Below are 144,179 nucleotides of genomic sequence, written 5' to 3' on the forward strand. Positions count from 1 at the left end.
TGAGAGAACACAGAGCCTTCTGTCCGCAGAGCATTCGTCTTGGCCAAGGCACAGAGGTAAGCTTTTATTTCCTCCTGTTCAGAAGCCACCAATAATGAGGTGTTTGGCCGTGGAAACGTGGTAAGACAAATGCACGATTTAAACACAGATTTAGAATTTGAAGTCGAACTGTTGGGAGGAAGGTGGGGGGAAATGGAGAGATGATACGGACTAATTTGGGGGATCAGAGCCTATTAGCAGCACAGTTTTAATGTTGTGTTGGGCCATGGGAGCCTCAGAGGCTCATAACCTGCTGGAACTTTCTGGCTTCAATAAGGAGATTTTAGCCTTGTGAAGGGGTTGCAGAGGAAGGTTGGGTGTTTTTTTGGGTGGAGGGGGTTGACTGGTGGAGCAAGGAACGTATCAGGGAGCGGAGAAGCCTGGAAAACTAATCTGGGACCTTCCTCACCTTCCTTCCTTGTACAGCTCCATCGAGCAGATTGGAAATTTGTCTTGCCCAGAGAGGTCACCAGCAGCCTGGAGTTTCTCCTGAGTCTTTCTGAAACATCACCCGTCAGGGCAAAGAGAAGATGGACTAAATAGCAGCACTGTTCCTCCAGCTCCTCTTAGCCAGCACACTGGAAGGGGGATGCAAAAAGCCAGGACTGTTGAGGGAGTCTTTCTGCAACCAGTGGGGTTCGTAAGGAAGAACTGTTCTGGGTAGGGTTTGGGTGCCTTTTTGTGAAAGTTCTAGGGCTCGCCAGGTGTGACAGCTAGGAAAGGAGAAGTTCATAACTGCAGCTTTGTTTCCTCTTCAGGAATTGCTTCAGCCTCGGTAAAAGTGGAATTATGCATATCATGAATGAAACTTTTACTTAAGAAGACATTGTTCTGCTCCTGGTTGGTTTGTTTATGGTGGCCTATCTTATAACATTCCGTATTCTCTTTGCGTAGACATATTGGAAGTCTTTTTACTCTACGGGTGCAGCCAAGCAAAAAGGTAAGAGTCCAAGCACTTTTCATTCATTTCACAATGAAAGCAGGGATACTAAAGAGAACTCAAAAATCCTTCCATCTAATTGATCTGTACAGCTGATTGGATTGCCTAAAGGGATGGAAAGTGACCTGGAGCTGTCCATGAAAAAAGAGGAATATACCGTTCTGAGAATCCTTTAACAGCCCAAAGAGCATGGTTTAAAGCAGAGATGATGTTAACTTTTAAGGCTGCCTTTTCAGTTCTTCCAGGAACTGATAGGATTTTTCATGTTGAGAATAATAAGATTGATGATTATTAACTTGGAGGCTCTGACCTGTTCATTTCTGTCAGACAATCCAAAGAATTCTGAAGTAAAGACCTGCTGCATAGGCAATTATCAAAATGGATGATATGTACAGTCTGACTAAATGTGGAAGCCAGAGGGAAATGTACAATTTTCTTTTATCGCTTTTAAGCTGGTTGTACGCGTTGCAGTGGGGATTGCTCCCCACATCTGCACGTCTCCCGAAGAATTACGAGCGTTGCTTATCTGATTATGACCTGGCAGCAAAAAGCAGCTGCAAATGCACTCCTCTTTTGAAGTGGTAGAGGAAAGAACATGAGTAGTTAGGAACTGAGCAGAATATTAACTAACATGCGAAGAAAAAGGAGCGCTTTTCTGTGATTTGGTATTAATATGCCTTTAATTTCAGGTATTCGATTCTGTGATAGATGCCAGCTAATAAAACCCGATCGTTGTCACCATTGTTCCGTTTGTGCTATGTAAGTTACTGGATTGTTTTTCACTGAAGTGAACAGAGTCACCACTAAGTTACGTGGCCGGGCTGGTCCTTCACGTGTCTTCTCACACAGGAAGGTGCCCGAGTACCCGTGGCCCAGCCGCAGTCAGCAGCGTACGCTCGGGTGCCACAGCGGTAGCGGTGGCATTCCTGCTATTTGTGGCCCTGAAGTGTTTGCAGTTCCCACACCTACCAGTGTCTCAGCGCTGCTAGAAAGCATGCCATCTAGTGAAAATGAACTGATTAAGCATGAACTCAGCCTCCATTTTTCTTTTTTGTCCTTTTGCAGATGCGTGCTAAAAATGGATCATCACTGTCCGTGGTACGTCCTAGGCACCGGTTTGTACTTTTCTGCAAAGAGAGGTTGTTTAAATACATTTCTTGCACAGAGGAGTGCCTGTGTGCCCCTCTCCTTTTAGGCCATGCATCCCTCTGTGTTGGGAAACTTGTCAAACAATTACATTTTGAAATTGCCTGAAATGCTTGATGATTTTGACAGACAGATCGCTCACGTTTGTTCCATAAACTACGTGTCAAAGAGCTGTTACAGCAATATAACTTAAAACGCAACTGCTAATTCACTCTGTGACATTTATTCAGATTTTAGAGGGACTGCAACCTAGCCTTTAGTTTTGGGCATAGAGCCGTTTCAGCATGCAGTTGCTGGTTGCATTCAATAACAATATTTGCACGCAGATTGTTTCTGAAATGATGCCTGCCACCTGTGCACGGTCAGAGACAGTTGGTGCAGAATGGTGCATGGATGAAATAAGTTTTATACTTTCTGGGAACTGCTGACGCTAAATTTCTTAAACTCCGTCCATTTTTTTTTTTAAAAAATAAAAGAGGATTTCAGGAATCAGCACCAATACAAGCATTTCCCCACCCGAACCTCCCTGGTAATCCTAAATCGTAGAGGATATTTCAACCCGGGGTTTTGAGACAAACACCTGCTGTTTTTCCTGCATTCCCTTGTTCCTTTTTCGATTTGTCTTGTGCATGGAGAGTGATAATCAAATTTGGGGTTCTTTGTTTTGGATGTCAGCAAACAAGCCGTGGGGAATCTGGCTCCCGAGCTTTGCAAATGTAGAAAGGAACACAGAAATCCCAGATCTGATTACCTTTGCAGACAAGAAGCAGGCACGCGGAATTCGAGCCTGCCTCTGTGACAAATTTGCCAGTGGTACCAAATTGAAAACCGATTCCAAAAATATGAACTGTCCTTTGACTTGGCGTGGCAAGAAGTTGTCAAGCGAAAAGCAGAGACTTGAGTTATATTTCATGTTGGCCACTAAGGGGAGCTATTTATTGACGAAATTGTGATCTATACTCACCAGGCCTAATAAAACCCGAAAACTTGCAGAATTCATTGTGTTACCCCGGTGTGCTGTACATATCCTGATTCCAACTTTGCTTTTGTTCTCCAGGGTGAATAACTGCATTGGATTTTCTAACTACAAATTCTTCCTGCTGTTCTTAGCCTATGCTTTGTTGTATTGCTTGTATATTGCCGCAACAGTCTTCAAGTATTTCATTAAGTACTGGACAGTAAGTTGTCAAATCTGGTTACTTTTTCATATCCTATGAGTCTGGTGGGATTCAGTCACTCCTGTTACTTTTTTGCTTTTAGTCAATGGAGGGTCTGCATTTCTTCCCTACGGTATTTCCTGTGCCCTTTTTTTGAGTGTAACTCCCATTATCCGTCTGAAAAGCACAAAGCGAGAAGCAAACAGACTGCAGGAATTTCAAACTGTAGAGTTAGCTTCTGGCAAAAAGTTGTTCCCTTTTCCCAGTCTTGTGTTTGCACGTATGCATCTCAGAATGTGTGATACCAACTGATCAACCTGGCACTGACCTGTACGTATTTACTGAACAATATCAAACCTTGTTCATTTTCTAATCCCCACGCGACTCCCTTCTCCATTTAAAAGTTGACTGAAATAAAGTACGCTTCTTACCCAGTTCTCAATTATCATTCATATGCAAGCAATGCCAACTGACAGTTCCAGTAAGAGACTGGCCTTTTGTCTCTAGTTTTTTTCTGTCCCCTCTGCTGCTGACACTCACTGACTGTGTTTCAGAAACTTAACTTGGCTGTGCTCTAGTTTAATACATTTCTGTTGTTTTGGTGGCGAATCACTTCCATACAATCCCTCTGGCGATGCTCACGGGGCACTCGCAGGAGTTCTTTCTCATGCTCAGGCAGGCACACAGGCTTGAGCTCTGTGGCTGCATGAGCAAAGCCTGAGGAGTCATTTTTCACTCCGAGGTCCCCACAGCCTCCCTGTGTAGATGTACGCTTGTGAGGATCTCTGGCACTTGGCTCTTCCCCTGCAGAAGGACAGAAGTGTTTCTCCTGCTTGCAAAACCCCGCTTGGCTTTTCACCTTGTCCAAACCAGCTGTGCTCAGCTCTAACACTGCCCGATCGCTGTGGCTACGGAGGCCAGGTTTTCTTGGCACGCCTTCTACTGCAAGAGGTGCAGAATTTGGACGTACACGCAGGAAAGTCGGCAGAACGTAAACGGGGCTTCAGGAGCTTGTGCCTGCTTCTTTCCCTGTGGGCACAGGGCCTGTGTCCTGTGCCCCCAGGGGAGCTGTGATCCTGTCGGCTCTGTTACATAACGGTTGGTAGCAAAGCCCCGCTCCTCCTGCTTTGGTTACAGGAGGGGAAAAGAAGCAGGTCATTTCTTTGTCTCTTCTTGCTTTTTATAGTTAGGGGTGAGTTCTGGGTATACAAGTTGGAGAACTCCAAATGGGAGTTTTAGAGGATATCCTCTCTCTAGGAAGAAAGAATTTCCAGCTTTTCTTTGTTCCTATCACTTGTTCTGTCGTGCTCTTCTTTCCAGGGTGAACTGACTAATGGACGTTCCAAATTTCATGTCCTTTTCCTTCTCTTTGTGGCAGTCATCTTCTTCATAACCTGGTGGCAGCTGTCGGCACCATGCCCTGCCAGAACCAGCATCTCAGCCCGTGCCCTCAGGACGAGCAGCCAGCGGCGGCACCTGGCCAAGCCCCTTGATGGAGCTGGGCATTCTCTGAATGCTGATTTTCTCTAATCCTGATTTTTAACCAAGCACTGAAACATCTACAATTCAAACTGTTAATTAGGTGACTCTGCATGGCCAGTCATAAACATCAATATATCAGACTTCAACTGTCTGCTACGTGTTGCTAGTTAATTCTTCTAGTCCCCTGTGGACAAGAAAATATACTAAAGGTAAGGGAAGCAAGATAACACAGAGATTGGGACATTTAACAAAAGATGGGAAGAGAATGCATTTGTGCTGCAACAACAAAAAAGCTTCTAAGCATTTTCTTGAGTATCGTCCTTCATCTCTAAAAGTAATTTCTCACTACGGTACCGAAAGACTCAATGCATAGTGTAGACAAATCTACTTAATGCAATAATTCCCTAAATACAAGTACTCAAAGGGTCTAGCTGTAAATAAAGTCATACCCTCTGTGTTTTCACTAGTTGACAATTGTTATAAACTCCCTGTGATCCCTCAGCCTGCAGGCACCTTCTCCACTGCCTTGCTGGATACTAAGGAGCTTCCACCGAATTTAACCACAGGAAGACATCCTGTCCACATCAACACCTACTACCAGCCCTAAAATTGGGTTGTGAAGCGTGGAGATAGGCCCATTGATCTTTTTCACCCCTTGTAAAAACTGGAAGTCACACCAAGCACTGTAAAATACAGCAATAAGCTGATCTTGAGGACCATCGTATCACGCCCATACCAGGGAATTCTCTTAGTGTTTACCAAATAAATAACTTGACACCATTCCTAATGCAAGATAGAGAGAAGGTAAAAATGAAGGAAGAAACTATATATGGAAGTCCATGTATTAACAACATAGTTACTATATTTAGAAGCAGGCATGAAGCATTATATTAAGGATATACTTATAGCTAGGTATGCTTTAGGCCAGCTGCCCTCAACTTTGTATTCAGACCTTTCAAGATTTTCCTGAGATTTGTACCTTTGCATTCATAACTCATTTTAACATTCCCCGTGAAGTGTGTGCCCCAACCCTAACTTTAGAAATGCTTTTTTCCTTGGACGGAGTGAGTTGGAACCATCTTCTGTCCACAGAGTAAAGGGGATTGCTTACTATTTCTCCCGGTACCTCAACAGAAAGCATTCACAAACCTATTAGCAATATACCTATTATCTGTTAGCAATGCTGCCTCCACTTGGGTACATTCTTTGCACAGTGAAGCTGGTTTCACACAAGCATGCAAGCTGCCAGCTCTACTTCTTACCAGACTACAAATAAGCATGTGGCTTGTTACTGTTTCTTGATCAGGATTAAATGCAGTCATAATCAAACATATTCAGGATGAGAAAGGGTTTATAAGGAACAATATCAACCTCAGCTTTGAGTATTCTGTGATAAAAAATGATGCTTTAAAAGGCCTGAATTAATATACCTATGGGAATCATTTGAACCAATTTTTATAGCTTTTTATAAAACCTCTTATTTAATTGCAGTTCATTCTTTCATTCTGCCCTGTATTTCACAGTTCACAACCATCTGCAAACGTAACTCCTTTTGTCCATTCTGACTACATTTTCCCCCATTCATCTATTTTGAAATAAATAGAATAAATTAATTCCAGTTTATTGCCTCGAAAATTCTTTGATTTTATGAGGTATGTAATACCTCCACACTGCAATTTCTGTGCTTCTGCACAACACCCTGATGTATAGTTCTTACAGGAAAAAAACTACCTAGGTACCCACTTCCAGTATCTTTTCTTAGGCAAATGATGCTTTCAAAGTATTGACAGAACATGAACAAATTAGTCTTCATGCCAACACCCCATATGACAGGGATGCTTCATTTTTTATCTTAATTTTGCAGTTGGGGATACTGAGACATATCTGACATAGCTGTACAGCACAGGAGGGCATAACGTGTCATTGTTCAGTAGCCTGACCTCGTTCTCAAACCCGGGTTTGCTGTCAGCACAGCTCAGGAAGGCCTGGTGGCTGTACTCCAGAGAATACCCAAATGCACCCCTCCAATTAGTACAATGTTAGTTTGCCACAACATTTCAGCATTTAATATTTTAGTACTGGCAGCACAGTATTTTATTGTGCATAGGGAGGTGGTATGGAGAAAGTCCGGATTAGATAACTTTCAGGACTCTATTCACAAATCTTCTCCATGGTGAGTTATTTCCATTCCCAAAGCTTCTATTTCTTCTACCGAGCTGCCTCTGTAAAGTCTTCTCATTGACAGCTCTGGAGCATGCATTGATTTCTGCCCGTCTCAAAGGAGATCCTCTGCTTCTACAGCTAAATCTGCAGAGAAACAGGTATTTTTTTGCTGGCAAGCTACTTTAAACAGTGCAAGTTTATAAAACTCCTCTGTTAGCTTTCTGTGTCTACAGCATGAGCTTTGTTCTCCTGGCTAGGTCACTGTGAGAGAAGGGGTTGCCATGTTTCTGACCGCGACAGGCGTGTGGCCTCTTTCTCTTTCTGTGTCTCGCTCGGGGCTTGTGCGGTGCCTTGCACAGGTATCAGTCATCTGGTATCCTGTAAATACACTGGTATCAAAAGGAGAAAGAGAAGATCGGAACTGGAAGAAAGCCTGAAGTAGCAGAGGGGAGGAAATAAATCCAGCAGCACGGGAGAGTTACTGAAGAAGGAACAGCAGGGAAAGGCAAAATTTGCAGGGAAAATATTAATCTCAAATATATTAAGTACCTCATTAGCCTTGAAAGTGTCGAAAAAATAAACCGCTCTGCATTAGCACAGAAAATGGAAATTCTAAAGCTGATTTTTTTGCTCAGCCCATGATAATGGAATAATCAAATGATTAATGATAAAATTTTTCATCAAATAGCTACCGCCTAGCCATTTGATATTGTACACATATAGATACGTAGTGCCGGGTTTTGCAGCGCAGATCGATTTCCGATGTCTTAGCCATTTTCAGTCTAAATATCCTAAATGAGGAGATACCAAGTATCCTATCACGTTTCCATGATGACAGTTACTTGCCAGATATTTATCTTTAGCTTGCCTGTATTTAACTTGATCCCGTTATTCCAGTACTCCTGCCTTCTTCCATCATGAGCGATTTCTCTCCTTTCTCACATGTTTACAGCACGGAGTAGTCACTCCTTAGTTATCTGTAAACTAAGCTGCTAGCATTTCACGCTTTCAATCCCGTTTTCAAAATTAATCGCCTCCTCTCCACCAGTCTGCTGGTGTGTTTTTTCAGTGTGAGATGAATGACAGAACGTCATCTTCCATATTCCATCAGAACACTGAACGTTCCTCTTCATATTTCAGGAGAGAAATATATTTATTTCTTGTGCAGTTGGGGCTTGCTTCAGAACTCTAAAACTATGTTAGACAAAAAAGTTAGTGCTAGTCTGTACTACAGCGAGTACGAACTGAACGATCGAATGCACGTTTTCCATCTTCAATTGTAGGGTCTTTTTGGAAGTATGTAACAGGTTCTGTCGCCGACACAGCGTACGGGTGTACGGAACCTGCTCTCTGCTCCCCATTTAGCGAAGACAAGACTGTAATAATACAGTTGTGTCAGAACGGTATTGTGAGGTTTAACAATGTACGTTTGTCGAGTGATTTTGTAAATCTCCCTCAGAGGGGCATTAGAGCTTTGTCAAATACTGGGATTTGACCAGAGTTCAGGGCTCCCCTGCCCACACGCAGGATGTGCCGTGTAGCGTGTGTCCGGGGAGCTTGATAAGGTGGAAATACTGGACTCGTATCAACAGGCCGAGAGCCTGTGCTGCAGGTTGGGCTGATCCAGAGCGTCTCTGCAGACATACACTTAATTCTGACAACTGGGTGTTTGTATTCAGGAGAAATCCACAATTACATATTCGGATTTCCTTGAATCCTACCTCTTCTTCTGTGAACCCGCGCTAATCTGATGTCTATTATGGTTTACATTATCCTGAAAGGTCCCCAAAACCCAACGAAAACGCTACTGAAAAGAGAAAAAACCCCTGAGGCAGAACTTCGGTGCCATGCGGCAGGCTTGGCGGGCCGGCATTCAGCCCCTCGCCGAGCGGGCCCCGCAGATGACAGGGGATCTCGGGGGAAAAGCTGCCGGAAAGCCGGAGCCGGCGGGAGGAGCCGCCGAGGGCGAAGCTCCCTCCGCCAGACCCCGGCGGCGCCCACCGGCCCCGGGCTTCCCCTCAGCGCCCTGCCCCGCCTCCCGCGGCCCCGCTCCCGCCGCGGTCTTGAGTGGCGGCGCCGCCAGCCAATAGAGCGAGGGCTGGCCGGCGCGCTCCACACTCCCCCACCCCCCCCCCCCCGAACGGCCGAACGAGCGGGGCCGGCGCGGCGCGTGGCGGCAGCGGGGGGGGGGGGTGGGGGGCGGGCGCGCCCCCGCGCATGGAGGCGATGCCCTGCCAGAACCCGCCGCTCGGGCCGCGGCCGCAGGACGAGCCACCGGCGACAGCGGCAGGCGGCTCCCGGTTGATCCGCTTCGCCGAGCCCGGCGAGGACAGCGGCTGCCCCAGCCCGGATAGCAGCAGCAGTAGCAACGGGGTGGCGGCGGCGGCGATCCCCGCCGCCGGGGAGGGCGACGCGTCGCCGATCGGGCCGCAGCTGAAGCTGCTGCCCATGAACGACCAGCTCCGGGAGCTGCAGACGATCATCAGGGACAAGTGAGCGGGCGGCGGTGGCGGGGTGGGCGGGCGGCGCCCAGGGAGGCCGCGGAGCGGCGGGAAGCGTGGCCTGAGGAGGGGCCGGGGCGGCTGAGGGAGGCTGAGGGCGGGATCGCCGCCCGCCCCCCCCCCTTCCCTCAGCCGGCCGCCGTCCCGCCGAGCCCGCTCTCGCCCGGCCTCCGCGCTCCTCCTGAGGGATGCGGCCGCTTGCCCGTGGGCTCCCGGCGCGACTGCCCCCTCAGCCAGGTGACCCCCCCCCCCCCCCCCCCCCCCCCACCGCCGGGGCCGGTGGCCGAGCCCGGGAGCGGCGGCCGGGCCGGGCTGAGCGCCAGCGCCTCCGCGCCGCGGCCGTGCAGCCATTGCTGCTGGCGGGCGGCCGGGGGGGGGGAGGGCAGGGGAAGGGAAGGGCAGCGAAAAGGAAGGGAAAGGCCGAGGAGGGGAAGGTGTGCGCCTCCGCGCCCGGCCCGCCCGCCCCTCGCCCCGCTTCCGCGGCCGGCTCCGATAGCCGTCTGTGACAAAGACATTAATTCGGTGCCTTTTCAAACCTCCCCCTCCCGGCTGGGAGGTTTTTGCGTGCCTCCGCGCCGTGGACGGCTCAGAGCTTGCTTGCCGCAGCATCATCACCCGACAAAAGGAGTATAAAACCCCTGAGAAAGCAAGCTGTAGCTTATTGTCACGCTGTCGTGCCCCGGCAGGAGCGGGGTCTCATTACCACTGTTTGGATATCATATAGTGTAGGCAGGGTGGGGAACCTTTCCCAGCCTCTGTGGCTGCAGGGAGGTGTGAGCAGGCTGTCCTACATCACGTTATCAGGAAACTCACCCCATGGGATGCACCACTGCTCACAGTGCCAGGCTGGCTTCTCCCAGTTTCTGAATCCCACACCAAATAAGCCATGTGCAAACTTCCCACAACATTTAGCGATGACTAGCTTGCTGTTGCACTGCCTGACCAGTCTTCAGAGTATGTTAACAACCCTCTGCCCCCCTCACCCGTGTTCAGTGAGCTACTGAAGGAGTAGCAACTGCAGCTGTAGTGTTCTCATGGAAATGGGTTAAGACAATACAGGCACAGACTGGAGTTAAGTGGGACATGAAAGTGAACTGGAATCATATGTTTGAGTAGCAGGGACTGGAAGAAATTAGGCAAAAGTCCCGGTTTTGGAACAGTAAGTTGGGCACAGCATAGAGACTAGACCATGGTGGGCTGGGAGGAGTGGGAGAGAGACAGTGTTAAGGAGGGAAGCAGAAAAGGAGAGTTTGTTTACTTCAGGCATGTTACCTGTAAAGGAGGCTGCCTTCTTTGAAGACGTTACTGTCCACTGTTGTCACTTTGTGTCAGCAGGAGTCCTTGCTGCCACCATAACTGGTGAGATATGAAGGTGTTATTCCCATTTTACAGATCTTAACCTGAAGTGCAGATTTTCATGCCCCACTGCTCAACATCCAATGTGAGATACTTAAGACCAAATGGTTTTTTATTCCTTACATAGCATCTCAGATGTTGAAAGCATACCTCCCACTGATCACCTTTGTAGCTTTGATTGTTTGGCTACTTGTTGGAAGGTGCTATTACAAGGTATTAAATTTAACATGCAACGTATGACAAACATAAGTGGTGGCCATTTATTAAAAGCACAATTTACTTACTGTGATGTAAGAGCCACCAGCAGACACAGAGATGTGAAATCAAGTTTATCGAGAGAGTGATCAGGTTCTGCATAAAAGCTTCTGTTCCTGCAAGGCACTGGCTTTCTGACATCTGCAGTAACAAACAGGGTTGGTAACAGTTTCTAACATCTGCAATTACAGACACCGTTCTTTCCCTTGTTTAGTAACTGTCCATCTGCATAGTCTGTGTTTTGGTATTTCCTGGTTCTTGAGTGCTTAACTTTGTAGCTAATAACACTGATACATTTTTCATTCCTAAAGTTGCTAAAACATGCTCAGCTGCAAGGGTGAGAGACTTTCTTACGCACTGGTTAGAAACTGTTGCAGTAACCTTTCCCTGGGAAGGTGTAATCTGCCTTAAGAGGACTCTATGACGACTGTAGCATCCAAACCAGGTGCTAAAAGAACCTCCTCAGAAGAAGTATATTTGTGAATAAGCAGCTTTATGGCTAAGAGGAGCTACTGTTCAAAAAATTTGATTTAAACTGACAGAAGGGTATGTTCACATACACTGCTTGAGGAAGAGGAAAAAGCTGTGTCATCTGCAGAGCAATTAGATACCTATCGCTTACTCTTTCTGGATTAAAAAAAGAACAGGTAACACCAGAGCTGCCTTAACTCGAGGAGGATATTTGGCTTAATGCTGCAGAAGATGCATGTTCCAGGTACAGCAATCACCTGAAAAGGGCAGAAATTAAAAGGCAAAGTACTGGGAGAGGGAGAAACAGAACAAAAGTAGGGAAAAAACAATCAACTTAGGACTATTGCCATGAAGTAAGGGATAGATACTCCCAGTGCAATCAAGTTAGAATCAGGCATGCTTACGTGGAACTAAGGATGGTCAGGCCAGATGCAGACCTCAGGGACTCTGTTTTGTCCACACTGTGAGCTGTTCAGAAAAGTGAAAACCTCTTTTCTTGTTCCTGAAAAGATTCAGAGAAAGAAATCATGGCATTTCCAGTCGAATAACTGTCCAGTTTATAAAAGAAAAACCCACCTTCATGTGGCTGGTCATCATGTCCGGTGATGGGTTCAGAGACAGCTGGCTGAAATCAGTAATGGCAGCTTGATAGACTAAAATGACCATGTATTCCTTTTGCTTCATTAAAGTTAACAAGTACTAGGTCTGTGTGCCGGAATTGGGGAGATGGATAGATCACCTCGAGTGTGTGGAGGTTTGCTCATTTTTTCCTCAGGCTTGTCCTCTTTTCCATCTATAGAATGCTTAAGGGGTGGGAGGATGCCTTTTACAGTGTGTTCGATATGAAATTTGTGCCCTCTAATGGGATGTGAACTGATGCGTTTACGTAGTGAATGTTTGGGAACAAACAGTTACAGTCATTTTCTAAGGAGGGTATGATCTCAAAGTCATTTCTGGCCTGCACAGATTAGAACCAGGGATCTGGAAAGCTGAAATGAGCGGTGCAGCAATTTGTAATGGAGACCTTGGGTTTCTATAGAAGCAAATTCATTAGCTCAGATTGGTAGTGTCATTTTAACTCCTGATTTAACAATAGACATGATGTAAATGTAGGTATTTAAAGGTTATTTTGTCTGTTACGTGAGATCATTCTGTTGTGTTCCGCTAAGGCTTCGTACTCCCTAGGGAACTGAGTGAATATAGAAATGAAGACAGTAAAGCAGTAGGACATGACTGCTATACAGAGTAGGCTGATTCAGGAGTGTGTAACTCGCTTGTGATGAGTAAAGATGACTACTGCAGGCAGGAAGGGTGGGATCCCTTTCACATACCAACCCCCCAGCTCAGGCACTGAAAAAAATTAAGTACTGAGGTGCTGCAGGTAGACCATGGTCCTGTTTCCCAGCTGCATCATCTCCCCTTAATGGCAAGAGTTTATCCAGTTTTCTTACAAAGGCCCTTTCCAAATTCTGTTTAGGGAAGCAGATTTTTTTTCAGTCATGCCTTCCCAGTGCCCTGGGTGTCTTTCAATAATTTCTTCTGTAAGGTAACTAGAGAAACGAGAATTACTGAAACGTGTCAGACCACGACCTGTATAGCCTGCAGCTGTAGCAGTGGTTGTAACTAGTACCAAGTGCTAAAGCAGGAAGAAACCTTGCAGCTAACTTGTATTACGGTACATTCCCCCAAAAACATTTTTTTCTCACCTCTTAAGACATGCACAGGACTTTAATTGTATATCAGCCATGCTTCCATACCTTCAGAAACAAAATGAAACTTGTTTATATTGTTTAACACAATGTTTGTATTGTTAGCTCTTTGCTACAAGTCAGGTATCAATGCCTCTTTTTTTTAGCTGTTGTCTTGTTACTTGATTAAGAAGCTGAAAAAGTTTCTAGTCTGCCATCGCTCACTACTTTCTATATTTCTATCTGGTATTCAAGGTGAATAGTCACTTTTTTTCACATAAGCCTTTTTTCCTGGTCCCTAGCAATTCTCATATGATGTGGGGCTTGAAATCTGGTCACAGCTTTCCAGCTGCTGGTGTACAAAAAATGAGAGGTGTATGCCTGCTGTGATTAATGGAAAATTTAATTAACAAGTACCTGCTTATGATGTTGATGCTTTGTCTGAATGTTTGTAAGGCTAGCGTACTGTAAGTGTTGGCTCCTTAATTGGAAATTTGTCCTACACTTGTGTAGCGAGAGTTGGTCTTGACGTGGGAAGCAAGGTGTTAAAAACTGCTTTTAAAATTCAGGCTTTTAAGATGGCGTACTTGTCAGTGTGTAGCAGGAGGAAGTGAGCTTATTCTGTCTTCTGAGCCGGCCCAGCGCCATGCAGTCGCGTGAGCAAAAGGTTGCACTCAAGCTGATAAAATGGCAGAGAGGTGTTTTCATGGGAATACTCGTTAATCCCTGCCCATTTTTGTCTCAAGTTCACTAGTCTAGTCACACCATGAATGGATTCCAGATAAGATACCATATATGTCCTGCTTATCAGGTGTGTTATCTCGGTCTCGGGGCTAGGCATCTGCACTATCATTGTCCCCTGGTTTCTGATTGACTTAGGAACAGGTGGAGCAAAGCTCTCTCGCTCAGAGCTGCAGGGGATGTACCAGGGTGGTGCACGTCTGAGCTTGTGAGGTGGTTTTGAGCTGGAACAGTAGTACAATGGAACACCTACAGAAAATCATCCTTTTGTTTTCATACCTTAACTGCTACTGGTACAGCGCAGCAACGTTGCCAGCGGTAAGAGGCAATCCCCTGCATTAGCTCACTGCATCTCGGTCTTTACCACCAAGCAGGAAAACCATGAAGCAGAATGTCTGTGGGATAAATTCTGTGTATGGTAGAAGACTCTTCTCTGAACTGCCTTTAGAATATATTGACCTTGAATTAATACTAGTTAAGCAATGTTCTTATCATTATTTCCCAATTTAAAATAAAAATTATTACCTTTTTCAGGAAGTCCAGTAGAGGAGACTTCGTATTTTCTGCTGATCGTCTGGTAGGTGAAGAATTTCTTCTTCTTGGTATTGTACTTTGTAACTCTTCCATAAAATGGGCCTTTCAGGACAGAATAACGGTGGTGTGAGAGCAACTTTTCTACACAAAGAAAATTGCTGTTTTACAGCAACTTTCTGTATAGGGACTTCTCTGTTATGGACTGTTTTCATCTCAAAGGGTCCCAGAAACCATGTTGTTATCAAACACAGCTACTTCAGGACAGAGAGCAGTAGTACGAAGAGAATATTGTTCAAAAACAGATGCACAGAGGCTAGAGATAATTCAGTTTTACTTTGAAACGGTATTTTTGATCTTGTGAACAGAGCTGTACAATTTCTTACAGTCTAGATGTTAACAATCGCTTGCATGCAGAAGTGCCTCCTGGCACTTGTTGTGTATCAGATTAGTAGCTCTGGGTACATCCACACTGGGAATTCGTTTTCAACCATATGGTAGTTACTAGCAGGGACAAAGCGGTTTGAAGTTTTCACACATTGTAGTAAGTCGGAACAAAGACTGTTGGGAATGCAACCTTCACCTCATTTAAACTACATGCTTAAAGAAAACCACAACACTCATGCCTGAACCTATACTTCCTTGTATTCATGAGGGTGTTTGCTGTTTGCAAATCCATGTTCATTAACAAGGAAAGTCTGTCTCTCCCCCCCTAGCAAAGATGAGGCCAGAGACCATTCAGTTAGCCCATTTGCTACCGCAGGCAGGTTTCCTGTGATGAGCCTAATCTTAATCCACGCCTGATCCAGGTTTGCTCAGGATTTAGATATGACCGATAGCCTAAGATTGTGACTGCAGTGCTTTTTATTTTGCAGCTTTTCCACTTTCCCCCCTGCTTTTTCTTTCTTGAGGTTGTTTCTTGCATTCCCATTCACCAAGAACAGTAAAGGCCTGAGCGAACAAATCCCATCACTTGTAACCCATAGATCAAGTGACTGACTGAAGTGCCTCCTTTGCCAATAGTACATCGTAAGGGACAGGCAGAAAGTCGGAGCCCCAGTTTGGTTCTGTGCCAGCAGTTCTCAGCAGATACCATTTAAATAGACACGTGTCCTTTACAGTTCATTGGACGAGTGGGAACAGCCCAGGAAACATCTACCACCTGTGAAAGACTAGCTCAACTACGTGTCATTCTTCCTGGGTTTTGTGGTTTCAGGTTCTTCATGTGCTTAAATGTGCAAATAAGATTCAGGAAGCCAACAAAGGTAAAGGTCAACACCAGCAATCCCACACATTCACAGGGGATAGGGCTCCAGTGCAGGGACAGGCCCCTTCCCCACCAGCTCCTTTCACGGGAAGAGTTTCTGGTTAACATTCTTATTTTACCTTGTATTAGGTTCCCTTTAAGGAACATTGTTTCCTGCCAACTTCTTTGAATTAAAAAGATGCACTATATTCCTAATCTGTATTTTAAAAAAAGAGATAAAGAATCGCTGTTCTAATATCGGCAAGAAAATCCTTAACAGTCTTGACTGTACCTTATTGTCATTAATTAGTGCGGAGGCCTTCTCCCACCTACCTTCTCACTTTACTGGGAGTTCCTGCGCCATTCTGGGGGAAGCACTGATTTTTTCCCCCTGCTAGAAACTGCAGCTTCCAGGAGGTGAGTTAAGTTCAGGCCCTTGTACCAGCATCTTCTACGGGCTGGCCAGCCCTTGTACAGGTAGGGAACTGCTCTTCACAGAAACACCTGTTTCCTGGTCATGCAGATGTTTGCTATGGAACCTGCTAGTTTGTTTTCCATTTTGTAGGAGGAATTTTATGCAAAACAATCTGTAGGACTATCTTGTTATCTGTATGCTATTCCAAGGTGTGGCAAAGAACAGTTACAATTTCGTGTGGGATGTGGTCTCTGCTAAACTTGGTGGCGTGCAAGTATAGTTAAGACTTGCTGTGCTTTCCATCCAGTTAGTAAACAAGCTTAATGGCAAGATGCAGTCCATGAAGAGGAAAAACATATGCATGGAATTGTAGGGTAACAAAATACATTTTGTTGAGTAGAGGGAATGAGCATGAAGTTAAGCTTGCTACCAGCTTGGCAGCTGTTAGTGGCAGTATCTCATAAGCTCACCATAGGAAGAGGTCTTAAGGAGGGATTCTAAAGCTGATGAATTAAAACCATTTCTTCCAAAGCTGGCTCATACGTTGACTTTTTTGGTGAAATAACTTTTTTTTTTTTAAAAAAATAAATTGTTTACAAATGTCCCAGAAACTTAAAATTAAGTTAAGGATTTCTTACCTTGTTTATGTGAGGTGTGTCTTTCAGTAGAAGAATGCTGATGCCTTCAGTCTCAGGATTAAAGTGACTGAGTCACAAACCCTACTTGCAGAGAGACAGAAGGAAGAAGAGGAGGAGGATTGTAAATTTAAGGGACAGTTTCCTAACAGAGGTTGCCTGTGTGCTAGGAACTAGGGCAGAATGGAAGGACAGAAAAAAATCTTCCCATCTGCTCTGCCCTGTTTCTGAAATAAGAAATGTCTGAAGTGAACAGCATGCTTGCTCAGTCCCAGGAGCAATCCCCTCATTTCTGCCATCATACAGTGTCTTTTGCTTAACAGGTTTCATCTTCGGCTTGGCAGTAGCTTTCCTTGAGCAGTTCTGGCCTGTGAATCTTTGTCTCACTAGCAGAGAATCTTTACATCTTTAACACCCGGAGCATTTTTCATGGGCGATCATTCTGGGTTCAGATGGACACATTTCAGTAACTTTCCCCGGGGTAGAGCTGCAGGGCCAGCACCAGGGGAGAGCTGGAGGTTTTCTGGCCACTCGAGGCTGGAGGGGTGTGTGGCTTTCTCGCTGCACTCCCAGTAGAGATGTGCCTGCTGAACTGGGCCGTCTGTGCCGTGGGAAAGCGTGGGTGCTTGGCAGCGCGTCCTGTAGTAACCACAGCTGGCAGGTGCCAGAAGAAGAAAGTGATGTCTGGATCTCCTGACTTGTCTTTGGGCACTCAGTAATGCATTGACATTGGTGCAGCTTCTGTGGCTGTTCTGGCAGCCCCACTGCAGTTTAGTCATAGAAATACAGACGTGAAAATAGACCTCGGAGCCTAGCTGATGGGAAACAGAGAGGGGGAAAATTTTCCCTTTTTCTCACTAGGATTTTCTGCCAGCAAAATGAAGTTGCATTGGTGCTTTACTCACTTGTTCATAAAAATTTCTGATGCCTATGCCTGCTGGATAAAAATAAAGTCAGTTTTATGATTGCTGATGAATAACACCCCGCTGTCAATTTTGTTTCGTAATGCCTTCATTTGGTTTGTGGACAAAGCATAGGCATCAGCCCCAAAAGGTCTCTCAATTCAGTCCCTAACTACTATCAAAGAGATACTTTTAGACCCCTTAGGCTGTTAGGTGTTCACCTAGTACTTGTAAAAACTGTTCACATTTAGTCTCTTATCTCCATAGATAACAAATCCCTTTAAGCTGACTGATCTCTTTGGTTCTACAGATCAGACTTGTGGTTGAAGAGGGACTGAATCAACTGCCATACACAGAATGCACCGTGACCACTCCAACAGGTATGTGGGGAATTACCCCTCCCCTTGGTAGGACTGGAAGTGGAAGTTTAACTGGCATCAAAAACCATGGAACTGTTACAACAATCACAGAACATCTCGAGTTGGAAGGGACCTGTAAGGACCGTCGAGTCCAGCTCCCTGCTCCTCGCAGGGCTGCCTAAAACTGAACCATGGGACGAAGGCTCCTTGGTGCCAGGACCACTCCCCTGGGGAGCCCGAGATGGAAACAGTTTAACGTTCAGGGTACAGTGCAGAGTTAAGGTCTTATCTGGTATTGAAAAAGCTAGAGTAACACAATTGTAACAACACAATTGAGCAAAACATAGTCATACAGTTGTCATTTTACTAAGGTTTTAAATTGGTCTTGTAAAACCATGATGAAAATTTACCAGCTTATACACAGGATCATTGCCCATACTGCAATGTTGAATTAAAACTGATGACATTTCACATGCCCGTTAAAAAAAAAAAGTACTTGGCACAAGCAGTTTTGCCATCCCAGCCTAAATCCGTCTTCATTTGCAGCTGGGGACCAGCTGGGAGTGATAATAAGCAGGAAATAAAAAGTGGCTGTCTTGACACTAGAAACCCTTGGCAGTAATTTTGGTTTGCTCCTCTTAACTGTAAAGATACGTAAGGTTGCATGCATTACTCAGAGGCAGCTGCTCAGTGCATCAGCAACTTCTTGTGAACCCACAGCACACCTGTAAGATGTACACCAGGCGAGTCCTCTCCCCCCTGAGAATTTCATTCGCATTGCTGCAGGGTGAGAGCAGCTCTGTACAGTCACACCCTCTCCCCCTCTGCCCTTCACAATAAACCCTTTGTATGTCTTTAAGTTAGAGAAAAGGTGGACTGAAATACTCAATTCTGAAACTAGACGGAGTTTCAGAAGGCACTCAGGCGCCACGATCACTTGCCTTTGCTCCTCTTCAGATAAACAGCAGCTGCTTTACTTCTTGAGCACTGGCATCACATCTGTCCCAGGCCGGCTGGCGATGGATGGATCGGTGACCACCTCCTCTCCGCATTACACCACTTGACTGGCAGGTCCCCTGGGAGTAACATCACTTGGAAGCTCTACAGTGCTTTTTGAGCGGGCCGCTGCCCTGGCCACGGGGAGATTCTCAGACCTTGCCCTCTGAGCACAGGTTGCCTTGGTGGAAAGACGTGGCTTCCTGCCCCTGCTCCTACCAGCCACAGAGTAGGTAGAGTCTCACTGCCTGAACCCATCTCAGCTCTGCAGTCAGTGTGGTTGCCCCTTCACGCCAACTCCTGTGCCCAGTGAGGGAGCCAAGATGCCCTCAGGCAGCTCTTCCAGTAGGAAGTGTCCCTTGGGAATGCTTCTGCATGAATTCCTGCTTACTTGTACCGAGCTCTTTCACCCCAAGCATTTGTGAGATGCCAAAGGACAGGTGATTTCTGCTCTTCCGGGCTCAGAAGCAGAACACCCCTCAAGGACATCAGTGAAACACCCTATCCTTTCTCCTTTAAGGGCCTTTGGACTTTTGTCAGTCAGGCAGGGGAACATCCAAGGCCTGTAAGGAACAGTTTCTCCCAGCAGTGGTGCTGGGCAAGCTCACTTTCAGGGGTTAGAGCTGAAGAACAATGACCGGGACAATCTTGCTTTGCTGTCTTTATCTTTGAATTAACAAGAGACCTGAGCTCACGGTACTGATGATCGGATCTCTCTCATGCATACCATTACCCACTCTTTTCTTTCAGTGATCAAGAGCACAATGACAGCGTTGCAGCATCATATTTCAGTTCTAACTCTGCCACCTGCAGCACCGGACTGCGTGTACCTGGCTTCTTAGGGGACACACTGTCTACCTTTGTTTTGCATCCTTCATTTAAAATAATCACAGAACACCTGAGTTATAAAACATACTTGGAAAGGATCACTTCTGTGCTGTGACTTTTAAATGTAAAAAAAAAAAAAAAAAAAAAAAAAAAGAACAAGTTCTTTGGCAGTTATGATTTTGGTTCTGTGCCCATGGCTCGTTTGAGGGCTGTGCAGATGGGTTTTTGCCACCTGTTGAGAGACGGGGAGCTGCTGTGGTCCCCTGGGTAGTTGGGGGAACCTCGGCTCCATTCACACCAACGTCACTTAAAACAGCATCCCCCAAAGGGGCATCAGGATGGGACAGAAGGGAGCAACCACTGACCTGGTTTCTTTCCTCTCACAGGACACAAGTACGAAGGAGTCAGATTTGAGAAGGGAAACTGCGGGGTCAGCATAATGAGAAGCGGTAGGTAGCTTCTGGTTGTTGAACAAGCACAAATGAAATGTTCTGGAAACCTGTAAGCAACTTCCTTTCAAAAAATGTGCAGGGACACTCCTCTACAGCAAAATTTTACCCAAACCTGCCAGTTGTTACTCCTTGTTAGGTATCCTTGATCACAGCATGCCAAGTACTGTATCTCACTGACCTCTCAGGAGGCAACTGTCCTTCCTTGCCTGCCACCAGCGACTCCTGCTCAGAGACAGACAGGTCTGCAAACAAACCACGCTCAGCGGCGGCAGAGTCACCGTCCTTTTGCCCAAGGCTGCGGCAGCCTCGGTACCCGCGATGTGAACTCCAGTGGCTCCACAGCTCCCGCGCTGCATTTTGCACCGGGGTGTCTCTGGGCAGAGCTCACAGACGTTCTCCAAACCCCACACGCTGGTTTCGACGCTTCCAGCTCTCGCCTTCGAGAGCTCAGCACTGCTGTGTGGGAATGCCAATACCCGGGAGCTCAGGAACACCGAGTAGACTCGGTTTTCGGTCTGAACAGACAAAAAAAAAGAAAACAGCTTCAAGTGTTTTTAACACTTGGAACCAAGGAAAAAAGTCCCCTTTTTAGAACTCTTCACCAATACGGTATCTGCACTGTCTGTTCAATTGTAGCATCTTGCAATTGTGCCATTTCTTAGCGTGTAATAATTTGTTGGGTTTTCTTCTGCTCATTTTGAGGAGAGGCAATGGAACAAGGTTTGCGAGACTGCTGCAGATCAATCCGCATTGGAAAAATCCTGATCCAGAGCGATGAGGAGACGCAGAGAGCCAAAGTGTACTACGCTAAATTTCCACCAGACATTTACAGGAGAAAAGTTCTTCTCATGTACCCAATACTAAGTAAGTGCCTTCCATCATTCCATACGGTTAGACTCACCTGAACAGTGACTGTGCTGAATTTAAAGGGAAATTTCCAAATTGCAGGGGCTTTGAGGAGGTTTTTTGCTTGGCTTAGGTGACACAGCAGGGAATTTATCAGGCTATGGGAGAATACGTATCAGTCAGCTTGCACCAGCATGAATGCAGAACAAATCACCTGGGCATGCCGGCGGTTGTGAGAAAGGCTGAAGCATTAAGACTTGATAGAAATTCAATTTTTTTAATTTTGCCATGAGAAAAGACTCAAACAGCCCTTTTCTCATGCTATTAAAAGACATTTCTGGATTAAGATTACCATCCTAGAAGTAAATTATTTTGAAATTAAATACAGTTAATAACTACCAAAAAAAAAGAAATATATAATCTGGTAAGTGTGGTAAGGAGTTTGTCAGGATGAAGTAACTTTTCCAGTGTAAGACTTCATTCTGGTTCTACACGTGGAGCTCTTAATTGCCATTTTACTATTTCAGATGAGCTTCCTTGCCTCAGGGCTTTAATAAAATCCACCAACTTCAGTGCTTAAAACCTGGCAGAGTTGGCTGTTTCAGAGCAGAGATTAAGCTCCTCCATCAGGAGACTGAAGATTTCTACAATTAATACGTGCAGAGGTGACAGTTTTCCAGTGGGAAAGGACAGTGTCATCTCTCAGTCACACACCAGCGTTAACACGGAGAGTCTGGGATGGCCTGGGACAAGTTCTTCAACCAAGGCAGGGGGTAAAATAAAAAAAATCTCCCTTTTCCCCCTTTTAGGTACTGGTAACACTGTCATTGAGGCTGTCAAAGTTCTTGTAGAACACGGCGTGCAACCAAGTGTCATTATCCTGCTAAGCCTGTTCTCCACACCGCATGGTAAGTGGGGGGGCGCGAGGGGAACAGAATTGGCCGAATTGTAACTGTTTGGGGTGGGCTAGCAGCAAGGAGGAGGCCTGATACACCTAGTGGGAACACTGCAAAAATTGGCCATGGCAGAAATCACTATCAGAAAAGTCAACTGAACTGCAGAGCATTATCCCTGGCAGTCTGTAACCACTTCCATGATTAGACTGGGACTATACGCATCGGGTAAAGAAAAGAAAAATCCAAATAAGAAAACGCAAAAAAGCAACCCACTAAATTCAGGAAGTTTTTCCTCACAGACAGCTAATGCAGAAACACAAAGTGGAGATGGATGCACAGAGCCTGACTTACCTCCAGAGTTCTGCTAATCGCGATATAACGTGTGGTGCTGAAACACAGCTGCAGTGCTTTAGTCATTATTGCCTTTGCCCTCTCTCAAAAGGTGCCAAATCCATCATCCAGGAATTCCCCGAGATCACCATTTTAACTACAGAAGTCCATCCTGTTGCACCAACACACTTTGGACAGAAGTATTTTGGAACAGACTGACACACTCGGAACAAACGGATGTGACTTTGATTTTACAAAAGGTTCTTTTTCTACATTTTATCATTATTATTGCTGAGTTGGTTGAGGGCGTGTTTAAAAATCTTTTTAGCCGAAGGGGGAAATACTTGACTTAGCTTAGTTCTGGTCAGTTCCTGCCTGAACACGGAATCGGGTACAGTAACAAAGCCCTCTCTCATTACAAAGTCAAGCATCTCAATGTTGGGCTTGTATAAATTGCTACACTCTCTGCTTTAACTTATTTATTTGTCTATAGCCGGTCTCATGGCTGCTTGCAAGAGCAAAATAAAACAGCTAAATCGCAGAGATCTGTGCTTCATTTCTCGTGGTAGTGTTGACACCACGTCAGCTGGTACAGCCAGTCCCTGCGCTTCCAAAACGATGGACACGCTTGGAACTCAATCGAATTCTTAGCAGCCACATTGAATTTTTAGCAGAATTTGCCATCTTTGGCTGGTGGCCAAGAAGTAAAGATAGAACTTTCTAAATTTTGCTCTGTTATAGATTATTTTCAAATAGGGAAAGCATCCACAGTTGTCTTGCTCAATGCTGCTGCACAAAGAAGGTTCCTGTTGCAGTGCACGTGCCCTGGCCAGCTGGGTGGGAGCAGCGCTGCCTCCAGAAATTCTACACACACAGTACTTCAGTTTCGCCTCTTCAAACTTCTGTGGTCCAATCGGCATCGCCCGCTCTTTTCAAGAAAGGAAAGCTCTGGCCAAAAGTCAAACTCAATTTCTCACTGTGTTTGCAGAGCAGCAGGGCTTAAGTCAAAAGCCAACTCTGGCCCCATGGCTTAGAGCCCTTTCAGAACACTCAAACCAGCGGCTGCATCGATCAGATTAAACATAAAACCAAAGAAAGTATTTGGCTGCAGATTTAAAGCCCCTGGCACCAAGTACAGAGTGACCAACACTTAAACTGGCTAGTATCTTACCTTACTGCAACTTTGGGAAGATCTATATATAAAGACAATACAGTTCATTATTATTTTTAAAATATATCCATATTCTAAGGAGTGCAGGATTACAGAATGTCCTCCCACGTGGAGTGCTTCGCCCCTCTCGGCTGAGCGGGAAGCCGGGGCCGGGGCTGCCCCCCACCCCCTCTGGCAAGGGACAGCGGTCAGCAGATCTTGGTTCTGACACAGATGAAGACCCTTCCCCACTCCCAGCCGTAATTTCCATTAACAAAAGTCATGTGAGGCTTCCAGAGAGAGAGGGTTTTGCCTGAGCAGAGGCTAAGTCATAGGAAATAACCATTCACATGTATAATAAATTAGCCAAAAATGGTTTTAATGCAGTCCTTGCCTGCAGTACAGTATAAACCATAATAGAAAATGACAAAGCAGAACGTACAGGATATTCAGCTGTAGAAACCATACAAACACTTGGAAAACGCTCGTGAAACGTACACAAAGCATTCATAATAAAGTCAGAATGTCTGTTGGACAGTAAAAACGAGTATCCAAAGCTTTTGTAAAAACCCATTTGGTATCAAAAGTCTCAACGCCGGCAGCAGCATTAAACTCCTGAACCCAACTAAACATCCCAGATGTTTTCAGCAGACCGGTTGTGACATCCACTGGAAAACAATTTACTACCACTTTAGTAAGGGGTAAGGAATCGGTACTGAACCAGACAGCTCCGAGCGGCGCCTCCTCGGCCGAGCGGATCAGCTCAGCGTACGCAAGTTACTCGCAGATGCCAACACCAGCCCGTGCTGGTTGTCTCTAACGGGGCGCTGCGGTGACACTCACGTGCGGGTGGCCCGGCCCGCAGCAGCTCCTGGGAGGGATGGAAGGGCGCTGCACCGCGGCCGCTCCCCGCGCGGGGGCCTGACCCAGCTCTTGCAGCCGGCGCTTTCCTCCACCCCAGCTTTCCTGCCAAAACACCAGGGAGCGGAACCCGCTCACTCTACCTTCAAGCGAGGTGAAAACCAAGCTCTGATGCTGAATTCTAACATACAGATAGGTCTGCCATGATCTGAGCCTGAGATTTAATTAAGTTTTATCTTTGAGGGACCCGTTTTCACGACAAACATAAACGGGTCAGTTTCAGGTGGAAAACCAGCTAGACAGATAGAATAATTTAGAAAATAACAGAACCTTTCTTGTGTTCTAAGTCACTAGCAAAAGGAAGGCTGAGTTCCCTTCTCCAACACTGCAATTAGGAATTCCTCTGGAAGAGCTCCTGCCCTCTCCAGCAGGAGCCACACCTCAGCGGGGTTACTGCCGAACGCCCACGCGTGGAGTTAGTTCTGAACAGCACAACAGGTTCCACCTACCTCCTCCCACAAGCTCCTGGTCAGAAACCTGCAGCTCCTCCTCAGGGGAGGCCCCTCCGTCCGCACCGGCCCAGGCGGTTCGTTACATCAGCCCATACCCCAGATGCTGATATGTGGAATTTCTCTTCCCCACATATCCGAGAGGCCCCCGGATCCTCCAGAAAAAGGCAGGGGAAAAAAAATTAAAAAATACACCAACGTTTTGAAAAATCCACTGGATTTTCATTTCTCTTATAAAAGTAAGTGCTGATCTGAGACCTTCTCAGTTCAGAAAGAGAGAGGACAAGTTTGTTTGTTTCCAGGCTTCCTGTGGGATTTAGCCCAAGGTTTAGCTCAAGAAAAATTCAAGTCTAAAAAGTACTGAAAGAGCAGGAATGCCTCCAGGTGAAACACCTGCATGCCATACGAGCTCTCCGATAGCAGCATTTGATGCAAGCAGGCATTTCTTTTTGAGCACAATTGGAATAAAGAAGCAAAGATGATCCCTTTGTCCTTTTCGTTGGGTTTTTTTTGGTTGGGGCTGTGGGGATTTTTTCCTCCACATAACTCTTCTACTTTTTTTTTTTTTTTTTTTTTTTTAAACAGTGGCTGTTGCCCACTAATGTGTTACAAATGCTACTGTAAATCTTAAAACCTCATACAGAAAAAAAATATTGCAAGCAGCATGAAAGCATAACCAACTTACAGGCTCATACTTGAAATGTAAACTTACATTTTATTTCACAAGGTTTAAATTCCAAACTGAAGCTGGAAAATGAGGAAATCAGCTTTTTAGGGAAGAGAGAAAAGCAAGGCAGGGGGTTAGATCCCACTGCTCTGGGCAAAGCAAGCTGAGCCTGAATGATGAGACTCCCAAACCAATACCTGACAAACATTAAGATTAGTTACAAATAAAATACGTGGCACAACTGCTTAAAATGACACCTACTCACCTGCATAGTATCCAAAAAACTGGCACAAACAGCTGAAAGCTGGTAATATTTTAACTATATATTAAGAAGGAAGAGGAAAGACTTGGAAAGGGAGACGGAAAAAGGACAAGAAGAATAAAACTGTGAAACAGTGGGTATGATCTCCACGTTAATTACCAGGAAAGGACATAAAGCATCACGCAGGAAGAGCAGAGGGTAACGCCACAGCTGCGCAGCGCCTGGTGCTGCCAAGCAGTTTGACAGACCATTACTTTTAATGAGAAAAGCCACTCTACCATGCAAATGCTTTACCTGATGGGTTCAGGACGAGTTTATTTTTGAAAGTGTTCCGTAAGAAAACAGAAGCTGACAGAATCGGAAAAATATCAAGAACACCAAGGTATTTTCAAGTACTGTGGATCAATTTCTAAAATCTGTACCACCGGAGTCACTGAAATGAAAACGTGACCCTCTGAGTTAAGTAATTCTGGCTTAATAAACGAGGTGAGCCCTGCCTCCTTCACCTGCTAATTCACCGCCTCCACCAGTGAGCCAGCTCTGCCAACAGAAATCTGTTCTGCTGGCGTAATGACTATGCCGGAGGCAGCCTGTCCCTGAATCTTAGCACATCCTTCTTTATGTTGAACTAAGGGGAAGAAAAGGTAATTTTTTTTTTTTCCCCCTGACACTTCACATTCATATTACATTACAGCCTTTATGCATCAGGTTTGGTAACTAAGTTGTGCTTTCAGCTCACACCAGCATACAGAACTAAAAAACTGCAGCTAGCCTAGATTTTGCCGAATCACATTTCTGGTTTGTTCCGGGAAGTAAAACACTCTCTGCTAGAGTGCTATTGGGGAGCTTCCCAGTTCTTGTCACGGACAGCGCACGACACGCGCTAGGTACAGCCTACGAAAACTGGACAGTACTGCTTCCTGTTCAGAGGAATATAATCTTATTCTACTCTAAAAATTCAGCAAGAGACAAAACAAAATTGCAGTGCAGTGAGGCTCAAAGAGCTCCCAACTCCTTGGACAGGACTCACTGGCCAAGGAAAGGGCTTACCCCAACACTATCCATAGAAACATCAATATGATGTTTTCTCTATTTTTTTTTTTTTTTTTTTCAGGAGTACAGTGTATCTGAATGTAAATGGGAGAGAAGGGGGAGAGGGGAGGAGGTGGCTGTTAGTGGTCAGTTATTCTGGAGCATTAACCTGGGGGTGCAGGGGTGAGACCGAGCGGCAGGCAGCACCGTGAAACCCAGCGAGAGCCGTTCCTTCGCCCAGCGACAGCCACTTGGGAAAGCTGCTTGTAGCAGAGAAAGCCCTCACTCACATGAAAGACGTGGAGCGCATTTGTAAAATGCTGAAACACAACAACACACGGGCCAAAGGCAAAGCAGAACGTGCTGTACCCGGGTTAAACCCTCACTTCTGTGCCCTGGCTGAAGCCAACAAAACCACGGCTGTGCCCAACACCCCTGGTGAGCCTCTGTCGCTCAGGCCGTAATTATCACCACCCGGCTGACGACTGTTGGTAGAATTACAGACGGGATCTGGTGGTCCTATTCCAGCTTCCACGGTCCCACTGAAACAGCCCCGAGAGCAGCCGTGCCCGTGAGGAGCGCGCTCCGGCCCGCAGCCACATCCACCGCCCCCGGCCACGCAAAGCCGAGCCAACAAAATCACTCTGCTCGGAATACGGGAGCTTCTCCACCGCCGGCTCCACCAGGAGTAGGATTGCTGCTAAGGACAAAAGCTGTTTCTACCCTGAGTAGAAAACCATTTCTTTTCTGCTTGATTCTGCAGCGCACATCTGACGCTAAGCCAGAGAAAACGGCCCCTGGGATGGGGCTGAGACACCCGCTGTGCTGCTTCCCCACTGCCCGGGGCTGCGGCTCCCCAGCTGAATGAGCACTACGGTCACACCACTTCAGTCAGCATCCCAACTGAGATTCAACCCTTAGGGGTTTACCCAGTTTTTTGGGTGTAACTGGATTTACAGCACCTAACTCGACAGAGACTGGCAGTAAACGTCATGGGAGGAATCCTTTGGGCCCAGCCTGCAGACTGCACCAGGGAAAGTGGAAATGGGTTTTACCCCTTAAAGAGCTGTTTGCGTGTTAGGAAAACTATCACACCCTGGGCTGAACACTTCCCCTCTTCTGCTGCCTGCAGCAGTGACTACAGTCAGCCTGGGCAATTGCTGCGTTCCAGTGCATTTACCCAGCATATCCAACGGAACTTTACACATTCTGCATTTATCACATTCTTTGTACGCAACTTTCTTTCAGAAGCTAAAGGGGAAAAAAAAAAAAGTCAATTTCAAAAGTAAATAGCAGCCCAGCTTTAAAACCACAGGTAGCAGGGGGCACAATCAAAATTACTGCGCTTATGCTGCCCAGATCTCTAGTTAACAGTCTTTTTAAAGGCCAAAAATACTGATTGGAAAAACTGTATTCTCCTTGGTAGGCCATCTGCAATTATGTTTGCGGCATCAGCTGCAATAATGCACCGAGCAAAAATATCTCGGCATCAGTACTTTGAGAAACATTAAGTTTCCCCCCAGGGATCTGGCTGTTCATTTACGTGGTGCCTTGAAGATCACAGAGGCGTAATGTCTCCACCAACCGCCAGCCTGACGCTGTATTCCTGGACACCCACCTCCCACTGCAGCTTTCTGCACCCCGCTCGAGCCCCGGGATGCAGAGGAACCTGCCCGACTATTCCGTGGCACTGGAATGCAGCACAAACAGGACAAAAGCCCGGCGTAGCATAAGGATCTCTCTGCTAAGGAAGCTGGAGAGAACAAAATGGAGCTTGTTCTCTCACTCAGACGGACAGTTTCTCCACATTTCGTTCTGCTGCATTTTTACACAACTTTTGTATTTGTTTCACGTTTCATCCTGAAGCTTTCAAACATCTGATGTGTGAACATTGATCTGAAGTGCTTCTGACACTCTCAAACTATGTATTGCTTCTACCTGGACAAGAGTTAGTTACAACCGCGTGAGGCTGAGCCGCGTTCAAGGAAAGGGAAAAATCAACCATGAGTTAACAGAAAAGTTACTGAGCAAGAGTAAGTTACTCGGAAACCTTCAAGGCTGTTTCTAAGTCTGAGCTGGATTGCGGCATTATCATAAAGACATCTGTTTTAATACTAATTAGAAGACAAAACCTGATTTTATATGCTACCTAATGAGCAGTGCTGCAGCTAGCCAGCAGGCAGGGATACTGCCTGCAGACCCTGTAGCTCTTCTGCTGCTGCCACTTGGCAGAGAAATGACACCGAGAGAATGACACGGCTGTAAACAGAACCAAATCCAGAGCGGAGACAAGAACCTGCTCAGAAAGCCCCTGTAAACCCACACGGCTGCCGACACAGCTCTGATACTTTGATCTTAGAAATCCTCTTCAACTGACTGACACAGAAAGTCACCAAATCTTCTTCCTGTTTACACGAGGAAGTTCGAGTTTTAAAAGGCACGAATAGCACCTCTGTTGGTACTAAATTCCTATACAATTCCTCTTGTGTTTAGCTGCCATCTTCCTCTCAAGATCCCCCTCCAGAACACATCTGGCCAGAAACGAGGAGATTAATTCTGCTGCCACCCTTCATCAAGCACAGCTTAAGGTCCACCACGAGATTTACACCAGAAACGCAGGTTTGGATCAACAGGGAAAATAGTTTCATCACTCAGCAGCCGTTTGATGCCGGAACCACCCGACAGACGTGCTCAGAGTGGCTGGAGCAGGAACATTCAGCGTGTTCAGTACCGCTCTGAGGAGAGAGTAACCTACACTAAGCCCAGGAGAGCCCACCCCGACTCCTGACCACTAAATTTCAGCAACAAGACATCCCAGAGAGGTCACTGCCTGCCCCACACCCAGCTACAGAGGCTGATGGATAAAATACCTGCCCGCAGGGCAGGGGGTATACCAGGTAGTTAAACGTCTACTCTTATGGACAGAAAATCTCTGCAAGACTCTTCTCTTTCACGAGCACATGGCCACTGGTAGCTGTGGCAGAATAAGCAGAGGAAAAAAGGATTTAGTATGTAAGCGAGGCCTTTGTCACCAAAGAGATACTTATCAGGTAATTTCTCAGGACATGCGCAACTGCTTCTGTGGTCACTGTCAGCACAAATGGGCTGATAAACAAACACAAAACCAGGATAGAAAATGGTAACAAATGATCTTAAAGGCAGTGTACTAATACTTTAAGCATGCACCTAATTAAAACATGAGTGATGGAGTTGCCAGCTCTGAATCATGCAGATAAAAAAAGACTCAGGTCTAGAAAAATACGTATAATCCTGCCAGCAAATTCTCAGTTCCATTCCACAGAATGAAAACAGCGATACATTCCTTTGACTGCAAATGGAGCAAAACGAAGAAAAAATCTGATCACCTCTTAGTGCTGAAAAAACCTTTAAATGACCAGTCAATACATTTACGTAGGCAGAAGTCTGAAACAATTCAGTACAACAATTGTCTCTTGACCATTACTGGACTAAACCCACCTTTGTGGAGTGTAAACTCCCAACACTGCTGTTGGAGCTAAACTTTCAGTGCACGTTTCCAACTCATGTGTTTCGAATTTACATCTTCCCTTCTGACTCCATAAACACACAAATTTCCATCAAACACTGATCCAGGAATGAGTTCATATTGTAGCCCTAGGAATTAATGCAAATTGTACTGTCTACAGTTCCCTTTTGCATTTTAGGTGCCTGCAAGGAGGATTGGGCTTTTAAAGGGCACTCAAACTCTAAGACAATTACACCTTCCTAGAACATTTTTAAAAAAAAATGTATGGCCACAATATTCTTGAATCTTGACACTGGCAATGTGAATATTGTATTTTCATACACAGCTGCACATGTATATATGCATGTTCAGCATTTTTCCTCTCAACACACATCCAACTATCAGTTTAGTGCCAAATTTAAGTAGGTCTGTCTCTCAGTGAGTTCCACTGACTCAGACAGATCTTTAAACACATTAGAGAATGCCACTTGTCAGAGAAGGTTGGAGAATCAGTCTCAAAATAAATACCATCCCCAAGAATATTATGGCTTGGAGGAATTTCAAGAACTTGAGTCCCTGATGTTTGCAAAATGAAAAGGCCTTTGGAAATGCACTCGCATCAATATTTTTACCTATTTTGAATAAAAAATATATATTATTTATAAAATAAAGAGAGCAGGCCAAAGAAGATTGGCCAGAATCACTCTATAAAACTGTTCTTTTCACTCCGTAACTTAAACTTATAAAGCCTTGAAACATCTGGATAGCAGGATTTCTGGAGAAGCACTCTAGAATGCAGGTTCCAATCAGACGATACTTCATGATGTTTTCTCATCTTGAAGATCCACTTGTTTTCTGCCCCTCAAAACTGAAGCCCATGCCAAGAGAAGGGATGTTGACTCCTGAGAGGGATGCTGAAATTTAAATAAAGAAAAATGTGCAACTGTAAGCACTGATCTGATGAGCAATAGATGGCTGCGTCTAATCTCGACTTCGAGCGTCATTTTAAAGCCACGGAGAACGACAGGGAAAATGCTGGTTTTTCACTCCCTCAGTAGAACAGCAGCACGCAGTCCTCACTGACTATCGACAGAAAAAAAATACTTTGTTGTTGTTTTTTTTTTTTTTTTTTTTTTCCTTAGTGGAAGAAAACAGAATCACATCTACAATATGCAAGAAGCCCATTTAAAAAAAAGCTCATTTATAAAAAGCTCATTTTTAAAAATTATAGTGCAGGACTAGGCAGTGGGTTACAGTGCTCTGCAGTTACTCAACACCCACAGAGATTAGAGGGGCACATTCTGACTGTTCCACCTCCTGCAAGTGGGACAGCAGAGGATGCTCCTTCAGTCTTGCTCAGTTACACCCCACTGTGAAAACGTTCCACGGGGGCTGACGAGGACACAGCCTGCAGCTCACTGCAACAGTCCGTGTGCAGGACAGCGCCCCGCTGTTGAGGACGGCAGCACAGATTACAGAGCAGGGAACATCCTGGCAGGAGCCTCTTCCCCAAACTGCATCATCTGTTGTTGCGCCCAAGTTTCTCCAGGGTGAAAAAAAAAACCTAGCTAAGAGAGTAGCAGCTGATGTGGGCATTACAAGTTACTTCCATTTATTCCTAACTGCAACTTGGCTGTTCTCAACTTCAGTTTCTTTTAAGACTGTATCTGTGCCTTCCCACACCTCGCATGAGTCACCGAACAGATTTCCAATCCTGTACTTGTACAAACCAACGCAAGAGTCGCTCCTGCCGCCTTTACCGGGGGAGCTGCAGGGTTTGCATCCTCCCCTACACCCAGTGCCGTCGGCTCCCGCGCTACCTGCGTCACCAGCCAGCCCAGGGCTACTGGAGAGCCACTGTTTTCTTTTAGGTTCTCCTAAATAATATATTGCTGCCTAGGATGGAGGAACACTGGTGAAATACTACCGAGGCACCAACGCGGGGCTCTGGCGAGGGCTCGGAGGCGCAGGCGGCACCGGAGCGGGCTCTGCCCCTCTCAAGGGCAAATCCTGCCCGGCCTCACCTACCGAATCCCCCGCAAGAGAGGCTGTTTTGAAGGTGATGAAGGAAGAAATACTGACCTTTTTGAACAAGCTTTGTACCGCTGCATTGTGAAACTGCTATGTCTCCCTTTCTATGGCAAGGGATGAAGCTTCACCAGAATCTATACAATGAAAAACAAAGCAGTTAGAAGTAAGTAAAGCTGGTTCTCCTCGCCGAGAATGTATTTTTCACTAAGTAAGGGAGTGTGTTTTTAAGAATCGTTCCAAATAAAAATAGACAACCACTTGCCAGAGATAACTGAATAGCATTTTTTAAACTGAGATTACTCCATTATTGGCTTTATCTATTTCATAACAGCGTCACAAGCTTTAAAGCCATAAAGATCTTTTGGTTTTAATGGAATATCTCAGGCCTTTCCCGTTAGAAAATTAAACTGGTTGACTTCTGTTGTGTAAGATGGAATCTGAAAACACTAAGCTTAAATTGCTTCATTTGCTGATGCCTTACACAAAAAAAAAAAAAAAAAAAAAAAAAAAAAAAAGCAGTGGTGAGAAAACAAGGAAGAGTACAACACTGCCTACGTTGTGCCACATTTGTGCCTACAACACAGTCTTCTAAAACCCAACTGCCAGGTGGGTGCGAGGGCACCAAAGCTTAATGACCCAGGAAACCGTGTTCTCTGAGTACTGTTGGATTAATACAGCCATGGTAGAAATACATGGTTATATATTTCACACACTCATGGTAAGATTATTCCTAAGCATTTTCACTTGCAAAATAAAAAGGTCATTTTTCCCATGAAGACACACAGTTTCAGCCCAAATCTTGGAAAACTGAAAGCTGTGGAGGTCAGACTTAAGCCATATATAAGCAGCACAGAAATTTCTACTTTAAACCTACGCAGGGAGGTTGAGGCAGTTGGGCTTGTTCCATCTGATGAAGGGGAAGCTCGAGGTCAGTCTAACAGCAGCCTGCAACTATGTGGGGACTGTTTAAAATGACAACTGGCCTGAAGGCAGCTCATACCTCATGTTCAGTGGGAACAGCATCCTGCTGATCGTAGGCAACAACATTTTGCTCTACTGTAGATCTGTATTGTTACAGCAACTAATAACCCAGAAACTCAAAGCAATTTCTATGCATAAATTTATCTTCATAACCCACCTGAGAGACAGGAAGGTTACCATGCTGTGTTTCCTCCCTGCAAAACACGGTTAAGTGAAATGCACTGTCCTATAAAAAAAATTCAAAAATCTGCAGCAGCTACAGAAGTAAGATCCAGTTCCCAAATTCATACTTCCAGAGTTGCTCCCATGCCTGTCACAAACAGGATTTCAAAACTGTGTTGCTCTGTAGACATCTTACACTGATCTTGTGCTGTTCAGTTTTAAGATCCAGAACTCGTTGTAAGACATGATGGTCAAAATGCAAGAATGGCATCAAGCAGTGTCAAATATCAATTTGTCACAGAACTTTCTTTAATTTTCTCCAAATGAATTTTCTCTGTGCAGGTAAATAAAGACAAACAAAAAGCAAACACTTCCCCCTCACCACTCAATGTTACATACACAACAAATAAATTTGCCTAGGCCTCTTATTTCCTTATTATGTATAAAAAGAATCAGTCCTATTTCCATTATCAGGTTATTTTTGTAATTATTAGCATAGACATCTATTTTACCATGCAAAATCTAATACATTTATTCAGATGGAACGTTCCACCGAGCAGCCCTTTACTCTGCCTACCTTTAGGAAAGCACACAATCCAAATGTCAAAGGGAACTGATAAAAGGATATATAGGACCTGCTGGCTCAGGGACATTAGTCCCACTGAAATTTCTCTATCAGCTTTTTATGGAATATCTTTTTTCATCTAATGGATTCAGCAGCTGCAGGTCTGATCCACATACAAAACCATATTCGTTCTACTAAATATATTCACTAATTAATTTAGTTGAACTGATGCAGGTTCCTGCACAGGTACCCCATTGTTTCAAAACTGGTTAGACAGCACTCATCGATGTAGGGTTTAGCACTGCTTTAACTTAATCTTTTACTGTCAGACACGCTTTAACCATTTATATTGTTCCTAAAATCCAGAGATGCAAACCTAGTCTTTTGTCTCAGTTTACTGAATTGGCCAATACACCGTCGTACTGTCTGAGCAACCTCTGCTCACTTCCAACATCCAAACTGCTTTTTAAACATCTCCATGGATGGCAGTTCAATCCCTACAGTCACAACTGGTGACCTCTCTACTTAAGGGACTGCTATGCCAACTTAGCTGGTATCTCAGGACATGAAGCTTTTTTAATTAGACTCCTACTGACTTGAATTTAAATTCAAATCACGTGCCTCCAGATACCTGAAGCTTCATCACACCAAGAGATCTCAACTGCCACCTATTCCACAGGATATGCTGGTTTCTGCTGGAAAGATGTTACTTCGTACAGATGTCAAATTTTTAAAGGTGAGAACAGTTTGGGAAAGATTTGATTCATACTGAAGCCTTTCTTACAAGTTTAAATGAAACGCACGATTAAATTAATAAATCAACCTAAGAGATGAGATGTTGCTATAAATGTACAGGAATGGCTGTCCTGTCCTAGGCTCCACGAGGCAAAGTGTGCACTGCCACCCCCATGACCAGCATGTCAAATACATTCTAGATGAGTTCTTTGAAAAAACTGATAACCTTATAAGCTGCCAGCTTGTGATTCTGGGGTAGCTCACTGGCTAGACAGATTCAACAGATGCCTGTGAATAAGAGATGAGCATTAATAAATCTGAAAAAAATTCAAATTACGACTAATTTGGAAGCAAGCATTTTCAGTCTCTGGCTAAGAAATGAAACAAAAGGTTCCACACAAGATTTTTCTCCCTAGATGAAACAATAAAAGCCTTAGCAAGGCTAGGATTAAGAAAAAAAAGAAAATCCAACCAGGAACAGCCCATTTAAACGTCCGCATTACAGAAAAAAGGACAACCCTGGGGATAAGGTGACTGAGAAGATGGTCTGTACTCTCATGGGACCTGGATGGAGCTACCTCATCTCCTTGCTTTCAGCTGGGCTTGTCCTCTCCTCATGATTCTCCCCCAACATCCACATGTGAGCTGATTTTGCAATCGTGGGAGCTTAAAAATGCCCCACCTTATGCAGACACAGAATAATCAGGGTGGAAGCAAAGGACTGCAGTAATGCAGTTAGGCACAGTAACAGTACACAAAGAAACATTTCATCAAGCTCATTTTTTCATCATTTCTGTGGTGTTTCTCTCTCTTCTGCATGAGCCTGGAGCGAGGGACTCGACTGATGAGGCTGCTCCTCACCCCTGCTGCATCACACAGGCACACCAGCAATTACAGGTGAAACTCCCGGAGGTGAGAAACCCCACTAAATACAAAGGGCAGATATTATTCGGATCTTGGAGCAGCTGGCAGTGCCATCTCCTAAGATTGAAATATCTGAACTTTCACGTTTTCTCAACTGTTGCTTTGCCTAACGTCCCATTAATAGGAAAAAAATCCAAACCTGGTGCCTTTTCTTATAGAACTCCCCCTCCCTCAACAACTTTTATATTAACCTAATGATACACAGGTATTTGTTACCTGTGCTGGCAGAATGGTACAGCCTACAGCTTAGGGAAAACGCTCCATGAGATTGATTTATGCTGTATCACAAAACTACTTTCTCAAAAAACATTTTGTATGTTATACAGTTGGACTCGATGATCTTCAAGGGCTTTCCCAATCCAAACGATCCTGTGATTACTGAATCAATCGTGACCCTCCCTGCTGGTCCTGCAGAGCCAGGGCACTCGCAGAGTGCAAGACTCGGGCAGCCCTGCCCTGCCGTGGAGCTGGCCGAGGAATGCTCCGTGCAGCGCTCCGCTCCCGGCGCTGGATCGGCGGCAGGCGCTGCCGGCCCTGCGGCACCCGCCACAGGAGCATCCAGGGACCGGGAGGGGGGGCGACAGCTTCCTCCCCTCCCACCCACACACACTCCCCCCCGCCAGGCTCCACGCGGGATTTCTTCTTGCAAAATTCGGATGGTCAGACTGAGAGCTGAGAGTTTGTTAGAAAAATAAGGGGAAGCGGATTTCCCCCAACGCCTGCTCTAGGAGCTGGATTCCAGTTCCACATCACCGACCTGCAGACAGACGAAGGACACAGTCCCCTTATCTAGGGCGTTCTTTTATTTGTAGTTCCCACCTTTACCTCACAGCCACTGGAAAAAAATTAAAACTCCTCCAGTCATGGACTCAGACCCACATACTAACAGCTAGCCATCTACTCACAGCGTGTGTGCTGCCTGTTCTGTCATTTTTGTCTGTAACCTCCTAGAGGCTCAGTTTGGCTTTTACACCACAGTAAGAGATTCTAATTTTACCAATATTACAGTTCTACAGCTTCTTGGAATAAGATTACAAACTATTTTTTCACTGAGAAAGACTAGTAGAATAGAATATTTCAGTTGGAAGGGACCTACAAAGATCATCTAGTCCAACTGCCTGTAAATGTCATTTATTTTATAAGCCCTATAAATTGTGAGACTTCATATAAACTCCAGATTCAGATTCTGGGGTCTGATGTGGCCAAAAATCATCTCGCTGTCAAACGTTTTCATACTTAAGAATTAATTTTTTATTCAGAGAATTTATACTTTGGAAGAGCTGGAAGAAGTTCTGACTCATTCCTAGAGGAATTGTTTTAAGCATCAATAAACAACAAAGATTTTGTTATTTTTGAAGCCAGTTCGTGTTATCCTGTAACTGCCAAAATGTATAGAATGAAACAGGAAGAACAGGTAGTTTTCTAACACACAATTATGAACTAATTAAAGCAGTTATTCTGAAGAAAAGTTGGAATGAGCCTTTTAAATCCTATTGACAAAATCCTGGAGAGCACATTTTCCCAGCGGTACATGAGGGGTGCCTTGGAAGACACACAGACTGTTTATTCTACATTGGAATAATTTGAAGAAACAGCTGCAGGTAAGACCTAACCAGAGCCTGAACAGCAAATACTGTGCTGTTAGGATTCAAGAGCTCATTGCACAGTACATTGCACATATGTAAAAATGTTCACACAAGAAGTTTCTGTTACCCCTTTTAACCAAGACCATAGTCTTCCTCACAGCTTCCCAAACATACACTGTGCACGTGACTAAAATGTATACCCCAACAGGGATATATTATCATATATTTTATATATATATATATATATATAAAAAGGGAACCTGTGGATGGCATCCTGGCTCCACAGGAAAAATGTACGAGCCCTTAACTTACTGATGGGATTTCTGAACCCTCAAACATGGTAACTGGGGTCTCTGACATGAACCCTGATACACAGCGTACTCTCCAAAGACCAAAGCTTGGAGGCAAATACGCAAGGGAAAAAACAACATCTAGCTCAAACAGAAAAATGTAACAGTAAAGAATCATTAAACTAATTTTAGATCCATCTAATAAAAATCATCACAGAATGGATATACGTATAAAGTCTTTTTTCTAACAGGACATCCACAGCATAAAAGGTATGTTTACATTTCAGAAAGAATTGTTCTCAGCACATACATTCCTTCTGTGCAGATTAGCACATAGCTAGGCAAGTATCACAACCAAATGAACTTCTTTACTCTTGTAATAAAGCTGAACAAAGTAGAAAGTAGCTTCATAAATGTATGACTGCATTCAGGTGTTTTCATGCATGCCTTCACAAACTCTCAGAGGATACGTACACTTAAAAAAAAATAAATCTTCCTCTTCATTTTTACAGGCACAACTTTATGTCTCCAGTAACTGTGCTGCATGGAGCAACATTTACATATAAATACACTCAGTTTGTGGAAATTTCAGTTTCTCTCTGCGACTTGTAACAACCTCACAGTTCATTTCCTTGCAAGTTTACAGATACTTCTACTACTTAAAAAAAAAAAAAAAAGAGTTGACTCTAAAGTAGGGCTTACTTTTAGTCTATGTTCATTAGTCAAGTCTGAGCTGCCCAGTGACTGAGCCAACACAATTTTTTTATTTGATTAGCTCTTATAATTTGTCCATTAATCACTGTGGGTCAAGACACAACTAATTGCCTTTAGTGTTACCTTACCATGAGGCTCTTCATCTATTCCATCATCTTCCCACTGCTCTTCATTTGCTAGGAGAGGATTCTGAGCTTCAGACAAAGCTCTCATTGGGAAAAAATGTCCATCGCCCTGGCTGCATGGAAAAAGGCAGAGAAAGACACTGTAAAAAGTAGCAAGTGACTCTGAAGGATGACAATTTCTGCAAACAAAGTTTTCTGTTACCTGTATTTCCAATGTTTACTTTAAAATATCTTTTAAGTTTTGAAAAATACTGTGTTTATTTTTTGTGGCAGCTCAGATACCAAGTTTTCCTTGCAAGTAGTTTAGGTCCTCAATTCCTTCAAGCTCTCTGGAGAATAGAAGTTCAAACCTATAGCCTGGAATTAAGTAATTTTTAGCAGAACTTAAATGTGCCTAGCTTGATCAAGTCATCTGGATACTGAAAAAAAAAAAAAAAACATATAAAAAAACCCCCAGAAAAAATATTAACTTATGGACAACTAGAAGTGAGGGGGGAACTAAGGAAAACATTCATGTAGAAGAAGCAATTTATCCCACAGGTATGAAGTCTCTCAATTTATACCATAGATTCTTCAGGGCAGAAACTACACTTCTGTGTTTGAATGTCACCCAATACAAAATGGCCCAAATCTTAGTTAGATGTTACTGAAAAACAAACGAAAGACCCACTTTCCTGTGACCTAAACCTGGACACGAAATGGAAAATAATTAATTAAATAAATACACTCTGTGAAGATCGGAAGTTGCGAAAGCTTTTTTTGCTTTATTACTGCCCAAAGAGAAATGCATCAAACAGGAGTTTGAGAGGATGTTCAAATCCCTTTAATGTAAACTAACGAAGTTAAACAGCAGATGTTCTAGCTTGGTCTGCACCACGCTATTCCCTAACATCCAGCAGCAGAGACAGAGGAAGTGTAAACTACCTGCAGTGCCTTTTTCCTCTGATGATTTATCTTCACGCAAGGAAAATAAGCGGCGCGTTCTCCCTGCGATGCCTACAGGCAGCGGTAACGCGCCCCTGACCTGCGCCTCAGTGCTGCCTTTCTTTAACAGCAAGGCTTTCTGGGCTGAGCTTTGCCCTTTAACTACACGTAAGGGTGGAAAACAGCTGGCAGCGGGGATGCAACCGGGCCCCCGACTTATACACTGCTACTTGGAAAAAGTTGTGAACTGCTGTGTCAGGAAGTTATTTTAAATCATGTCCAATTACTAAAGGAAGTAAATTCCAGTGTACTTTACTACTGGTCTGCTAAGTGGCAAAACAACATTTTCCCCTACATTAAGAAACATAAGCTCCGCTCCAGGCAGAGGCGTCCGAGGGATGAAGGAAACAGCATCTCTGCGGTGAACACGCACCCAGACACGTGCCACAGGAGTCCAGGAAGAGTTCAAACACCCTGTGCAGCACATCTAGCCCTCAAAAACCTTTCCCTTCCAGACTTCTGGGGAACGGGATTTACAGAGATGATGCTTGCCGGTGCATTTACAGTGATGCACAGGAGTAGTTAGCCAAGCCACACAACAACAGGCGTAACACAAGAGGCTGTAGCAGACATTTGGAAGTCAATCCCTTCGGTTATTGTATCAGCTTTTAGCACTGACTTGATTATTACTTACCTAGAGGCAATAGGTAGTAACCAGAGCTTTTTTTCTTCTCCAAACACTTGCTGAAGGTTCTTTACAAAGCCAAGATTGAATCCATTTTTATCTGGGCCATTTTGAAACACTGGAGCTGAGAAAGCCTCTACACACAGATGCAATTTCAGTGAAAAAAATGAAAATCAATGCCAAACACTCTGAAACGGGATTGTGCATGTTGTAGCCATCTAAAGACAACATGATTTAACAGATTATGAACTAGCATTACAAAGATACGGTCTGAAAATAATAGTTTTTTCATTTTGCAAGCCTGTAAAGACTTTCAAACTGACAATAGGAATTTGGTCTTGCAACTGAACCATATGGAACAGTCAAACCGAACTACAAACGCTTTGTTTAATCTAGAGAGCACAGTTAGAAGACCTTTGCGTGAGACTTGTTGAAATTCAGTGGGTAGAAATTTCTAAGTAAAAAATCCACAGAATTAAGTAGGCTGGTCTTCAATGCATATTTGAGAAGTGGCACCGGACATTTAAATTGCCTCATTCATTAATGATATAATGAACAAGCAATAGGAACAAACATATGCAAATAGACCCTCTGTTACGGTGAGACATAAAATTAAGAGAGAGGAGGAGAACCCAGAGTGCACTAGAAACAATTTTATCTACCTTCTAAGCTGCTGCAGAGGTCTGATGTTTTAGGATACATGAACTTCAGTGCCCCATGAAACGGGTTTTAAAGTTAGCAACTACACAAAATCTATATATTTGCTCAAACTAGTGTGTGTTTTGTTATGAAACTTTATCCAAAAAGCTTTAAAAATGAAACAATATTTATCTGAGGAAAGACAAAGAAATCACTGGACAAAATCATACTGTTTCAGATTTTCATTTCATTGGTTTTGCAGTCATAACTTCTTTGCTATTGTCAGTGAAAATGGACAATTTTTCCCAAATTTACCAAGCTGTTTTAGGATGCACTCCAACATGTGATCGTAAAGAACCATTATCCCTGAAAAGCTGCACTCATTTCACAGCAAATGCAGTTATACATATGCAAAACATTTTTATAATTGGACTTTTATACTTTAAGGCTCTCGTTTCCCTAACAAAGCATTCGACACACCAGCTAATAAATGCAGCTCATCTGAAGTGACAAATTTCTGCAGCACTATGCCAAGATCTTAAATCTTCCTCCCCTCATAAACCAATAGGAACGTATAGAAGAACACAAACTAATTTTTTTTTCTTTCTTTCTTCTTACGGCACTTACCTAAAGTAGATCTGTTTCTACTAACGAGCCAACAATGGTAGCCAAACAGAAACATAAGGCTCACGAAGAACATGACCGCCACAAAGAGAAGGAATAGGACATGAAATTTGGAACGTCCATTAGTCAGTTCACCCTGGAAAGAAGAGCACGACAGAACAAGTGATAGGAACAAAGAAAAGCTGGAAATTCTTTCTTCCTAGAGAGAGGATATCCTCTAAAACTCCCATTTGGAGTTCTCCAACTTGTATACCCAGAACTCACCCCTAACTATAAAAAGCAAGAAGAGACAAAGAAATGACCTGCTTCTTTTCCCCTCCTGTAACCAAAGCAGGAGGAGCGGGGCTTTGCTACCAACCGGTATGTAACAGAGCCGGCAGGATCACAGCTCCCCTGGGGGCACAGGACACAGGCCCTGTGCCCACAGGGAAAGAAGCAGGCACAAGCTCCTGAAGCCCCATTTACGTTCTGCCGACTTTCCTGCGTGTACGTCCAAATTCTGCACCTCTTGCAGTAGAAGGCGTGCCAAGAAAACCTGGCCTCCGTAGCCACAGCGATCGGGCAGTGTTAGAGCTGAGCACAGCTGGTTTGGACAAGGTGAAAAGCCAAGCGGGGTTTTGCAAGCAGGAGAAACACTTCTGTCCTTCTGCAGGGGAAGAGCCAAGTGCCAGAGATCCTCACAAGCGTACATCTACACAGGGAGGCTGTGGGGACCTCGGAGTGAAAAATGACTCCTCAGGCTTTGCTCATGCAGCCACAGAGCTCAAGCCTGTGTGCCTGCCTGAGCATGAGAAAGAACTCCTGCGAGTGCCCCGTGAGCATCGCCAGAGGGATTGTATGGAAGTGATTCGCCACCAAAACAACAGAAATGTATTAAACTAGAGCACAGCCAAGTTAAGTTTCTGAAACACAGTCAGTGAGTGTCAGCAGCAGAGGGGACAGAAAAAAACTAGAGACAAAAGGCCAGTCTCTTACTGGAACTGTCAGTTGGCATTGCTTGCATATGAATGATAATTGAGAACTGGGTAAGAAGCGTACTTTATTTCAGTCAACTTTTAAATGGAGAAGGGAGTCGCGTGGGGATTAGAAAATGAACAAGGTTTGATATTGTTCAGTAAATACGTACAGATCAGTGCCAGGTTGATCAGTTGGTACCACACATTCTGAGATGCATACGTGCAAACACAAGACTGGGAAAAGGGAACAACTTTTTGCCAGAAGCTAACTCTACAGTTTGAAATTCCTGCAGTCTGTTTGCTTCTCGCTTTGTGCTTTTCAGACGGATAATGGGAGTTACACTCAAAAAAAGGGCACAGGAAATACCGTAGGGAAGAAATGCAGACCCTCCATTGACTGAAAGCAAAAGAGTAACAGGAGTGACTGAATCCCACCAGACTCATAGGATATGAAAAAGTAACCAGATTTGACAACTTACTGTCCAATACTTAATGAAATACTTGAAGACTGTTGCGGCAATATACAAGCAATACAACAAAGCATAGGCTAAGAACAGCAGGAAGAATTTGTAGTTAGAAAATCCAATGCAGTTATTCACCCTGGAGAACAAAAGCAAAGTTGGAATCAGGATATGTACAGCACACCGGGGTAACACAATGAATTCTGCAAGTTTTCGGGTTTTATTAGGCCTGGTGAGTATAGATCACAATTTCGTCAATAAATAGCTCCCCTTAGTGGCCAACATGAAATATAACTCAAGTCTCTGCTTTTCACTTGACAACTTCTTGCTATGCCAAGTCAAAGGACAGTTCATATTTTTGGAATCGGTTTTCAATTTGGTACCACTGGCAAATTTGTCACAGAGGCAGGCTCGAATTCCGCGTGCCTGCTTCTTGTCTGCAAAGGTAATCAGATCTGGGATTTCTGTGTTCCTTTCTACATTTGCAAAGCTCGGGAGCCAGATTCCCCACGGCTTGTTTGCTGACATCCAAAACAAAGAACCCCAAATTTGATTATCACTCTCCATGCACAAGACAACTCGAAAAAGGAACAAGGGAATGCAGGAAAAACAGCAGGTGTTTGTCTCAAAACCCCGGGTTGAAATATCCTCTACGATTTAGGATTACCAGGGAGGTTCGGGTGGGGAAATGCTTGTGTTGGTGCTGATTCCTGAAATCCTCCTTTATTTTTTTAAAAAAAAGACGGACGGAGTTTAAGAAATTTAGCGTCAGCAGTTCCCAGAAAGTATAAAACTTATTTCATCCATGCACCATTCTGCACCAACTGTCTCTGACCGTGCACAGGTGGCAGGCATCATTTCAGAAACAATCTGCGTGCAAATATTGTTATTGAAAGCAACCAGCAACTGCATGCTGAAACGGCTCTATGCCCAAAACTAAAGGCTAGGTTGCAGTCCCTCTAAAATCTGAATAAATGTCACAGAGTGAATTAGCAGTTGCGTTTTAAGTTATATTGCTGTAACAGCTCTTTGACACGTAGTTTATGGAACAAACGTGAGCGATCTGTCTGTCAAAATCATCAAGCATTTCAGGCAATTTCAAAATGTAATTGTTTGACAAGTTTCCCAACACAGAGGGATGCATGGCCTAAAAGGAGAGGGGCACACAGGCACTCCTCTGTGCAAGAAATGTATTTAAACAACCTCTCTTTGCAGAAAAGTACAAACCGGTGCCTAGGACGTACCACGGACAGTGATGATCCATTTTTAGCACGCATCTGCAAAAGGACAAAAAAGAAAAATGGAGGCTGAGTTCATGCTTAATCAGTTCATTTTCACTAGATGGCATGCTTTCTAGCAGCGCTGAGACACTGGTAGGTGTGGGAACTGCAAACACTTCAGGGCCACAAATAGCAGGAATGCCACCGCTACCGCTGTCGCACCCGAGCGTACGCTGCTGACTGCGGCTGGGCCACGGGTACTCGGGCACCTTCCTGTGTGAGAAGACACGTGAAGGACCAGCCCGGCCACGTAACTTAGTGGTGACTCTGTTCACTTCAGTGAAAAACAATCCAGTAACTTACATAGCACAAACGGAACAATGGTGACAACGATCGGGTTTTATTAGCTGGCATCTATCACAGAATCGAATACCTGAAATTAAAGGCATATTAATACCAAATCACAGAAAAGCGCTCCTTTTTCTTCGCATGTTAGTTAATATTCTGCTCAGTTCCTAACTACTCATGTTCTTTCCTCTACCACTTCAAAAGAGGAGTGCATTTGCAGCTGCTTTTTGCTGCCAGGTCATAATCAGATAAGCAATGCTCGTAATTCTTCGGGAGACGTGCAGATGTGGGGAGCAATCCCCACTGCAACGCGTACAACCAGCTTAAAAGCGATAAAAGAAAATTGTACATTTCCCTCTGGCTTCCACATTTAGTCAGACTGTACATATCATCCATTTTGATAATTGCCTATGCAGCAGGTCTTTACTTCAGAATTCTTTGGATTGTCTGACAGAAATGAACAGGTCAGAGCCTCCGATATGAACGCGGATTTCTTTTAAGCTTTGAAAGGAGTGCAGTGTGCATTTAATCACAGAACAAGGTCCAGAAATCTGTGCAGAGAATTATGTCCTGTATCTCTAGGCTAGACTCCATTTTAAGCAAAAACGAGAACAGATTTTGTCATTCTATTACTAAACACAGACAATGTAAGTAGGCTTTTGAACTGGAAATACAAAGAGTAACGTATTGCTTTTCAAAGGCAGCACCTGGGACTCCACTGAAGGTGAACGAAAGCGTTCAAAGCTTTTTTTGTGTCCCAAGCAGAAAACCTGAGAGAAAAGGCATTAAAATTATTTGCACAGCATTGCTCAGTGCGTGCAGCGGCATTAGGAACGCCCTGTTGGTCAGCAGTATCATCTGGACTGACAGCATGTGCTGCCTCAGCGTGCTTGATTACATTTAGAGAAAGAAAGTTCCCTGCTTAGCTGACCTCCATTCCCCGTCCTGGTGTAGACTGGCAACTTCCTTGCAATTTCGGCGAGAATTTGCCGCTGCACCTCCGGCCTTTCTTCATTTTCATAGCGTTCTTGGTCAGCATAGGACATATGATACTAGAAAGAGAAGTCATGAGAGGAGCTGTTACCTCTGGGTAGCAGAGATAATATTTCAAGTATGGGCAAATTTGGAAAACGTTTTTACCTCCCACTCCTTCTAATGAGATTAATCTAATGTGAAAATGTGTTGTTAGAAGACAAAGAGAGATAATGAGTGCTGGACAGCCAGAACACTATGTGATACGTCAATAAGAAATGCAAAAGTGAAATTAAGGATTACAAAACAACATACTAGAATTGCTACGACTGTTGCCATAAATTACTATTTTTCATTAATAACATTACTAACTATGGTAAGGACACTTGAAGCACTTCTCTTGTGAGCAAGAACATATCCTCAGCCACAGTTTTATGTTTCTAAACCTGGGATTAGTTGTTATTTACAATATTCATTCTTGTAATTAGGATCGGATTGTGGCCATGTACATGTGGAGTGCCACACAAACACCATCCTCATTCTATTGCTCCAAACATAGTCTTTTATTAGCATTTCATAGAGATAGAACAAAAAAAAAAAATCCACCAATATGAGAAACATGAAAAAGTAAATATTTGGCAGAAAAAGAATTTAAAAAAAATGTCTGCCGCTGACTGCCCTGTGCTCAAACCACTACATCATACTCTTGTTCTAAAATAAGCCATTTATGTTAAAAAAACAATACCAAACCCTTAACTAAAGTATTATTCATTAAACAATCTATTTGAAACCCCAGTTTCTCTTCATCATACTATATTGTTACATTTCTTTTTCATGATGCTGTTGACCAGGGAAGTGCAAGGACTGGAGCTATGAGCACACCAAGCACCAAATCAAAAGCCATATACTGTGCACACAGCCACAGTCCTCACAGCCACAGCCACGCGACATCAGACTCTCAGCATGTTTAAAAGGAAAATGATTCTTTTATCCCTCACTATCACAAGAAAGAGTCTGACAAAGGAAGCAAACGGCCACTACAAAGAGGCCGACTCCAGCAGGCAAAGGGCTCCCAGCAGCGTGGGCAATTCTGGGCTTTGGTGGGACACTGAATGTTCACACACGCACCACAACTGCCTGGCTCAGGAGACCAAGAAACCCCACTACCACTGCCAATGCACTCATTTCCACCTGCACTGTAACACCTTCCCTGAAGAGTGAAAACCAAAACTGAAGGTCTGTACTCAGGAGACTCCAGTAAGGTCAGGTTAAGGAAGGTCGGAAGGTCCTCACGATTTGGTTTGCAACTTGCTAAAAGTTTAGAGATCAATAACACTATAAATATGGAAGTTAATCATCAGTCCTGTCACTCTCAACATGAAAAATCCTGTCGGCTCCTGGAACAACTGAAAAGGCAGCTTTAAAGGTTAACAGCATCTCTGCTTTAAACCATGCTCTTTGGGGAGTTAAAGGATTCTCAGAACAGTAAATTACTCAGTTTTTATGGACAACTCCAGGTCACTTTCCATCCCTTTAGGCAATCCAATCAACTCTCCAGATCAATTAGATTGAAGGATTTTTGAGTTCTCCTTAGCATCCCTGCTTTCATCCTGAAATGAATGAGAAGTGCTTGGACTCTTACCTTTTTGCCTGGCTGTACCGGGAGAGTAAAAATAGACTTCCAATATGTCCACACAAAGAGCACAAAGAGAATATGGAATATTATAAGATAGGCCACTAAAAAACAAAACAAAACAAAAAACAGAAGCAGAACAATGACTTCTTAAGTAAAAGTTTCATTCGTGATGGACATAATACCAATCTTTTACAATAACCAGAAAAAAAGATTTACAGTACCAACCAGTATTACAATACAGCTAAACCTTATGGTCATGAGGTCAGGAGAGTTTCAGAGATTTACGGGTGCAGCTCGGTGTTAGCTATCTCACAAGCCTCCCCTTCTCCACCTGATCTGATTCCGTGGGTGAGGAAGAACACAGCTGTAAGAGACTTCACCCACAGGGCAGGGGACAACCCTGTGCCACTGGGAATGACAGGATTCCTGTCTCTTCCCCACATCCTAGGCCCAGGCAAAGCAGAACTGGCAGGGGTGATACTGCAGTACTCCAGCATCTCTGACCTTCAGGTTCAGTCACTACTAAATGCACTTCGCATCACAGCACCATATTATCAGTGTACTGTCCACCCAGGCAATGAATTCTTCACCACTTGTGAGAGCTGAGAGAAATAGCATGCTCCAGCAGAGCTTTACATCACCTTTAAACTCATCTCTCTCAGATGATTTCATCTTTTAGATTTGCCACAGTGGATACAACAAAACAAATGAGGAAAACATCCCTCAAACTGAGCAAAAGAGGTCTTGTGATTACTGAGCAAGAATTGTAATCCACTAGACACAACATTATCACATGAAATCCAGCACGCAGAGTAATCTTATTTCAATATGCAAACTCTATTTCAAAGCTTTTGGGCATAAGCAGGCATACTGTGGTTCAGAAAGCCAAAGGACAGCTATCCTTCAGCTACACAAACTATCTGATTGTTATTTCTTCAATACTCAACCCGCTAAAACATTATCAAAGTCAATTTAAACACACTATTTAATCATAGTAATAACCTCATTTTCCCCATTTCATTTAAGCTTCAAATTCAAGCAAACTAAGATTAAAATAACTACTACTAGTGGAAATAGAAGTCTGAAGTCCAGACATTTCCTAACGTCTCAGGCAAGCCTGACTGTGAAAATGTAACTGGTAAAAAGGCCAAACACAGCTTTGAGACTTTCTACTGAGATGGCAAATGATCTGATACACCTCACAAGGATATGATGGATTGTGTGACTGACTTGTGAACCAATGATAATTCATTATTATGCTCTTAAGTTTGTTTGAGATGTTATCCTTATACCACATGCAGGTGGAACTCAGTCATTTTAAAATTAGTACATAGGGAGATAAATCTTGCAACAGGCTTCATTTTGTTGATCAAACGATACAGCAACATGTTACAGGAAGCTGACCTGGAGATGCACTAATAGATTAGGCAACTAATAACTTTCTTCTGCTGAATAATCATTAACATCATGCTTTCTACAGTTTCTCTGTAACAGTTTCAAGTGTTAGGACAGCTCTCTAGTGGAAAGAGAATTTACTTGATGGAGCAATCTGGAGGATCTTTAAAGTATCAGCAGGCATTGTTCTTCATGGAACAATCTGCCAGGTGAAAACCATTACACCCATTTCTATCCTTCATAACCCTGGGAGAAGAAACGAAGGTAAGAGGCCATTTGTATTAGCCAAATGCCTCCAAAGCACCTCCTGGAAAGAAGAGGAGGAGTACTGAAATGGCCACTGACCCCTTATCCTTAGAACGCGACTGTGGCCTCCAGCAGCGCACCAGTGGAAACAGTCTCACCCCGTGATCCTGCTGCTCTGCCCGACGCGCTCAGCGACCTCACGGCAGTGTCAGCCTCTCCTACCAAATGAATCTGAGAAGGGTTCAAGCCAAGCAATAATGAGACAGAAACCTTTGTTCTAACTCATCTGTGGCAGTAACTGAAAGCTGCTGTGTTATCAATCAATATATGGTTAGTGATTAACAGAACCAAGGGAAAAAATCTTTTGCAAAAGCATCCCTAACAAAAACCATTAAAAACAGCTTTCACTGAAAGAACAAATAAAATAGTGAAAAAAATCAGGCAGGCCAGTTGTCTTTTCTGTTTAGCTTGTAAAATCAGCTCTGAAAACATAAAACAGAAAGGGAGAAAGGTGCTTAGGTGTATACAGAGACACACATATATTTTCTTCTGAAAGAGTAAAAGGGATCAAAGCCTTTTCAGGTTCTTCTGCTCATGTTGTGACTAAAGAGAGGCACTTCCCAATACATCTAAAAGTTATAGCATGTCTAACAACACATGCTGTATACTTCATGATGTGTAATTACAGGAAGGAAACACTGAAAGGGTATGCAAGTTTAAAAAAAAATGATGGAAAGTATTTTTGATATTTTAACCAGAACATTTGTGAATCTCTTTACAAAAGTACTGAATGTCAAATAGTAAACTGAATGCACATACCTTTTTCCACAGGGTTGCTCAGAGTCACTGAAAAAGAAAAAACATGTGTCTACAGAGCAAATAGGACTCCCAGCAAAGTTTCTGACAAATAACGTTTCTATTTGAAACACAGCCATTTTAGGAGAAAAGTTCAAATCCAGCAGAAGAGAGCCTACAGTTTAGCATCAAATCACAAGCATCCATAACAATTCCTTGTTTACTCATGCAAATGACAGCTACAACAGGTTGTTCAATAACCGTTACTTATGCTGTATTTTCCCTTGTTCTAAAAGATATTTTGTATATTTGTGCGTTAGAAATATGACAAAAATAATTCACTGGTGACAGTGATGTGACAAGATTACCACGGCTCCTCTAGCAACCATCCAAGCAGTATCTCTCTGCATGTGCTTGTAAGCACATACTTGTAGCCTCCTTTGCACTAGTGTCTAGGTGGTGTTGATCCTCCACAGTTATCTGTGTCCCAATGCATTTCTGCATCAGCATAAATTAAAAAATTACAAATTGTCTCATCTTTGGCCAAGTCAGCAACAAAGGATACACTGTAATGACTCAACTATTTTTACACTTCCTACTAGCAAAGTTTTTGCAATCCTTCTTTACCCTAATTGTAGGAACAGTCCCTACTAACAGAACCACTTAGAGCAACCAACAAGGGGTACGTTGCTCAATGTCTACTTCTACTAATTATTTTAAAAATCCATCCATTATTTTAAAAGTCATCATCCAAGTTTAACAGAAAAGATAAAGACATATTTCTTTAACTGAAAACGGCCCAGTTCCGTGATATCCTGACAGAATACTGCTTGGAAGACAAAGATAGTTCATGGGCCAGGAGCCCCTTAAGGTGAGTCCATAGCCTTGAATCTAATGGTTACAACTGAAATACGTTGCTCATTGGAGGAACAGAGGAATGAAGGGAAACTCGTGGCCACAGATTGTCTCCCAGGGGCACAGCAGTCTTACACAGGTAAGATCATATTGTTGAAACACTCAAAGATTTGAGACATTGCAAATACTGGCAGTGACCCCTTCATAACTCAGACTGTACAGAAAAAGAAGTGCTTGAGGGATAGGAACCTTTTACTTCTAGCCTACAGCCAGCACCTGGAAAGAGACTCTGCTCCTCAAGGATGACTCTATCATCTTACTTAAATAAGAAATTTGGAAAAATGTAAATCAGAGTAGGAACCAAGAGGTCCTGCTTTTACTAATTAAAGTAGCTTTTCTTAAAACCATGCTAAGAAACAATTTTGACCTGAAGCTCTATGATACACAACAATGTAGAAGAAAAAAGAGACCAAATATTTGCTGTGTTTCTGCGTCCTCAATTTCAGATGAACAAGACTGTTAAGAAGCCTTTAGTTTTTCCTTTGATTTAAAGAGTATATCAGCTTTTCACAAACTCTGCTTGGTTCCCTCTTGAAGTACACGTCACATTTGCAGCATGGCCTTTCTCAGGATTTTACTTGAGAAAATGGCAAACCTCCCAAATAAAGATTATATAAAAGGTTTTATTGTGGGACACCGGGTCATTGTTCAACTGCCAACCAGACATGACATCAAGGACTCCTCTGGAATATGACTTGCTGGCCATACCAGTCACTGGAAGTTTAAAACTCAGTATCATGAGATGCCTCTAGGACATCACCCCTACACGACTTTCAATCCTCAGCAGCCTGCACAACTAAAGAAGAAAAATTAAGAATCCAAAGAAAGCATCTACTATTTACATGCTTGCAGCAGCTGAAATGGAAACCTGAAAAAAAAAAAAAAAAAAGAAGCCAACACAAAAAGCCTTATTAGAAATCTGGAAGAGAAATAATGTCCTGAGAGCTGGTTTGCAAGTAACTGCATATACCAACAGTTAATGTTCAAATCCTAAAATAATTAATTTAGTCATTTCAACTTCTGTATAGATAACCTCCTCCACACACAAATAAAATGCATGAGAGAGAAAGATGGGGCAAAAAAAAAATAGATAGGTGTGGGCACAGGAGTGATTTTAAACTGTGATTCTAGACAGTAAGATGAGCTCCTGCCAGCTTAACCAGCATTTTCAGAATAACACAGGCCCAATCCAAACCCCACTTAAATCAGCAGTCTTTTCTAATAGCTGCACTGAGACTTGGAATTAACCAGTGTTAAATATTACTGAATTTGCACAGCACTGCAAACAAAGCATATATCAGAAGACTGACAGCATTTCAGGAAAATACTCAAATTTTTGTCATATGGTCTAATTGACAGTTACATGCACCTTGGAGATATCGTTCCATGTGAGTTCTTGAAAGAAACAGCCCACAATCTCAGAGATGGAATAAAATGTCATTAAGTATTTGGGGGTTTTGCCTAGCTACCAATTAAAGCACATTAAAGAGACTGCATTTCATTTTAGTCCCCACCAAGGAAAAACAATAGATCTTACTGCATTGGCAACCCCTAACAAAAATCTGATTTGCATTTGCTATGCAGTAAGAGAAGGCAGCTCTTTTCACAGAAACGTCTCAAACTACTGCTCTGAGAACTCTGGATTCATTTATCTGGCTTACTCCATCCAGAAGAGAAAGAGCCGCATGCTCTCCCTCAACATTTCAAAAGTCCAAGCTCCCAGCTTTTCTCTCCACCTCTACCGGACCTAGCAATCCTTTCTTTTAGCAATGGATTTTTGCAAACACACTAAACCAGAACATAACAAACACAAGAAAGTTTGCAACCTACTATATAAATTGCTCCATTAAACTACACAATTACTAGCTAGCACCAAAAACGTCCTTTCTAAAATTTAGTGTTTTCTGTGCTAGTCTGACAAGTTACTTGACTCGTGACTGCGGTTTAACATAAGCTATTTCTTTACTTTTCAGAATATAAAAAAAAAATACTGTAATGCAGGGCATATACTGATTTTTGTTACCGCTGAAACCAGAAATCGCATCTGAACGTTATCACACGGCAACGATACGGACTTTTGCTGCGGGTATAAATCTCCCCGTCGTCACAAGCGTCACTTCCCCTGGCTAACGTGAGGACACACAAAACACGGGCTCATGACTAAGTAAAAGAAACCGCAACACCTAGCCACCCCAGCCAGGATATAAATATTACGGAGAAACAGGACAGCACACCACAAAAAATCCCACCGTGGGCTTGGCTAGTAATGAAGTGCTTCTTCACACTCACCCAGCCGGTTCCGGCGGGGCTGGAGCCTGTGGCAACACCCGCCAGCCGCGGGGCTCGGGGGCCGCCGCACCTGAGCGAGCCCGCCTCCCCCAGCCCGCACGGGGAGGAGAGGGAGGAGGAAAAAGGAGAAGGAAGCCGAGACACCCCCCGCGGCTGCGGAGGTGGGCGCGGGGCTGCGCGTCCCGCCCGAGCCGAGCGGGATCGCCCGCCCTCGGGGCCCTCACACCGACACCGGGAGGGCAGCGCTGCCCCCCGGAAAGGCGAGCTGCTGCGGGGGGGCAGAGCCGGGGGCAGAGCCCGGGCCGAGTGCGGCCCGTGGGCGGGACAGGGCCCCGCGCCCCCCGACCCCGGCCCGACCCCACCTCACGCCCCCTCCGCCCCCCAAACCCGGCCCGGCGCGCTCACCCAAGCACAGCTCGCAGACGTAGGCGTAGTAAGACCAGAGGACGACGAGGGCGATGATGAGGACGGGCAGCCAGGCGAACGCCCGCTGACAGCACCGCAGCCCCCGCGACAGAGCCATCTTTCACCTCAGCCCGGCCCCATCGGCCGTCGGCTGCGCGGGACTGAGCGCCGCCAGGAGGCGGGGGAGGCGCTCGGTGCTCGGCTGAGCGGCCTGGCGGGCAGCGGCGGGGCTGGGCGCGGCGCTGCGGCGCCCCCTGGCGGCGCGGGCTGGAGGAGGGGCCGCGGGGCCAGGGCGGCCACTGGCCCCGGCCTCAGCTTGCCCACTGGTCCCGACCCACGGCCGGGGAAAGGCTCCCTTTTGCGGGGTGCTTCAGCGCTTCTCAACCTGCTTACGACCCACGGCGCGGCACTGCCCACCGACCCCACTCCCGGGAGGCCATGGCAAAGCCTGTCCCACCCTGCGAGCCGGAGCCATTGGCCGGAGTGTCAAAAAGCTCCTGGAATTCCCAGGGATGTAGGCACAAGCCACAGTTCCTCGTTAATTGCCCTAATTTAAGTCCATCTGTGCTGTCCTGGCCCGGCTCCCCTCACCTGTGCTACAAACACCCCACCGAGAGCCCACATCAGCCTCTTCCTCCGTCGCACCATCCCCACAGCGGTTTACACATCTAATGTGCTCCGATGTCCGTCCTCGGCCTTCCTTCTGACTGATAAATCTTTACACTAAAAGTTGTTTTTATCAGTAATCATACAATTTTGTACTTTGTTCTATTAGGCTTATCTTGTTTTTCTATGGGTTGACCCTGCGCTGGCACCACCGCCATCACACTCAAATTTCCTAAGCACAAACCTGGGTTACTAGTGAATATGCATGGGAAGATCAGATTCAAGACAAACTGTGGAACAAAATGAGTGTCCCCTCGAACAACCCGATAACACAGCCTTTAATGTAAAAAAAAAAAAAAAAAAAAAAGAAGAAGAAAAATAGACCACTCCCCAGTCTGCTCCATGACCCCCTTTGAATTCCTGTAGGAATCCCCCTCATTTCCACATTCACTAACATGTTTTAAGTTAAGGCTTGAGTTAATTAAATCTACTATATTACCTCTGCTAAGGAAATTAGATTTCTCATCAAGAGAACAATTTATCTAATAGAATGTACTTCTGACAAAACCCTGGTGTCATTTACCCCACTTTCCAGTCACCTTTGTTCATCGGTTTTGTCCCTCAGAACTTATTCTAAAACTTTCCTTGTTGGTGGTGTCAAACTTGCAGGCTGTACTGCCTCTAGCAAATTTTCTCTTTTTTTGAGTATAGGTACCACATCTGCCATCTTCCTGGGCGAATCCCTGAATTTAGACATCACCTGTGAAACCTTAGACCACACTTGTAATTCCACATTTAGTTCTTTCAATATTTTAAGATGGAGATGATCTACAACCTCTGATTTTCTCAAAAAATTTGTTCGGTAGTGAGGCAATAGCAGTCTTAACTTCGCTGTTCTGCTCACAGTCCATACAGTCACTCTCCTGCTCTTCTTCATGCTACTAAACTCTTTAATACAAAACCTGAACTTTTTGGCACTTGTTTTAATTTTCTCTGTGCGGTCCAGCTTACCCAAGCTTTTGGATAGTCCCTGCTATAGCAAAAGAGCTTTGCAGATGCCATAATATATGTTTGCCTGAGCTGCATGTAACCCTGAACATGAAAGCTCAGAAATCTGACTTAGACTGTGAAATCCAGTATGTTTCTATATCTATATTTATATCTGATGAAAAGAGAAATGCCCCGTTCCAGGGCAGTCAGAGAGGGAATTTAGGACAGATACATTCCATATTTTGAGGATTTCAAAGAGTGAGATATGAATGCCCACTTGCTGTCTCCTCCTTCTTTACACACACTGTGTAGAACTGAGAAGCCAATAGTTTTGCCAGCAATACATTTTACAAACAGTAAAATTTAAAAATCATTCTTGTGAGCCAAATCGCTACCTGAAGTGACTCACAGAATCCCCTCTCCTAAAATCTCAAAATTAATAATCATATACATGGGAGGCACAACACATCCATGATACATTTTTCCTGCTTGTGTGTATATAAAACAGGAAGGCAACCTCTCCAACAGACATCAGTGGAAAAGTGAGGAGACATTTTCAGATAATGCCTCTGTAAATAAAAGTAAGACTATTTTTTTTGTTCAACATCCAGTTTTTCTATGTGTTCTAAGATCCACGTGGATTATCTTAAAAATTCTTTTGTTTCATGGGCTTCCAGGGGACACTTAGTCATATAAACATGAGCTCATCTGAGGTAAGAGATTCCCAAATACAGCTCTTTAAAACAAAAATAATCATGCAACCTTGAAATCTTGTGATTCTCATAATGCATTTTTTACACTTGTGGTTCAAATGGTAGCTGCCCATTTGAAATTGCCAGCTGGAGTTTGATATAATTGGTATGAGGTACCTTGTGTCCTTTTCAGAAATCAATACTACAGATGTAATTCAAAATAAACGTTGATTCTAAAGTTGAGCTTCAGCCAGCTGTACAAAGGAAAGAAAGTCCTCTCTGGATGCGCAGCCTCACTGGGCTCCACAGCAACTACAACAGTTGCAAGCAGCCCAACCTAAGAGAGTGGTTTAGAAAGAAGTGGGATTATCCTACGTAATATCTGTATCTTTAAGTTTCATTCTGACCATGAGAAATTTCCTGCTAATGCACATCACACACACAACAAAGAAGCAAACATCTGCAGAGTTCAGAAAGCTCTCATTTCATCCATAGGTATAACTAGACTGTTTAAAACTATTGTCAAAAACTGCAGCACTAAGGAAGGCGGATGAGAAAATCAAGTGCTAACATCTTTAGGGCAATTTAAATAAGGCTTATCATCGTTCCCTTTTTCTCTAAAAACTTTTTGGGTGCTCAAAGAAAGGAAGATGGTGGTGATGTACCAGTGCCATGGAGACTCTGGGTATCAGGAAACGCATCATTACAAAGAGCTGTATTCTGAAGACTAGAGTAAGAATGACACCAGCTAAGATGGCACTGGCTTTGTTGTTGGTCCAAAAAATAGCTAAACTACAGAAGGAAACAATATAAACTCAGGAAACAAATGCTAGTTTTTACAACAATTTACCTATTGCAGAAAACCCAAAAGGACCACAGGTACCAATTTCACCAAAATGCTGTCTTTCTTATGAGAAAAAGCTCTTCAAAAATTACACATGGTAGAAGATGCTTAATTGTATTGTCCTGTAAAAAAAAACACAACTAGAAAATGCAGTTTATATTTCCAGTGCTGAACATGAAACTGTGCACAGACCACAGTATGCATGTCAAAATTATATTCTAATCCAGAAAATCAAATTTGTGTGAGTTACTTTCCCCACTGTTCATTTCAAAGTCTTGCTTAAGCTTGTAATATATGCAAGCCCTGAAGGTATGTGGAAAGAGCTACAAAGCAGTCGTAAACAGTAATGAGCCAAACCTTGTGAAGATCTAACTTTTCAAACTACTTTTAACCTAGTGTGTGTAAAATAAAGGTGTAATGTGTTTTTTTTTTTTTTTTAATTGTCAGATGTATTTATATCTGGGTAGGTTACCCATGGTTTTGCTTATCAGTGACAGAGATATCCAAGAAGATGTGCTAATCCATGACCTAAAAAGGGAACCAATACCAACCCCAACTGGCAGAGGAGAGCCCTGGCTTCTGACCTCCTTCCTGATCTGAAAAAGATTTGTGGGCCTAAAGGCTGGCCCGTTTTGTCATTTATTTTAGGAAAACAGCAACCCTCCCTACCTTGATCGTATCGTGGCCTATTGCATACCGTACTTGTAGGTAAGCAGATAAATCTTAGAACACATGCTAATCTAATCATGCCGGCTTTGGGCTTTGTATCAAAAATGCTGCATCCCAGCTCATGCAGAGGAGTTAGACCGAGCTTTTTCAGAAAAATTAAACAGCTGATTGCAGAGGAATAAAAGTGAGCTGGTCCAGAGAGTGGCCATGAGGAGCTCCGTAACCACTGATGAATATGTTGGCTGTCATCCAGATTGTTGTGTGTAGTTACTGCAGCATGAACCACAGCTTACACAGTTTCCAACAGCCACAGCAGTTTTTGCTGTAGATGGAGTTTTTTGGTAGCCTTCACCATTGGTTTCAAACAGGCCAGAATTCAGAAATTTTGTTTGATTGCTGTCCTATCAGAAAGCTCAAAGGACTAATGGGCCAAAGAATCAGGATTAGGGAATACTTTTAAAAAGAAGAAGTAGATGCAACTGATCAGACTTCACAAGAGATCCTACTACTTTTACTGGTGACTTCTCAGTCATGTGTTATAAAAGCTTTCCCTTCTCCCCAATTTTCCAGCAAAGTACTGGTAGATGGTGACGGTATAATGAGGACTGATTTGTACTAACCTATGAGCGAGCTGTATTTCTGTTATATTCAGTAAGAACTCTCCACTGCATGTGATAAGCTGCCACATTTACACATTAACACCTGCCCCAAAACCCCAGGAAAACCTATTTTTTGTTACTTTTGGCAGGACTTTGCAGCTCTGTACTGGGACTCCTGTATTGTACATGAGTTTGTGCACACATACAATGGTCCTATCATACATTTATCCACATAAATGATATTATCTTGCCGTGCATAAAGTAAACTAAGGAAACCGCTAGATCATACTCGATGTAAATCAGCAGAGCTCTAACAAAGTGAGTAGAGCTGTGCTTGTACGTACCAGTTTTAAGACCTCTCTCTACTGCTCTGGTACAGAAGTTAGATTCAGACAATTATCCTACCACTAATATTGGAAGCAAAGTGGATTGACTCCCCCCCGCCCCACCCTAGGTTTTCCAGCTTTCTTTGTCCTGTACAGTAGTACCCGCCTTGCCTTTGACTATAAGCTGCACACATGGTGTCATTGCTCTTAGTCATCACCTGCTTCCTGCTCTCTCAGATTTCTCAATCGTCCCATCCCCCACGTTAAAATTTTATCATAACTTAATGTGGAAATATGGGCAGGGTATATGGAGTATGTAGCAAGGTCTGTCAGCACAGATTGCAAGTAAAGCTGTTTAAAATATTACAAAACTTTTAATTGCCACCAAGTGAAAAAGTGGCCATTTGCAGCAAAATTTGTCTCGTTATTACAAATGCAGTCATTTGTTTGCAAGTACAGAGGAACATATGGTGAGCAAGTGCTCGCACCATCAGAGGGTGCTGGAGTCCACGCAATACTCATCGGCATTCAAGTCCCTCCAGCTCAAGAGCTGCTCATTTTCTGTAGGGACAGGAGACTGGCCTGTACAAGCCTCAGTGCTGGTAACCACAGAAATATAAATCACTGGGGATGAAAAATCATTATCTTGTTTTGTCACATTTACAGCCTTGCCCAAATATTGTTCAGAATACTTCCCCAAAACTACTGTCTTCATATACTCCAGAGATTGGAAATCTGATCAAATGCACTTACAGGTTTAGGTAAAAAGTCACATGAAATACCATAAATATGACATTTTCTACTTTCTGAGTTCTTCATTTTGCACTTTAAATAACAACCTTTTAATTAGACAGCTGATATATATTTTTCCCTACCTTTTAAAGGCAAAACTTTAAACCAAAATTCATCTATATACCGCCAGCAAACCTGTCTTCCCCATCCCTCTTCCTTTCCTGCAATTACCAAGTGAATCCGGAACATTTGTCACAGACATTTGCTATCTGACAGTGGAGTAACTGCATTAGTAGAACTAACAAAGTCTACTAACCTAACGGATGGGCCTTTTTCTCTTGTCTCTGCAATCCAGAGCGGGAGCGTTCCTCATACAGCACCCTTAGAGAGGAACAGATAGGGAGAGAAACATGCTACATATCCAGGGAGACACTTTTGTGATGTCTTAAATCTCTGTGTCTTTTCAGCAAATGGGGGCCTGGTCCCACGTGGCACCCTCAGAAGAGGGGAGGGATGCTGGGGACAAACCCTGCCAAAGAACCTGTTGCTACAGCGGTTAAAGCAATCCCACACGCAGCATGTGCTGCTGCTGCTCCTTCGGTGCTACACAAACCTCTGCCTTTGAAATGTGCATGCACACGATAGCTGCAGCACAGAAAATTTCACAAGGGGAACACAAAGAAGAGAAGATGCTGCTTTTCAGTGGTTTTAATCAGCAAAGTGTCACTGCAGTTCTCTAGAACAAAACAAGCTAGCAGCCCGACGCGTCCGAGCCCAGTCCTGGCCTCTGACAGGCAGACAGAAGTGGGAACAATGTCTGACAGAACAGATCTCTGATGGAAGCATGGTCTTTTTGATCCCTGGTTCTTATGTAGATTCAGGTCTTAACACTTACGTGAGCGTTGTAGCAGGATACACAGTTTCTGGTTTCTAAAATAGCTGTATTCTCAGATTACTTTTTTTAAAAAAATCTGTGTCTTCTTCAATCACTCTCCAGTATCTTTTTTCCCTCACACTACTGAACTTTGAAACCAGATAAACACACTCCTAGCCAAATCATTATTTCCTTATCTTTTAAAACAGCATACTATGGAGCTTTGAGTCCTCAGACCATGGTGAAGCTTCAGCAAAACTCAGGTTTCTTTAAGTCTGTGCCATCTTTCAAGAATGAGCTGTACACAGTTATGTGATTCTTTTGAGTTTTGAGTTAAACCGTAAAAATAAGTATGTAGTCTCAGAGATGCACAGAAGAGAATGACATTTTTGTAATCTCACCAGAGTTTGCAGATTGATTTTTTGCAAATCAGTTTACTGGATTTTCTTTGTACCTGGTGGACATGATTTCAGAGCTGAACAGCAGTGCTGAGTGTAGGCAGGCAGCATATGCCATGTGTAATTTTTTAATTTCCTGGTAGCAGCAATTCTTACAGGCACAATAGCAGGTTTGTTTATTTTTTGTTCTTCATCAGACCTTTTATTAACATTCTGTTAGATCTCTTGACTGCACCTGGTTTGTTAGTGACGGAGTAAAATGGCATCTTTGCCCTGGGCTCTTGGAGACAGTGCATATGGATGGGGAAGGCAACAGATAATATGGATGCAAATTTCAAATTACTGGTTTCATCCCTGAGGCACTTAAAGAGGACAAATCTCAAGGAAATAGGGAGAACAGCATGACTGTGCTTTTAGTTCCTACTGAAGGTATAGGCTTGAAAACACTGTTCATGGTCCTTGCGGTATTTTCCTTTGCAAAATAACATAGCATAGTATCTGTACTCTCTTGATGAAAGCTCAATCCATCACCAGATCATCAAGATCCGTGTATTTACCAGCCAGTGCTTGAAGTAGAAAGAGCCTGTCCCTTGCACAGGATCAAGATACTAGAAATCCAACATGACTGTCTTTCTGATGAGCACCGATTAATGATCACTGGCACTGAATACCCACCGATTTGGACTAATCACTGCAAGGAGTAGTCCTTAATGAACTTGAGGGAGAGGGATTTTCAACATTCAAGTCAATGTTGTCTTGCCCAGAGAACCACTCATGGGGAAGAAGCAACTGTTTTTTTCTATTTATGTAATTTTGCCTATCTTACTGGAGGGTTTTTTCTTTTAAATGGTTTCATACTGATAAAACTCTTACATATCCCACAGAACAGATCTGGTGTGATCCCACCAGCACACTGGTATTCAACCTCTGAAAGTGAAACACAAACTGAACCTTCTGAGCTGGAAAGATTTATGAGGATTTGCACTTTCTAAGACAGACAGTCCTCTTGAGCAGTAGTATACACACTTATTTAGCTAACTGCCTCACATCTTCCACTGCATTCAAGTGCATGATAAATACCAGAGCTGTAAAAGTCTCTCAAACATACTGCTACCTCCTCCACAAACTGCCAAGAGGAGCTTTCTAAGAAAAAATAGCTTAATTTTTAGTTTGGTTTTTGTTTTTTTTTTTTTTTTTTTAAATCAGTGCCATAATTACTGACTTGATGTATTTTCTTATTCTTTTCTCCACTGATGCACACCCATTTCCTGGAGGATGCTCCAGTCTCATTTACATCTGATGTTTCTTCCAAACTTCAGAACCTGTGTCAGTCTGGTAATTAGCTTGAAGACAGAATTAATTAAATTGGATTGCTAGAATGAATTCCATATACCCTGGGAAGTCTGATACTTGCAATCAGCTATGAAACTGTTGCTAGGATACTGGAATTGTTTATTTTTTGGAAGAAAGATCTATTAAAATATTTGTCTTTCTAAAGCTACAAATCCAAAATATACAAAAGTTTAGTTGGTCCTATGAAAAAATGTTTGGTGCTTTCGTATATAATATTAAAGTATTGACTCAGAAAACATATGAAGAAACCCACAAGAATCTACTAATACATCTATCAGAAATATTCCTAAAAAGAAGCACATTCTAGCTGATGAATGTTTGCTTTCATGATCTTTTTCCTCTGTTAGCCTGAGCTGCACATACACAGAAAGCATTGCATGCACAGAAGACAAGAAACATCTATTATCTTAGATTTAGTTTGTACACCTGACAGTAACAGATCATCCTCTACAACTTAAAAAAATATAAAACTGAAATATAAAGGACTCAGTGATGAAGCTCATACCACCTTAACCGGAACCCTCTAGAACCTAGAAGTTTGTACCATCTTAACTAGAAGACTGCACCAAATTTCAGTTTTTACCCTCATTATTTTTCTCAGTTTCCTACCTGTGCCCCCATGGAAGATACTGAATAGTCCCACTCTCTCTCCAGAGCTCAAATTCAATTACATTTAAAAGGTTTTTTCATCCTTAATTGTCATTTATCCAAGTTATAATTGTTTAATCCCTTAACCGCTTTTCAAAAGTCAATCATGGGCTCTTCCATGCTGTTTTTCTTTTCACAATTTCAGCCACCTCAGCAGTGACAGACAGACTGCAGCATAATTGTGATACCTGCAGGGAATCATTTTCTAGTGGCAATCACCTAGAGATGTGTCTTCTCAGCTGTCCATAACAGACTCCCTCAGTTCACTGCATTGCTCTCTCCGTAGTATTCTAATGGATAAAACTGTTAGTTTTATTATGTTTTAGAGATAATGTCCATTTTCTTCATTATTATTTTTCCTTCAATTCAAGTGTACCTTTTCTTTGATTTTATTATCCGATAAAGACTTTGAGGTAGAGAAGCTGGGGATATAGAGAAGTCTATAACTGATGAGATGTAATTAAAGCAATCAGAAGAAAAGATCCACATGGCTTTATTCCTAAACTCATTTTCAACTGCCAAAATGTTGTTGAAAGTCTGGTTGCACTGAAATTGATTTCCAAAATCAGAGTTTAATTCTTCACCTCTGTTTCTCCATCATTTTTTTTTTCCAATTGATCTTCCATTAATCAGATAGTAAAGGAGATTTGGTGTGTTTTGTGTAATTCAAATTCTCCCCCATTCCTAAGCAGAGACTATTTCTCTCTTCTAATTTGGCATGTAATCTATTTTAGCTTCAGCCCTGAGTAACAGCAAATTCTATTCATTGGGTTACAGCTGACTCCATCAGTGATGAATGTTCTGTTCACATTGTTATGAATCTCCAATAAATCCATTTCACATAAAACTAGAACACTTTAAAATACCTGCAACTGTCACTTTTAGTTGTCAACGGACAAAAAAATGAATAAAATACTGTAGTGACTGCTGTTGGTTAAATCCGCCTTTGACCATCCATGTCCGTTTTGTCTTGCCTTATACAAGCTTCAGCCAGTCTAGATTCTGACTGCTAAGGAGGTACTGGGTGTTGTGAATTATGGCTGATGACCCTGAGAAATATGCAATTTATTGTCAATTGTCCATTATAATCTGTGGGAAAAACAAAATACTTTTCTTGAAATGCTGTGTGAAAAACAAGTTTTGGCCCAAAATTTTCGGAACATAATATAACCACTAGATTCACTCTTCTCTTGTAATGCCGATGAGCCCCAAGAGTACTCATAAATATTGGCAGACTAAAGTAGGTAGTATTTTGCCAGTTTTTTTCCTGCTGAATTGTAGTTAGTGTTTTTAACATAGTGATACATAACAACGCCCTTAATGCTATTCCTTGGAACTTCGTCCTGAAATTCGGTTTCAACTCACTTAGGTCCTAGAACATGTAGATCAGCTAGCGATATTGCTGCCAAAAACCAGTTAATGAATTTGCTGATAGACCCCAAGAAAGGGGGTGGGGAGGGGAACGGGGGTCTGCATTTCAAACAGCTGCATTTCAACTGTCGCAGGAGGAAGAAAACTTCCAAGTTTTATTCACTTTTGTTCCATGAATATTAGTGAGACTTTCATTTAACTGTAGCGTTCAATGTATCCTATTTCTAAAATTCTTATAAACCCAGTTTTTGTGCCTGTGCCAAGCACTATTTATGTGGAAGAAGACAGCTGAAACACACTGTAGACACATCCTCCTAAGACTTCATGTGAGGCTAGGAGCCTGTTGCTTTTCCTTCAGTAATTAGTTCATAGCCAGTTCATTATTATGTTGAGATCTAAAACGTCATTTCAATTCAAATGGTATTTGCCTCTTTATCTGGACACTCTCTAGATTAACACCGTCACATTACTTCAACAGAAGTCTTGTGAATGAAGGAATGAAATGAAAGTGGGGATGCATAACTCATTTATCACCATGGCTAGTTACTTACAACTTCTGGCCTGCTATTTTCTCAGTAATGCAGTTTTGTTTGTGACATCTGTTCCTGACGTTTGCATCAGTGGACAGTTTGCTTCTTTACAGTTTCTGCTAGGATACCAACATACTTTGGAATACTTGTAGAGAACCATATACAGAATCAGTGGCTACACTGCATCAGGAATGATACATATTATTAGTGTGCTGAGCATAATTAAGTTTGCGAGATGCTAGCTACTGTGGAAATGGCACAGCAGCACACCTGAGACCGGGGCACCAAGCACAGACCTGCCTGGATCCTTTGCACGCTGAATCACAAGTTGTATGTTTCAAGTAGTGCACTTCTCATGGTTGCTGTTTTGTTCAGGACAACAGCCCACACGTGGAATATTATCCTGTTTTTCAACCTTCTAGTTTGGTTGAAGTTCTTTCTCCTAACAAAACCTCTTCATCCCAAATTGAAACCATGGCTAGTGCAGCCTTCTGAACCACTAATGAGATGTGGCTGTGGGAATCCTCAAGACCAGTAAGTTTGAATCTTAAAAGATATTTGTGTTTATGTAGTGGAAATATGAGAAAGCATATTTTGACTAATGGTATCACCCTAGAGAGAAACATGCTTGTTATAAATATGTTCCATTGCAATTGCTGGAAATCTAACAAAATTGCCATAAACAGGACTTACATCAATGTTTCTGCTTGACCTTTCTGGGAGAATAAAAGTACCTTCTGGGAATGCAAAACAAATGAATTTTTTGGAAACAAAATGAGTAACACAGACCTTCCTCTTTATAAAATGGAGCCCCGATATAGCTGCTGCTGCTTAGTAACAGTTCCTCAAAACGATTCATAAAAGCACCAGATGTAAAGGTGCGCATGTGTGTTTCTTAACTCTGGGCTCTGATGCAAAACTCAAAAACACTCATGCTGTGGGTATAAGAACTTGAGACTTTAGATGAATAGCATTTGCAAAATGAAAACCATATCCTTCTAGACATGGATAAGCTATGCAATCAACTCCCCTGACATTCTTGTTTCTGCCAGTTGATGTGTTGTTGGAACTGCGATAGCTGTTGCATACCATTTCCTGGTGCTTCCTGACAACAGCTAGCTCTCTTCTACATTTTCCTCTTAGGAGAAAGATATCCTGTCTAGCACAGAAAAGCTGATAGAGATAGTGTGATAAAAACCACAGTTTTTGAGAACTTGATTAACCTACAAAAATACTGTCAGCACCACTAAAGTTGAATATGTTTAATAGGACCCGAAGGGTACCAAGACACTTAACACAAATAGTGTTTCTGCCCATAATGAAATATTACAGATAAATTTAAATGTAGAACTGAACTAGCGCTAAGAAAATTGCATTTTTTTCCCTTCAGACATTATTCCAAATTACCCGTGGATTAATTATCACAATCCAAATTAAAGTATTGTATACTATCTTATACAAATAGCTAAAAAGACTATTTGGTACTGCTACTAAACCCCATTCTTTTTATACATTCCTAGCAGCAGATGCATTATGTTCACATAAGGAACACTACTCGCCTAAAAGTAAAGTGTAACAAAGCTCCTAGAAACATGCTCATCTCTTGCAGCCAGTGACTGCTGAAGCAGTTTGATCCCTTATCCCGCTCCTCAAGTCGGTGAGGTAAGAAACATGAATCCCTCATTGCAACATACAGTTCCCTCATACAGTTTCTTTTAAAGGCAGGAAGTCATTTAAAGCCAATTAGAATTTTTGATGCATTTATTACCCAACAATCACACCCCACAGCCCCCCCCCAAAAAAAAAAATCACCACATTTGTCCAGCAGAGCCTGATAAAGCAAAGTGAGTGGCTCCCCACCCCACTCCCAAACCATCCTGAGCAGAACTCTGCTTTGGCAAGTCAGGTTTAAAACCAGCCAGGAGCCTTGCCAGCAAAAGTACAGAACCAGTGCACTTCTAGATTGGCTCTTCTTCTGTGGCCTCTGCCAACTGGCTCCCACCACTGTGGCAGAGCAGAGACTGAGTTCCTTTGCTTAACCCTCTGCTACAACCAGGCAGATTCGAAAGGCTGACTCTCATCATCTCGATTCAAAAATCTAATTTTTCATAAGAAATCATGGTCTAGAGAGTGTGGGTTGCACAGCAGTATTTGTGCAATTTCTAGCAAATACATACTGTTCAGATTTTTGAAAGACATCAGTAGATAGAGTTATTCCTCCTCACCCCATCCTACAGCTCCCCTCTCCTTCCTCTTTCTCTACACATCCACATGTTAAAATTAAGTGGGTCTTAACAGATCCGTAAGTGGGATATACCCAAGTGTTTCCAATTTACCCTCAGTGAACTTGAATGAAAAACATTTGAAAATGAAATTCTGGGTGAAATCTTACAGCATTGCTACAGCATATGGAGTTAATTTCAAATAGCACTTTGATAATGTCATGATCTGTTAGAAAGTGTTCACCTTATACCGAAGATATTATAAACTCAGTTGCCTCACTCAGTATATGTTCATCTTACGATCCATAAGAAAGCTATTTAGTGGATTGTGAAATATGAACTTTGGCCAGAGCTAATTTAGAAAGATCGTTATAGTATGGATGGTGCAGCTTGTTTCTTCTGTGAGTTTCATATTATTCAACTGTTCACAGCTAGTAAATTCACATCTAATAAGCTGCAAAAGTTATCAGATGAAACGCAGCCCATTGTAATCCCCACATGAAGTAAATAACTGATGAAAAATTAGTTCCAGCATATGTAACAAATATTTTTGCAAACAGCATCTGATAAAGGAACTGGCTTTATTAACAACTAACTTATTCACACAATGGAGAAAATGCAAAAATCAGTTCTATCTCTACAGGCCACAGCATTTCTCAAGTGCTTACCAGGAAAGAAAAAGACTTAACTGGAAACAAAAGCACATATAGACCACATCTCCTGGCAGGCATGTAACTTGGCACTGGGAATGCAGTGGTAGAAGTATGTTGAAGTAGAAGGGATTTGCAGGATGTGAAACACAGGCGAAAAGGCACTTGTGCTAATGAAAGCCTTGTAGTAGGGCTGCTGTAAGATGCACTGACAACACGGAGGAGGCCGCATGCGTAAGTTCAGACAAACTATTAATTGCTCTTCATTTAAGGTCAAAGAAAGTAGTAAGTTTGCACCTTGCTTCTTGAGACAAAACAAGGGCCAGCGACTCCTACTGTGAGTCCTACTAACTTCTGGTTCTGCTAAACCCAAATAGGCAGGTCGCTAAACCAGCAACCAGGGTGAATGTAAATGTGAGCAGAAATTTGTGCTCATGTTGGGCCTTCCCCTCTGCCAGGGGCAGAAGCGTGGGAGGTGTGAAGCTGGCTATGACAGATTCATGCTTCTCAGAAGATCCCCAATTTGCAGGCAGTTCTTAAAAGACTCTTGACCCCATATGCAATACAGGGTGAGAGAGTCTAAAAATCCTTGGGTTCTCCCCAGAACAGTAAGCTTTCAGGTACTATAAATTGTGTTTTCAGAAGCACTGCTTCAAATCTGGAGAACTCTCAGAAATCTTCTTCTTTGCAGCACATCAAAATGAAGGTCAATGCCGAATTTGGTTTAGAAGTCTCTGTTTGCTGTGTAATACTCAAGACATCACCCAAGGCCCCCAGTGTAACAGCAAGCCTACTGTGGTTTCCCTTCAGTGAGTTTCCAATCAACAATACATGAGCAAACAGGAACAACCAGGAGCTTACACAATGGTTCTGGTACGATGCACCAGAAAGGATGCTCAAGAGTAGATCTGATAAAAATCAAACAAACTATTCAGAAGAGCTCAAGCAGTTGTTTGGGGCTAAAGGTCTTATAGGAGCATCCCCCGTATGCAGCGACTGCAGCGAGCACTGAGTCCACAGTGGTTTAAGTGAAAGGCACCAGGGACACACACAACCAGGTAAATGTGCTGACATGAGAATGAGCACTAAACTAAAGAGAAATAGCATTTCATTAAGTGCTGAATCCTGGTAACTTCACTCTCGTTTTCTCTTGCTTTCACAAACTTCCAGTATTGTTAGAGGCAGCTGGAATAAGAATTAAGAAAGGTCTATCAAGACTTAACCCTCAGAAAATCAATGTTAAGCCTTGTACTAGGGACAACCTCGTATACCAGAGATGGTAGAAATTTTGTTCAGCTGTGACAGATTTTCTTCTTCCCCCTTCTTTCAGTCAGTCCCTTAGCCTGCAGCAAGACTTCTCCATAACAGGCCAGAGGTTTCTCAGGTACTAACTAGCAGGAACAGCCCCTTTCCTCTGCCTCATTTCTCCTTTACTCCAGCAGCAAGTCCTCTGCCTCTGAAGTCTGTCATCTTTTCTTGCCAAAGAGAAAGGAATGACAAAAGCATTCAAAGAAAAAGCAAAACAGAGAAATCCCAAGCCTCATGTGTGACATAAAGAAAACAATTCACATGATCTTTATTTTTGTAACCCTCGTCCTTCTCTCACCCCCATGCCTGTTGTTATCACTCAGCATGTTATTGTTATTACTTGAAATTTGTTTTTAAAAGTGCCTATCCAGTGCTGGAGGTGCTTGAATACACACTGAAAATATACAAAACATATGTCTAACTTAGACCCTATGTTCCCTGAGGAAGGGCTGGTATCCTCTGTAGTGCACTCAGCACACTTATGGCATGAACAAATTATGAACAATAATAATAAAGAATAACTTGTGCCTATTTATCTGTTTGGTCTATGAAACTGATCTGTCAATGACCCTGAAAACTCTCGGTGACACACACTGTGGTTGAGTTAAAACCAAGCTGCTCTTTCCATTATTTTTTTTCCGAATAGCTTGAGTCAAAATCCCATGGTAGGTGACACAGAGCGACCCTCCTGCTTTTGATGTGAATGGGAAAGGATTTGTCTTTTTATATCAAAGCTAGCTGGGAAGAGGAGGTGGGTGGTCATGAAAGGGAAAAGCCATGAAATTATCTCCATTGGTTTATAAGAAACAGCCATTCGATGGGTTTTTGGGAGGGGGAAACCTTCTGAAAAATGTGCTCGTGTGATTCCTCTAGAGGCCAGCACATCTGAGCCAAGCGCTCGTATCAAGTGAGGGGGGGCAGGAGAAGTCCTTCACTTAATTGAGAACACACTTGTTTGCCGAGTTCAGTGTCGGGAACTCCAATATTGTTTTTAAAAGACAGAGTATTGTGTAGGTGTCGGAATTCAGAAGAGGCAAAACAAAAACGGATGGAAAAAGGCAGCTGTGATGATTTAACTCTCCGAACACCTTTAGCCGTTTCCCTTCCTGTGCCCCACCAACTGGATCTCACTCTTCTCTCTTGGGCGCTGCTAAGAGAAGCGAGCCCGGCTCCTTGACCCTCTCCCCGCTCGCCTCTCTAGCACGTCCTTCCTCCAGCAGCCTCCTCCTGCCTACGCCCAGCTTACTGCATCTAACCCTTCTTGCCTGCTGCCTCCCACAGCCACTTCCCCGGTTGCTGCTGCCAAGCCGAAGCAAAGCAGCCTGCACGACATCCCCCCACCTCCCTGTGCTGGTCCTGGCTTGAGAGAGGAGGCAGGGATCAGCGGCACAGAAAGGGCTCGGGCAGAACTGACAGTCGGAAAAGGTGACAAGTTTCTGGTGGGCAACGTTCGGATCAACAGTAGCACGCTACCTTAGCAGGCAGGAGCCAGCCTTCCCCTGAGAGCAAGCTTTGGCACCGTAAGATACTTAAAATTTATATAGTTCTCGTGAGTTAACTTAGGAATTAGATACATTTCACACAGTCAAACCCAAATGGCACTTTCTTGCTGCACAGAGCCTATATTCTGCACCTCTGATGTTCCACCTTCGGGGTCTTCTGAACACAGAAGTAAAAGGGCACACTTCCACTGGCTATCTTGTCTGCTAATTCTAAGAGAATACAAAACCAAGAGAGACATCACTAAAAACAAAAAAATCCTTTACAAATCCTGATCTTTTTTCATTATTAGGGCAAAGTTTCTGTATATTACTGGGAATCCTGTCAAAATACAATCTGTAGAAAGAGGCTGAAGGTAATTAGCATCCTCACATGTTTCAGAATTCAATTGCTGCTGGTTTGATGCAATGACAGATTTGCATTCCTGCTTTTGAGATTGAAAAATGAAGACAAGGTAGTTCTGCATAACTCAAATCAGGCTGAATTAACTTCAATATCACTCTTATCTGCTAGATGATGCCTTGGTCCTTTTAAATGCATTGCAAAACTGAAACAGAGTGAAACAACTGTAAGGTTTGACTTTTTCTCAGAGATTATAATATTCCTAGTCCTAATCAATAAACTAATTGAACTATGCCAAGGTCGGTCTCACCTCTGTGCCCGGCAAGATCGTGGAGCGGATCCTCCTGGAAACTATGCTAAGGCATATGGAAAACAGGGAGGTGATTGGTGACAGCCAGCACGGCTTCACTAAGGGCAAATCGTGCCCGATGACTTTCATGGCCTTCCACGACGGGATTACAGCAATGGTGGATAAGGGAAGAGCAAGTGACCATCGTCTACCTGGATTTGTGCAAAACATCTGAGACTGTCCCACATGACATCCTTGTCTCCAAGTTGGAGAGACGTGGATTTGAGGGGTAGACCACTTGGTGGATAAGGAATTGGCTGGATGGTCGCACTCAGAGCGTTGTGGTCAATGGCTCGATGTCCCAGTGGAGAGCAGTGACAAGTGCTGTTCCTCAGGGGTCAGGGTTGGGCCCGGAGCCGTTTAATGTCTTTGTCAGCAACACGGACAGTGGGATCGAGGGCACCCTCAGCAAATTCACCCACGACCCCGAGCTGTGTGGTGGGTGACATGCTGAGGGCAGGGATGGGATCCCGAGTGACCTGGGCAGGCTGGAGAGGGGGGGCCGGGCAAACCTCATGGGGTTCAGCAAGGCCAAGGGCAAGGTCCTGCCCGTGGGTCGGGGCAATGCCCAGCACAAACCCAGGCTGGGCCCTTGAGGAGTGGCTGGAGAACAGCCCCAAGGAGAGGGGCTGGGGGGGTTGGTGGGGGGAAAACTGCCCGTGAGCCAGCACTGTGGGCTCGCAGCCCAGAACCCACCCGTGCCCTGGGCTGCAGCCAGAGCAGGGGGGCAGCAGGGCCAGGGAGGGGATTCAGATGGTGATTAATGGTTTTAAACTGCCAGAGGGCAGATTTAGTTGAGATCTAAGGCAGAAATTGTTCCCTGTGCAGGGGGTGAGGCGCTGGCCCAGGGTGCCCAGAGCAGCTGTGGCTGCCCCCTCCCTGGAAGGGTTCAAGGCCAGGTTGGACGGGGCTGGGAGCCCCCTGGGCTGGGGGAAGGGGGCCCTGCCCGGGGCAGGGGGGGGCACTGGAGGGGCTTTAGGGTCCCTTCCCACCCAAACCCTTCTATGGTTCTATGAAGGTGATGAACTAGGATTCATTTTAGTTGGAAAAAATTGTTACTGAAAGCCACTTAGGTATGGCCAGTTATAATGGCTGGGTATAGTTGAAGCAACTGAACTAGTAGCAACCAGCATATAATTCTGATCAAAATATTCTATATAGTATTAATTTTTCTAAAATACGTCATTTTGCCTGTTCAACAGCTATTTTCTCTTTACACAAAGAAAGCAATCTTTCATCACAGCTGACCAAGCAGCAGAACAATGACATGCTACTTCTGACTTAAAAAAGATAAGGAGAGACAAGCAGGTACCAATGTGGTAAAGGAGTGAGAATAAAAGACACAAGGCAGAAAGCCAAGTTCACGTTGATGTAATGTATTCTTTTACGTGAGTCTTTTTATCTCACCCTTTATATCTTGGCTGTCTTTACGGTAACAAATGTGGCTCCCCCTTCCCATCGTCATATAGTTTAAATTGTTTTACCACTTCTATTTTATCAGAGGAATTTTGCCAGGAGAGACAAAATCAGAAAGAGAACATTCTGAATTTGAAGACAATTATCACAGTTTTACATAATAAATTAAATTATTAAAGGTTTTGAAAGTCTCAGATAAAAGGTGACCCAGCAGAATACTAAGTGCTCAGTGGCAGACAATTTTGCTAACAATAATACTGAAGGACAAGAACGTGTAAATCTCTTTGTGTTTTAATCACAGTACTTAAATCACAGGGTAACTGGAGTTGCATCATGAATGAATACCTCTGGCATAAACACATTTTCTTACAATATAGTTCATATACTTCTTGCCAACTCAAGACACGCAGGATATATTGCCACCAAAAAGCACTTTCATTTAATGAATATAACAATACTAATGTGAATCTTAAAAATCACGGGAAGAGTTTTTTTGGTTTATGTTAAATATTGATACACAGGAAGGGGAAATACTGTGGTATCCCAAAGAGATATGTTACAACTTGCTCTCACCCAAGTGTCATTGTGAAATTTAGAAATAAAAAGCAGTATTACAAGTTTCTGACATAAATATTAATTATTATGGAAATCCAAATAGTGGGGATAAAGCATTGGATTATTTAGTTAAATGCAGCTTCTGGTATTATCCTGTGGTTGGTTTGGTCTGGAATCAAATTAGTTTTTCAAAGTAAAAAAAAAAAAAAATCTAAATTTCAGTCCAAAAGTTGACATGTTTGCCCATCTCTTGCAACCAGTAATTTATTTATTATCAATTTAAGGGCCACAGTGGAAACAAGTTCTATGATTTTCTTAGATTTCATTTAAAAGCAGGAAACGTCTCACAATGTTTTTGCAGGCAGCTCAGTAATGTTTAGCAGAACTGCCAGTTTCAAGGAACGCATTAAAATCATGGAAAAAAAAAAAGGAAGAAATTGCATTTATGTGTAGTCTGATTACAAATGCTATTGTTATGCCCAGGCATAACAATCAGAAATAGGTATTGCTCATATTAATGTTTATTAAGAGATTATCATTACAACCAGACTATGGAGAGATGGGTTGAAATAAAAAAACTTAATCCAAATTTGTGGTATTTCAGTTCTGAATTTTTCATCCCCTTAGGGGTGAGGCTGAAGGATATGGAATCTGGATCTAGTTCTTAATTTTGTGGCTTGGTCTCTTTTCCAGTTCCCGCAGAAACATGTTCATCAAGATCTCCTGACATTTCTCTGCATTTTTTATTTCTTTCAATGATAATTCGAAGCAAGCCCTGCCCTTTTCCCCAAAACGTTATGCTTTTTACATGACTGCAGCATGTAAACACTAAAAAATGCAAGCATAGCAACTCTGTGAAATACATAGAAACAAATGTTAACAGAACAGCCTTTTCCACATTTTTATAGGAGTTCCACAGACCTGGGATTGCACATGCAAACCAAAGCAGAATTACATATAAAGCAGAGCATTCCTGTCCTGGGTGAACAAACAGACTGTGACCCTATGGACTAAGATTAAGGAATATGAGATTTCAGTCCTGGCCTGCCAATGAATCATTTTGCAACAGTGGGTCTGTGTGTAATACTAAGTATTATGATTATAGAGAAGCCAGTGTCTTGGGAACATAGGTAAAAGCGTCATAGAAATGGGTAGTTTGACTCTCTTAAAAGATTACCAGCACTTTAAAAACTGTTCCAATAAATGGAAAATATGGACTAAAAAATAGGCTGACTTCCAAAAGATGAAATCAAAGCCCTGATACCTTTTATCATTGTTTCATCATAGCTAATAAAATTTCCGTAATTATCTGAGAACAGTGAAGCCTTTTATCTGTGATGAATGACACAGCATTGTGTGTCTTGAGTTAGTAAGGTAAATACAATACATGCCTGTGACAGCATCTCAAGAAACAAAACTGAGGTCCAGTTACAGATGAATACTAGCATAATCCTGAAATTGTTATTTCTCCTTCCATGCTGCGCACCTTCCCAACCTCCAAAATGACTACTGACCTGCTTGCTTTTTTGTGTGCTCTAATAGCTGTCTACTTTAGCCCAAGCTTCTGCAGAAAGTGGCCCCCAAAATACCTTTTTTTTGTTTAATCACTGGAAGTAGCCTCATCATTTAATCAAAAGCCTCTGCTTTAATCAGTGATCTCTTTCCACTCTAGGCTTACAGGGAACAGAAAGCATTCTTCTGTAACAAGCCTCTGCTCCTGAAAAATGAGGGATTGTGTAGACACTGAAGGCTGAAATTCTCCCAATTTGCCCCAAGGGATGCCAAGTGTAGCTCAGAGAAGTACAAAGGGAACCTGTTTTCGCTGCTTTTCAACTGTGGCCCTACTTAAATTGCCATGGGGGTTTCACATTTCATTCTCCTAAGGTTACTGTCTCAGGCTTTTCTGTAGAAAACATTAAGGATGTAGGCCTTGCTTTAAACCGACTTCCCTGGGAATAAGATTGGGCTCATAATCTTCTAGTAACTAACGACTCACATGTTTGGTATTGTCTGTTTTTCATGAGTGAATCAACCAGCCAGATATTTAGAAAGAGCTCCTAATTTGATATATATACACACATAAGCACACAGGCACACATACATGTGGAAAGGAAAGAATGTAAAGTCAAATAAAAACAGCACTTTATACTTCACAAAGGCTTATCATCTGAAAAACTCACGTTCTTTTTAAACATTTGATTGAAATTCTCACTACAATCTTAGAAGGCACAAGCCAGTAATAGATATTATGCAGGAGGATCACTTGAACTCTCGTTGAAATGCTGCCGCTCCAGAGTGGAACAGAGCATCTGTTTTACACATTATAATAGTTTGGGACATGAAATGAACGTTCTTATAACCACCTGAAGCTGTAAAGGAAAATGTAGGCAAAAGGAATTTTAATTAGCTGAATCACTACAGCAAGTGCCCTGGGAATGCCGATGAATAAAGCAGGTAAGATTCTATTGCTAATGTTTTGACTCTTCTGACAAGCCCCCAAATCATTTCATCTTGCCTCTAAAAGACGTCCTCATTTACCTCAGCTTAAATTAAGACCAAGTCTACCAAAGCTGCAGAATCGTGCCAGATTTAAGCAGGGGCAAATGACAGCAGTGCTGCCTTTGGCAACTGCGGCATTTACCATCGCCGGGAGCGGAGGGACGCCACGGCCGCGCTCGCTGGCAGCCGGCACGGCACGGAGCCAAACCGGACAGACGATTCCTGCCCCGGGGAGCTGTAGTGGCTTTAGAGTACGTCTACACAGCCAGGGTGCAGCCAGGCGAGAGCGGCTCTGTCCGCTCCCCGGGCTGGCTGCAGCCAAACCCGCTCCAGCCTCCGAACTCGAGGAGCCGCGCGGGCACGTTGCCACCTTATCGGGCCTGGAGCGGGCTCGCGTCTCGCCAGGTCAAAGCCTGGAGAGAAGAGCTCGTGTCTGCACCTACCAACACAGAGCTGTCTTCAGCACTGGTGCCCCTGGTTGTTGACAGTAGTTGAGGACTGAAAAGGAAGGGAACTATTTACTGAATTACATTAATTTACATTAATTGTGGCACTGAAGGAAGAGAGACTGAATGAAGTAGGAGGCCTTTTCTATTCTGTCTCTTTTTAAAAAAATTTAAGTGTTTGACAGACAGAAAAAAAAAAAAGACAGACAACTGATTTTCAAGGGTGGGTAAAGTGCAGATACTCTTGTCTTCCCTTTCCTCCCTCCTTCCCTTTTAACAGACCTAATCTTTCTCCCTTGAACATAATGATCCCATAACGGATCCCGTAACTCCAATTGGAAAAGGCTGTTGTTTCCAGCATGTGAGAAGATGAAGAAAAAATTACACCACGGCCTGGTCTGTCATAGCACAAAGACGATAAATTGTGGATGGGGTGATCTGAGACATTTAATACGGTTTCCAACAAATTCAACTAGATCCCTGGGTTCTCATTGGCACTAGCAATGTGTAATAGCCAAATAAACAGAATATTGCCAACACGTCCTCTCACCCAACAGATGTGCGGGTCTTATTCTTATTGCTAGTGAAGATACAATATAATACATGTGCAGAAGACGACTACAATTTAATTTGCACCAGTTGTAGTATAGAAATATAAGCCACCACACAGAGCTGAAATCATGGGGATGGTGCCATCTGTATGTAATTGTTAGGGTTACGTTTTCCATTACATTTTCTTCTGGAGGAATGGGAGGATATACAACTGGGTAGCAATCATAACAATCAGGCCTTACAAAATATCAGTCAGAAATCACACTTTCGTTTGCTAAAGGGGTGATTTGCATTTCATTCTGACACATAAGAATGGTCTATTTCTAAACAATGTCACAGAAAATTATATGAAATTAAATTTTTATTCCAAATATTGTAAAGCAATAGGCCAAACAGATGGACAGGTATGGCATTACTTCATCTGTGGCATGCTAAGCTTGGCTAAGGGCCTACAAAGTACAAATGTTTCAGCAGTCCTTAGGGGTTAACAGGCATTACATTCAGCGAGGCCCAGAAATTAAAAGATCTAGAAATTGTTGCTTTTTGGTTTAACCCTGGAAGAGGCTGCTAGACTAGGAAAATAGCTAGCTAGACTAACCAGCTTCTCATTTCTAAAGGAAAACTTAAGAAAATGTAAATGTAACCACCGAAAAACAACCCAAAATACGTTAAGCCCGAATTTATTTGTTGTGTTGCTTATATTTTCTCGGAAAGCAAGTACTTAAAAAGACCCTGAATATAAATCTTATAATCCATAATAAATCTTATAAATCTATTAATTGTATAGAAAGACTCTACCAAGTCTTTAATCTGTTTGCATCTTCTTAAAGAATTTCCTAGTAGTTTACAACTAGAAACCGAGGGTGCAGTTCCGTGAATATTTTCTGCAGCAGTAAAGCCAAAAGCAAAGCTTTTTTACAAGCTCCTGATGCCCTCCACATCACCTTCCCCTCCACACCCCAGGCTTGCCCTTGTTCTGCAGTTCCCCTCCATCTCAGTGGGGCCGAGGTAACTGCCTGCAGGACCGATCCGTAAGCTCAGGCAGCGATCTGAGGGGATGGGGAAGCCTGGCACTGAACAGGCTGTTTGAATGAAGATTATGTTTGCAGAATAATACTCTGAAGCACCAAGTTTCCCGAGTCTCTGCTAAAGCCTGACCTGGAAGTTATTTTCCTTCCAGAATCCCTGATGGCATCAGCTCCTGCAAAGGAGTCCTACACAGGGCTCTGTAGCAGCGGAGAGAAGTAATTTTTATTTTAAATATACTTTTGCTGTGTATATTTATCTAACAGTTGTGAGTTATGCCAATGAAGCCAATAATTTTCCAGTCCCCTCTAAAGTTTGCCCAGGTTTTGTAAGGACAATTTTTTTCCTGTGAGCACTTTTCTGTAAAACCTCAGATTTGCATATGCTATTTGCATTCTTAGCCAGAAAAGGGGAAAAAGGGATAACTACCTAACTGCACAAACCATGCACTACAAAATGTCTGTGCTGTTTCACATAAAGACTTTTGGATAGGCCAAAACAGGGATTAATTTATTTGAAACGCTGACCTCTGGCAATCCCCTATAGGTCTGGAAATACAAACACTTTAGGAGAGAAAAGTTCTGCAAAGCATTCACACCTCCAAAACGACAATATACCTGTCGGCGTATGGCCATTCTCCGACATCTTTCAAGATGAGCATTGCAGCCAACATGCTCTTTTAGTTAGAAAAATCTACATTAAACAGTTTAACCAACATTTGCCCATCCATCATTCTTTGGAACAAAAATCTCTGGCAAAACTGCTGCAGGCCAAGACTTTGATGGATAGGGACTGGATGCCCTTCCAGTGAAATCCAAGAACTTCGGCTTAATTGTTTTAACTGGTAAAAGTGGATATTTTAGCAAATGATACTTGTGAGATAGTACAGTAAAATAAGTTTTGTTGGTTTTCGATCAAAAAAAATAAAGTCTTAAAACCCCTTCTAGACCTGTATATACATGTTAAAAAACAAAAAAAAAAACCAAAAAAACAAAAAAAAACAGACCTGCAGAATGTAAGGGTTAAGCTTCTGTCCCCTTAATGTTAAAGTGTTAAACGTTTCCAGAGAGCCTGGAACTACAACTGGGCAGTGCACACTTCAAGCTAACTGGCAAAGAAGTGTTGCTTTAGGCTTAGAAACACTGTCTTTTCACTTCTGGGCCCTGGGTTTATTCCAGCTTAATCCAACTACAAATTGTTGTCTTGAAAAGCCTGCAGCTTCTTTTAAATGCTTCCCTCCTCCTTGTAGCGTATAATTACCCAGCAATTAGTTTACCAGTGGTGATTTCTGAGTTGTGTCAGTACGTGTGTGTTTATATAAGAGATGGAGTCTTTATTAAAAGCTACATGAACTGACCCAATGCTCTTGGGAAGGATAAGACAAATTGGTGTGGAAAACTGAAAGATCTTAATGATCCAAAGGGGAGTTGAGTATTAAGACAAATCACAAAAATAAAATATCTAATTTGGTTTTGCTTCATTTCTTTGAAAGACCTACCACAGAGTTGTTTCCCCTACCTGATGTAAATAATTGCTTCTGCAATGTTCAGTCGTTCAGAGGTTGTTGTGTTAGAACAGTTGCAGGATGATAAAGTACTTTGAAGATAAGTTTATATAAAGAGAAATTAGACTTATCCTGCCAGAATAGTGACTCAGCCCAATGTGCTAGTTTATAGGCTGCCCTGGTCTTGAAAATCATGGTTCAAGTCTTGGCAACAAGGACCAGGTGAACATTGTGTTCTTCACATAGAGCATCAAGTTTCTGGGGCTTTGGCTGCCTGGCACATGTGCTTGGAGAGAGGTGCTACTGCACAGTCAATTAAATGGTCTCACTGCCTTAAGCAGCAAAACCCATCTGCTGAGTTTCTGTGCAATTAGGTGCATTCAGCAGCAGAAAAGATCCTTCAGAAGTAACTACAGACTTTAATGAAATGAAGCATTTTCTAGGAGTCTTATGCTCTAGTCTGTAAGAGGACCCGAGAGCGCAGAGGACCGCTGCCGGATGGGATGCAGTATAGAACGAGGCTGTCCCTAACACATACCAACCAAGATTAAAAGAAGTGGGCTGGCTGCATGAGTCACAGCTCCAGAGAGAGCGAAGGAGAACGCGAGGAGGGCTTTGGTGTGAACCCGAGGAGACCAGATTGGCGGCTGATTCGCATCACGGGCCGCTGGGGAGGCCGGGTCGTAACCCCTCGCTGTGAGGGAGTGAAACATGAGCACAGGATGGCGCAAGAGCAGATGCTGCGGTACCCCACGCAGTTCTGTTGGTGCTTGTGACACACTCACAAACCTGTTTCCTTTGAAAATCTATGAACCAGCACTCACACTGTTGCCTAAGATGTTAAAAACCCGATAGGGTGACTTTTATGTCAAGAAAGAAAACGGGCAGTGACAGAAGAGAGATATCAAACAAGGGAGTAGAAGAAGGTGAAAAAGGAACATATAAAGTCACAAAGCAGAAAAGAATCTATCTGCCACATATTTAAACTCCTGACACTGTGCTGTATGTCTTTCAAATAAAATAACAAACCAGAGGCTGATGAAACCATTTTAGGAGCATGACAATAAATTGCTTTAATAGTTTCTACGTTGAGTTTTTAGTTTGTATTTTTTTTTGTTGTTTTTTAGGTTAACTGAAGACAGCATACACAGTACATTAAATTAGTGCCCAAACAGCTCCCCACTGTCCACTAATGGTCCTCGTACCTGGGAAAGCATTCTGCAGCTCTCCCATGGAGCGGTATTACCCTTGTTGCGTTTTCAGTATGTAGTGTAACAGTGTGTGTATCAGTCTAAAAGAAATATTGAGGTTTGACAACAGCCCACTCTTGCAAGAAGAAGGAGTCTCTGGTAAGAGCAAAGTAGAAAGAGCAATGATGGAAGAACTACTGCAGCTTGTTAGTCAGTTCCAAGGATTTGTTTAATTCCAATGACTGCTAGCTGGCTTCAGCCAAATAAAAGCAACTCGATCTCAACCTGCATGCTTCCACGCAGTTCCTCCCTTTAGTGCAGCTGAATTCACAAGTGCTGTTGCAAACGAAACGTATGAGAGTATTTATCAGAAGAATATTTTCTTTGCTTAACTCCTGCTAGATGCATTGGCCCACTGACATTCACTTGTACCTTGCTATGCCTGGCATCTAGTAGCTATTTTGACTCTTTCTTCTAAAACCATTTGCAGTGGGCCTATAAAATGCAGTTAGTGTAATCTCACTTGTGCATCACAACCAGCTACCGACAACTGCAGAACACCACAGTTACATTGCAGTGCTAGGAGGACATGAAAGTTTTGGCTGTCTTATTTAAAAATAAATACAGGTGGCATAGTATGAGAAGCCACATTTAACAACTGTCTGTTACCGTGGGTGTTTGGAGACTGCCCCGGATGGAGGTAATGCAAGATCTTGGTATCATCCATCTCTCTACCCCTCACCAGCCACTGCCACTCCAGCTTTGCTTTGTGCCCCCAGCTGCAATCTTGCCCACCCGCCAAACTGTTGCAACACTGTGATGCTCAGACCCCTCTGCAGCCACTGGGCTCAATCTATTCATTTTTTTTAAAAAAAGTTTCATTTTTCTTTAATTCCCTTCTTCCTCAAGGCCTAGGAACTCCTCTCCAGTACTGTTCTTCCCCTACTTCTGGAAAAGAGAATAATAAATGGAACTGCAGTAAATTGAAGAAATACTTTCCTTAGAAACTCAATGAGAAACTTGTAATTTCTCTAACATATTCATTCATGCTATTTTTCCTATTTTCCTTCCCTTTCTCCTCACCTATCAGCTATGCACAGGCCTGCCAGTACCAGTTATTTAAATTCATCTGAGCAAATTTCCATAGGTTGTAGAAAGGCAGAAGTACAGTGACAGCTCCAACTAGTCTCCTTCAGCTGGAAGATCACAAGTCAATTCAGCAGGCGCTAAACCTCCATTCTGATGATGATTAATGCCCACACTGAGAACCGGTGAGCTATTTTACAATCTTAGTGCATATTATCAGTAATAATATTTACTTTAAATCTACAGTATTCCAGAAAAAAACAAGTCCTCACATCACTTTAATGTGTGTGACAAAAACATCAAAAATGAGAGAGGGAAAAGTAGTATTTTAGAGCCTGCTTCAACACTCTTTGCTCACATTGGCTAAGGCTCATTTGCAAGAACAGTTTATATGTTTAAGCAGTCAGGTTGTAAAGCCTTTTGAAAAATTTGAATATTTGCAAAGGTTTTTTGGGGGGTTGCTACAAATTTGAATTAAGTTGTGCATTATGCCCACACCAAGGTCTTACCATGGATTTATAAGTCCATGAGGACTCCTTTGTCCCTTACTATTTCTACTTGTCTTAAAGCACCATCAAAGCTGAGTTCTAGATGAAGATAAAAATGTTTATCTGAAGCTTGGTTTGGGATTTCAGCCATAAGAGTGTTTGTTTTCAGGCACAGAGGTATAAAGAAAGCTCTGAAGAAAATACTTTGCTCAAGTCATAAGCTGAGATATAATGTAATAGTCTTACACATTTTGTGCTGCAATTTAAAGCTTAGAAGAATGTAGCTGCAAGGCACTTACTGAAATCATAATAACAATAACAATAATAAAAATTAATAATAATGACAAAGACCTGCATTTCTACAAATTTGAATGCAAGTTTGCATGTAGGAAAACATTACCAAGCCACAGAGTAACAAACAAAAAAATTGAAACAGAAGAAAAAAAGCTCTAAATCTGTAGCAATATTTGGCAAGTAGAATTTGGCACTTCGGAATCAACATGCTTTTCTAGTTAAGAGTGCAAACTATACTATTTGTACCAGAGAAGGATGAATCTTCTGGATGCAGCTGGAAGGAGTAAGAATCTCTTGAACGGCCATATGGGTTTTCAAGTCTGCCTTGAAGAAAACTTTTTCCTGTAACTTAAATTGTCTTATCTCCCCTCTCTCCCACCCCTGCTCCTACTTAATGAATCTGCCCTACTCTTGTTTTTCTCTTGGCTAAAGGAAGAACATTGGTGTCCATTAGAGGTAACAGCTTATCCCAGCTGTTGTCACCAGGGTCACTTGGCCATCCAGAGAGCGGCAGTGCCTTTCAGACACTCCTGTTTCAAAAGCACAGGTTGCTATTACCTCAGTTAATGGAGAATCGTTATTGGTAACAGAGCACCTTTCCCACCCAGACCTCATCAGGTCCTGTCCATCTGTTCAAGGGCAGCATCAGATATGTCCATGAAAACATCCCATGTTCCAATTCTTAAGTACCTCAGAACTGTGGTTTTGGTTTTTCAGCTTAAGTACGTTAAAGGTTGTAAAGAGCTTTTTCAGCTGTGGGTGGAAGATGCAATAGAAGGTGAAATTATATTTCTCAAGTGTGGGGTGCAGGTGAATCCAATTATAAAGCAGAAAATTCAGCTGTGATTTAGTCATTATGAAACTCTATTGCAAATGCAGATGAGGGTACTCATCAGCGTTGCGGTGAAAGCATGAAACACCCCAAGAAACAAACCGGGGAACCGCTCCAATCACATGAAGGAAAAACCTAACAAGAATTTAATAAAATAACATAATCTCAGCAGCAAAATGACTGAGGTGTTTCATAGGCGAATGTAATGCTAAAACCACCCTTCCACAGCCTCAAGAAAAACTGTGCACTACAGCAATGATGAGAACTTGATGCAGTGTATTTTCCAAAGCTCAAAGAGCCAAGAATAATATAACATCACCAAGCAGACTTCAAAGCCCAGTTCCTCCACTCACTCCTTGCTCCTGTGCATCCCTCCGATGCCAAAGCACACACGGATCAGAGGGCTCTGCTCAGCAGCTGCTCAGGATGTTTGACAGATTTCCCAAGCTCTTACAGCACTTGTAAAAGAAGTTTCCAATAGAGGCAGCGCTTTGACTGTAGCATTTACAAGAACCAAAGATAAAAACAAAAAAGAGGTTTGTTTATTGATTGACTGACAGAATTTGCACTTATTTCCTGGAAAAATGCATCACTGAAATTGTGCAGAATATTTTCCTGTGGGGCTGCAGATGTTTACAGAAGTACATGGAAAGACTTATTGCTCTAGGAGGGAGTAAAGTCACTTTGGGAACCATCTACAGATAAAGGCAGCAAGGACTTGTTAATGCAGTGCATTAATTACCTTACTCCATGAACTATCTTAAGTCGGCAAAACTGAAAGAATCTGAATTTAAGAGCTACTGTATTTTCAAAGACAATAAATTCATACTCCATCTACAAAGACTTCTTAAGAACACTTGATATCAGACCGTATAAGAAGCCTATTGGCAGAATAAAGATTTACAAACAAAACTGAAAAACAAAACATTCAGGAGTGTTAGCTGAAATCCTCACAAGTACTGTGCTAGTCACGTAAGTAATAAATTTTCCCGAGGTTTAATGGTGCACTTCTGTTCCTGCACAGCGTGGGACATGGGGGGCGGGAGAAGGGTGGAAGTGCCCCCGCAGAACAAGCTGCAGAGCTCCGGGCTGCTGCCCTGGCAGCGGCCAGGCTGTCGGAGTGAGATCACCAGTGGGAGCTCTGCAGACACACAAGTACACAGGTTTTAATTTGCAGATTTTTAACGAAGCCTGAAACCTAAAGCAGATATGAGTCAAGATCATAAATTTTCATCTGGCTTGTTATTATTATTATTATTAATAATTTATTGAGTTTTAGAAGTGCGTATGAAACTGTATGGAAAAGAAAAGCGATAGGACCCCTGACCTAAAAAAATGTACTGTGAGCACTGCTAGAGCCAAGTGGCTGTTTTGCTAGCTCCTAGGGCTGCCTGGTGAACTAGGGCTGCATTCACAATTGGTAGCAAATCTCAAAACCAGGTTTCTGCCATATAGTTTGGATAAACAAAACATTCCCCCTCATCATCCCCAACACCCACCCCAAATATCCCATTTCACTGCCCACTCAGATGGTTGGATGGGAAGTGGTTTCTATTAGTCTCAAGCTAATTTTTTTCTCCAGTTTAAGAAAAGGTAGCATCAAAAACTTGTTCTCACCCGCAAATGCCACATGTAGCCAGCAGCATGATCTGACAAGGATACTGGAGATGAGTTGTGGTCCCTACAGGGCAGCATTTCCAAATATCCCATTAAGGCCATTAAGGCCAGATCAGTCCCTATGTTCCCTGACAACAAAACAGGCGCAGGGAAGACTGAACTTGGCCATTAATTTGCTTGTTGTTGGTTGTTTTGCATTTTCATCAGTAGTTTCCATGGCCATAATCTTGTGAGCTCTGGGTTCCACATAAAAGATTGACGGCAGAAAGCACATTTGCTAAACAGTTCACCAAAAAAATTTTCTTTTAATATTAAAGCCACTGATAAAAAAGTGAAATGCTAGAAATAATACAAGTAGTGTGAGCTGAGGGAAAGAACAGAGTACTTCAAAGTACCCTGATGTTCTATGCTCTGAAGTTTCCCTATCAGCGCTGCCACTGGCATACTTTATTCACCAGTTTCCCTCAGCTGTCAAACAGAGAAAGTGGTACTCATGCTATGAAACTGTTCTGTATTTAATATATTACTGTTTTTAAAATGCTTTAAACATGTAAGCCATATACATACACCACTGAGGCGGGTTTGGTTTTAAATAGACAATAACTGACATTAGTTTAATGTGTGACAATTTATATTGGCATTCTAGAAAAAACAAACCACCAAAGGCAACAAAAGCCTTGGAAAATAACTGAAAGCTTATAGCATGAACCAGTGTTATTAGGAATAAACATCTGGCCTCTGCTACATTGTTAAAATTATTATGTTTTTTTTAAGAACAAATAGTTTTATGAAGCACGAGACGACATAGTTGTGTGGCTAAAATGCAGATAGATCCGTCAGCTTGCTTGGACAAATGACCATCCATGTCCTGTTTGCAGCTACTGCTTCTGAAAGACCTCTGAAGGACCTACTTAAGAGCTAAAACATTTTCCATTTGCATCAAGAGGGCAAGAGAAGAGGGTCAGCTCCAGACAAGATGCTTTTGAACTTTAGAACGTGCCTTCAGAGAACACTGTAGCTATGACCATCCCTTCCCATGACTGGCACCACAGGACTGCAACACTAGGATGTCCTCACCCGGTGACCCTGTTCTTTCCATGCTATCTGCAACCTCCTCTTAACCTTCAAACCTCAGAGCAGCTGTAACCTTGCTTTCAGTCTAACAAATAACTGCAAGCGATGCCAGGCCTTTTCTGACACTTGTCTGTCTTTTTCTTTAGGCACTTCGGAGTTGATAACTCATAGTTTTCTGTTACTTAAACAGCCCACGGGTGTTCAGCTTCTCTATGTTTTTAAAACTAACCTCGTCTGTGGTGTGTTTTTGAGCAGATTCCTTGAACAACTACACATTAGTGCTTTGGTTTTAGATAAATAATGATTTTACTTCAAACAGAAAATTCAAAAATATTCAAACTCTGTATACTTGAGATACAACTTGCCTTAAAATTAATTAGCTACACATGTCCAGCTGGAATTTTGCTTCTTTCACACAGTATGTTTAAGCATAATAGACATTATAACAATTATTTATACCACAGACTGGAACGGCTTGCGTAGAACAATGAAAATCTTTTAAAAAACATGTTTTTAAAGATAAAGCCAACTAGTTTTCAGCTTCAAATTTAGGTTTTGCAATAAAAGACATTCTACAAAACATTATACCATTGGAAATGCTTTAAAGAAATAAATTGAATTTAGAAAGTTCATAGTTATTTTTGTGAAGGGAAATGTGGTGGGGAGTTTGGATTCGAGATTGCACGACATCATAAGTCTTGGAATACTTGGAATTCTTGAAAGACAGTGGAATTTCCAGAGGACTAAAAGAAAGCTGACGGTGTGCCAGTTTTCTAAAAAGGGTAAGTTGCACAGCCTGGCTAAATAGAGCCTGGTCAGCCTCACTTCCTAGACAAGAAAGTATAGCGGCAATGGCAAACAGTGATTCAACCCATGCAACTCAATTAAAGAGCATTTGTACTTAATCTAAATCAATACAGGTTTACAGAAAATTATTCTGGCTGAACAGAGCTATTCATTGAGAAGCCAGAAAGACACAAAATCAACACAGTAGATATTAAGAGGATTTAAAACTAACTAAATGACAGTTCTCTGCATTTAAATGAGGAGTCAGAAATATACTTGCCTAATGATAATCACAAAGTGCTTTTGAGACTGCATGAAAATATTTTATCAGTGACTAGGAAGAAACAGAAAATCAATATTGACCAAGGATGATTGTAAAAAACATTGTGGGAGCAGAAAGTAGAAGGAGCTTGGTCCCTGATAAGGAGTGATCGGCATCACACGATAATCTGGCCAACGACATCAACTTCAGTACAGCCAAGTATAATAGGTTCAGCCTACAGCCTTACCACTGGGGCTTTCATCTGCTCAACAGCGACTCCAAATCCTTTTCAGGGATCATAGTGGATAAGCAGCAGTTAAACAAGAACTCCCAAATGCAACAGCACAACCAAATGCGGAATAACCGCTATGCAAAGTGTGATTACCTGATCTCTGGGTATGGTACCAGTGCAGCTACTACCCCAACACTGTTACAGATTTGGTATTAGAAAATTCTGACTTGATCTTATTCAGTTTGGTTCAGGATTAATAACTAAATATGTTCTGGGTAAAGGTATCTACGAACTACATTGGTTTAACTTATTAAGCAGATGATTCCGTGCTAACTTTGTAAGTACCTAAGAGAAGGGAAATGTAAGAAGGGAAACATTTCAGTCTAGGGACAAGAATGCTTTCAAATCTAGTGGTAGAATGTACACAAATACAGACTAGGAGTTAAGGATCAGATTTAAACACTCTGGTTACCAACTGTTGGAATAAATGAAGACAGACTGTGATGCAACATTTGAAACTGTAAAATCGGGATTCTTCTAGTTCAACAAGGATTAATCCCGGTGATCCATACCTGCTCTACATGACCCCAGGAGCCTGCTTTTGACTATAATCTTTATGATCTATAAATCACTGGAACATATCATCTTCCCAAAATTAACAAATGGGAGAAATGCACAATCTAGACACATCAGAGAAGCAGGGTAAACAGTGCACAGGCATCAAGTTTGGAATGGTAATATTGTATTTATTAATATGTAGTTGGGTTTGTGCCTCACTGTGTCTACACAGCGCTGTTCTGTGCCATTCAGGTACCTCCTATAGGAGGATCAAAGTGATTCCTGTCAGATCAGTTTTTGTTGTTAACATTTGAGCAAAAGATAATTTGGTATTAACTTAAAGAGAAAAAAACACTACATGATTTAAATATTCAGATTTTAATATCACAGAATGTTTTTATTACTAACACATGCAAAGAAAATACTGCAATCCGAAGGTTTTGTGAATATCACATGTTTTTATAAACAGTGATAGAAGTTCATACTTGTATTCATTCTTGTCTGTAAAACAAATCTATGATCTTTCCGAGATGCAGACTATTTTAGATTAATTTTTTTAAAGTTCATAGTTACCTAACAGCTTTGAGCTGGTATGAAGGCACATGATGCAGAACATGGACTTTATAAATTTTTATGAAAGATCAAAAGAAAAGAGGAAAGCAGCCAGCATCAAGCAGGCACACACATAATAACAAATAACAAGGATAAAACTTTTGTGACCAATACTAACCCAAGGGCTTGGATGTTGAACTCTTAGTCTGAGTGCCCAGAAAGGATGGAGTGAGGACCCTAACTTGGAATTTCCTGGCTGTCGTCAATTCTGTCACAACCGTAACGTGTTTCAACATGTTTTCAGCTTTTAAATTTTTTCCCTCCTCTTTAATATAGTCTAAACTAGACATAAAATGGAAAAAATGTACTATTTCCACTGAGCACTGATGCCTTTGACATCTGCTTCCAAGTGTTATTCATCACCACACAGTGTAACAATCTGAGAGCAAGTACAATGTACCTTTTGGAAAAAGTGAGTCTCTGTGTTTGCTTCTCATAACAAAGCCTGCCCTTTCGCCTAGTAATTAAAGCTCTGTGTACGTTCATAAAAGAAAAGTACAACAGTCCACCTACACATCCTAGCAAGTAGTAGCATTTGCATTGTTTCTTTTTAGGGTCAAACATCCCACCTCACAGATGGCAAAAGGGATGTCTCATACCCCCTTTATTCATGCATAGTTTCCAATACTTCTTTTTTTTTTTTTTTTTTTATATCTACTCCCATCCCACAGTGGCATAGTTTTATGCTCATGACAAATTTTGAGTACGGGGCAAGGAAAGCAGTGAACATTTCTGAAAGAACAAAAGTCCTTATGAGCTTCTGTATCACGGAGTGGGCTGAACCAGATGGCCTTGGGAAATCTACTTCGTGTTTCTGCAACGTGCAGCACCATGGTTGCAAATATCACAGAAGACAGAACACAAATTCCACATCAACATGTTGGAAAGGTGATCCAAAAATCAATGCATGAGATTCAGCAAAGGTAGGTGCACAGAGATGCCTGTAGGAGGGAATAAATTCATGGGTATACCTGCAAAGTGGGCTGGAATGCTCATGATCATAAAATCCTCATGATTCACGGGCATGACTGCAAACTGCACCCTAGAGTGGGACTGGCTTTGGCAGTGTCATATGTATGAAATGGAAGGTCATTGTTCTGCTCTGTTTTGCACTGGTGAATCTTCAGCTGGGAGACAGAGACCAGTTTTAGTTACTGTACGCAAAGATAGATAACTCTCAATGAGAAAAGAACTCAGAGGACAGCCAAAAGATGATCCAAGAAAAAAATAAAGATGGATCTCCTTAGAAAAAAAAAGGTGAAAATGAAAACAGTTTTCTGGTATACAAAAGACTGTCTGCTATCTGTACAATAAGAGACTACCAGTTTAACTTGCATTGAAAACAATCTCGATTGGCTGTCAGAAAAACCTTTCTGTCATATGGACAGTGAAACACTGAAACAAAATACCAAGTGAATAACCTAAAATTTCCTTTACTAGAGGTTTTTATGACCTGCTTAGACAAGCCTGTCAGGCTTCAGAAATCTCCCTTTCGGTTCTAGACTTCTGTGGTTATGAGTTTGGTTTCCATATCTGTGGAAAAGTGTTACTAATACATCCTTCTGCAGCACTGAACTCTTTACATGGAAACTACTGATGAAAATGCAAAAAGAAGAAATTTCTGGGCCAAATCTTACCAGCAGGTTCCCATCCAAATCAATGGCCTGAGTTACAAAGACTTCAAAAAACTGCCATGCTATTGATATTACAATATACAAACTGTAAAGGGAAAGAGAATGCCAGTTTCAGTGAGAACAGATGAACAGTGATTGAGCAGAATCAGAATTACAATGAAATTATTTTTTTTGCTTTAAAAACTATATGCAGGGTATAGTAAGACGGGCATTAATGGGTCCCTTTTTGGGTCTATTTGTTAATGTGGTGCTCATGTGGTGCACATCAAAACTGGTTGGCTTTAGGGATGACTGATAGGATTCCTGAAAATATCATTTATAAATCCTACCGTGGTCCTCTGGACTACGAGATATGTAGCACTAGGACCTACTCTTCCCCTGAGTTAGCAACTCAGGGGGCTATTTAAATCAGAATAAAGCAGATATTAAATATTACTATATTAGAATGCTTTAAACTTGTTTCATAAGACATAAATAACTTCAAACCATAGAAGGCAACCAAGTTGCAAATAAAACATTCTCCTTTGTCACCAAAATGTTTTTTTCTCCGAGGTCACATCTTTTTAAAGCCCATTAAACAGTATTTGGTATATTTTTTTATTAGATATTAAATATTGCGGAAGTAAGCAAGCTAGCAGCAATTATTTTAGAGTGTTATATTGCCCAAAACACCAAATATGCTTATTTTCCACCCGATCTCAGAAAATCTTATCTGCTTCTCCAGACTTCTGACATTGACAACATCTGAACTGTTTTGTCCTAAAACTTAGACCTGGGTGGTGGGTTTATGATGGTGGGGAGACACACATGAACCCCACCAACTTTTTCTTACTCCTAAGAGCCAAGAAGGCTCCCCAGTTGCAAATAAAACATTCTCTTTTGTCACCAGAAAGTTTTTTGGTTTTTTTTTTTTTTTTTTTCTGCTAGGTCACATCTCTTTTAATTCAGCTCATTAGTGGTTTTGTGTGTCACACACGGAAGCATCACCCCTAGGTTTCAGTGACTCAAGTATTTTGTAAAAAGATTTTGTGGAGCACAGGTCTTAAGACCATGTGGTGGGTTGTCCCTGGCTGGACACATGTGCCCACCCGGCCACTCTATCACTCCCCTCCTCAACTGGACAGGGGGAGTAAAATACGACAAAATGCTTGTGGGTCAAGATAAGGGCAGGGAGAGATCACTCACCAATTACACTTATGGGCAACACAGACTCTACCTGGGGAATTAATTTTATTTATTGCCAGTCAGAGTAGGCTAATGAGAAATAAAACCAAATCTTAAACACCTTCCCCTGCCCCTATCTTCTTCCCAGGCTCAACTTCACTCCCAGTTAATGTATCTGAAGAAATGAAAGAGCATGTCTGCTGCAGTTTCATTTGCTATTGTTCTGTGGTATCTTCTCATTGGTAAAAACCAAAACCAAACAATAAAAAAACCCCAAACCAACAAAAACCCAATATACCAAAAATTTGGCACAATGAAACTGATCTAAAATGCTAAAAAAGTTTACATTTTTTTGACTAATTGCTAACATTTCTAATTGGGCAATGTTCAGCTATGTTTTTACTATGCAGCCTATATGCAAGTAATGACAGTAGTGACTGCAGTAACTGATTCTCCACCTTATTTTCACATATCACAAACAGCATTTTTGAGACAGAAATAAAAATAACAGATAAGACAGTATTGTTCCTCATTCTAAATACAGAATTATGCATAACACTCTCTGAAGCGTGCTCTGTTCCTGCAGATAGGCATTGCCTGTCAAGTCTAATAATTTAGTGATAATTTGAAGTATATTTAACTTAATGATGGGGCACTTGAACACAGTGACATCTGGGTTCAGCTCTTTTCAGGGTACCACTGCAATTCCAAGCTTCAGTGTGGTCTAACTGTCCTTCCATCATTTCATATATTAATATTTAAAATTACTGTGTCCCCTATGTATTAGAGAATTTTCTTGACTGGGTAATGTTAAAATTATTTTAAATTTCTCTTCTCTATATGTTTGCTAAACATGTGGCTGGAAACCAAACCTCCATTACAAGTCCATCCTCAGCACTAAGAGTTCTGAAGTCACATACTGGCACGCACACAGGTGAAGAACAAACATCAAGTGCATGCCTTGGACCTTTGCTATTTAACTCTGCCTTTTTACCCAAAGAAACCCAGGTTACACTTGGTCACAAATGAAATAGGTTGGTGAATAGAAGCCAGAAAATTAGTGTCCAGAATCTGAAACTTTAATGAATGAAAGGAACATTGAGAAGGCCACTAATGCACCTGTTTTATACAATGCAATTAAGCAAAACAGAGACTTATCTGAAAGCATGCTATAATTCTGGTAGGTAACACCCCTTCTTTTCCCAACTATTTTTACTTATAAGCACCTCTTATCCTGAAGGTAGGCTTGTAAAGAAAGAGAAAAAAGTCAAATCAAGTGCTATCTGCTCAGTTTTAGATAAGGTCACAGTAGAGATGTGAGTGGACCTGTTCTGAGCAACTCAGGCTTCTGTCTGTGGTGAGTAATAGTAAGAATTCAGAGTTTTTATGTTTTGCCTAGAGAAATTAGAAATAAACTGCAGCTGGAATTGGCAACATTAGATATTGGTCCATCATGGCTCAATCAAGAAGTGCATCAGCAAGAAGGAGATCTGTGTAGCTAACACCATTCTCCCTTTGAAATATCCTCAGTATTTCCATACAAAGTGAATTGTCCTTTGTTGAATGCAGGCAATTAAGGATGATTCATATAAAAAAGCAAGATCTGACTCTGCACAATATTAGTTCTAAATACCATTGTAAAGGGGTGGGTAAATGACAGGAAATTGAAACTGACTTACAGCAGTGATGTTTGTCATTGATTTTTACTCTGCACAGAATTGTCATTCAATTCATTACATGAAGTCTCTTGTTTCATATGTTTGACAGCAAAAACAGAAGTGTGGGAATAAATGTGAATCTCCTTTGTCATGTGTAGCACACTGAAAAGAATGAACTTCCAGGTAAGGATTATTTCTTTTTTTTAAAAAAACAAAGCATCAGAAACGAGTGATGGCAATTACCACTGGTAATTTAGTAGATCTTAACTTGCTGATGTGTAGAGCAGTAAAATGAATTTAGACAATTTCTGTGTCTAGTCAGAAGTCAGATAGTAAAGTCTCTGAACAGCTAGCTGCTACGATTTCTCATTGGTCCTGTATAGGACACTCACATGCATTGTGCTGCCAAGATCTTAATATAGATCTTGGCCAAAGTCTACAGAAATCCAAAAAGTTATGCTCAGTGTCACTCTTTTGAAAGAATCTGGGCTCTGACCTGGGGTGCAAATTAACTTCAGCGTACTCTTTACAAAGTGTTGACATGGAGACATTACTTAATTCTTGTGCAGCAAGGGTGACTTGTATGGATCATTTAGGACTGTCAAAACACACTGTTCTGTGACTAAAGACTTGCTCCATGTGAGCTGTGCTTGCTGTACCAAATTCTTGAGGAAGAAACCACGAGCCTATTGCTCATACAATTGGGGAGCAAGTCAATTTAAAATCCTCTAACACAGAAATAATGTTCTTTTCAAGAAGAAAATATTTCATTGAAATATTACCAAAAAAAAAAGTGAGGGTGTTGTAACAAAATTTGAGTTGCAGTCTGTAGTAAACACACTGGTCAAACAGAAGAAAAACAACTAGTTATGCCAGTGCTTATTTAAGGGATTTGTTTTCCTTAGCATTAAATTTTGCAATTAAGCAGAGTCTAAGTATAGATAGAATATTTTTGCTTGAAGAGCTTACCAGATTTTAATATAAGAAAGAAGGTGCTTGGCAAAGTGACTAAAAGCGACAGTGCACAGAACAGGCTGGGAACTGGCATGTTTTCTTTACTGAATATCAGCAAAAATGTTGGATTTAAAAACTCCTCCTTTCCTCTAAACCCAGATAACTAACACTGGCCCAGGGCACATTCCAGGGAGTAGGGAAAAAATTAAAATCAATCAATCAATCAATCTCACCTTTCAAGTGAAAAGAAGAAAAGCGGCAGTCTCTCCTACACTGCTGTGGGATGTAGCAGCCCTATTTGCTTTCTCTCACCTCCTCCATGGGAGCCAGCAATAATAATGCCATGAACAAACCCATCAGCCCCATTATAACCTCCCTTAATCTGGTCCCCGTCATGTCAGTACCTTATACCTTTTTAAAGCAATATCACAGAGTTGGAGTCTGGTACAAAAATAACTTCCAAAGGCAACACAAATGACATGGCATGAAACATAGAAAAAAATACATTTTCCTTCTAAAGACTAAAGTTCTAAGAAAAAACGTATCTAGATCTTTTCTGGATCTCATGATCTTATCGACCTCAAATCACTCATGAGAGAAGGTCACTGGTTCCTCTTGGACTAACTTATCTGCCAGACTAATGACAAAGTTGGGAACAGGACTAAAACTTCCAACTCAATCCAGCAGTCTAACAGAGAGACGGTCTGCCTTGGATGTAGTCTATCCTGCCATGGACAGAAAGGAACAGTGATTACCAAATGCCACAAACTAAAATAGAGTCTAGGGAAAGGGAGTCAGGGCATAAAGCAGCAGCGGTGGTTTGGTCTTCTGAATAAAAGGTAAAGAAGTCAAGAGCTTGTTTCTAGGAAGATAAGCAAAAAAGAAAAAAGGGTATCTAGGCTATCTATTTCAGCCCAGATGTTATGGTGCAGGTTGGGAGGGACAGGAACTTGGCATCACTCTTTGGAAGAAATATCAAATCATTGTCAGCACTCCCTGATGAAAAAGTATTTGCGCTAATGTTTACAGTGGCATTTTTAATTCTAGCTCAGTTATTCTTCAAGAAAAATTCCTTTATTTCAAAGTTTATAACTCAGCTGTAAACATAAACTACAACTGAGGAATCACATGCTATCTAATAAGATTAGTTCAATTTATTTTTAGTATGAAAAACAAATTATTATTTTCCCAATTTTTCCATGTGGATTTTTTTTTTTTTTTAATTTGGTGGGGTTTTTTTCTCCTCACCTTTTCTTTTGGACTGTTTTTGTTTCCTAAACAAAAATCACTAAAGCATCTGCAATCCACTTTCACCTCCATAAACTTAACTGAGAACCACATCAAACCCAACAATGTTTTCCTTCAGAAAAGAACAGCAACTCACTTAAGCTGCACATTCTACTTGCTACTGAAAATATTCTACGCATTATAGAAAAAAACAAATTATAAAAGCATTAATTTCAAATTCCATATAGTCATAGCAAATCCTCCTCCTGTGACAGAAGTAGATGGTGAGACTAAGAGAAAAAGGTATTTTCAGTCGTGGTTCAAGTAACTACCTCATATATTTTAGATACAGGTTATAAACCACATCATAATGTTAGCCAGCTTCACTGCCTAATGATGTTAACAGTAGCTGTGATCATTAATACTTTTTTCCATCAAATGCAAGATAACAGATCTCAATGAGAAGTCAAGATTTTCACCAAAAAAAGGAGGGTGGATATAAATTTAGATTATCACTGAATGCCAGCAGGTAAATAAGTAGGTAATTTTCAGAAGAGCTCAGGTCCAAAAAGCAGTGGCAAAGGGAGACCTAACATGAACACAGAAGACAGATATAGTAAGGCTACCAATGAAACATAGTAAGAGTTATATAATGAAGATGTCTGCTCAAAGAGAGGAATCTTTCTTTCAAGGAACTACTACTGGAGAAATACCTTTTAGAATGCTCCCCTGTTAAACCATATATCAAATACTGCCCATGATCCCAAAGCAACACCATACTTTGTCAACTCAGTCAACAGCCTTTGGGATGTGTAATACCTAAAGAAGAGAGTGATTCTAGGAGAAAACAGCCTGCTAAGGAATATGAAGGGGTAGTTTTGCTTGTCAATACTACATTCAGAGCACTGTATGAAACCAGTTTAGTCATCTTCATAGCTTCTGCCCTTGATAGCCATGATGTCTGTGAAAAGCAAAATCAACAAGAAAAGTTCTTGACTAAAAGAAAAAAAAAAAAAAGCCATAGAAACATGAGGCTTTGGTAATTTTTCTGACTTTGATACTAGGAAGCCCACTACAACTGCACAAATGTCAGGGAGGAGAGGTCAATGACTGAAGCATTTCTGCTGGGATTTATTGACTTTGGAGAGAACAATCTGCCAGACTAGCTGGTTGGTGTGATGTTTTTGTTTTCCTCCCAGAAGATCCAGGCTGTTGATGATGCTTTGACAGTGGAGTTAACTGAACTCAAACACGGCTCTGCATTAAATCCTCCAAACAAGAAGTCTCAGTGGTTTGAAATGCCACTTGGCACAGGTATTCATCATACCCTGTGCAAGTCTGCAAAGGTCAAAATTCCCCACTAGCTCTAGTCACAGAGTATACAGATGTTTGCTAAAAACAGTTTTATTTTGCTTACTAATTCAGATGTTTTGTTGTTTTTGTTATCCATAAGATATCCACTCCTATTGCATAGTTTAAATTACACAGATTAGTGACATGGGCCAATACTTCCTAATGGATACAGCACAGATCTAATCACAGTCTTTGTTTCCTGTCCTAAGACAAAGTGAACATAATTTTTTTCTTGTGGGAACCTTTGTGGTCTGGACTATTAAGTTGCCTATAAAGCACAGCTGGATGAAAACGAAAACTTTCTTCATGTTGCCTTTTAATGGAACTTTGACATTTCACTTCTGCAAAGACTTAGTATATATTCTACATAAAATGGAGCTAACACCCAGATGTGAAGCTCAAACAACTCTATACGATTTTTGAAAGGTGTTTATCCCAACTGTATCTTGCAATCTACAATGATAGATATTCTCCTTAAGTAATCTATTCCAGTGAATAACTATCATCAGCATTTTAGAAAGTCTTACAAAATTCTAAATCTCAGATTCTCTTATCTGTTGTTTCTTGTTCTGTTTGTTTGCTTAGAGCAGTACATTCACTGCCTTCCCCTTATAAACACACTGGTATTGCCTCCCCTCAGTCATCACTTCTCTAGACTAGACATCCCACAACACTTTAAGAGTTCCTCATAGGTCACTGACTTACAGATTTCTGACCTGTAGTATTCTCAGGACTCTAGTTGGTCACTATGTTTTGTGAGAGATCTCTCTCAAATTTGGAGACAGTACTCTGTCAAAGACCAGTGACAAATACAGCAGTAAAATACCTTGCATGTGTATTAGATGGCTCTCCTGTTGAGAAATACCCAGTTTAACATGCTCCTTTCTTGCAATAGGCTGAGGATCATTTCATTTGCACAAATCAGCGTCTTGCTAACATCCTTTCTGTCTTGTCTTCTTGCTTTGTTAGGGAACTGCAAGTTCTCCATCAGTCACTGTCTTCCTTAAATTTGTTGCTCATGAAAGGTTAGCTATTCAAATAGAATAAAATTCTGAGTTTTTGAGCTCTATTTTCTTAAGGTTTACTTTTTTGTTCTCCTGTATATCATAAAATCTCTTCACATTAACCCTTTTCTTCTCTCCATCTTCAAATGCTCTGTCAATTCTTCCTAACATGTCACAGTCAAATCAAGAACTGCAAATCAACTTCTAAGATTCAAGTCCTCACAGGTATTAAACATTTTGCTTGTTGCCCACAAACGGCCATATATTCATCCACTCCTTGTTTCAATGGTTAATACCTCAGTGGGCTGCATCACTGCTGTCCCCCCCCTTCCTCTCCTTTTCATCATCTCTAGCTAATGTACCTGACTCTGATCTAGATCTCAGAGTGAGTTAGCTCATCACCCATGATTTCAACACCTGCCAGATGCAGAAGTAGTATCAAGCCAGGCAGCCACCTGGACGTCATTCTCTACCTCCAGCAGACCAGAGGAGCTGCCCAGTTAGTCACTCATTCTCCAAACTGCATCTTCTTCCTCCTCTTGAATATGGTATCAAAAGGAGCACTAGGACCAGAACTGACCATTACACCTCATCCCCACAGACCTAATCGTACGTAGCAGATCTCCAGAGACCAAAACAGGTGTCTATTTTTTGTTCAGCTAATGGTAATTATGCTAGTCTCTTACTTGTGGCTCCAAGATGGTGCTCCATAAACCCCAAGTGCATCAAAAAAGACTTTAGAATGTGTGTGAACTATGATGCCAAGGACTGAGTTGTTTGCTTTTCAAAAGACCTATGAAATTAAGAACAGAAGAACTACTGTCCAGTTCAGCCATCTAAACCATTTCCAAAGTTTTCCAGTGTTGTTCTGTCTTTAAATAGTGGGGATAAAAAAGAAAAAAAAAAAAAAAAAAAAGAATTTCACTGTTCCTTTGCCTAGCTACATAGTGTGAATGTTATTGTATTTCTGTCCCCTTCCCCTGGAGTGGACACAGCAACATCCTGAGATGAAAAAAGGGAAAACCAAGCATGTAATTTCAGCTGTACCTATCCACTGCTGCTAGACACCAAAAATACTCTGTTGAGAGAGAGAAGTAGAGGTTCTGTTTGGCATGGCATTAGAGGGATAAACAAAAGGCAAAACATCCCAAAGTGCAGCTGAACAGCTCGTTTAAACTCACGGTGTAGCCATTTAATCAGAAAACAGCTGGGATGGAAAATCTGATATTTCTTGGCAGTCTGTGTAACATTTTCTTCTCACTGGTGAAAAGTATGATCCCAAGGGTTTATAATTAGGCAATAATTAATCAGTCATACAAGCACCTCAGCAAATGACACAATGCTTCAACATCTCTGAACATTCCTTCACTTCTTTCTGCTTTATCCAAAATACACTGTGAAAATCAAACTCCAAAGTTGAAGGCTGAGAGGCTGCCAGGTGGGCCGAGGAAGTTCATAGCACCAGTCAACAATAACATTGAAACATGTGAGCATTTCTGCTCTACAGCTAATCCAGAAGGAGAAGATCCACACACATACTATGGCTTAGCAAGATTCTGCAGTTTGAAGGAGGAATATGACAAGGGCACATACAAAGAGATGTGCTCCAGTGACTAAGTTTGAGTCCAGATTCAAATGGGACATATTACTGCAAAGTTCAATTTAGTCTACAATGAAGGGAGAGCAACCTGCATAGTCTGGACCCAAACCTTTCCAAAGATCAAAAGGGCCCTGAAGTCAATTTTTAGTTATAGCTCTTGGAATGAGCTACAGTACATGGCATTGTGCTTGTGTCAAGAGATAGAGTTCAAAAGCTAAAAGGCAGTAATGGCTTTTCTGCAGTCACCTGTTCCATCCCATTTTCAGTACTTTCTCAGCACTTAAAAGACCACCACAAAGGTAACTGTTGACACTGCCCACACTCCATCTGTCTGCATAAAAGAAATATTTTCTTTTACACCAGTAAAAAAGATGCCTGTCAAATCAGCTCTAAATTACAAAAAAAAAAAAAAAAAAAAAAAGTAATAGACTGCAACTGTCACTGAAGATAATGACAAAAGAGCAAAAAATGAAACTTTATCTTTTGACTTAAAGGATAACTGTTGCTTGGGATGACAGAATATTCCAACTATTCAAAAACCCTTCTCCCTTTGCTGGCACTGTCTCTCCATTCCACTTAGAGCTGTAGCAGATGGAACTTTTTTGTAACATTGTCTTTTCTACCTTTTTTTTGGTATCATTTTCACGTTACCTTTTACAGGAGACCCACAGCCAGAGAAGGAGAGTGCAGATGGGACTAAAACCTCCATGACTATGTTGTACAGTTAATTTACCTCTGACTTCCACTAATATGCAGTAAAAATGACCAGGCATAATGGGAATGGGCAGGCTGACAGTCAGAAAGGTGGCCTAGGGTTAGGCTGCTTTCAAGAACAAAGTTAAGAAGGAGGCTCTGAGGATCTTTTTTAGCAAATGTTGTTTCTAACCATTAAATGGTTAAATGGCTTTTGCCATTTAACTCTGAAGTTTTGGTGAACTCTTCTGGTGACAGGCAGGTGACCTTTGATTTGCTTATATTTTTGGTGCTTTCTTTTAGGGGGTGAGGAAATGTAGCCTGAAATAAATGAATTTAATTCTCGAGTCCTTAGAAGATTTGAAATCACAGAAAGACGGATAATGATTCAGATTTCAGTCTTTGCAAGGAAATTCTTTACGGTCATTTGCATCCCAAGAGAAGCAGCTAGGAAACAGAAGTGACAGAGATTGTCTTTTCTCTGGTAACTATATTTTCTGGCTCCAACACAGCCTGAAAGCAGGCTCCTAAATTAGCTGGTGTCCAGCAAAAAGGGTTTAAGATTTCTCTGCCTTGCTGGCAGCTTATCAGTGAAATGTTGACAATTACAGGCCTTCATCTACAAACTTTCTGTCTGTAACTGCTCATTCTTAATAACCAACTCTAATGCTGGTGTGCTCTCACTCTTTCATTCACAGTAATAAGAGAAGATGGACACTCAGCACAGCTGTCCCCGTTACAAACTAGATGCCAGTGCAAAGGTAGGAGAGAGATCCCGGTGAAAGCTGTGACTACAGAAAACACTTCATGAAAAATCCTTTGGCTCATGTCCATGTGATAAGTACCATCCAGCAAAATGCACTGGAAAATGTCTGTGGAGGAACAAATACCTACTGTAAAATACTATACCTATGGAACAGGTACAGTGTAGGGCACTGATAACCAGCTTCCCTTTTCGGCCTCTTGGACGACCATGTTTCAAACCAGACACAGAAATACCAGCTGTTGGCATTGTCAGCTAAAACTAAGAAGTTTGAAAATTAAATTCTTCCTTCATCTACAGGTGTCACAGAGCAATTCATCCAAAACAAAGGAGGTTAGGCAAGATTTCTTGTAGTGCCTTCATAACCCCCTCCCAACTCAAATAAACACTTAAACCGCACTAATTCCTCACTAGTACTGCCTTTAGCAAGAAAACATGTGTGTGACATACAAAGCTTTCTACAGACTCCATTAGAAGCAATTGCTATAGAATATTTAAAGAAAATGCCTTCATCTTAGTCTAAGTATGGTGGCATAAGAGTAGCCCTGCTAAAACTCAAATTATCTTTGTCAAATCAGATATAAAAATTCTAGTTCCATGCAGTCAAAACCCAGCACACTAGTTGCTTCATTTGCTGAAACGTTACAAACTAGAGGCATATAAAATGCCTCTGCATTTCCCATGAGTGAGCGTGAACTGGCAATAACCACACTCCCAAGCAAGTAGATGACTAATTTGACTGGTGTCAAAAATCTTGTTTTTATACGAAGCATTTCATTCCAACACTCACAAATGACTATGGTGCCACTGAAACAGAACCACTTTTGTGGCAGACAGTGGCAACTAAAAACACATCATACAACGTTTGAGGGAAATAAAATGTTGGCAAAGATAATGTTGTCAAAACTCCACTTCTGTGAAAATTGCTCTGGGAACTTTCAAGTGCATTTCAAGTACATGCAAGTATTTTCAATTTATGTAGTTTCAACTACATAAAGCAGAGACAAGACCTCAAGATTATATTTTAAATTTTCTTCTTTACTCCTCATCTTAACACATCACTGTTTCCTTAGAATAATGTGAATAACACTCAATTTGTACTTTGTCTTCTCCAATTCACTGTTAAGACCAGCTGCAATACATAAAGTTGAGGAGGAACTAAAAGTATTTTCTAAACATTTGCCTAACTGCAGGCAGGATTTGACCCAGAGAGAGGTGGAAAGAACAAAGTTGTTCCTCGTTCACTGATGTGAATATATATGGCAGGACTACCAAAACATTTGTCCACAATCACCATTTTGGACAAAGCTCTGACATAAGTCAATAGAAATTACACACTCAAGTGCATACATAAGTGAAAATATAATCTCACCATGGGAAAATTAAAGTATATAGTTATTCTATAACCTGAATCTGGAAAGAGATTTAGAAGCAAATATCAAATTGGCTGAAAGATGCATCTTTAAAGGAAAGGAAGAGGGAGTGTCAGGATAATAAAATAAAATATTTTAACTTTTTATTGTCAAGCATACTTTTGCTTTGAGCTTGGCATAAAAAGGATTAGGTCACTTAAGTATATAGCAAAATTTATTGTAAGTTTATTGCAAAACAACTTGAGATACCCAAGAATTCTTCAATTCTTCTATTCGATCATTCCACCCACTGCACTCTGTGGAGTCAAATCCGGTTATCAAGCAACACATCTGTGGCTAATACTTAGTGAATAATTCTCTTTTTAGCTGGGAAAAATCCTGCCAACAAAGACTTTTGGAGAATATGGAAAAGAGGAATGAATACTCACCAAGTAAAAATCTTAAGATCTTTCTAATGCACATTCTGTTGGAACAAGTAACATTGAATAATTATCTCTACTTGGTCACAAAAATGCATAAACAAAAACCAAACAGACTCCAGGAAACAAGATCACTAGTTTTCCATATGCTATATGTGTTGGTATTGTACTTCTTTTTACAGCTGCTAACACTTTGCAGAAGGGCTGTGACTTCTCACTCTGAGCTATTGTCTTCCTGCTCTGAACACATGGGCTCTATGGTGATTAGGCCTGAACAGGACAGAAACGTATGCCCAAAAATTTTTCTTTGGGGAAGCTGGTATCTGCTGAAGATATCAAATATAAACATCATTTAAAGCCATTACAATGTCCCTCTTGAAGCCTCAGTGTTATCCAGTTTCTCCAAGTTGCCAAGAAATGCTATTAAAAATTGGCAGAAGCAGTGGAGAAGCACTACAGTGCCATGTCTTGTGTTCTTGACAGTTTTAGAGTGCAGTGGGCCTCCTCCTGATCTTGCTTATGATGACAGAAAGCCAGTAACATCAGTGGAATTCCTCCTCGCTTGAACCCATCTAAACAAGTTAAAACGAGCTTAACTTTACACCAAAAGATATGCTTAAAGCTAATTTTCCACTTTCTAGGGTGGGATCACCCCTTCTGAAGTTTTGTTGATTACCTCAGAGAACCGTTAGAACTGGAAAACTCAAGTCCCCTAATAAAATGGAGTGCTACCAGCAGTCTTTTTTTTTTTTTTTTTTTTTTTTTTTAATTCTAAAACCAAATACATTTAAAGATTTTGAATGGCACTTGTGCAGATACAGCAGATACTCAGAGACCGACAATCCTAAGGAGCATATTCCCACACCCATTTGCAGGCTTTCGAATGCCCAAACTGGTTTAGGGATTTTGACAAGAGCCCACATGTAAGCTAACATGCAACAATGAAGGTGACAGTTATGGAATAAACAGAAATCTGTGTCTAAAAACCCAACAAGAGAAAATTCTATCTAAATAGATTTTCTAATCAGTTCAAGATTTAACTACAGATATTCTAGACTAGGAATTAAAAGAGGCTAGCTACAAGGTGTGTTCTCTATAGCTAAAATCCAGAAGCTTTCAATATAAATCAGTTTCGCTACTTATTTGCAGGACGTAACTCCTGTAACAAAGACATAAGAATTACAATGTAGCAAGAAAACCACAAAACTGAAGGAACCGATGATAGCAACAAATACACAGATTCAGCTCAGAATAGTGAAAAAGTAACCATAAAACATCCAGTTTATAATGAGATGCAGTCAGAAGTGGAAAAAAAAACCCAACCAAACAACAAAAATAACAATTAAAAATCTTAAAATTAGAAGAACTGCAAAAACACACCTAAAAGCTGGTAATATGGAAGGGAAAAAATATTCCTAAGGATATAATATCTACCGGGTGGTTTGCCTGTATGATGGTAGCTTAGCTGAAAGACAACTGAATTTACGGCAATAATACATGTGTGTTTTACTGGATTTATAAAATGTAGTTATTAAACTGGATAGATTTCATTAAAAATATAAAAGTTAAAATTCTACAAGTAATAGAATCTAATTCTCCTGGTGAATTTCTCTGCTGTCCCTCCCAGGACTTAAATGTTTCTTGTGACTAGTCCAACAGGAAGTTGCATGTCCTATAAATATATATATTTACATGTAAATGTTAGCCAATTGCTGAGTCTTATACAAGTGAATTTATGGCACCTTGAAAATTGTTTTTATTCCTTAATAAGGAATAAATTGATATGAGAACTAATCTAGAGAAAATGTTCAGAAAAAGTGAAACAACTGTTTTAAAGGTTGAATAATGGCATGACCTCAGAAACAAACCTATGATACATGCATCGGAAAGTTCTCTAGAAATAATGATTTCAAACCTGGTAAATAAAATACTAGACTATTTCCTTTCTCACCACTTTTGCTGGTGGGATTATCAATCCTCTAATTCCCTCAGCCACCAGTTTCCTTCTTTATGCTTCTATTTACTTCAGCAACTCAAGCAGAGAAACACAGAGGATTCCTGTACATTTTTATGAGCCAGTTTATGGGCACGTGATCATATGCATCAGCAGAATTAACAGCAACATCTCCATTGGACAGAATCACTTGTAAAAGGTGTGTGAAGACTATGGTGCTCATGCTTACACCTGTGTACGTTCGTAACCAGAAAGCAGGGATCTACAGCAAAAGAATATGAATCTCACTGTAATTCTAAAGTTTGTCTAAGTTGGTCATACCTATGAGAAATCTACAACAATAACAGAGAAGCAGTATAATCCATGAGCTGAAACATCAGTTCCAAGACCTTTCAGTAAGCATGTTTTTCTGGAATATCCCCTTAGAAATGTTTTCTTTAAGTTTGTTAAAACAAGCGAGGCCTGCCCACCCTCTTACGTCTTGTTTGATTGGTTTCTTTCCAAGTATGACATGATCCCAGTCCATATGGTTTATATTAGGGTGAGGCACTTTGCAGTGCTGTGACAAAAAAGAGTAAGTCATAACAAAGCCAACCAACTGCATTAACATGTTTAGCAAGACCACAGTTATAATTGCTTAATTCTACAGACTGGAGCCATGTGAAATGCAGCCACGGATCAGATGCAGCAGTGGCTAATGCAAGTTTTTCCTCCCCCATCTCAACACCATCTAGGATACTCCTTTGCTGCCGTTGATGGTATCATTTTCCTCCCCACTCATTTAAAGGCCAATTTACACTCAGATTTGGAAAACATCTTTGATGCCGCCTCTTTGCCAATGAACCACCGAATGGTCTGGCAAGACCCAAAGATGTTTAGGCACTTCTGTACTGTAATTACCCTCCACACTACCTCAGCTTTCATGTCTCAAGGTCTGAAGTCATTAAATTACTGACAACTTTTCCAGATGACTCCAAGTTAGCATAAACTGAAATTAAGAAGTGTTACAACTTTGGCAACTAGGCCCTGTAGAGCAGCACAGAAATTAATACATCCAAGGAGTTGAATATTGTCTCAAGACATTAGTGATAATAATTGGAGAATAACTTGAAAACTTGGTTATAGCTGAATAAAAGAAACACTCACCCCCCCTCAAGTACCCAAAGACTCCAGCTCCTCAAACACAACAGCCATGGGCTGAATTCGCGTGTAAGCCTATGACAAACTTGAATTGTGAGGGAATGGAAACGTTCTTCGAAAGCATAAAACTTCTCCGAGTATGGCTTCACAGAAAAGCTGAAATTTCTCAGGAATATCTACGCTGTTATCGTATCAATAAGTATCTGAGATGGACAGTAAATGGTCCTCAAATTGATTTAGGAATCTTTATCATAACTGAACATAGGCTACCAGCATTTGTGCTGTGCAGGGAGCTCTCGGGAAGTTCAGGTGTTGGGTTCTGCCTGTATACAATCCGTCCACAATCAGCTTCCCAGGCAGCAAGGTACCTAATGAAACAGGGCCAGACTAAACAGGAGCTACAGGCTGATCGGTGGACTTGACTTCTTGTTCACCCTGTTACAACACAAACCTAGCAGTTGTTATTTACTATTCAGGCTACCCCATTAAGGTAGCTAGTCTCTATTGGCTATTCTCCCAAACCTGGCACCTGTCCTGCTTACTTTCTGCTCTAAGTGCCAGACCAAACTTACACCAGTTTCCCTCCATGCGTTGTTCTGCCTGCTGTATGGATTTCCTGGTTTCCAGGTTTCCTCTGGGCAACCACTCACAATGTTCCTGGGAAATTGCAGTTTGGTGCAAACATCGGTATCTTTGGTTCCCAGTGGTTGCTCTCCTTCCTGAGGGTATGTCCCTCCCAGACTTTCACCAAACATCCCATCTTTCATTGTTTACCTTTACAGAACATCATCAAGCATTTCCATGAGACTGCACTGCAACAGCAATGGCATTTACAGTGGTTTGAATGAGCACAACAGGGTAACTGAAAACACCATCACTAGACAGCTCAGCAACTTGTCAATAGGTTTAACCACATCACAGACCCAGAGTCTGTTTTTACACTGCCAGCAAAACTACGTGTGACTTTTCTAAGAGGCCAGATACAAGCACTGGAATGGATCTTTACAGCTTGGCATTGCTGCTGCCCTCTGAGGAAGAACAGTATGATGAGGTGGGAGAACAGCACCACAGCCTCTTTTGGTCTAATGGATAAAAAATGTAGCCAAACTATTTTTAGATGAAAGCATTCTGCTTGAATTAAACTCAGAACCAACTTGAAAAAGCAAGAATAGATGCAAAAATACTTTTAGTAGAAAAATATGTTTAAAATTCTCTAAAAAGAGTTTGGAAGATGTACTTCCTTGCAGACTTACAGAAAGTTTAAAAATGAACCAACAACAGCCACTCTCTAACCTCCAAATGCTTTTTGAGGCTGTCTGTGCTCCCGCAGGAGTTTTGAGAATGCTTTGAATGAGCACAGCAATGGCACGAAGCAGAATCCATGTAAATGAAGATATGAAGATAGCAACCACACGTTGGCAAACTGGTGTAAATCAGTGCAAAGAAGGGATAGTCACAGCAAGAGGCTTTTCAAGAACGGTCATCTGAAAAAGCTCATCCTGCTTTTACATCCTTTTAATTATCCTTTGTCACCTACAATCCTTTCTTTCTGTACATATTCCTATGCTTTACTCAGGATAAAGGTCTTAAAACCTGAAGCTGGGCAGCAGAGCAGAGAGGGAAGGGCTGGAAGGAAGCCCTGTTCTCATGCCCCAAACGGAGTTTCAGATGGACTTAGAGATAAAACTTTTATTTAAAGAAAGAAAACGACGCCTACTTTACACTCTGCAGAGACAAAGGCTGATAAACTGCACTGTGTGACTTTTAAGTACTTAATAATTAAGGCTATAATTACTTATCTATAGATATTTTGTTTAAATAATGTTATATTTTAGCTCAGAAAATGTAACAGTGCTACTATTTCATCCTGTGCAAGATTCTTCTAATGAAAAATATGCTTACAGATGTTTTCAGGAGAAAAAAAATCAGCATCAGCCTGAACATACCAGCTTCACCTCCAGGTTATTCAAAGTTACACTTACCCAAGTACTAACTGCACTGCCAGATCACCCAATAGCACAGTTTGATTCAGATCAGGTGTGGGCCCGTGATCACCTTTTTCTAAAATTAGCCAGAACCCCCGAAGTGGAGTTTATTCCAGCTTTACATGGCTTCCTGCCAGCAGCAGGGCAACAGACAATATCCAACCTAGCATAAAAGCGCATCAGTAGAGAAAACCTGACCCAGAATCAAGTCAATCAGTATGAATTTAATCAACTTAGATATTCTGAACACATCTCGATGATGCTAGGAGAATACTTCCTTCTTATCAGGTACTAGGAATCTTAAAACAGACTTACTGTATTTTTAAGCTATGGCACAAGTGCAAAGTGGAAGGGCCAAACTGATAAACATCCTTTTTGGTGTTTGGCTCTAGCTGGAAACAAAATACACAGCAGGAATGGAAATGCAGATTAGCAGAGAAAGCAAGTAACAGAAAGCTGTAATAAAGCAGAGCTTCCCACCACAAAACATTGCTCCTTATATGCACATGATTCCTGGAAAAAGGGCAATCTATTAAGCCAGAAGGAATTACACTCCAGATAACGAGGCCAGTTATGCTTATTTTACACACTACTGAGTGTGTAAAATTTAGTCTAAGTTAAGGATGTTAGCAGCAACATAGGTTGTTTGACAAATAAATCTGATGCAGAAAACTCCCACTTAGGATAGGCTGCTGTGGTTAAGTCAGGAGCCATTTTCCTTCCCTCACCCTGGACCTTCTATTCCCAACTTCATTTGCAATGGAACAGCAGCTTCTTACACTGAGGCAATGAACATCCATTGTGACAGTGAGAAAAATTATCCTTATTTTTGAAGCAAAAGAAACTTTTTTGACAGTTGGAATTTAATCGCAGAACTACTGGGAGATTATAATAAGAAATACCACTTTGTTCTTATGTTCTTCCATAAGCACTGCCTTGGGGCCCCTGGACATAGTATCTGACAAACTGAGGTCACTCTTGCATTCTAACAAACTATATATATGATATGTGTTTTATTTATATTTATTATTATGCTAAAAATTTTGAGGTACTCAACAACTTCATTGCCTCAGTCTTCACCTGCAAGGGCTTCAGCCACACTGCCCAAGACATGGAAGGTAAAGGCAGGAACTGGGAGAATGAAGAACCGGCCACCATAGGAGAAGATCAGGTTCAAGACCATCTGAGGAACCTGAAGGTGCACAAGTCCATAGAACCTGATGAGATGCACCCCCAGGTCCTGAGGGAACCAGCGGATGAAGTGGCCAAGGCACTATCCATCATATTTGAGAGGTCACAGCAGTCCAGTGAAGTTGCTGCTGACTGGAAAAGGGGAAATATAACCCCCATTTTTAAAAAAGATAAAAAGAAGACCTGGGGAACTACAGGCCAGTCAGTCTGGAACTGGATGGTCTTTAAGGTCCCTTCCAAACCAAACCATTCTGGGATTCTATGATATATATATAGCCCTAGGATAAAAGTGATGGCATCTCTACAGGCAGGAATCTGGTTCATCTGTCATGAAGAAAAGAATACCTTTCAGCTGCTTTAGTGTCACTTAGGTGCATTTTGGAGTGCTGGCTTCTTACACAATGGTGCTTTTATTGAAATGGATGGCTGGAGTGTCACGATCAGGAGTTAAGTTTACAGAAAGCAGCCTCATACCGCGACATGGACAGAAGTAGGTTATAGGCAGGAATAACATAAAGCTCTCAACTCTGGCTGGAGATGTCATGAAAATAGCCTGCATTTTCTTCTAGTGAGTTTTGAATTAAAGTTTTGCTTTCTTTTTTCTTTCCTTAAATCTGTTTTCAATAACTACGGAGCTAAAAAATATGAAGATAATTATAGCTGTCTGTGCAAAACAGAAATGTCAGACCTCACATTTCCCAACTGACCTTTCATCAGATGAAAATTCCCACAGCAACCTTCTCCAATCACAGAGTTGAGAATTATGAAAATTTGCAAAACAGCATTCTGTCCAATAACCTTGTTCACGTTGCAGATGCACAGGTGGGTGTTAGTATGATTTATATGGGAGGAACAGCATTAAGGTAGTAAAAAAGTAATAAAACTTTAAAAGCTGTTCTATAAGAAAGCCTATTCTGAACAATCAAATAGCCTTGCTGAGGTACTGGTTGTGAAGTCTCTGGTATGTTGGTCTTCTGGCTGCACAAAAATGAACGACAGAAGCTGCTGAGAAAATCTGAGATGAAAATGGTATGTTTTTACAAAATGGCTTTCCAGGCTCTTTCCATTCATTCTGAAGTGCTGCAGTGAAAGTCACCTGCAAGGAGAACATCCCTAAGAGGGAACAAGGAAAAAGGTTCTCAGTAACTAACATTGTGATAGGAGAGATGGCCTGTGTGACTAAAAAATGAGAGCAAGCCACACAAAACCTCAGTCTAGCTGGAAGCAGCCTAGTACTGGATATAAAAAGCATCTTTAAAATAAATTATTTTTTTTCCCCAAAGTACTATGTTGGCTAGATGTGCAAATATCACATACTTCACATGCAGAGGGAACAGAGCACAGAGGAATGTATGTATATTTTTTCAACTGGCTTAGGAAGGCATTTGGTGACTCCCAAGTTCTTATTTCATACCTGACTGCAACTCATACTGCAGCCCCAGGACTATCATCCCATTTGGTTTTCCCAGGTGTACAGAGGTTTCACCCCGTAAACAGCTCCAGGCAGGAATCAGCCGCAACTACAGTCCCTTCTCCCTAGAGCACTTTCAACCCCCCAGAACAGTTCAGACAACTGTTGAGTGTGTCAAGCTGTCCTTCAACACTCCCATGCTTGCGCACGCATCGGGCAACAAACCGATCCGGCTGACTGCAGAGCTGACTGCTCACTCTGGTGTCCTCAAGGCTGCTGTAAATGCCCGATCCCCACTCCCACGGGTGTGCTCAGAGGGAGCTGAGCACACTGCACCCTCCTCAGCTTCCATATTGTTTGTATCATGCTACAGCCTGACCAGGAAGGCTGAGGAGCAGTTTATAGGAAACTCAGAACTAGTTTCACTCCTGTAGTCATTACAATACAGCTTATTCATTGATTCTTTATGAGAGGACTGTGGCAATTACCAACTCTTTTTCTTGTTGTAACAGATACTCAGCTGTTATGAACTGACATAACTTCACTGATTTAAAGGCAGCTATAATGATTTACAGCTGAGTGTTGGGCCCACTTTATAAGGACAATGCTTCCTGACTTCCTCTAAGAATTAGTCTTCAGTTACAGAAGTCCTTTTCCTATTTACTGTATAAAAAAAAAAAAAATAAGATCTGTTAGGCACCATGTAACTACAGCAGTCCAGTCTGAAGGTCTACAGACTTCCCACATGCATCCTACTTCATACTGAAACCTGACTTGTCCTACAGTCGCCATTCAGCTGTAATACAGCCAGGCACTCACAGGCTCCACCACAGACAGACCTCCTTAAAATTCCAGTAACAAATGGAGGTGGGTTAGACCTTTTCACACATGGTTACATGTTTCTGATGCTCCTAAATTTTTTATTAAAAATAGCATATGTAAACTGGATATCTGTTGTTCTGCCTGTAAAATGCAGATGCTGCATTTTATGGCAGTGCTTAGCTTTCGTCTCATCATTAATTATGACAGAAAGGTTGTTCATGAATTTGCCCTAAGCAGTTAAAAGACAAGATTTACTCCAACAAAATGAATCAGATCTAAATCAAAGTGGATCAGGTTAGATAATGTAAGAATAAATAAAATAAGAAAGTTAATTCCTCTCACTCTCATCCTAAAGGCAAGAATATGGTTGAAGACAAGTGGTTTTTTCCTTCCTTCTAGATTTTGCACAAGCTTATTCAGTCATTGTGTTTCTAACAGTAGCAAATCACATTTTAATTATTATTTCTTAATCCTTATTTGTATTTTCATAGTGTCTACAAAACATTTTCATGTAACAGAGCAGGAAGATAAAGCAAGGTGCATATTGGGTTTGAAAGAAGAAATATTAAAATATTAATTCACCATTATCAGTTTTGCCCACCACACTCACAAACACCCCAATGACACTTTGTAACACCTGCCAGCCTGTTTTCAGGTAAATCACAAGGCTAGGAAGATTCTGAAACCAGAACATAAAATCCAGACTTTGGCTGAAATAACTACAGCTGCCCAAGACTGCATTTTATATCCATGTCTTTCTAACTGATTTTGATTAATCGCATTCCTAAAAGTAATCCACTGAAATTGAATGGAGCATTTGCCCAGACCTGTTGCCTGAAAATAACAAAACCAAAATGAAGCATTTACTTCTCCACTTAGAAATCAAACTTTCCCCTCATAATTTCTTACAGAGCAATGTAATTTCCAATGAAAAAAAAAAAATCATCATTTTTTCAAACATGGCTTTCAACAAAGTGTTGAGTTCTGGAAAGATTTGGCTGTTAAAGAAAAAGTTCTGCCAGGATGTTTTGGCTGACAGCTGAGGATAAGGAAAAATGGGCTGGTTAATTTTTTGCAAGACTCCGACAAAATTTTTTAAATTCCTACCATTTTCTGACAATTGCGGTGAAAATTTTTACCACTTTTCAGCAAAAATATTTTGATAAAGTGTCATATAGCTCATGTAATTATTCTTTGGAAAGTAGCAACAGTAGGAGCCAGCTGACGCCCTCCTTGACGTTTAGTATTGCCCATCCTCGTGCGTCCGAATGTGAGATGGCTGCTTCTACAGCACCACTTTTTTTCCTGTGTTATATTTTTATCCAGAAGTCTCAAAGCATTTACAAACTGTCTCAACCACACAATGCTTCTCCTTCCTCATTGCTGGAATGCCAAGCATGATCAGGGCTATGCTTACTCTGATAAACCCTGAACAGCAGCAGACCAGTGCAAAAGAAACGAGTTCTCCTGAGGTTCTCCTTCACAGGTCTTTCAGCGTAAAATAGATAAAACAGACCACTAAGGCCTTTTACTTATTTTCTTTGGTACAGGAAAACTGTAAATTCTATCTGCTCCTAGGTAAAATATTGTGACAGATATCATTCCAGTAGGTTTTCTTAAGTCTATAAATGAGTTATGTAACACTAAACATGGGCTACATTAGAAACAATCATGGCAGCAGAATCATGATTTTAAAAAATAACACACTTGCCCACTTGTATACTGATGTTTACATTAGACAAGGTACACATCTGTTTGGAAGTATCCAAAATGAAAGGTGATAGAGGACGATGATAAAAACTAATAAGGGCCTTAACCTCTGAATGGGGTTCCTAATACTCCATCATCCTTGTCAAAAGTACAAATCTTAAGAATCACATGGCTGTGATTTATTATCAGTGTATGGCCACATTCTGACAAAAATCCCAGGGGTTCTGTAAATTGCAGATGTAACCACATCTTAATGTTCATAATCCTTGGTTAAAACTCTGCAATAACACTTCTATAGCCTACAGAAATTGTCCTACTAATATTCCTAATCCTTTCCCATTGGACTTTATGATACTTCTATGATTTTCAGGCAGTCTAGCAGCGACTAAACAATATTTATGGTTTAACTCTGATGGTTTTCATTTCCAGAATAGAGGCTTTTTTAAAATTTTATTTTAAGTTACATCTACGCACATAAATACTACCTCCTATATATCAGGGAAATAACAAAAAAAGATAAGAAAAAAAGGAGATGGCTGTGTGACCTTCACTGCCTCTCCTACCACCGCATACCCATTTGGAAACTTGTATTTCTTGTTAGACGCTTGAAAACAGACCTGGAAGCATTAGTGCCCTTCCACTGTTACTACTCTAGCATCACACCGTCAACTCCACACTCACAAAGAGCATATGGGGGGGCAGGACAAATGGAAGGAAGGGCCTTCTATTTTTGTTCCCTTTTCATTACATCATACTTAGTCCTATTCTTTCTTCTTAGAGTGAACAGCTGCCAGTTTTCAAGTGTCCCTCATTAACTTTCAAAACCTAAGCTCTGCTAAAGAGGAATTATTAGTTTTTTCCTGGCACTGCCTGAAATTGCAATACCCATATAAGGCACTAAATCCTAATAGCTACTCAAGGCAAACCAGGAAATACTGCTTAATGTGAGATGTCAAATTAAATATTTGTACACAATAGATTGTAATGTGCAAGAATTTTAGTTGCAGGTGATTATGTATGCTACTGGAAAGACAAATGGCTAAGCTGTTTTAAAAGAAAATCCCCTTTTAAAAGTCAAAGCATAGAAAAAGATAGAGTAAATAAATACCATTTCTGTACTGCTTAAAAGAGAGGATTTGCTTATACAGATATGCAGAGGTGAACTTCTGGTTGTTCTTAGTCAACTGAACCACGATAGCCCCATGTCCAGCCCACACCATACATTGCAATCCGCATCAAAATCATCCAAATCACACTTAATACTCTGGGGAATGGTTCTGAAACTTATGTGAGAGAACCGTGTGTCTTTCCTTCTGGCCCTATCTCTATGTGCTTTAAAAACGGGAAGAAGCAGAAAAGGTTCAGAATTCAGAAGATGCCATGCAGGATTGTTGTAGGTAGAGCTCCCAGTGCTCAAGAGCTTTACGACTAAAGCCCCACCATCCTGCAGAAAAATATTGGCTACAAGGATTGAGTCTCATACTAGAGACAGGCTGAACTAAGGGGTTTACAGTAACAATGGTTGGCAAACACAGGGTTGAAAATATCTTTAAGGTGAACCCTAAATAGCAGTATAAACATAAACAGAATGCCACAAGCTAGATTCTGTTCCTCCACAAATCACTCAAGTGCTCTGCACATCATCAGTTTGGCATCTGTACTCTCATGCTCTATCAGGATTCTGGGATTTAATTAATAATTGTTTGGAGGATCAAAGTGAAAAATGACAAGTCAAATATATTTAAATCTCATTTTGACATAATGTAAGTCAAAAAGATTCTAAATATTTTCACCAGAGAAAAAACTACTTATTTGCTCTTCCTTTCAGAGTGGAATTACAGCTGCATAAACTCAGACTTTCTGACATATACATATTTGTAGTTTCAGTGTAACGAGAACATAAAATCCCAATACGTTTTTTAACCAGCTTGTTTTGAAGGTGCCTAAGTGCAAAAATGTATTTAAAGTTTCCAGGAATCATGTAGAATTCAGAATTTTTCACTTCAATTTAACCTTTTCTCACAGCTCTGCTGAGCTATAGAACAAATAAGAGAAATTTCTATTGTTCAGGTATTCTATCAGTAGCACAACAACGCTTTTCCTACATGGGGGAGGGGGAGAGGAGAAATAATAAAAAAAAAAGACTGTCTTCAGGGAAACTGCAGCTATACTCTGCACTTGGTTACAACACGATAACTCAGCTGATTTAAAAGGGATTATTCAGGATTTACGCCACTGTAATAGAGCAGGGTATTAAAATTTGAATTTCCACTTTAGTCTTAGATGGAACAGGATGGAGGGGAGAGCTAGAGCTACAGTAGGGTGTTAGTTCAGTGTAATGAAACTTTCACTGGGGCTCTGTACCATATACTCAGCATACTGTTCATGCCTCGAAAAGATCTCACCACCATTAGCACACCAGGGACACTGTTTTCAGTTGATGGAGGTAGGATCCTGAAGCAAACAGAAGGTGATTTTGCTCTGACTCACCTGCACGATACACATTAACTTAGTGAACAACCCCAATTTCATAATGAAACGGTATGTTTAAAGGAGAACCTGTCAGATCGGTTAGATTCTGTGTATGTGATTGTTTTAGAAGCTGAAAAATAAACAGTATGTATTGTTTATTTTTATTAAATTTCATGTTATAAGTATCCCTTAGTACTATTTACAGGACAAACAGTAACAATAACATTGCCAAATAATGTTTGCATAGATTTATCTTTAAGCAACTGAACTCAGCTCTGATACAAAGCACTGTGGATCAGTGTTCAAGCCTCAGATTTTATTTTGTCCTAGACCTGTCCAGACAGCAGATGATGGTTAAGATTTACACATGCACTTCCTTTATTCTTCTGTCTCTACACTAAATTGATTGGTTCTTAAAAGTAGAGAGAGAAAATATTAAGTAACATACATAAAGTGTTTTGAAATTGAGAAAAAAAAAACCTTTTTCTTTTTTTTTTTTTTTTTTTTTTTCTCAGAGGCATGGATTCAACAGATCTGAAAGCTATTTGTGAGCTAAATTTCAGATGGATGCACTTACCTCTTTCTTACACTCAGGCTGTTTAATTCGCACTTTGTGAGAAATAGAACAGCAGTGTTTATTTACTGGACTGATTTTTACATGACCAAAGCACAATGAGGAAACACACTACCATTCGCAATCCCACATGTTCAGGGCTTGAGTTATGCTTAAAATTTCTAACTTGAATGTAACCGAGTACAAAGATGCTGGTCTTGAGTCTGAGCCAAACATTCCTGAACTCAAGGTCTGTGATTTGGCCCATCTGAAGTCATTTCAGGAAGACTAAAGATTTCTCTACACCATCAGCTTATACCAGCTGGTATAAGGTATTTGTAAGGTATTAAGGCTAGTCTCACTTTCCCACCTAATAGGACACAGAAAGCAAGTAGCATAAACATCAGCAGAAAAAGTAATGTTTTCAAATTAAAGGCCTGGCCATCAGCTTTTTAAGAAACTGTACCTCATTAGAGTCAGCCATCTCCACTCCTTGTGCTTGTAAATGTCAGCATGTGTACACACATCTCGAGTAACTACTATGCTAGTCATGAAAATAATTTCTGCAGCTATCATGCTTTTCTTCAGATAGAAGGTGGCTGTTAAAATGTGTAGCCAAAGAATGACCATGCTGAAAGGTGAAACCCACCTTCCACCCAGTCATGTGGAACAACATCAAGACAGACTTGCAAAGGATCTATTGAAGAACAAAGTATTAGAAGCCCAACTTGTAAAAATACAGGAATTTATAATGCTGTTGAATGAAGCCACAGAAAGAAATCAGTATCAATATGACTTTAAAACTTCCTATATGTACTGAACCTGATAAAAAATGAACTCTAGCACCTAATTTTTACTTTCAGAAAAGTAACATATCTTTTTCCTTACTTTCCTCCCTAAATTGATTCTCTTTCCTTCCTTTTGCTAAAGTGGTGAACTGCCAAAACTCCTGGAGTCAGGAAGTCCTAGATCTATATTCTACCACCAGTTCCCTGGGAGTAATGGCCTTAAGCAGGAGAAGGAAGAATATCTTTTAGATGCTCACAGATGCTTTCACAATGCTTTAATTTCAAAGATAGGCTCCTGAAGCCTGTAGCACAGAAGCCTTCTGTCACACTCTCTTCAGCACCTGCCATTATGATTAAGTTCAGGAGACACTGAGGATATTTAAGAAAATAAAAGGTAAGCTGAATGTCTCAAAATACCTCCTACGACACAACATTTCACACTTCTCCCTGTGATGCCTGCTAAATAAGGGAGGTAGGAAGATTCATGAGCATACAGACAGAAACTTGGAATTGCTAGAAAATACAGGATGTTCTTGAAGAATTACCTTGGGTTTAGTTCTGTGGCACAGTCAATGCAGCACAGATAAAACAGCAGAGTTCTGCACAATGCCGGCCAGGGAGTTGCCCTTTCAAACATCATTTGCAATGAACAAAATAGATCCCAAGCACTTACGTAGCTTGCTACGCTGTGCTTAGAGTTGCATGCATACGTGTGCGTACACACACGCTTTTATATGAGTAGATTTTATTTCTGGGAAGTTGCTTGAGAAGCAGAGTGCCTAACTGGGTGTGCTGGCAGTCTGCAAACCACAGGATCGTTAGGCTTGGAAGGAATCTCGGCTGGGTCAAACCAATCCATCATTCTGCTTCATAGCAGAAGTGATCTCACTATCCCTAAACTATCCCCAGAAGATGGGTGTCAGGCTTGAATTTGAATATCTCAGCTGATGGGGCTGGTCACCTCCCTTGGAACCTTACTGCATTGACTAACTCTCAGACAGTTTTTCCTAAGTCTTCTCTGCTCTGGCCTTATTGCCTAATCAAAATAATCAGTCCCCGTCCTATTCACAACAGTACTTAAATGTGTTTGCAGACGCTTATGTTTCCCAACAGTTTTCTTTAGGTCTAGACTGAATGTGACCCTTGAAATTTCCACAGATCTAAATGGTTGATGATCTACCTGGGGCTGAGACTGGGGCCTGGCCATGGCAGGTAACAGATGTTAGGAGGACTCTACCATGCATTGGAATAAGCTATCAACATAATTCTGTCACTCACAGAAACAGGTTCAAACATTCCTCTCTTTCACCACATTATGGTGAATTTTCAGTTTCTCCAGACCCACAATCATAGCTTATTTATTGCTGCTTTGCCTTTTGAAGCAGTCTGCTCTTAAAGAAAAGTAAATTTGGTTCTGCTTTAATACATGGGCTAGAATGCTGCCTACTGCAGCCAAGTGCAAGAAGCTGGTCCAGCATCCACATTTAAAAAGGATTTTTAACAATTAAAGAGAAAAATTTCAGTGAAATATACCTAATAAAAGACCTGAAAGAACCTGATGTACTCAGTTTATCACAGGGAGGAAAAAAAAAAAAAAAGAAAGAATTTGAACAGTCTTTCAGAATTACTTCTGTAAGGAAAAGATAAGATGTCTTGAACTTAGCAAAGGTATAACAAGATCAAATGCTGGAAGTCAGCTATATTCAAACTTGAAATAAAATGGAAATTTTTTAACAGTGAAGACAGGTTACCAAGGAATGTATCAAAGTCTCCATCACACAGGGTTCTTCAGTCAAGACCAAGGTCTTTCTAAAAGAGGCCAGTTCAACCATATGTGGAATTCTAAGGACTGTATTATGAACAAGAGATCATAATATTCATTTCTGGGAATCAAGTTCCCATTATACAATTTTCAGGTTTCCTTATGGGAAATCAGCTACAGAATATTTGAAGAAAGACTAGACTTCTGAGCTGTGAATTAACGTAGAATGAAAGAGCAAAAGCAATTCCATAAAATTTTATGAAAGGTACTGCAATCTTTTCTTCTCTCGTTGGTAACTGAGCTCACTGCAGTTCTGGTAGGCAGACAAAAAAGGGAGGAGATGAAATGTAGAAGGCTCCTGCCTAAGTAAAACTTAGCCTAAAAGAAAAAAAAGGCCCATGGCATATTTAGAAACTTTCCCCAATTTTTTTTGTTTCCTTTTTCTTCCCTAGGTTTGCTTTACTCCTTGAGGAAGGCCTGCTGGAATATCTCTCATTCCCACCTCTCTATCAGCATAGAAATGATGCACTAATTATAACTTTCATCTGATTAAGCACAAGAAGAGCTCCTACTTCCCTTCTGTTGTTTTGTTTCACTTTGTCTCTTCCCCCCATCTCTCTGCCCAGTGTTTCTGATCTGCTCTTCTACCCCATCCAGCCTGCTCTTTTCCTCTCTAAATGTCTACCCCTTGCTTTTATGGGCTGCTGGTTGGCAATCACACATTTCTGTTATTAGAAAGGTTTTCCCAGTTCTTGAATGAACACTTCAGGCAATTGAATTCCTTCCTTAACCTTATTAATGTCAAGTACAGTTGCTGTGGCGACCATAAGGTAAATTAAATCAGGTTTTTTGGGATCTAAAATTGGATTATAGACTAAGTACCTGTTAGCGATGGGAGTAATAAATAAATAAATTAAGGCCCTGTGGCTGTAGTAATTTACAAAACATAATAGGGAAAAATTGGCCTTTGCTGTTTGAAATCAAAGTATTAAAAGGGTGTCACACTGCAAAAGGTTAATGCCTATTAAAACATTATAATTTTTCAGCCTTTAATGTTATTAGTATTTTCCACTTGACGCTGCCAGATAGTAACTAACAGCGGACAGCAAACATCCTGCCTTTACTGTCATAGTATCTATAGAAAATTTCCTCCAGCTTTAAAAAAAGAAATTCTAACATGTAAGGCTGGAGTCCCCGGAGGGACTGAGTGGCGAAGCTGCCATTTTGTAGCTGCAGTAATAAAGCAAGTTTCGCCACACTCAAACAGGTGCTGCTCAGAAGTGCTCCTTCCCCTAGACAGCCAGACAGGCGGGCAGACACTATAAACTATGCCTCATTTTGTCTTGTTGAGCCTAATTCTGGTGGCGTTGTCAGTCAAAGAACAGTGGGATGGATTTCAAAGTTAAACAGTAATCAATGGTGTGATGTCTGGCAGTTGGAGTTATTTTTTTTTTTTTTCTTTGAAAAGATCTCACAATTACCCTTGCCTTTAATTGAAAGCTGGCTACAGGCTCCTAATCAGCTCATGCACAGCTCCACTGGTTACGGAAATAATTTTGATGAATGTTCTTCCTAAAGTTCAATCAGAGAGCAGGGGTATGACAGATATCCAAACAACCAGGAGACCTGACCAACATACACTGCAGTAGTCCTCTGACAAGCTTGCTAACCAGAAAAACTGACAGCTTCACATTTTAAGAGGTTATTCCTAGCGTTGTGGAAAGTCACTTCATCAGCCCTTGTGCTCAGAGCTGTAGGACAGGCAAGGCAAAACGTACGGAGTCGTCATCACGGCAAAGGCCTTGAGAGAGTCAACACTCAAGACTAAGGGGCACCCCCCCCGTGTGCCCACACTGCCTCCAGCCGCGCTTGCTGGGATCGGCATTTGGCTTTACTCACAAGAGCCCCCCTCTAAAGGCTCCATCGTCCCCGTGACCTCCATGCTGCAGAAGAGGCTCCTGCAGGAGCTAAGCATTTCATACTTCATTACAGCATCCTTCTGCTGGATCACAGGACTACGCTGCAGTTTAGGTAAAGGATCGGTGAAGCTATTCGTGTTACTGACACCCAGTAAATGAAAATAGAGCAGCAGTTCCCAAAGAAAGTGGGATATGTAAAGAAACCTATGAAAAATCTTTCTACATTCACTAAGATTTTGCATTTATCTTCGTTCTTCACAGTTTTGTGAATCCTTTCGCAGATACTTACACTCCATAACATCCCCAGAAGATGGAAATACTTATCATGGGAAAACTGAAATAGTTGTTTAAACAATATCAAGGACTAACAAGAAAGAAAAAAATAAATTCATGAGCCTGTGCTGTGCTCTAACCACTAGGCAATGTCACATCTGTATTAGATGGATCAAGCTGCTGCAGCACTAGATAGGGAGGGGCTGTTCCTTGGCAGGAAAAGGCAGCAGAGGGTGTAATGCTCAGGAACTCCACTATCCCTTGCCCAACACAACACTATAGTTGAGGAAAAAAAAAAAAAAAAGATGGAAAAACAAGGCAAGAAAATATGATCTTGGCTGAACACGTAATGGGTATCTTGAATAATTGATATTTAAGTCATGTTTATTCTTTTAAACATACTTGTGGTGAGCAATCATTCACCTGCTATAAATTACAAGCAACTGATAAGTCTCCATTTATGAGTCTCCAGTTAACAGAACTCATATTAAAAAAAAAAGTGCAAAAGAAAAGCCATCCATAACCAATAGCATTTTTCCAGAGCTGGACCACATAGAAAAGTTTCCAAAGCAGATATGTAGCAGATTTCTTTAAAATTTAGCCCCTCAAAAAAGAGTCCCAAAGGGTTAGGCAGTTCAAGATAATGAATTTCACTCTCCATCCATCTTCACTAGATGTAACTTTAATATTAAAAAAAGATTAATCTGCATGCTTGAAGCCTGTTCTTTTTAATTTTAATGAGTTTTGATTTTACACAGTGTAGAGCCTTATCCAGAATAGCTTTAAAAATTGAAAGGAATAAGATCAGAGAGTTGAGAAAATGAAGTGGGTTTTTATCCAACATATGACTAGATGTTTCCAACTAGTATACCATGTTAAGGAGAAGAAAATGAGCCATTAAAAAAGAAGTATTTTTATAGGAGATCTTCACAAACATGTTACCTCTTCTGACCTTCATCTAAAGGTAAAAAGGTTAATGCAATAATTTGGAAATTATTATCCTGAAAAAGGACCAATGACCCTCTCAAGGTTGTTCCCATTCCTCCAGCATAACTTGTAATTCCTGGGAGATCATTTGAGCCGTGCAGAGACCTTACTTAGTCAGAGTCAAAATATTTTTTTGCCTTTGTAGTGGCTCTCAGAATATATAAAATGTGGAGTTTCCTTTTGTTCCACCTCCACCCCTAGCTGGGGAGGGTGCCAGAGCAGGCTTTCATTCATGGGACTACAGATTTTCCAACCATACACTGTACCGGAAAGAATAACAATTGGGATCGACTTCTCCCTAACATATCCTCTCCAATTTTAAGGGTTTGATCATTGAACCATCAGTTCCCTCAGTGCATCAAACAATGCAAATTAATTTTACCCATTTACATCATAGCTCAATTTGGCCGACAGTTTCCTCTCCCCTGTTTTAAATCATGACAGTATTAATAATGCAGACCAAACTGAAGAGTGCAGAAGAAATCCAGAGTGCTGGGTTCTTTCCCAGCTCCTTCATTAACTTGAAATCCAGTTTGGGCAAACAATTTACTTTTAAGTTGGTGTTGAGCAGTAAAATATCTCTAGGATAGATGTGAGTCTGACACATTTACGAAACACCCTTTAGAAGTTGGAATAAGTAGTGCTAACTGCAAAGAAACATGGAATGACACCTGAATGAGGGAAATTTCAAAGCAGAACCTTCAGTAAGGGCCAGAATACTAATTTTTATCAGAAATTCCTCATGATTTTCAGCTCCTTAGTTTTTCAGATGCAGATTCTCCTAAACCCCATTTCTGTCAATTTGTCTTTCTACAAAGCACACAAATATGAACTCCAGGAGAGAAGACCATGAAAATTTTGTGGTACTACTACAACAGTCTACTTATGACTTAGCACAATTTCTATCACTGAGGATCAAGCTATTTTGTACTCCCCTCTGAAATGTATGCCACATTTAATTCAAGGTTACATACTCTGGAGACATGAAATTAAAATAATTAAAATTAAAAGTTTATTTGGTATAAAAAATTGCAAATTTGTAGCAGTTAACACACCCATAAGAACATATTACTAATAATACGTTCACAGATAGTTCATCAACAATATATCTTACTGAAAATTTTATAAGGGATACCTTAAGAAAGGTATGAAGACCATTTTCAGTTTTCTGATGTCACTTTGCTTACTATTTTGTGTTTCTGAGATAAGACCACTTTCTGAGAATTGTACTAACTTTTTAATATTATACCATTATTAAGGTGTTTTTTTTTTTCCTATGAAAAGGGTAGCTGTAGGAAGTCCAAGTTGGTTGGTATTTCTACAGTATAATGCAATGGAATAATTTCTGACCAGGTCTGTGATTCATTAAAATTAGCGACTGTAATGCATCTCTTGCTGATGAGCTTTTCCCTCATTAAAAGAAGGCGCTTGTTTCTGAAGTTTTGAAAGGAGATAAAGAAGTGGGATGAGAGAACATGTGAGAGAGAGTGTGCAAGAATGATTGATTGATTTTATTCACTGATTAACCTCACTCCCAGGGAAGGCCTACAACTGCAGGAGTGCGAAGTCATGCACTCTTACTGTTTCAGACTCAACAAATCTTGAATCCTCCATGACCTGCTGGCTCATGGCCTGTCTTCCCCATATACAAAGGCGAAAGGGAACTTCACAGCCAGTTTTTGGCAGCTCACTTCAAATCCCCAGTCACAGCTGCTCTGTTTTGGGGCACAGTGGCCGCTTAACACACACTCCACTTCCTCTCTTATTCTCTAGCCTCCCCAGTTTCTGGAAATAAACTGGACTTCAGCTTTCAATCCATGACTTTATGTAATCTGTTTCTGTGACAGAGGCTGTAAATACTCACGAGGTAATTGTGAAGAAGGGATAGGCAGAGTGCACTAGGGCAGAGAGAGGGAAGAAGGGCAGGACAGTTCCCATTCAAAACGGCAGCCTCTTGACAGGCTTTCACAACATCTTTGAAAAAAACCACCAGAATTAGACTTCTGACCGACACAAATCAGGCATTGCACGCACCAGCCAGCTATCACTCCAAGCTCCTCGAGGGTTCAGGCAGCACTTGCATTTGTTTGTATTTAGTCCATGTGTCCAGCCCTAAAAACTTAAATTTCATTTAAAATAAAAACTAAAGTATAGCAGTATAGCTACAGGTATCATACAGAGTATATATACAGTGCGCATTTTGCAGAAGAAAAAAAACCTGCCAGAATCTGGATGTAGCACAATCTACTTCTGAAAGAATAAGGGGCTGCCGACAAGTTATTTACCGCACAGTCTTGTTACAGCAGGAGAACTGTTTCTTGGTTTCTAACATGCGATAGTGGTGCCAGTAACCCAGCAAAGTCACAGGCTCCTGTCAGGCTTTTAAAATGTTTTCCTGCTGATGCTGTTCTTTTCACCAGTAGCTAGACGAAAGCTGAGACCAGGATTCAAACCCAGTACTCTGCCAGCCATACTAAGTGAAAGCCCAGGGGCCCTGACTAAAGAAGCAAGCAGTACTGTCTAGAAATTAGACACACTAATAAGACTGCATGTTGACATATGCACCAGCTTCAAGGAGCTCAGATTCTTTCTTTGCTCTGCCCCTCTGCTATTCATCTATAACTACCAGTATCAACCACAGTTCATTAGACTATACGTTTGGTGTAATAATGTGAACTATTTTCAACCTGAGCTTAGTTAAAAAGGCAAATGGTATCTCAAGGAGCAAGCTGACCCCATTATCAGACCCTTTGGGAGTTAAGACAGCAGCCAGCGGCGGAGCCAGCCAAAATGCCTGAGCTGAGGCCAGCTAAGAAGCCAGCCAGGCGAATCCAAAGCTGCTGGAAAAATACATTCTGGAGCACAGTGTCTGGGACCCCGAGCTACTACGCACACCCTGCTTTAGTGGATATGGGTGTTGGCTTGAATATAGCAGCACAGAAGAAAGGGTGAACGAGGAAAGCAAGAGGCTGGAGTTACGTAAGAGACCTATTGACTTTTTAATGACTTTGTTACTTGGAAGTAGCAGGTATGTTTACTAGATCATAATCTCCTATTTTACAGTAAAAGGTTTTTACAAGGAAAGGATATGTAAAAAGGGATCTTACAATATACCCTTACAGAAATATAGAGGTCTAGAATAGGCAGGACAAGAAAAGTGTGATTTACCTGTCTACTTAAAGTCTTTACAAGCTTTGGAAAGTGTATTTTTCAGTCACTGTTGAGCATAATTGCTCTTTAAAGCCAACAGACAGAAGAACTTAGGAAAAACATGGTCCTCATCACCAAACACAGTAGAAAGTAAGATCTATTAGGATCACTGTTATTTAGTCACTTCCAGATCTCTACTGTAATAATAAAGCAAGTTATTTATGAATTTCAAAATACAGTGTAGATGACAGGACACAAAATAATCCAGAGACACAGGGTCTATTCTCCCACTGATTAGGGAACTGAACTGTCTTTTGAGTGACTTCTGTTGGTGGGACCACTGCTTTAAGCTTAGCCAAACAACACGACAGCACCACGCCACACTTCCACATCTGTGACCAGTGTGGCTGAGCATGTCAGTCTTAAACATCAGAAGTTGATATCTAACTACATTCAGTATCAGGGGATTAATCAACTTGTGTTGCTAAACTGAAGGGCTGACCTGCTCTCAAGAAGATAAGACTGCCTAATGCATAAAGCCTGGCAATGTCTAAGCAATTACTGATGAAAGTTACAATCCTAGACCACAGTAAAGCTATTTATAAATATCCTGTTCTGGTTTTACCTCTTCTATCAGGCCTCGGCTCATCACTGGAAAGCAGTATTTCCACAAGATGCTAATCTCTTTTAAAATCTTTGTTACAAGGATCTCTGCTCCCTTTGCTGGGGAAGCATTTTACTGGAAATCTAAGTAAGAGAAAAAAGCCCTATGCCCACAACAGCTACAAAATGAGAATGCAATATGAATCCTGGGAAGCTGAAAAGTAGATGGAAATATCTGATACAGCTTGGGATCAAAACATGGTGTTAAGTCCATGGCCACTTTTAAGAGTATTTAGCTTTTCACTCTTGTGCCATCTGAAGCTCGAGGCATAACGTCTGTCCAAGAATTCAGACTGAATTTTGGACCCAGCTCCCCTTCTAAGGGAACAGAAGGTCATTAAGACAGCAGACAGCAGGCCTGCAAGCAGAAAGAAACCGGACCAAGTTAGAAGCCTACAGCAGAAGAAAAGAAATCGTGCTTAGAAATTTTTTCAGAGGACTGCCAGCACTTGTAGTGCTTCAGGTTGGAGTGAATTAGTATCAATCAGTCGAAGTGGACTGTCACACCCTTGTAAAATTTCACCAGAAGTATCACAAATTTATGTAAGATTATCAATATCTTCATTACAAATGAAGATTAATAATAATTAATGTAACTGCAGCACAGAGAGCAATCTGGTGTCGCTAAGCCTGAGAAGTGTGATAAACAGCCACGACCCTATCAAAAATGGGAAATGGGGCTCGGGGCGTATTAGAGATTTCAGTTTCCCTTGAGAATATAGGCAAAAAAGTTTTACTGAGTTACACAGATGTAACATGTTTGTCCTGAGATGGCCACCACCCCTGTTTGCTATCCAGTGATCAAAGACCTACAATTTTCAGCCCTTTATGGCATTTTATTCTCTCAGTACAAGCAGGGGTCTTGTAGTGGTTCTATGTACAAACAGAAGTACATTATATAGAATCTTGCCACCAAAGTTTGTTTCTGTTAGGAGTCCCAGGTAACTCTAAATCAAACACATAAAATATAAGATATTTTTGTGTAAAGGGGGAAATGTAACAGAAAAATTTCTTCCTGTCAGAAATGCTCTTTTTATCATTAGTACTTTGTTAAGTAAACATACGTGTACATACACACAAGTTTAACATTTCTCTGAAAGTCTGATTTCTTGTACTTTAGACCAAATAAAAAACAAAGAGCAGGCCAAATTCTGAAGAGAATTTGCAGCAAAGTTAAGTTGATCTGTAGTGTTGAAAGACCATAGCTGTTTAAAACAAGCAATTTACAAGGCAGTGAAATAAATTTTGGGTAAACATAGGCAATTGTTGCTTTGGCATAGGAGAGACTAACATGGTTTAGAAATGTTACTGCTGTTTTCTGCTCCCAAGACTAAGGAGAGACCACCACCATCCAGAAGACACTAAGACTTCTGACAGGAGAATGATAGATCTGTCAGAAGAGAGTAACAGTAGCCTTAAATGAGCAGAAAGGTAAGAGGCAACTGGAGAGACAGTCTTCTGTTAGCAAAAGGTCATTAAGACCCTCTATCATTGGAGACAATATTGCTGCTTTACCTGGAGGATAAGGCATTTAAATCAGAAAGGAAACATGGGAATGTTTCATCTGGCACCTGGTGAAGTACCGCATAGGGTTGGAAGCTCTACAAACCTGGAAAAGCATCTGGGAATGCGGTGATCCCAGCAGGGAGTACATCACAGGTTTATGCACATTTATGTTATTTAGCACATGGAAAGCTCTAGCATTGTTTGCAGATTTTTAGTATTAAAAAGGCAGGGTATCAAACCTGTCTCCCATTTCCAAGTTCCTCATTTATGGTAACACTCAAAAGTGGAAGAATCTCCATAGAGATACAGAATGAACTGGAGCAGTGGAGGTGTAAACACAAATTTCCTTCTGCTGAAGTGATAACCTCTAGCCAAAAGACAGCACAGACACTCAGGTTCAATGACTTTGAATCCTTTGCCAAAAGATTTCCCATCATTTCATTCACTAAAGCCTTGAAAGTAACTTCGCAATGGCCCTCCAGGAATACATGGGTGGTTTCGGTGTTCAAAAGCACTCACTTTTAGCTGAGAACTTCCAATAAGACAACATATTTGTTTGGCGTTGAACATGTATGCTTCCCATAGCATAGTCTGCACTATGCTGTCCATTTCAGCGTATTTGGGAAGCAAGGCAGAGTGCTGTTTTTCCACTTAAACATTAATCACGATGAAAAATCAAAATAGAAAATGTTTTAAAATATAGGGTACATTAATTGACACGGAAAATGTGGTTAATCTTTGCAATATGTACTTTGATAAAATTATACATTTAAACTAAGAAGACAAGAAAGAAGGAAGCAAAGCCATTTTTAGGTTTAAATCTTCCTCATGTAATGCCAAAACTCACAGACGATTACTGCTCGTATCTCACATTTTTTTATTTGGGCGTTACTATTAACAACCGACAAGTAAATCAAGACCTGGATATGTGGTTTTGGAACTTCAAAACTAAACAAAAATACATCCAAACAAATGTAGTTCACCTATGTATTACTGCAAAAAATAAAACACAAAGTTTGCCAAGTGGCATGCTGAGTCAACCAGACCTCAAAAAGGCATTTATCAGCATAGCTTTACAGGTGGTAATAACTTCAGAGTCACCCTGTACAAATTTTAGGTCAAAGATAATCAGCTTGTATTTGCTGATATTATTTGCAGTGGAAAATAAACATAAGGTATTTACTTTTATGAATGCATAATCCATGTACCTAATCATAAACCAACCCGTTCACTTGTTTATTTTTTTGTCACTGGCTGACCAAAAACTTAACAGCAACATTATCATACATCAGTATCTTCCATTTTGGCCAAAGGAAATGGACACATTTCTGCATTCCACATAAATTTTCAAATTTATATCTAAACTAAAGCATACATAGAAAGGTCAAGAATAAAAAAAAACCTTCAAATTTTTCATGGAAGAGTTGAGTAATGTATTTTCTAAACAGCCGTATATTTTATTAAAGTTGGGACTCCAACACTAGAACTAGGAGGGGCAGACACAGATCTTTTAAAAAGGACTACAGAAGACACATGAAGTTATGCTAAACACAAATTTAAGTAAAAAGGGATCAGTTACTGAATTGGGGCCACAGAAAAATGACCATAAACTTCTTAATCACATTCTAAAATGAACTCCACAGCCTCTCTGAATACACTTGATTCTAATATCAAATCATTTAGTGTCATGTAAGACATGAGTCTACATGAAAACACTGGTATAAAAGCAGATAAAAGGAGTTATTTATTACAGATTATAGTGCTTCAGCTCGCTTTTCATTGACCCTAGCAATCGCTAAATTTGTCAGAAAAGGAAACAGATTCTTTTTCATTTTTCCCAGATAATCAAAGGCTACCTGTAAGTAGTCCTATGAGCAGTAGTAGAATACCACCAGTTCTACCTTCCTTTAGAGGTTTTTTTTCCACATTTCCATGTACACCTAACAAAACAAACCAAAAAATATTGGAAAACTCCATTCTCTTGCAAGGTAGCTGCAGCTGTACACTGAACCATCAGGATAGCTTTGGGTGTTCATCTGGCTCAACTGCACGTAGCCCGCACATCTGTCCAGCTGTACAAAGCAATCATGGAAAACTAAAGATACGCCCGAACACGTACACTAGCAATGAATGGGCCCTGAAGGATTTGATGAATGAAAAATACTCAGTATTGTGAACTTACATTTGATTTCCACTGTTCAGGGAATAAGGCTGACCTTTCGGTTACCATGCAACCTAGGAAAATGGGAACTGAGAAAGTGTGTGTCACCCTAACAAAGGGCTTGAGTCAGCTATTGCTCAGCATCTTATGGACCATCTGCTGTCTGGATACATGTCCTGATTTAAAACTGGTCCCCTGCCAAAGAAATAAAATGAAGTCTGAACTATTTCTTCCTGAAAATAGGATTAAGAAACTTTAAAAGAAAGGAAACATTGTATCATTTTAACACACCACTACAAAAACCAGTTAAACCCCAGGAAATAATACTTAGACTAACAGAGACAAATGAACTCTAAGTACAAAGGGGCTCCAGAGAATCAGATTCTCCCATCAGTTTCTCCAAATGATAAATTCCCATAAAAAAATTAAAGAATCAAAGCCTGATATAAAATGAGAAATGTCAACTGAGCTTTATAAACCCACCAAGAAGAAAAACTGAGGCATTTCATCATTCATAAAAGCTAGTTATTTTATATGCAACAAAACAATCTAGACAGAAAATTCATGTTGACAAAACTCTGCAAACTAGTACATGTTATGCTGTCTCTCTTTTTCCTTATGAAGGTAAAAAGATGACTGAACCTATTTTATGGCTACAATAAGAACTTCCACATAAATAATCAGTCCATGCAGAGAACTAGTGTAGAAGGAAATTATGTAAGATAGCTGCAAATCTGCATTTCCAAGTGACCTCTATTCTGTTTGCTAAGTATATGAGTAAATCAGTAAGATTCTTTGTATGTGCATTTTCACAAAGGTGGCTTTATCAAGCTTCATTAAGTTTTTTTTAGTCTGTACATACACACTGCATTTGCGAATGGAGCTGCTAGAAGCAGTACTAGACACCACTCCATGCTACACACTCAACCCAGAAAGGTGCTAATAGAGTTATCCCTTTAGCCGAGGGGTCTGTTGCCAAGACTTCATTTTTTAAAAGTGGCTGAACACCTACGGGAGCTCCCATTACCTGCCAAGACACAGAAGTGCTGGAGAGAGCACAGAGCAATCAGCAATGTTGAAGAGGCACAGAGTGATTAGTGCTGAAGGAATTAATTGTCTTCTTTATAACAAAAGGAAACCCTGTTAAGGATAATTTAGGCAGAACCTAGAATTTTTACCAACATTTATAATTTGAAATTTCATTTTCAGAGTAAACACTTCTTTCCTCCCAACAAGAAGTGGTTACCCGTCTTGGGCTTTGACATCATGACAGTGGTCGCTTTCCTTACATATTACTTCAGGCTTCGTAACTGATATGAGCTGCCTTAAGGCCACTTCTGTTAAATATATCTTCCTCCTTTTGCAGACCTCTGAAACTTTATCACAAAACAGGGGGGCTGCAGAAACTAGATGGCAAATTTATAAGGTTGAACTTCTGTAACTCTTAAAAATGCCCGCAAAGTTAAATTCAAACATTGATCTCCATTATAATGATAGTTACAATGGGTGAAACACCACAGTTCAATTCAGCAAGGATACATTGGCCTAATCCTCATTTGATGAAACAGTTTTCTCTCCTTCAAAACTAATTAACATTAATTACATTGATATGAGATATGTGACAACTCGATAGTGCTGACAGAAGCTGTAAACCCTACCAGGGATGACAGCTGCTGTGTCGTACCCTAACTGCCAAAGTTAAGAGAGATGTCACAAAAATGGCAAAAATTGGGGATTTGCTCAGAAAGTGAGCTTTAGTATCAAAAGAAAGATGTTCAGGTTTTTTCTTCCTTAATGAGCATACTAAATTTAAACCTTTGGCTGCAAAGGCTCTTATGACTTTCTGCTGAAACCAGTTTCTACAGTCCCAGTATCAGATTTATATTTATGAAGGTAAAACATGAAGGTAAATAGGCTGAAATAAAGGCATCTATGGGGAAAGGAGAGAAGAGGAGAAAAAGAAGGTTCTATTGAAATAAATACTTAAACAGAACAGAAAGTAACTACTGACAAGCGATGTATAATGCGAGCTTCACATACAAAGCTACACACAAGGTGTGTACCACAAACCTGAACTGTTTGAGTCTGTAGTCTGAAGTCAGTGCTGCATTTACATGAAGAAACCAGTAAAACAATTCTTTGTTATCTATGCTCGCAGACATCAGCTTATTGACAAAATTGTTAATTTTCTAACACTCAGTGTAACAGACATCCCGGAACAAAGTAAGAAAGAAGTTTCCAGTAAGTCTCTAATATGAAGTGTTATCTGTCAGAATCATAAAAGGACTTTTGCCTTCCAGTCTAATTTCTTTCAAATAATCCATGATAGAACTGAGAAGGGACATTGTGCCAGAAGATAAAACTCACAGGTGATTTTTGGCCCCCAACACATACAATTACTCCTGCTTCCTTCCCTCTCATTTCTCTGAAGAAATTCCCATACTTTTGTTCTTCCCTCCTGGAAAAAATAAAAGGCATTTTTTCCCTGTTAAAAAAATCTATAAAGGGAAAAAAAACAAAAAAAAAGGGGAGTAAGGAAGGGAAACCTGAATGCGGTATAATTAAAAATGCTCATTCTGCTGTTCTCAGAGAGTGAAGCTGGCTTGACAGATGAACTACATTGCTGTTCAAGCATCATCATGAAGACAGGATCACCTAGGTTTGTTCTCAATTGTACCTTAGTTTTCCCTTTCAGTCTGACTAAGTATTCCTGACTCGTTGCTACTTTGGGTTATCACTATAGTATCAAAACCCCTCAAAACCATTACTGAATTCATCTCCCTTGTAGCTGACAGACAAAGACACGGAGCATAAGGACCCTTACCCCAAACAGCGTGGGAACACTAGGCACAGCAAAGGACTCAATCCTCTGATTCACAGTGAAATGACTATCAAATATATTTCTCTGTCTCATCCCCATGTTTTCACCTTCATGCTTTCACCCACACCGTCCCTGCACTTCTTTCTGTCCAGTAAACACCACCCATTCTCCTCCTATAAATATTTTAACTGACCTTTCTATTATAATCCACTGAAATGTTACATTCCACAAAAAGCAGCACTGCTACCCAGTTGCTCTGTCTCTCTGCACCATCCAATCCAGGCTGTTGAAGAGAAAATGTCATCTTCCATCCCCACAGAGTGCGCTGCCAGCACGTTCAAAAATGGCACCGTGACTTCCAGCCAGCCAGCGTCACAGCTGGCACTATCCCACACACAATGGACACACAAAATTATGTGGCAGTGACCAGAAAAGGATTTGTATGCTTTTACTCAAAACTTCCCAGTTCCATAGCCTTCAGATAAAATATAATCCCCGGTAGCATTTCATGGCTTGCGCTCTGTGGCCCAGCAACCCCGTTCCTTCAGAAAGGGGCAGCAGGAAATGTAACTCATAAGTGGATAGGTCCATCACTTTTTCTGTTAACATTGGAATTTTGCACAAATATATTCATGAAAGTAATTTACTCGTATTCCCTTTGTTTTAAGCTGTACAAACTTTCAGCAAAATCCTGTTACTGTATGCTTGAATGGCATTCCTTATGCTGAATTTATGCTTTATTCTTGGACAGATGTCTGAGTCACTTTTGATGTGCAATTTTTATTATACATGTTTTCTGTGATGTATAAATTCATAATGTTACTTTTTTTCATTACTACCTTATGGTTTCCTTTGGGAAGCAAAATTTTCAGTAGCCTTTATCTTTTCATAGTCATGTCCATTTCTTAGATTATCAGCCAGTTTAAAGTTAAATTGTCATTAATAAGAAATTATTCATTTATATCACATCATTTGTCCAACTGTTCCATCCAAAATTTACCTGTATTACGTAGATCTGTAACATTATGGCCAAGTCATTCTAATCTAGCACCTGCCTCCAAGAGAAGAACATCCTTCTCAGGTGGAATTCTTTCTGAGTTATATGGAAATGAATGATAGTATGGCAACAGTATTTATATTTATACATAATTATACAGCCATGCAATACAATGCAACTCATATATTTGTGTATACATTACACATAATTAACAATATAGTTGCTGTGTTGCCTTTTCTAAGATACTTCTGATTAACGGCTTAGATTTTCCAGTTTCTTTTCAGACAATGGCTATATTTAAGAATTACTTTTGCACTAGCGTATATATATTATATGGGAAATAATTAGATTTAGATTAATGGCTAATAATTATAAGTTAATAAAAAATGGATTTTAAGGTGTTTTCAATATATTGTGACTCCATTGGAATTCTCTTCCTCATTTTGTGTAGTGAAAACAATCAGCGCCAAAACGTAACCCAATACAAAAAATCGGATGCAATTCCAAGGTAGCCCATTGTTCTCAGCTAGGAAAGCATTACTCAAGGTATTAAAATGGAATTTTTAATAAAAAAAAAAAATTTCTTTTTTAGCAGCTACTTCCCTTCAAAAGCAGTTTGACTTCCAAATGAATGCATAAAACAGTGCAAGACTTTAGGAGAATCTCCAATACTAATTGTCAACTTTTCGGCAATTCAGCTGAATTTTAGCATTTAAAGCATTTGATATCCTCAAACAGGAGAGCAGGATCTTAGCCAGAAGCCTCTAAATAGTACAAACATTTGTGGACTTTTACAAGGCAGGTAAAGACTTAAATTATGTTGCTAATTAATTTTATATTTCCTTTGGCTACCCAAAGAAACCTGGAGCTGTTCAGCATTCATTGAATGATGGGGTTTTGCCAAGTATTCAGGTATGCTATTAACAGAACAAGCCAAAAGAACTGAGGTCATGCTTTCTATAATACCTACAGGGAAAAAAGTCAAATTCAAAGCAAGTACATGCAAAGCAAATAGACATATACATGAAGCAGAAAGGGAGAAAGGAGTACCAAACCCCTTAAAACTAACATTGGTCCAGAACTAAGACAACAAATCCAAGACTACAGTTCAATGACAGCAAGTACCAACCTACTCCAATTAAAAATATTTAAAAGAAATTGAGGACAAAATGCTAACCTGATCAACTTACAAGAGATATAAGATGTGGTTTGTAATATGCACACACTGTCCAAATAGGTTACATGAGACTTAATTGATTTTTGTAATGAAGCATGGCACAATAAGCCAAGCTTTCCTACATACCTACACTGTGTAGGTGTAATGCCCTGGAGAGAAATAGGCAGATGCAGTGAGCACAGGCAGGACATTAAATAGAATATTTTTACCTTCAAAGCTGTTTCCCTGTCTCCTTTTAATCTGGAGAATCTTTTTTGTTTTTCTTAAAAAGATCTTGTAATTCAATTGAAGAACATCTGTGTTCATATAACTTTTAAAGATACTTGTGATTACCACACACAAGCATTCATTTCCCTCTTCACTGATCAGTATAAAGATCAGCATCTTTTACTTGAGTCTCAGGACACAAATGAAAGCCAGCACTGTTTTCTTCTTAGCCAGTGAACAAGTTAATCCATTCAGCTGATATTAAATGGGCATAATTTATTAGCCACAATATAAATTATCAAATATCAAACTACTTTTTCTCCTGCACAAAGACTTAACTCCCCAGTCCTCCCATTTGTTTATAGAGCTTTTTTTTTGTAACAAGACAATACTAGAAAACCATACAGCTAACACATGCATTTCAGTGCACAGATGTTTACGGAGAGCAGTGGAGAGTCTATCAGTACTGAGGAGATGTAAAGAAATCATCAACAACTTAGGTAAGTGCCCTGACATCTGCAAATTTTTTTCCTACGTATTTTATTTCAGGCTTTGGAACAGGAAATTTCCTATTTTGAATAGTATCAGAAGACTTCTATTACACTTAAAAAAAAAAAAAAACAAAAACAAACCCAACACATTTTTATGCTGTTCCTCTTTGTTTGACTATAACAGGTTCCTGTCCATGTCATTTCATTTTAATCTACACATTCCACCCAAACTGAATTTAAGCTTAGCAAACATAATTGAAGTTTGTCATCAGGATGGCCAAAATCTATTTGCCTCTCACTTTAGATAAAGGCTGTTTATGATCCAAATACATCACAGATACACAGCCAACTGTAAAGTTTTATCTGTTAACTTATGACACACCTGCTAGAGTAAAGATTTGCTGGGCTGTTCTTTTTAAGGTTATGTAATGAAGCAAACACTGCTTAGAAGAAGTGGAATCAGATGTTGTTATTTAGCCAAGAACCATTATATTTCAGGTTATTCAAAACAGCAGATCTTTATTTACAGCTTCAACTTTCCTGTCAGAAATCTGACCAAGAATTACAGTCAAGTATGCCTCTAGTCACAGTAGACGTAGTCACTCTTTTCACCTCTGTTTCATATGATCCCATGTTAAGTAAAAAGGACATACCTCAACTGTATTAGAGACATACAGCTATCTAAGAATCTACTATGTGCATCTATTGCTTATAAAGTCATATCCTTACTAAAGAGATTTCCAGTTTTTCCATCCTAAATCACTTCCAAAATTATTCTAAATCAACACTGTCTTTTAATCTCATCATTGGTCATGATAATTTTGACAGCAGCTCAGTATCACACTATATAGAACCTCCCTGTCAGGACTGCAGCAGGACTACCACAGAAGAGTGCTAAAACTGAGCTTTTGTTTGTTCAGCAACCAAGGCAATCCTTACAGATGCAGATATACAGGTAGAAATATTGTTCATAATTCAGCATCCAGTTCTCCTTAATGTGTTGGGAAGCAGAGTACGATATAGCAAATTCACCTCACCACTTAATTCTTTCTAAAAAGGGTAAAAGTTTTAAGTTGCATTCTTTAAGGCAAAATTTAGCAGTTTAACCCAATCACTGTTGCAGCATATTTTCATGAATACCTCTGCTATTTCCTTCAAAGGAAAAGGAAAAAAATAAAACAAACACCTTGCTCCAACCTACTCTTCAATATTTGAGTTTCAAAGGTATGTAAGCAATTCAAGAATTAGCATCTAATCCAGCCAAATGTTTTGAGTCACCATTTTAAAATTGGATTGATCATATATTGTTAAAATTGTCTTTAACTGGTATTCAGCTGAAAGAACATAATTCCTGTTTCGATAACATGGAGGTTAAACTATCTTCATCTCCAAGTTTTCTGAACTAAAAAATCCATCTTAATTGCTAAGAAACTGGATGCAGGAATAAGGTTCCATATGTCTCCACTATATCCTGCATACTCTGCCTCTGTTCAAGCCTTACGTGTAGCAGTTCCAGACTTTAAACGAGAGGGCCAATGTTAACAAGATGCAATCCAACTACACATGTTCAGAGACATGAATAATCATCTGAGACAAATGGCCTTGAAATTACATGCTTACGGGAAAAAGTTAAGTTGTATATTAAAACATACAAAATCCTGCTTTATGGTCCCTGAAGAAATGGATATAAATGTGCAAGTGCACAGAACATTTGCATCGTTCTCCTGCCCATGATCGGTTACACTGCAACACAAGTCTGGGCTTGAGGCAACTGTGTTCCTATGCCAAAACTGTATGGAATGCACAAAAAGGTCAAGGCTAGGAATTTATGTGTTTCGCAGTTATTTAGAAATTACGGGAAAGAGAACTTGGCTACTTCTAGCATTGCACAGGTGTAGTTAACTGAGAGCATTCTGTGGGTCAGACTTTTTCAATCAAAATTCCACTTTATCAGAAGCAATGGCCCTGTGTATGTGATTATTAGAACTGAAAAGATAGCTCAATTTGGGGAGAGAAACTGAGCACCTTGAAAATTCTTTCTTTGCATGATCGTTCTATCAGTAAAGTCTAAGCTTTATGCCAGAGGACCGTTATCTGAAAGAAAGATAATAATGAAGTATTTAGTCTATGTATGTGGAAAAAACCTAATATTACTCTTAAGTTTTGATTTGGTTATGCTCTTCAGTGGAACCAAAACATCCAAAAATCATCACAGGAAGTGTCATTTGAACTCTTAACTGTATCATTAGCAAAATGTTTCTGAAGCTAAATGGAAGACCTCACTGGCCATTCTATCCATAAGCAAACCTGAATTCTCAAACTTTTGAAGTGTACGTTGTTATTATTATTATTCCTGTAAATGGCCAGTGTCCTCTAACTGTAGCAGTGTATCTGGAAACAATTAAACAATTAAAACAGCCGCGTGTCTGAATGAAAATTCATAGAATTAATGGTGTAGGAATTATCAAGCGAATGCTGAGGCTGTACTCAGTGTAAGAGAAGTAGGCTCTGCACAGGTGCTTAAATTTGTTTAACAGATGAGACATAGCACCAGTTTTAAAATGCTGAGGCTGCCAGACCAATAGAAAACAGTTGAAAACTGTTATTCTAGAAAAGGGGGCTTCATCTTACCTGAGATTTAAATGAACATGAAGAGCTATGGTCTCTACTACTAACGAGGTGCTGTGAGTAGAAGACAACATAACTCCTGGCCAAAGCATGTTAACACAGATGTGTACGTTAATATACCACATAGGGACTACATAGAAAAGGTTCACGCATAACAGAAGCTATCCTATAAATATCAGATTTGTCAAAAAAGGGACAGGAAGACAAGAATGGGAGATGTTACAACAAGAGCAAAATGGATGATAGATGGAATGAAGGAAACGCGAGCGGACGCAGTAGGAAAAAGAAAAGGAATGAGAAGAAACGATCTAGACAATTCTCAAAGACAGGCATTAGGCTGACTCGGAACAGCTGTCAACTCCATGGGACCGTCAATTTTTTGTGCTCTCAATATTATATCTGTGAAAAACACTACTCCACATTCTTACTTTTTCTTGGGAATTAAACACAGTAACAAATGCTATATCATTCAAATTAAGGAATGATTTTTCTCCTTTTGAACAAAATAAATGCCTAAGAAATCCTCCAGGATTAGTGGCAGGTCATGAAAAGCGTATCCCAACGACGGCTTTCCAAAGCAACACGTTCAGCTTTGTTTGTGGGCAAAAAAGCAGTCTTTCCACAATACAGACTGTGCTACTCAAGTAGTGATCTGTCAATGCATGGAAAGTTAAGAGTGTCTGGACAGCACACTGGTAGGTAATGCAATACAGATGATTTCACCTTTAGGTCTCCAGTTCAAAAAAATTCAGCCCAAAAAGTGTCATCACCTGATAGTTTTTACTACTTCTATTTACAGTACAAAATTTCCCAGAGGGCCAAAATGAGATCAAGACTTTCTCTCTACTCCCTCCCTCCTTCTGCTAGGCATTGTGTCTATACTAAGGAACAGACCTTCTCTACAGATCCCATATTGTGAACAGACTACAGATATGAAGGAAAAAAGCATGGGAGACTGAAATGTGTTGTCGAAATTCAATGAGTCAGACAGAAAAGTGATTCTGACTCCTAAGCTGACGACATTCTTGTGTTTTTGGTGTGTTACAATTGTGGCTCCCCCCCGAAGGCAAAATGCACACACGTGCAGCAAGATCCAAGCTCCAGGATGCATCAACCTTACTAGATAAGCGTAAATTTTTCTTTTAGATGATGTGGAATAGGGCTGATATCTCCCAGGAGTGCTGGGCTCACTGTACACAGGCTGGGGGGATGATCTGTGCACACAGGGAGCACATCCAGGATTCTCAGACATGCAGAAACCTGGGCTGAGTTACCACTCTGAGTGTTTGGGAATCCTAGGCAAAGGTTTAAAAAAAAAACCCAAAAGCTCATTTTTACCTAGACAAAGTGTCTATATCCAAGCAATAACAATCTGAGAAATGATTCTTTCTTAACAATTTGATTAAAAGGAGCAGGAATCCATGCTACCACTCTGCTCTCTGGATAACAGAACCACCTATGTTTATATTTTATATATAACGTCAGTAAAGAAGCCCTTGCATGAATTCTCTTCTAACTTTAAGGATGGCCTTTCGAGGTCAAGATGGCAGGGTGGGCACGAATCCTGCTGAAGCTTAGATCATAGCATCCACCAAGGACTTCTCATGGATGCCAAACTCATTTGTTCTAGACAATTAGGCTCTTTTCTTACTAAAATAATCAATAAAAAAGTATTAGGAAAAAAATGAAAGCCTCAAAAATGAGGGAACCCATCCAGAATAAAGCATCAACAGCATCAAAGAGCTCTGTGTTCTCTCTCCATACATATATATGTCGCCATATTGTATCTCCATATAATCAACTGCTTCATCTCACCATTCTGCAATAACAAGCAGTAATTCTCTCACTACAGTTCTATTACCACTCTAAATCATTTCAATTCTGACATCTTCACTGGGGACTAAATAACATGTGACCTTATCTAACTTAAATGTGGTATTAATTTTAACAAGAAAAAAAGTGGTTTATGAAAATCAGGAGCTTAGGGTAACTGGGGGGATATAGGTCTGCCTCGGGGTAGCATATGGATTTGATTTTCCCTACATTTTTCACCAAATTCTAAGAACAACAGAAATGGTTTGCTATAGGGTGGCACAAAATCATAACTCCAAAACTTGCCTAGAAGAATCAGGGGTCTGAATCCTGCACTGGACAAGAGAAATTCAGAACAGTTGAACAACAATTGCAAAACCTTCCATAGACTTGATGTCTTCACATGCTTTTTCACATAACTTGCAGAAACTTTAAAAAAATAACTGCCTTCTTGTCTGAAAAATAACAATGTGCTCCTATTATGAAATATAGGTAAAGTCTAATTCTGCTTCCAGTTACACTGTTGAAGTGTGGAATGAAGTTCAAGAAGTTAAGCTGCTGTGACCGTAAGTCTAAAAATTGATCCTTTATGAGACCTCTGAGGTTATTTGTCAAAAACTTTCTGATTTTTCAACAGGAGCTTTCTGAACTTCCACAGGAAGAAAATCCCCCATTCTAAAGATCTTCCTACTTTTCTATACATAGTTTTATCTCTTCTATTGTTTGTTTTCTCCTAAACATTTTTATGCCACCTAGCAGAGACTATTGCATACCCATGCCTTCAAAACCAGGAAAATCTTGACTTGAATTAGTGCTAACACATATGGTAAGGACAACCTGGACATACACACCGCTCCATATTTTAAGCACATTAATCAGAAATACCTCATTTATTCCATTGCTTTTACTTGTGCTATTGAAAAAAATCATCTTCATTATCTCATTTTAGGAAGTTTTCAAATAAGTTGTCTAAAAAGCATTTATTTATGTTTGTCTCAACACCTTACCTATTAATTTTATTGCATGTCCCCTAACTCTTGTATTGTGGAAAAAAAAAAACAAACTGGGAATAATAATTTCCTGCTTGCCTGTAACATGCTCCTCCCTACACTCCCTCCAACCACCTTTCCCAATCTGGACAGTCCGAGGCTTTTCCCACTTTCTTCCATTCTGCACCTCTCATTATCCCTGGCCTTTTTAAAGATTTTCTAGTTCTGTTACATCCCAAGTCAGAGGAAACTAGAATCTGGTAGAGATATGAGTATACCTGGGATTTACACAATAGACTGCATTGCTTTCATGCTTTGTTCCAACTCCTTTCACCAGAATTCTTAACCTGCCATTTGTGGATTTGATGACTGTACTGCTAAGCACTAAGCCAATATTTTCACAGACTTTACCAAATCATGCCTATTTGATAGTAAGGAATTAAGACTATATCCCTCTGTATATACATACTGGCATTTTTTATTTTCTTTCATTTGCATCAAATGTATCAACACTGATGAAAATAAAAGGTGAATTTCACTTAGCAAGCAGTACAGGTTAGATGTGACTATTTCTGCTATTTGACTGAATTTCTTTATGATATGCATCACGCTGTGATTTAATAGAATGACAGTAACTTGTATCTTTAGTGGAACATTCACAAAAAGCTTGTATCGAAGTCAGTCTACCCGGAGTGGGCAGGATACAGCCAAAGAGCCCAAATTCATACTACTGTTATTTACTGATGGCAATGAGATATATCACAGACAGATTTGGCTTAGAATGTGCATCAAGCAAGACAGTAAATTCTAGAGGAAGATGTGGAGCCAGGTAGGCAAACCAGAAGTAGGTTCTCCCTTTGTACTTACAACGTAACAAAATAACTTGTTGAAATAGGACTGGTGACCAGAAGCAAAGAGACTGAGACCACCTGATTAGCATGGCAGATGCTAATTTAAGCTGCTCATTTAAACTGCTGTCAAGTTTTAAGGAATGAGAGAAAGAACTTTAAAATAACAAGGTTTTGTTTGTAGGTCTTTTCATATAGTTCCTTCTGTACATCGGGTGCAACACCTGAGAAAGCCTGACTATAGGATTTCAAAAGCTTAGTGTGTACAAAACAAATTTTAAAATCATTTTAAAAAATCACTAGACAAATTCATCAACAACTGAAAGATAAGATCTCTCAGGAAAAAGGTGCTTTAAAAATAAGTGGTTATTACCGTATTTACTAAATCTGGGTAGAAACAAGGTAGAGGGTTTGCATTCTTTCTTCCCACCAAGAAGGCTGCATGTCATTTTGCAGCCAGCTTCATCAGCTGCCATCGAAGCAGCTGTGACTGCTTCCATCAGGGCGCTGAACTGTCTCCAAGAACATGGTTTTCTCTTGGTAGGAAAAATGATGAGACCTGGAGCACCTCACCTCCCACAAAAAAATCCTGTGCCATGTCAAAGCCAAGACAAGCATTTCTTCCTACTGAAAGCAGACACATCTCTCCTTCAATGCATGATATATCAAAACCCCAGTTTAAAACAGTGCCAAACATAGTAACACAAGGGCTTATAGAAGGAGGCACTCCTTACACATCATCTCTCCCCTGTGCCCACGAAAAAAACCCCAAACAAGTGCAGGAAAGGCATCCTGCTGGACTATTAAAGAGCTCAGAGCCAACAGTCAACACATTAGGTAACCTCATTATCCACTGCCTAGTGCCAAAGGCAAAACAGGTGCGAGGATACCAAAGCAAGAGGAAAGCACAGCCTGTTAATAGAAATCTGCAATTTTAAGGGCATTAAAATATTTCCAAATGTTCAGACGAAAGCCTCGCAGTGGAGCAGACGTTTATTAATGGAAAAGTAGAAGAAAAATGTGAATTGCTGGAATGATGCATCATCCTTAAGACACAGCTTGTTTTTCCCCTTTTGGGTTCAGACTACTAACACTAAGACTTAAGGGCTTGAGTTTCATTCTGTTCCCCACAGTGAGGAAGCCACCTCGTGTGTCACATTATCAAATTTATCATTTCAGGGAAATAGAACACTATTGCCTTTTTCAGACTCACTAAATAAGATTGTTCAACAGGAGAAGTCAGATCACAATTGCTACCTTGTCCCTTCAACTTCCACTAGTCCACCATTAGTTCAGATTTGGAAATAACTGCTATCAGAAATAACTACTAACCAGTAGCAAATTCTGGTGAAGTTAGTGAAATGGCACAGCTGCAGAGTCAAAGCGAGAATCAAACCTTTTTCTTGAGCAACCACTACAACGAGATCCTGGAATCCATATGTGGTATATTGAAATATCTGGGCAAGAAAATAAAGACGACTAGAGTCCAAAAGTCATGGTTTTACAGCATCACTTTGATTCTCCAAAACATTTTCTCAGGCATTTAATGTCAGAATTTAACTGAATTCAGTTCTGTGCCTTCCCTCAGTCCCCACACTTGAATTACACAATGCCCTTCCATTTACTACATGGTACATAAACACCTTAACATTGCTCTTAATGAGCAACATTCTTACAAGACTGAGAGCCTCAGATTTTTATTGCTATTAATAACCACTTTCAAGAAAAAGACATCAAGTTCCAGAATTGCCATGTAAAAATAGTCTTCTATTTCAGTTTTGTATTCAAAATGAAGCTTATTTCCCATGAAATTTACTTCCACAGGCCACCTGCAGATGCTGCAGGACACACTGATGAAATTTTCATTTCAAAGGATACCTGACGTTCAGAGCTTGTAGTATGAAGACCACATGTGGGTTTTATTTATAAAATTTATTTATTTATTTGCCTCAGTGAAGCCATAGGTTTTTCAGACTGGACTTCTACTGGAGGGAATGCATGTATGTGAAGGGAACATTGTACCACCTGAGAGTCAACATCTCATAAGAATTATTTACTAGCACTTTAGATACTTTTTCACATTCAAAACCCAATAATGCTGTCTAATTAGTCTTTAGCAGCCATGATAAATTGGTTGGCAAGTATATACATACAGAAAGTGAAGGACATCAGGGAAAAAACAAACAAAAGGATAGCTTTAATAAATTCAGACCAAAAGGCTATCTGCCCAGCATCCAGTCTGTACTAACTGATGGACAAAGGAAGAAGAAACAGGAATGGAATGAGAGAGCAAGTGTGTGAATGATTAGCAGTGAACAGCAGAAGTTCTCAGTGTAACAGCTGATATTTATACCCAGGTCTCTCAGTCTTTCCAGTACTTGCTTTCCAGCAGATCACAAGCTCCTGAATCACTTCATGAGCACAGTGTGGGTTGTGCAGCCCATGTCATCTCAGAGCTCTGACCAACCACCTCACCCTCAGTCAGCACAAAGCAGGATGGACATCCCACTTGGTTAAAATAATGTAAAAGATATCTAATAATCCAGACTCACAGATTAATCCAGGAAGCTCTTGGCCAAGAAGTTATCAACCACACACTTGCCCTCCTACATATGCCCTTTTTAAATAGGGCCAGAGCTCTCCAAAATTTCACAGGAAATTGTTTCCATCTTCTGGCAAAATTCCAGGTAATTTAATTTGCTTGGTTCATCTGTTGTTCTTCTCTATACCATAAACAGACTCTCGCTGTGCTTCCTATAATCCAGAATACAGAAATCTAATATATTACTTGTTAGCTTTCTTCAGGAGTGTGGTTTAGTTGGTTTAAATGGAAAACTCAGAACAATGAAGCCCAGTTCCTGACCTCAGCCATGTGACTGTTTGCCATGGTAGGTTTCTTTAGAAATTTAGAAACACATTTTGTACATTCTTTCCTTGCCTGTGAAAAACGTGAAAAAAAAAATCTGGAAGTTTCATTACCTACTTGTAAATACTTAAATTCACTGGTGGAAAAGGCTGTGCTAGCACAAAGTGAGTACCTCTTGGGTACATACTATTCAGTTGTGTTGGGGGTTCTTACACAGCCACTTGTGAAAAACCTTTACTTTGGAAGAAAATACTCTGAGCTTCTGATTTCTGACTGTGTATCTCCTCATGGAACTATTTCCAGCAGGTACATCTGCTATTTAACAGGCAAGCAACACAATTTAATTTACCATTTAATAACAACAAAGTTTCCTACACTTTTTCCACCCTGCCACTATCAATCTGCTCTGGTGCAAACCTATGTGTCATAATTTCCATGGAGTCATGTAGACTGTTTTATTGAAAAAAAAATCTTTCCAGAAGTTTTTGTTGAAACATCACTTTGAAGACTCTCTAGGTACAACTCAGACATGCCACATTTGTTTTTTTCAGCTGTCACTGTATTTTCCCCAGCTTTTAAGAACTCATGAACATTCTTCCAATTAAAAATCTTTGCACCTGACCTGGTCAGTTCAGAAAAGTGCCAACTACAGAGTCTCAAGAAGCATGTCAAGAAAATTCTACATTTCCAACAATGTTAACCTTTATTTCAGTGTGTTTCAGAAGAGCTCCATCAGCAGCTGTGAAATCATGAAATATAAAAATGAGATAAAAAAAAAAAAAAAAAGCACTGTTTTTGAGTGAGGAAAGAAGAGTAATCTCTGTGTATCAAGCTTTCTCACATGGATTTAGTGGAATAAATCAACTACTCCTGTTAGCCCTGAGGCACAAATGGTGGAGAGATTGCAATGCATTAAATGAGAACTTTGAAAGGGACCCTCAAAAGACAGTAAAGGCAGCAATGTCATAACAGCATGACAACACTCACGACTCTTGACATCCTGGCAACCTGCATGCTAAATAATGTTAGCTAAACCCAAACTGGAGCTTAGAGTCATTTATGAGGAAATTCTATCAAAACAGAAAGTGCAATGGAAATCACAGATGAACAAAATCACTGTAAGTAAATCCTGGCAGTGAGTCTTCCCTTCATACACACACTTCTCCAATGTTTCTCTTGACTGACTGTTGTGCTGAAATAAGTTCATATGACAAGTCCGATTTTTTCCTCTATAGATCACTATAATTTTCCAGCACAAAAAACCCCAAGTATAAATCATATACTTGCTGAAATGCTTAGATTGGCATGTTATCTCATGTAAGGGGAAGGTACCAAGATCTCAGTTGTAGAGACATGGTATTTTTTTGTTAGGCAAATTGTACTGATTTTTTTTCTTTATATAATGCTCCTGTAGGATATTCAGCATTTTTCCCTCCTCTGATAAAAGATATAGACTGATAACTCAGTATGCATATAGAGTTCTTCACTCATGTATTTCAACATGCAGATAATTATCACCAATTTAATAATGAAAATCCTGATACAAAGATCTCTTTCTTCCCATTCCAGCAGTTGAACATGGAACAAAACTTGCAAGTCTGAATGCTCAGTTCAGTATGTTCTCCAAATAATTTACATCCCATTATGAAATAATTAGACTGGCTCAGACTACAAAATGACCTTAAGGAAAGTTCAGGAATTTTAGGTCCTAGGATGTGTACCAGACTCCCACGCCTGCTCAAAACAAGTCTTAACATGAACAGTTCGGTGAGCATTGAAACTAAAAAATTCTGTTCTCCTTCAGTCGTATTCTTTCCACCACAACAATCCCAGCATTTATTTTCTCTAAGATAGTCCTTGTTTCAGCATCCCCTTTCCTTCCTTCCGCCACTCACATCTCCCAACCTCTCCAGCTCCCACCCACGCTGTTTTCCTATCTGTCTGGATAACAGGCAGCACGTACAACATTTATACTGGCTGACCAGCTAGTAATTGTGAGCCAGTTCGTTGGCAAGATGATGCCTCATAATGGGTAACATTTGAATTCTGCATACATGTC

At 41.0% G+C, this 144,179-nt stretch overlaps 3 protein-coding genes across 7 annotated transcripts; 2 read left to right on the top strand and 1 right to left on the bottom strand.

Moving 5' to 3' along the window:
- Positions 1-615: 615 nt before the first annotated feature.
- On the top strand, positions 616-6,172 carry LOC116959281 (palmitoyltransferase ZDHHC15-like). Of its 2 annotated transcripts, XR_006166984.1 has the most exons (5): positions 616-979; positions 1,669-1,738; positions 2,045-2,077; positions 3,183-3,303; positions 4,603-6,172. XR_006166984.1 is itself a non-coding variant. In XM_042807532.1 (3 exons), the coding sequence occupies exons 1-3, from the start codon at positions 1,974-1,976 to the stop codon at positions 4,810-4,812; spliced, it is 435 nt and encodes a 144-aa protein (XP_042663466.1). In that variant the 5' UTR covers positions 1,751-1,973; the 3' UTR covers positions 4,813-6,172. The 2 variants fall into 2 exon arrangements, 1 of the variants encoding a protein (XP_042663466.1); XM_042807532.1 differs by lacking the exons at positions 616-979; positions 1,669-1,738 and having other exon boundaries at positions 1,751-2,077.
- Positions 6,173-9,067: 2,895 nt separating this feature from the next.
- On the top strand, positions 9,068-22,916 carry UPRT (uracil phosphoribosyltransferase homolog). Its single transcript, XM_032983418.2, has 7 exons — positions 9,068-9,419; positions 14,474-14,516; positions 17,979-18,048; positions 20,238-20,300; positions 21,006-21,167; positions 21,959-22,057; positions 22,488-22,916. The coding sequence occupies exons 1-7, from the start codon at positions 9,145-9,147 to the stop codon at positions 22,592-22,594; spliced, it is 819 nt and encodes a 272-aa protein (XP_032839309.2). The 5' UTR covers positions 9,068-9,144; the 3' UTR covers positions 22,595-22,916.
- A 931-nt stretch (positions 22,917-23,847) lies between these two features.
- Positions 23,848-53,102, bottom strand: ZDHHC15 (zinc finger DHHC-type palmitoyltransferase 15). 4 transcript variants are annotated; one of them, XR_006166920.1, is made up of 12 exons: positions 52,964-53,102; positions 49,379-49,405; positions 46,925-47,019; positions 45,242-45,362; positions 44,326-44,395; positions 43,987-44,019; positions 42,761-42,881; positions 41,329-41,461; positions 40,072-40,198; positions 38,452-38,566; positions 32,423-32,505; positions 23,848-31,254 (listed from the first exon to the last, which is right to left on the bottom strand). XR_006166920.1 is itself a non-coding variant. In XM_042807055.1 (12 exons), the coding sequence occupies exons 1-11, from the start codon at positions 53,079-53,081 to the stop codon at positions 32,462-32,464; spliced, it is 999 nt and encodes a 332-aa protein (XP_042662989.1). In that variant the 5' UTR covers positions 53,082-53,102; the 3' UTR covers positions 23,848-31,254; positions 32,423-32,461. The 4 variants fall into 4 exon arrangements, 2 of the variants coding, with proteins under 2 accessions (XP_042662989.1, XP_042662990.1); XM_042807055.1 differs by having other exon boundaries at positions 38,457-38,566; XR_006166919.1 differs by having other exon boundaries at positions 32,423-38,566.
- Between the last annotated feature and the right edge of the window lie 91,077 nt (positions 53,103-144,179).

Source organism: Tyto alba, unplaced genomic scaffold (genome assembly GCF_018691265.1).
Source record: "Tyto alba isolate M040663 unplaced genomic scaffold, T.alba_DEE_v4.0 Super-Scaffold_5, whole genome shotgun sequence".
NCBI classification, from domain to species: Eukaryota; Metazoa; Chordata; class Aves; order Strigiformes; family Tytonidae; genus Tyto; species Tyto alba.

Bases quoted from the DNA above. Each gene is read 5' to 3' on its own strand.
- UPRT (XM_032983418.2), top strand. From the start codon at position 9,145: ATGGAGGCGATGCCCTGCCAGAACCCGCCGCTCGGGCCGCGGCCGCAG. The intron at 9,420-14,473 runs GTGAGCGGGCGG...TACCTTTTTCAG, and splicing joins CAGACGATCATCAGGGACAA to GAAGTCCAGTAGAGGAGACT. The intron at 21,168-21,958 runs GTAAGTGCCTTC...TCCCCCTTTTAG, and splicing joins TCTCATGTACCCAATACTAA to GTACTGGTAACACTGTCATT.
- LOC116959281 (XM_042807532.1), top strand. From the start codon at position 1,974: ATGCCATCTAGTGAAAATGAACTGATTAAGCATGAACTCAGCCTCCAT. The intron at 2,078-3,182 runs GTACGTCCTAGG...TTTGTTCTCCAG, and splicing joins ATGGATCATCACTGTCCGTG to GGTGAATAACTGCATTGGAT. The intron at 3,304-4,602 runs GTAAGTTGTCAA...TCTTCTTTCCAG, and splicing joins ATTTCATTAAGTACTGGACA to GGTGAACTGACTAATGGACG.
- ZDHHC15 (XM_042807055.1), bottom strand. From the start codon at position 53,081: ATGGCTCTGTCGCGGGGGCTGCGGTGCTGTCAGCGGGCGTTCGCCTGG. The intron at 45,363-46,924 runs GTAAGAGTCCAA...TTCTCTTTCTAG, and splicing joins CGGTACAGCCAGGCAAAAAG to TATCATATGTCCTATGCTGA. The intron at 32,506-38,456 runs GTAAGGTAACAC...TTCATTGTATAG, and splicing joins AATAGATGAAGAGCCTCATG to ATTCTGGTGAAGCTTCATCC.